Consider the following 144,179-nt stretch of genomic DNA (forward strand, 5'->3'; position numbering starts at 1 on the left):
CTGCGTGGAGGGCACTGTGGGAGCATTGTACTGCGTGGAGGGCACTGTGGGAGCATTGTACTGCGTGGAGGGCACTGTGGGAGCATTGTACTGCGTGGAGGGCACTGTGGGAGAATTGTACTGCGTGGAGGGCACTGTGGGAGCATTGTACTGCGTGGAGGGCACTGTGGGAGCATTGTACTGCGTGGAGGGCACTGTGGGAGCATTGTACTGCGTGGAGGGCACCGTGGGAGCATTTTACTGCGTGGGGGGCACCGTGGGAGCATTGTACTGCGTGGAGGGCACTGTGGGAGCATTGTAGTGCGTGGAGGGCACTGTGGGAGCATTGTACTGCGTGGAGGGCACTGTGGGAGCATTATACTGCGTGGAGGGCACTGTGGGAGCATTGTACTGCGTGGAGGGCACTGTGGGAGCATTGTACTGCGTGGAGGGCACTGTGGGAGCATTGTACTGCGTGGAGGGCACTGTGGGAGCATTGTACTGCGTGGAGGGCACTGTGGGAGAATTGTACTGCGTGGAGGGCACTGTGGGAGCATTGTACTGCGTGGAGGGCACTGTGGGAGCATTGTACTGCGTGGAGGGCACTGTGGGAGCATTGTACTGCGTGGAGGGCACTGTGGGAGCATTATACTGCGTGGAGGGCACTGTGGAGCATTATACTGCGTGGAGGGCACTGTGGGAGCATTATACTGCGTGGAGGGCACTGTGGGAGCATTATACTGCGTGGAGGGCACTGTGGAGCATTATACTGCGTGGAGGGCACTGTGGGAGCATTGTACTGCGTGGAGGGCACTGTGGGAGCATTGTACTGCGTGGAGGGCACTGTGGGAGCATTGTACTGCGTGGAGGGCACTGTGGGAGCATTATACTGCGTGGAGGGCACTGTGGGAGCATTATACTGCGTGGAGGGCACTGTGGGAGCATTATACTGCGTGGAGGGCGTATTTGGCGTTGCCGTGTGAACATACCCTTATAATGCATGAAAGTTGGGAGATCTGCATCAGTATGAAATGCCTGGAGAACCTTAGGCAATATGGCTGCCCACATAATCATAAACAGAAAATAAAATAACAAAAATCTTCAATCAGAAATTAAAAACAGATTAGAAAAAAGGCATATGTATCAGTACTTAAATTTAATTGGTAAAAAAATAAAAATATAGGTGATACAAATGCAAAGTGAATCAAAACCAATTCTTTAGGCGCTATATTCCGTTTTGCAGCCATGTTGCAGAATTTTTACTAGAGCTATTATGTTATAGCGCTATCTAGAGGCGGTGGTGAAAGCTGATCTTGGTCATCCCGCCGTCCGCTGAAGAAGTGTATGGAGTTAGCCACCTCTCGTAAATACAACGCTCCGTACTGCCATTATCACCCACGCTGTACGGGATTATGACTTCTAGTAAACACAGTGACACGTTCCTCCATTGACCCGGAAGTGAATGGATTCCCCTCTGTTTGGCTTATCAGAACGGACAGGAATCAATTCCAAGGCGCCGTGATCACGGTGGTAGCGCGAGAGTTTGTGCTTGGCGCTAAAATGGCGGCTCCCGGGGCTGATGGACCGTCTGGAGCGGTGGATGACGCGTTCTCTACGTATTATAGCGAGGTGACGTAATTGTCGTGTTAGTACCGAGAATGTGGTGTGAACAGGCGGTTGAGATCGGTGATTGTGTCAGCCGACTGGACGGTGCTTGTATTTGGCGAGGGGTCTTCATTCAGTGGTAACCATGGTTTCTACATTGACACATGTTGTTGATATCATGCTTGTTATTTACACATGAATAGCTTATAAGGAGCATATTCCCTGAAATAATACAATTAGTCCTGACATGTTATAGAGTGCGGTTTAATGTTTTACTCATCTGGCCTTCATGAACAGTAGCTGTCCGCCAAAGATGAACATTCACGCAAGAAAAAAATAAATGGTGCACGTCAGCCGTAGAGTGGCCGAGAATGGGAAAACTGTATAGCAATGTGGTACCAAGTTTATGATGTCACGTGGCGTTTTGCACGGTTGTCTGTGTAATAAAATGAAAGCCTCCTCAGACCATATTGGCATATCTTCCTCTTTGTACAGAATCGTAATAATTAGATCAGAAGTTGTGGTTCACGAAGTGTATGGATTATTGCGGTGTAGCACCAAATTCCTAAAAAAGAAGTAGATCTGACTTAATGGTCACGGCTCGCTCCTCTGGTCCCTCCCCAGAGCCTGTGACATCAGGACTTTGATGTAACTGACATGGGCAGCGCCATAACTTACTCCGTCTGATGGTTTCCTTACGCCAAAATGTAAAACTTTGCTATGTTTTTAGCCATATAGACGTAAATAAGTTGTAAAAGAAAAAAAACTACAAAAAACAAAAGTTTACAACAAAGTAGAGAAAAAAAACGTGTCTTGAAGGGACTTCCTACTGCACCTCAACTGCATGTATGGCCAAAAAGACCCAGGTAACATCGCGGACTCTTCCATTTACTTCTAAACACTTCCCTCTGCAGCCATTTTTCACATTTTTAATTTTTGCTTTTTTCTTCTCCACCTTCAAAAAGTCCTAACTTTTTTTTTTTTATTATTGTTTGATCTAGCCATATGAGGGCTTGTTTTTTGCTGGACGAGTTGTAGTTTTTCACGGCACCATTAGATTTAAAGGGAATGTGTCGCTAGAATTATTTTTTTTTTTTTAGTTAAACTGTTAGTGTATAAATGATTAGACATTGTTCTCATTTTTTCACAAGTCGGGAAATATTATAAATTAGATTCTAATTTATAATATTTCCCTGTGCTGGTCACTAGAGGGAGCAATTCCCAAAATTGGTAAAGCAACCACATTGCTTTATGCTGCTAAATTTGAGTAGACACACTCGCTCTAGCGTCCTCAAACAATCCCCCATCCTTTATCCTGGCTAGTGCCAGGAGAAAGGAGGGGATTGAATGTTCAAACCTCCTACACCGTGTGCCGCCATTTTTTGAGCGAATACACAGTGTAGTAGGCTTACATACAGTGGTAATCACACACGAACATACACAAACCTAACTTACCTGCTCCTGCCGCTCCCTCCGGTCCGTCCGCTCGCTTCCGAACACATGTCCGGAAGCCGCGACCGGAATTCGTCATCTTACTGTCCGGCCGCGGCTTCCGGTCCACAAGAAAATGGCGCCGGATGTCGCTCAGTCGAAGACCTTCCATTTGGACTGTGTGGGAGCGGCGCCGTTCCCACACAGACGGCGTACAGCATAGTGAATGCGAACGGCTCCCGTTCGCATTCTTTATGGGGCTGTATGTGACGTATTCCATGTCTGTATGTGTCGTTAGTCGACATACAGAGATGATAAAAAAAATGGCAGCCCCCATAGGGAAGAAAAAGTTAGAAAAAAAAAATGTAAAACACAAATAAATAAATTTGTTTTTTTAATAAAACACTAGAAGCAAATTGATATAATTTTTTTTTTTTTTCGCGACACCCTTCCTTTAAAGGGAATGTGTTGCCAGCAGTCAGGAAATATTATAAATTGGATTCAATTTATAATATTTCCCAGCACTGGTCACTAGATGGAGCAATTCCCAAAATTGCAGCATTGCATGTGGTAAAGCAACCACATTGCTTTATGCTGCAAAATTGGGAAAAAAATCCCTCGCTCTAGTGAGCTCTCAGAATCCCCCCTCCTTTATCCTGGCTAGTGCCGGGAGAAACGAGGGGTTTGAACGGTCTAACCTCCTACACTGTGTGTCGCCATTTTTTGAGCTAACACACAGTGTAGTAGGTTTACATACACTAGTAAAACACACTGAAACACGAACATACATAGAAATCACTTACCTGCTCCAGTCGCCGCCGCTCCCTCCGGTCCGTCCGCTCCGTCTGCTGCCGCTGCTCCAAGTGCACAAGTCCGGAAGCCGCGACCGGAAGTAGTAATCTTACTGCCCGGCCGCGACTTCCGGTCCACAGGAAAATGGCGCCGGACGGCGCGCATTTCAAATCGGACTGTGTGGGAGAGGCGCATGCGCCGTTCCCACACACACGGTGTACACCATAGTGGATGGAACGGGCCCCATTCGCATTCCCTATGGGACTGGAGCTGCCGTATTCCATGTCTGTATGTGTCGTTAATCGACACATACAGAAATGGAAAAAAAAAATGGCAGCCCCCATAGGGAAGAAAAAGTGTAAAAATAAAAAATAGTAACACACAAACACAGAAATAAATATAAACGTTTTTAATAAAACCCTAACATAAAACTGATATATATATATAAAAAAAAAAATTTTGGTGACACTGTTCCTTTAACATATAACGTACTAAGAAACTAGAAAGACTTTCTTTGTGGGGTGGAATGGGAAAAAAACTGGTTCCTACATCGTTTTTGTTTTTATGGCGTTCATCGCGTGGTAAAAATGTCATGTTCACTTTATTTTGCTGGTCAATATGATTACCGTGATACCAAATTTATATATATATATATATATATATATATATATATATATATATATATATATATAATTTTTTTTTTTTTTTTTTTTTTAATGTTTTACTACTTTCACAAGGAAAAAAAGGAATCGTTAAAACTAAAATTTGTTTAGTGTCTGCCTATATTGAGCCATTTTATTTCCGTCGATTGAGCGATGTGATGGCTTATTTTTTGCGGGGCAAACTTTTTCTATTGGTACCGTTTGGGGTACATGAGACATTTTGATCACTTTTTGTTCCATTTTTTTGTGACAGATGAGGTGACCAAAAAAAACAGATTTTGGGATTTTTATTTTTTTATTTATGTTCACCATGCAGGTTAAACAATGTAATAGGTCTGACTTTTACAGATGCAGCAATACCAGTTATGTTACTTTTATTTAATTTTTTTACGTTGCTTTTGGGGGGGGGGGGAAATGGGAAAAGGTTTTGTTTTTTTCTTTTGAACACTTAAAGTTTTTTAATATATATATAAAAAAAAATAACTCCTTAACTTTTTTTAAATTAGTTTGCCTACGGGACTTGAACCAGAGATTGTTGAATCCTTCGCACGATATAGTGCTATACTAATAGCAGTATAATACACTGATAGTATACGAATAACCTCTGGCAGGGCTTAATAGGAGTATAAGGATGGCAGACCTGGTGGGCTTCATTAGGTCTCTATAGGCTGCCATGATGACCATTTGGCATCCCGCGTTTGCTTCACGTGGAAGGGCTTAGATCCTGTGGTCGCTATTGACTTCTGCATTTCAGGGCTTAAACTAGTGGAATCGCACTCGTTACACTTAGGGTACGTTCACACGGCCTATTTACGGACGTAATTCTGGCGTTTTAACCCCCGAATTACGTCCGAAATTACGGCTTGAAAGCGTTGACAAACATCTGCCCATTGAAAGCAATGGGCTGACGTTTGTCTGTTCACACGAGGCGTATATTTACGCGTCGCTGTCAAAAGACGGCGCGTAAATAGACACCCGCGCCAAAGAAGCGTCATGTCACTTCTTCAGACATAAATGGAGCCGTTTTCCATGGAAAACCAGCTCCAGTTACGTCCGTAATTGACGCGGCGTTCAAGCGCCTGCACATGGCGTTACGGCTGAAATGACGGGGCTGTTTTCTCCTGGAAACAGCCCCGTAATTTCAGCCGTTACGGACGCTGCCGTGTGAACATACCCTTACACTTGTCCTGTAAACGCTCCCCATAAAGGATAAAAGATAAAAAAAGGATGTATATTGTGGTAGGCAAAGACAGCCAAAGTCGGAAGAGAGTATTTGTTTTAGACCCTATAGCGAAGAATCCTACCTTACTTATAATTGTTCTGTAGTATATATTCGTGGTATTGTGTATCGTCTACCACCTAGACAATATTGGTTTATCAAGTATTCTCCGTAAATTATGACAAATAAACAAGATTGATCCGGAGTGTATTAAAAAATAACTTTTACTTAAATTTCTTTAAAACATAAGCGTTTGCGATATGAGCGCATATATTCAAATCATATGTCACAGTCGTGTACAATTATTCTGTTTTTATCAGTATGCATAATCAGCAATATTGGAGACAGCAAAAATAGTCCACCTTTTTGGTTTCCTAATACTTGTGGTTCAAATAATTCCTTAGTTTCAGAGGTTCTCTCATAAGCACTAAGATGCTCTGTTAATCATGTAGGATATACAAGAGATATATGAGAATTTTTTCGGGCAGTTGCCCTCCTACCCCTTTGTTTATGGGATGGTGGTATTCCTTTCAGGCGTGTTCTGTAAAATCCTGGATTTAGTTGGACCTCTGAAGTAAGGTAATTCTTCTCCCAATTTCTCTCCCAACGCGTTTCCTCTGACCCATTGATTCATCAGGGGAGATAGGTCATGAATGCTGCTTCGTCCTATTCCTTGGGAAGCTGCATGAAAATTAGATATAGCTGTCTTGAAAAAAATGTAGTTTGCTGTCAGCAAAACATGCTTGCAGTGGCAAGGGAATGGCCTCTCGGTTCGGAGGCAGAGTATCGGCGTCTGGTCCTGACGCCTGCTGTCCAGGACCAGACGCCGATACTCTGCCTCCGAACCGAGAGGCCATTCCCTTGCCACTGCAAGCATGTTTTGCTGACAGCAAACTACATTTTTTTCAAGACAGCTATATCTAATTTTCATGCAGCTTCCCAAGGAATAGGACGAAGCAGCATTCATGACCTATCTCCCCTGATGAATCAATGGGTCAGAGGAAACGCGTTGGGAGAGAAATTGGGAGAAGAATTACCTTACTTCAGAGGTCCAACTAAATCCAGGATTTTACAGAACACGCCTGAAAGGAATACCACCATCCCATAAACAAAGGGGTAGGAGGGCAACTGCCCGAAAAAATTCTCATATATCTCTTGTATATCCTACATGATTAACAGAGCATCTTAGTGCTTATGAGAGAACCTCTGAAACTAAGGAATTATTTGAACCACAAGTATTAGGAAACCAAAAAGGTGGACTATTTTTGCTGTCTCCAATATTGCTGATTATGCATACTGATAAAAACAGAATAATTGTACACGACTGTGACATATGATTTGAATATATGCGCTCATATCGCAAACGCTTATGTTTTAAAGAAATTTAAGTAAAAGTTATTTTTTAATACACTCCGGATCAATCTTGTTTATTTGTTATAATTGTTCTGTCAGCAATATGTGGTCCTACCATTTGGCATATAAACTATTCATACTGTATCATCCCTCAACGCGTTTCACCCTGTAATATCGATAGCCTATACTTAAAGAGGCTCTGTCACCAGATTTTGCAACCCCTATCTGCTATTGCAGCAGATCGGCGCTGTAATGTAGATTACAGTAACGTTTTTATTTTAAAAAAACGAGCATTTTTGGCCAAGTTATGACCATTTTTGTAGTTATGCAAATGAGGCTTGCAAAAGTCCAAGTGGGTGTGTTTAAAAGTAAAAGTCCAAGTGGGCGTGTATTATGTGCGTACATCGGGGCGTTTTTACTACTTTTACTAGCTGGGCGCTCTGAAGAGAAGTATCATCCACTTCTCTTCAGAACGCCCAGCTTCTGGCAGTGCAGATCTGTGACGTCACTCACAGGTCCTGCATCGTGTCGGCCACATCGGCACCAGAGGCTACAGTTGATTCTGCAGCAGCATCAGCGTTTGCAGGTAAGTCGATCTTACCTGCAAACGCTGATTTACATGATTTACATAAATATAAAATGGCTCATAACTTGGCCAAAAATGAACGTTTTTAAAAAAACAAAGCGTTCCTGTTCTCTACATTGCAGCGCCGATCACATGCAATAGGAGATAGGGGTTTGAGAATCTGGTGACAGAGCCTCTTTATAGTGGTTGGCTCATCTACTGGATCCGCTGGTTGTTAGTGGCCCTCTGCTTTGGCACGAGTGGTTGTCTCAAGCGGGGACTCCTGTATGTGATGTCTATATGCCCTAATAGGCCATATGCACAGGAGTTTTTCTGATGGGACAACCCTTTTAAGACCGGAGGACCCTTTAGGTTTATTCTTAGGCTGGGTCCACACGGAATTTTTTGCAGGAGGAAATTCTGCCTCAAAATTCCGTTTGGAATTTTGAGGCAGATTTTCCTCTGCCTGCACGCCGTTTTTCTCATGCGGCCATTGAGCGCCGCAGGCATAAAACGCCACGAAATACGCTTTCTCTGCCTCCCATTGATGACAATGGGAGGTCAGAGGCGTAAACGGCCGAAGATAGGGTATGTCCTTTTTTCCCGCGAGCCGGTTTGTCCGCTCGCGGGGAAAAAACGCCTCCGCCTCCCATTGAAATCAACGGGAGGCATTTTTGGCCATTTTGCGGCACGGTTTCCACGTCAAAAAACTCAGTGTGAACTTTATTGTTATATATTTATTTATTTTCTCCTCATTATTTGCTTTTTCTTGCACAGGTTAAACAAATTGAAAAACGTGACTCTGTGCTTACCCCAAAGCAGCAGATAGAGAGACTGACGAGGTCTGGCTCCTCATATTTCAACTTGAATCCTTTTGAGGTAAACCTGATCTAAAACAAATTGTCAATGAACCCCATTCAATGATGTATTGTCATAAATGAAAGTTGACCAAATTACCCATCTCGTACATTCCTATACACTGTATGTTTAAAGGTTATGTAAACATTTTGAAAGTGATTTATTTATTTTTGTTTAAATAATGTTACTGTGTGTTTGGTGCAACTTTTAAATTAGTTTTTATTAAAAATTCTTTACTTTTTGAGATACAACTGCCTTGTATTCTGTATACAGAGCAGTTGTATCTTTTGCTAAGACCTGAATCGGTCAGTCCCGCGGGCCTGACGGGTTCAGTGTCGGCAGGTCTTGCGTGTCTGACACTCAGGATCCACCTGTAATCTATCACAACTAAGTTATGACTAAATCGGGGATGAAAAAGTACATATAGTGCTTTAACCGGTAAAGGAATTAAAAACCATTAGGCGATCAGTGTGCTGACCTGGTATTGTTGTGCTGGGAGCACATCATCCATATGCATGTTTCTCCAAAAACGCGCTGCAGCCTGGGTACCGAACTGGATCGTAGTGTTCGCATGTTTATATTTAGAGAAGGTATCAGCAAAAAATACTGACTGTCCCCCAGTTTGTAATCCAGAAAATGAGGACTTCATGCTGTTTATTAGCTTTGCAGTTTAGGTTCATTTTCCCTTGACGCTGGCGGTGGAAACCACCCAGTTGCCAGTTTTCTCAAAAATAAGCATATCCGCCACCGAAATGAACGTATGATTGCTGGGGAAACCGAGGCCATTGTGGGGGGCATGTAAGTGCCCAGCAGCACGAAATAAACAGTGTTGGAAGCTGGCACAAAGCAGCAGTACAGGTATAAAGGCAGATTACCTTTTCTGGGGTCTTGACAGGTCCTTTCTAAGCTGCCAATACACTACCGATTTCAGGTGGCCATAAAGCGAACTAATTTTCATGATACAAGTTTTCTTGTTGAGAACAACCCTGATGCGCTTAGATTAGATCACTAATAAATATTATGTCTATGACCATTTTAAATCATCATGTGCACAACACCTGATTACACGAAGCCTGTACAGTGGCACGCGAGATTCCTGCGGCTCTGTAATACGGAGCAATAGGCACTGCCTGTGTGCCATATACTACCTCTATATGGCACTGTACTTTTTTTACTGTTGTGAACAGCAATGATGTTTTGTCCAGGGGCCAATGTATTGTGGAAGACTATACGCGCTATGTAAACAACTCATGAAAGAATCTGTGTCTAGGAAAGCGTTCTAATCCTGTAAGGCACTGATACCAGTCTAGGTACATCCCTGGACATGGCCACAATAACCAGAATGAAATCCCCTATTATTTACACTGCTGGCTGCATGCAGAGAACTGGAAAATAATGCATAACAGAAAAAAAGGTTTATATCGCTGTCCGTAACTCTCAATTTCCGTTAGTTTTCCCCGACATGTGTAGTTAAGATTACAATGTAGTTAAGTGTGCAATGCACTGAATGCAACAGATCGTGCTAGCTTACTATGTCCACGTTGTAGCAGGATTTGTTGCATTCAGTGCATTGTACACTTCGACTTCTAGAATGCTAGAAGATCTAATAGATTGATTGCTGTAGGCCCCTGAAGATTTGCGGCAGAAATAGATGGCAAAGAACCGCGTAGGGCTAATAGTGGGTAGGATAGGAATTAAGGGTCTTGGCACTTGAACAATATTCCCTGCACCTAACTTGGATGTGCTGGACCTGGATTGCATCTATCTACCTAGTGCAGATCTCTATAGGTGTGGCTATTGGGCCCCACCTATATCTCTGATATTCTATGTCCAGTTTACAAACATATATAAAAATAGATAGCAACTAAGGTACAAACTGGACATAAATATATGTGATGTTTTTTTGTTTTTTTTTAGCATCATTACCTACCACACTAGATTAATCAATGCAACGTGGGAAAGCGCTAGACACACATCCTTGATGCATTGTATCATTTATCTTGTATAAGCTGACATACTTATGATACAAACATTGGCAGTGAAGCGTTGACTGCCAATTTATATATCCCTTAAACAGGTCAGAGACTCAGTGAAAATATATTACAAGGTGACTTTTATTTCATAGTTAATTTAAAAGAGAAATGGGCCTGACTATTGCATTTACACACGTTGCTTTCTTCTATTCATTTCAGATTTATTGGATGATTTGCCCCTGAATTGATCAGTGTGTTCACTTTTTGTAGGTGCTACAGATTGATCCAGAAGTGACAGATGATGAAATTAAAAAGAGATTCCGTCAGGTAAGTCATAAGTTTGTATTGGATTAATTGTAAAACATATATAAAAATGTAATGTCTACAGATATACTGTAATGTGGCTTCCTTTTCTACTGAATGGCTGCAGTAGAGCTACATCTCTAATTTTACTGCTTGTATGTTTTGCCTTTTATCATCATGTTATTATTACTTTCAATGTTCTGTGCTGATTAATTTGTTAACCCCTTAATGACCGTCCATATGCTGATTCACGGCGGTCATTAAGGGTACTTATGGCACGGTGCTGCCTTTTCATGGCTCTGTGTATCAAGCCCAGCATGGATATACCGTGCCAGCTAGCGTGGGTGTTCTGTTGTCTAAAGACAGCCGGGCTCCTTCTGTAACGGCCGGGATTGTAAATACCTCCGATCCAGTCCATTTAACCCCTTAGATGCCGCAGTCAATAACAACCGTGCCTCCCTCTGTCACCACATCGGCATTCCCGTAACGCAATCGCAGGGTCTTGTCCATGGCAGTTGGGGTTCTAACAAAGCTCCCCAGGCTGCCATCAGTGTCCCATGGTGGGACTAAAAAAAAGTTAAAATAGTTTTTCTAAAGTTATTAATAATTGAACAAAAAATCCCAAGTAAAACTAAAAATTTCACGTTTTCCCCTTACAAAATGCTTTATTATGAAAAAAAAAGTATAAAAGCTACACCTAATTGGTATTGTCGTATCCGTAACAACTCAAACTTTATGCATGGTGAACGCAATAAAAAAAAAAACAGATTCTGGTTTCCCGTCTATACTGCCTTCCAAAAAAATGCAATAAAACGCGGTAAAAAAAAAAAGTTGTATGTATCAATAAAAACGACTAATTGTCCCGTAATAAATAAGCCTTCATACAGCTACGGTGGCGGAAAAAGAAAAAAATCGAATGGCTGTTATGACAACACAAAGATAAATATTTTATTTATTTTTTTAAAACGAAAAAAAAGTGTTTTTTTTTTTTTAAACTCATTTTATTGAAAAAATACAGTGCACAAGGTATGATCAACATAACATTTTGGGTGACATGCAAGAAACCCATTATTTCAATGTAACATAACCATACAAACAACAACATCGATCTCCGTTACACAGTGAGAATAAGATTTGGTACATCCGTTTCCGGTATGTTACTGAGTATAACCATTACATTTATAGGAACAAAAGCAATGCAAATATATACAACTCTGTTATAAATAGTTGTACACTCCAGGACTGATCTCTTCCAACCCACTATCGAACCTCCCCCCCCCCAGTTAGGGCCCGCTACCCCGTCCCTGCTTACTCAATTAAACCCCCAGACTGTTTAGGGAGGACCTGAGGTCACCTACATTAAACGATGCAAGAGGCGATGAGCACCAACTACCCCACACTTCCAGAAATTTATACGGACATCCCCGATGTTTGTATACTAGATTAGCGTAAGGTATTACTGAGTTGAGCAGTGATTTCCATTGTGGAACCGTTGGGTGAAGATCTCCCATCCAACGAAGTGCAATAGCCTTCCTGGCCATGAACAGGGTCTCCCGTAAAAATATACCTTCATAGTGTGTCCAGGAGTTCGGTGGGAACAGACCCAACAAACATAGCCCCGGCTCACAGGGGACTCGTTTACCTGTTACTGATGAGAGAAAGTCCGTGACCCCTCTCCAGAATTTAGCAATTACCGGGCAGTGCCACACCATATGGTCAAAGTCTGCCCGACCATGCTGGCATCTTTTACAACTAGCCGAGGAAGATCTGCCCATATGCAATAGCCTGATAGGAGTTATATAACATCTATGGATAATATATAGCTGTGTCATTTTATTATTAGCCGCTGGTGAAACCGCAAGATGTGAAGACATTGCATCAGGCCAATCCTCCTCAGTCATGTTCGGAATCAGCCCCTTCCATCTAAGTTCCACCGCACAACCCGCGCGTGCTAACCTTTGAGACAGCAGGAACGTGTAGACTACTGATATCAGGCCCCGCGGGCCTTGTGTTTGAAGCACCCCTATAAGGGGTAGGGAAGATATCAAAGTCTGAGCGTGTCTGAATTGGGCCCTGAGAGCGTGGTGCAGCTGTACACATCTAAATGTATCCCTCTCTGGCACCTGGAATGTATCTTGTATCTCCCTTGCTGATAACGCGTGTCCATCTCCAGTACTCAAATGTTTCATTTGTGTCACCTCTAAACCCTCCCAGAATGCATGATCCTGAAATCCCAAAAAGTGAGGTAACCCATGGTTGGACCACAGCGGCAACTCCGCTACCGTATCTTTAAATTTCAACAGTGATTTTGCATGAGCCCACACCTGCTTCGCCAGTTTAATCAACGGTAACGTATGCTTAGGGCTAAAATCATGTGGTTCTAAAACGGGCCATAAGTTAGGTACTCTGAGAAAATGTGCTAGATGATGTTCGGCATTGGGCAATGGATCATCCAACATCCACAGCCTAATATATCTAAGTTGACCTTCCAAATAGTACAAAAACACATCCGGTAGGGCCGCTCCCGCCCTCTGTTTGGGCCTCTGCAGAGTGTCTATTTTGAGCTTATGTCTATTCTTTCCCCAGATAAATGGAGTAAATATAGAGTTGACCAAATTAAAGAACTTTTTAGGAACCATTGTGTACGCGTGTTCCAAGACATATAGCAATTTAGGTAGCACTACCATTTTAATAAGGTTAATTCTACCCACCACTGATAAGGGGAGTGATTTCCAGACTGCAAATTTATCTTTCAAATATGAAAGTAGGGGGTACACATTTATATCGTATGAGTGTGAACTATCCCTAGATATCCAAACTCCCAAGTATTTAAAACTATGCACCACTTGTAGACCCTGAAAATGTGAGCCCCACCCACAATTGTTAGAATGGAGAGGCATGAGATAGGACTTACTCCAGTTAACATGCAGGCCCGAAAAACTGCTAAACACCTCCATCAATCTCATAGCCCTAGGTAATGAGGCATTTGGGTTGGCCAGGTACAGCAGCATATCGTCAGCGTAAAGTCCTATGCGGTCTTCTCGCGGTCCGATCCGAATGCCCTGAAAGGCCATATCTCTTCGAATCCCTATAGCCAGGGGCTCTATGGCAAGTGCGAACAATAGGGGGGGACAATGGGCACCCCGGTCTCGAACCCCTATGAAGCAAAAAGGAGGGGGACAAAATCCCATTAACCACTACCGAGGCTCGAGGCTCTTTATATATGATTGTAATCCATTTGATAAAGGTAGTCCCGAACCCAAATTTCCTGAGCACCTCACATAGGTGTGTCCACTCTACAGAGTCAAATGCCTTGGCTGCATCCAAGGATGCCAGCGCCCAATCCTGCTGCTCCCACCACCCCATCTGAGTAACCACCTGAGCTCTACGAATACTATCCGAAGTGGATTTCCCTGGTATAAAACCGGTCTGATCAGAGTGTATGACATCATTGATGACCCGCGCTAGTCTATTGGCCATTAATTTAGTCAGTATCTTATAGTCTATGTTAAGCAGTGATATGGGGCGGTAAGAACCACAATCCTCTGGGTTCTTGCCTGGTTTTAGAATAACTACTATGGTAGCTTCTTTCATAGAATCTGCCAGGTCACCCGCCAATAAGCACGCCTCAAATAGAGAAAGAAGTTGGGCTGACATAACCTCAATGTATTGAATATATACTTCCAGAGGAATCCCATCCGGGCCCGAGGCCTTACCCTTAGTAATATCCAATATACACTCAGAAATCTCCTCCACTGTGAAGGGGGACTCGAGTAACTCACACCCCTCCTCCGACAACTGTGGAAACTGCATGTCATCCAAATATTTCCCCAAATCTTCAATTGAGTACCCAGCCCTAGACGTATATAAGTCCCTATAGAAGTCTGCAAATTGAGCCACTATCTCCTGGGAGGTATGGACCAAAACATTCTGAGCATTTCGAATATTCAACACTGGAGGAGACATGGTATTCTGTCTCACCACATGAGCCAAGAGTTTGCCGGATTGGTTACCCAATTCAAAAAAGGATTGGCCAGTGAAGAAGATTCTACGGTCTGCCTTCTCCTGCAGTACTAAAAGATAATCTCTCCCCACCGAGAGCCAAGCCTCCCTGTTTTGTGGGGAGTGATCACCCACAAACGTGGCCTCCAATTCTCCACACTTTCCCGCCAAATCCTTTTCCCTTTGGGCCGAGGAGCGCTTAACAAATGATATTGATGATTTCAGGCAGCCTCTCAAAAACGCTTTCAGCGTATCCCATCGTAGTAACCCATTCTGCTCCTGCCTATGTGCTTCAAGAAAGACATCTAGCTGATCTGGGATCCTATCGTTTGGTTTGATTAATTGGAGCCAAAACGGGTGAATTTTAAGGGCCCCCCTCCTACCCACCTCCGGTAGTGACAGTTGCAGGAGAATCTGACTGTGATCAGAAATTTCTCTGGGGAGATGTTCAATGCTCTCCATAGCATTATATACAGAGAACGTGCCAAAAATATAATCTATACGAGACAATGCATCAAATTGTGGTGTGTGACATGTGAATTCACGAAGTCCCATATGACTAACTCTCCATAGATCTACCCAGCCTATCTCCTCCATTAATGAGGCTAATGGGGAGACCCCTTGTCTTGCGTCACCCTCTCCCCTCAACAGGAACCGATCAATAGACTGATCCATTATAAGGTTCAGGTCTCCTAGGAGGATCACTCTGGCTTCTTGATATGCGGAAGCAAAGGAAACCGCCTCCCTAAGTAGTGCCAGAGACCCTGGCGGTGGGTTATATATCCCCATTTACGACATAAGGTGTGGAATTAATGTTGGCGTGGACGAATACGTATCTCCCCTCAGGATCAATTCTGGTATGCATCACTTCCCACCTAAGAGTTCTATGTATTAATAGAGATACCCCTCTAGAGGCAGAAGTTCTAACAGAGTGTCTACTCCACTGAATCCAGGGCTTACATAAAAACTGTACTGTGTCTGCTGTCAGATGCGTCTCCTAAAGACAAATTATATGTGGGTTCACTTTCTTAAGCACAGAAAAAATCATATTCCGTTTCCTTGGAGTCCCCATTCCAGGACAAGAACTTAAAGGGATCCTGTCATCAACATCTTACCTGTTAAACTAGCCTGACCCCTCAATGGCCGTAGCTGTCCAGAGTTTGTTCCTGTTCTCTTCTTTCCTGAAGTCCTCCTCTGTCCGTAAATATAGTCATTTAAACTTTTCCCGCCTTTTATGGTAATTATTTTTCCCTCTGGGATGCAGCTTCTTAACCCCGCCCACCGTTGCCACCTGTCTGGCCCTGACTGGCTAAGGAGCTGTCAATCAAAAAGAAGGAGGTGGAGTCGACTCTGAGACGCTGGAGGAATGAAAATCTGACTCTTTTCAGATGAAGATTTGACTCTTTTCTGCTCATTTGCATACGGCGTGGGACCACTGAAAAACAGAATACTAAAGCTACAGAGCTTACTTAGAACATAGCTTAGATGACAATGATTTTTCACCCACTTTCACCAGGTATTGCTGGCTTTATAGCTAAAATGCTGGTGACAGGTTCCCTTTAAGTGACGCCATACTTAGAAAACTCTCTATGTACTAATAACATCCCTTCCCTCTCCCCCCTCCCCCTCGGTAGTGCCATTCCCTGATATGCAGCTCTCAAAATGTAAGGTACTCGTTGTCTGACCTAGTGTAAAACAGAGATCAAAAACATGAACCACATAAAAACCCATTTTGCCAACAGGAGCTCAAGAGCTATATACTATATATGAAAGGTGTAGCTTCCACCGCTAAGGAATATACACAGTGGAATCACAAATCAGACTGCGTACTCCAGCAGATTCCCCCCTATATCTGCCACAGAATTAGAGGAACAACAACCCGTTGGTCAGAATCCCCCTATTAACACTTCGGTAACCTACTACAATCACATATCGTAACAAGAGTAATATATGATCTGGAACCATTCTGAACTCCGGACCCCCTTATAGGCATATTACAGGAAGATAAAGCATTATGAAAGGAAACTTTAAACATTGTCTCCCCCATGTATAACCTCTCCCCACATGCAAGACATCAAATGACCGTTCAGGATACATATTCACCATTCCCGCGCTTAAAGGAACAGTGTCATCACAAATTATTTTTTTATATGTTAAAGATGTTAGTGCTTTATTAAAAACGTTTATATTCATTTGTGTGTTTGTGTTTTACTTTTTCTTATTTTTACACTTTTTCTTCCCTATGGGGGCTGCCATTTTTTTTCCATTTCTGTCTGTGTCGATTAACGACACATACAGACATGGAATACGGCAGCAACAGTCCCATAGGGACTGCGAACGGCTCCCGTCCCATTGACTTCCGTGTACGGCGTCTGTGTGGGAACTGCGCATGCGCCGCTCCCACACAGTCCAATTCGAAATTGGCGCCGTCCGGCGCCATTTTCCTGTGGACCGGAAGTCGCGGCCGGACAGTAATATTACTACTTCCGGTCGCGGCTTCCGGATTTGTGCACTTGGACCAGCGGCAGCAAACGGAGCGGACGGGCCGGAGGGAGCCGCGGCGGCAGGAGCAGGTAAGAGATTTCAATGTATGTTCGTGTTTGTGTGTGTTTACTACTGTATGTAAACCTACTACACTGTGTGTTAGCTAAAAAAATGGCGACACACAGTGTAGGAGGTTACACCGTTCAAACTCCTCGTTTATCCCGGCACTAGCCAGGATAAAGGAGGGGGGGATGCTGAGAGCTCATTAGAGCGAGGGCTTTTAACCCAATGTTGCAATGCTGCAATTTTGGGAATAGCTCCATCTAGTGACCAAAAATGGGTAGTATTATAAATTTAAAATAAATTTATAATATTTCCTGACTCGTGAAAAAAATAAAAAAAATTTGAACAATGTTTAATCACCCACACACTAAATGTTTAATTTAAAAAAAAAACAACATGTTTTTCTGGCAACACAATGCCTTTAAGTCCCCAAGAAAATCTTCATCTTCTAGGCGACCTCTTATTCCTCAGCAACCATTCATCCGCCGCCTCAGGGTTGGCAAAAAATACAGCTCGATCTCCATCGACGACTCTCAAGCGGGCCGGATAAGCCATAGAATATGGAATTTGTCGGTCTCGCAGTTTTCGTTTAATCATCACAAATGATGCGCGTTGACGTTGTAGTTCCGGAGAGAAATCGTGGAAAATCGACACCGTGACGTTATCCACTTTAATAGCCCCCTTGCGTCTGGCTGCCTGCAGGACCAGATCCCGGTCCTTACAATTTAACAATCTCGCCAGGAATGGTCGAGGGTTCGCTGCAGGGGTTGGCGGCCTCGCTGGAACCCTGTGCGCTCTTTCCACCGCAAAAGCCTGCGAAAACACGGTATCTGGAAACATATCTCTCAGCCATATCTCTGTAAACTCGTCCGGGCGGGATCCTTCTGCTCGTTCTGGTAGGCCTATAATGCGAAAGTTGTTCCTCCTCAGCCTGTTCTCCAAATCATCCGCTTTCTGGCGCCATAAATCCACCTTGCCAGAGAGGTCCCGAAGTGTGTGGGGTATATTAGCTGTACGGTCCTCCAGATCCGACAACCTGGTTTCAGCATGTGCGACTCGGTCCCTCAAGTTGTGCAAATCCTGCCTCAGGAGACCCATATCCACCTTAACCTCCTCTATTTTTGTTGTGACCGATGTCTTGGTCTCTAATATCGCCGCCAGCAGCGTCTCCGATACTTGCTGCAATGTCAGTCCAGGCTGTGCTGTTACCTCAGCCGCAGGGAGTGACTCCGACTGCCCTCCAGAAACTTTTGCCGGCCCCTCTGCTCCATGCTGTGAGGACTCGTCGCGGGCGCCATCTTGGACCGCACCCCGGGCAAACTCCTTTAACTTCTCCGCAGCTCCTGTCGCTTTTGACGGACCCATTTTGCTCCTCGTGGGTCTCTTACCCTTCCTCCGCAAGTTATAAGGAATGGTGGCCACAGTAATTCCTCTGCAGGATAAATAATAGGGGTCTCTGGTCAGAGCCGAAGTTCTGTGCGACCGCTCACATCAGTGCCTGGCCACGCCCCAAAAAGTGTGTTTTTATTGTGCAAAAGTAGTAAATCATAACAACCCGGAAAATAAAGTTATGTTAATACCACACGGAAAACTATGTTAATTTGAGACTCAAAAAAGAATGGTGGAATTTCACGTTCTTGTGCTGTCGTGGGGTGCATTTAATGCAGGGGTGTGGAATCTCTGGCCTGCAGGCCGTATAAGGCCCGCGAGATCGTTTGGTCTGGCCCGACCTCACTCAGACCACGCTGCTGCCTCATTCGCTTCTTGGACCGAGCCAAGTATGATGGCGGCAGCGCTTTGATGGGAAAAGCCCTGACTTTGTGTTCTCCCCTAAAATAGGTCTTGTCACATTTTTAATAGCTTTTAGCACAAAAACCACGGCGTCAGGTGACCGGACTGGTCCACTCCCGTCACAGCACGCACCGGACTCCCACTGACCGCGGCTGCCACCCTGGTTTTTGTGCTACAAGCTATTAAAAATGTGACCAGACCTGTTTTAGGGGAGAACACAAAGTCAGGGCTTTTCCCATCAGAGATGTTTAGGACTTTTCCACAGGATAAGTCATAAATGTCAGATAGATGTGGGGTGCCCCTTCTTTTTTACTGTCCCATTGGGGCTCACAATCTAAATTCCCTATTGGTATGTTTTTGGGATGTGGGAGGAAACCGGAGTACCCGAAGGAAACCCACGCAAACACGGGGAGAACATACAAACTCAATGCAGATGTTGTCCTTGGTTGGATTTGAACCCAGGACCCCAGCGCTGCAAGGCAGTAGTGCTAATCATTGCGCTGCCTAGAACAGGGCCCCCCTAAACCTTGTTCTAACTCCTGTGTTGCGGCTGATGCAGGTGAATTCCGACCATAAAAAATAAATGTCCCCGATGGGGAAAACTCCTTTAACAGGTTCCCGACCGCTGGCCGTAAATATACGGCCAGCGGTCAGGGTCTCTAAAGTCCGCCGTATAGACTATTTACGGCGGCACTTCAGAGACTGTGCACGCGCGATCGCGTGCACACAGCTCTGTGCCCTGGCTGTTGCTAACAGCCATGGGCACTGGGCAGAATGTCAGGGGTCAATCTTTTGGCCCCTGAACATGTGATCGCTGTGACAACCAATCACAGCGATCACATGCATTTCTGCATAGAAAACAGTGTGCACGCGATCGCGTGCACACAGCCCTGTGCCCTCGCTGTTACCAACAGCTCTGGGCACTGGGCAGAGTATCAGGGACCAATCTGATGGTCCCTGAACATGTGGTCGCTGTGAAAACCTATCACAGCGACCACATTTGTTTTTATTTTGACTTTTCTGGCAGTAAATCTCCTGCCTCTTTTCTTCTCCTCAAACATTGTTTCAGTTTGAGGAGAAGAAGAGACTGGGAGAATTGCTGCCAGAAGATTACAGTTACAGTTACACAAAAAATACAGTTACACTCTAAAACATTCTCTGTATAGATAGATTTCTATCTATCTATACAATCTATCTATCCATCTATCTTTTTTTCTATATATCTACCTTTCTATCTTTTATTCTATTAGAATAGGCAGGTAGGGAGTATATAATTATATATATATCCACATATATATAATATATATAGCAATAGCGGTTTATTTTTTTGTTAGCGGTAGTGTAGATATATATAGCAGTTAGTTTGTGTGTTTTATATAAAAAAAACAAAACAAACAAACAATTTGTTTTGTTAGTGTTAGTTACGTTATGGCGAGGAAGTTGTTTAGCGCCGAGGAGGCATACGCCATGCTGTGGTCTGAGTCGGAGACCGCATCAGAGATGGCGTCCGAGATGGAACCTGTTTTAGGTAGTGACGATGACAGCGTCACTTCAGGTTCATCTTCAGGGGACGTTGTCCCTGATGCAGTTGAAACTGCAGAACTTGAAAGCGCAGGGCCAAGTAGCGCTGTAGCACGGGACAGCCTGGTCCCTTCAGTCCAGGCTCTTGTATGGGCACCTGCCCCATCTTTTGGGCCTAGAATCCACGGATTTACGGCCACTCCTGGCATAACCGTGGACAATACAAATTTTGTCCAAATGGATTACTTCCATTTATTTATAACGGACGACATCCTAAATCAGATTGTCAACGAAACAAATTTATATGCCACGCAATATATAAGGCAGAAACCTTCATCCACCCATGCCAGAGATTGGACGCCCACCAATTTGCTGGAATTAAAAAAAATTTTGGGGCTCACCCTAAATATGGGTATTGTCAAAAAGCCCTCCATTAGGTCTTACTGGTCAACAAGACCCGCCCAAGCCACCCCAGTATATTCTGCAGTAATGCCCAGGTCTCGTTATGAGACAATAATGAGGTTCCTCCACTTCAATGACCACGCACAGGCCCCCCCAAGTACCGATGCAAACCGGGATCGGTTGTTCAAAATAAGACCGCTAATAAATTCCCTGAATAATTTATTTCTGCAACTCTACACCCCTGAGCAGAATGTAAGTGTGGACGAATCCCTCCTCAACTTTCATGGCAGACTTAGCTTTCGCCAATATCTACCTTCAAAAAGGGCAAGATATGGCGTTAAGCTCTACAAATTGTGTGAAAGCGGGTCAGGATATACCACCGCCTTCAGGATTTATGAAGGGCGGGACCGCACAATAAATGTTCCTGGATGCCCCCCTGCTCTTTCCACCAGCAGTAAGATCGTGTGGGAGATAATGCAGCCTCTGCTTCACAAGGGGTACCACCTGTACTGTGATAATTTTTATTCCAGTGTGCCCCTGTTTAGGCATTTGCATGCTGCAAGGACTGGGGCATGTGGTACCATGCGCAAAAACAGAATTGGTTTTCCACAGCAATTAGTGGGGAAGCGCATGGTAAAGGGGGACTTCTGTGCTTATGCATCTGAAGAATTGCTTGCGGTCAAGTTCAGGGATCGCGAAGATGTGTATGTGCTAAGCACGATTCATACCGCAGGAACAGTGGCAGTGAGGGAAAGGGGGGCAACATCGGACAAGCACAAACCAGTGAGCGTGTCCGAATATAACAAGTACATGGGGGGGGGGGGGTGGATTTAAGCGACCAGGTTTTACAGCCTTATTTTGTAAAACGCAAAACTAAAACCTGGTACAAAAAAGTGGCCATTTATTTGTTACAGGTGGCCATCCACAACTCATTTGTGCTCTACAAAAAAAACAGAGGCAGAGACACATACCTGGATTTCCAGGAAAAAATTATTGAAGGCCTCATTTTTGATGTTCAGGACACCCGAGAATGCCCCCAGTCTGAGGATGTCACGCGACTGACTGAAAGACACTTCATCAGTCGGATTCCCCCAACAGCAACCAGAAGCAACCCCCAGAAAAAGTGCCGCGTCTGCAGAAAAGACGGGCACCGCAAAGATTCCCGATATTTCTGTCCCTCATGTCCCTCGCAACCAGGCCTGTGCATTGAGCCATGTTTTAAAAAATACCACACTGTTCTGAATTATTAGATTTTAGTTAATTTGTTGAAAATATATTTGCCCTACATTACATTTTTATTTTTCCCCTGATTTTACTCCAAGGGTGAGGGAGGGAATGGGTGGGGGGTGGATGTCATGTTTGATGTTTTCTAAAGTTCATCTGCTGGAGAGCTCCATTTGCATAAACCTGCAATTTCTTATTTTAGAAAACCCCAAAAAATAAATTCCCATTATACCCCTAGATGAATATTTTGGGATTTCTGCTTCAAGAGCAGATATTTTGGAAGTGTTATAGAAAGTCTGTTGAGTTTTGTAAAACCAGCTTTGAAAAAAAGCGATTTGTGAAATAAGCTTCTTCTATCGTCCGCCCTCCTACTTCTCTATGTGATAAATAAGACACACATATTTGGTATCCCCATGCTCAGGAGAAGTGGAAGAATGTGAAATGCGATGAATTTTGGCCGTGGTCTATGCCGTGTGTGAAAAAGGCTGGTATAAACTGACGCATTTGCTAAAAAATTGCTAATTTTATTTTGATCCATCTTATTCAAGAAACTTTCAGAAGAAAACTGGACTGTCTAAAAATATGATAAACCCCTTGAAGAAAACCTTGTGGGGTCTACTTGCGTGAATGAAGTCATTTATGGGGTGATTCTAATCTTTCAGCAGCATTAGGCCCCCCAGAAAACAGTATGCGGCTATAAAATCAAGTGCAGAATTCCTGGACCGAAAAGGCCAAAAAGCCTCCTTTTATGCCAAGCCCTGGCACATGCCCGCACAGTGAATAAGGCACACATATTTGGTATCCCCATGCACGGGAGAAGTGGAAGAATGTGAAAGGAGATGAATTTTGTCCGTGGTCTATGCCGTATGTGAAAAATACTAGCCTAAACTGACGCATTTGCTAAAAAATAGCTGATTTTTTTTTTGTTCCATCTTATTCAAGAAACTTTCAGAAGAAAACTGGACTTGCTAAAAATATGATAAACCCCTTGAAGGAAACCTTGTGGGGTCTACTTGTGTGAATGAAGTAATTTATGGGGTAATTCTAATGTTTCAGCAGCATTAGGCCCCCCAGAAAACAGTATGCGGCTATAAAATCAAATTCAAAATTCCTGGACCGAAAAGCCTCCTTTTATGCCAAGCCCTGGCACATGCCCGCACAGTGAATAAGGCACACATATTTAGTATTCCCATGCACGGGAGAAGTGGAAGAATGTGAAAGGAGATTAATTTTGTCCGTGGTCCATACTGTGTGTGAAAAATGCTAGCATAAACTGGCGCAATTGCTAAATTCTTGCATTTTTTTCCAATTTTGCCCACTTTAGAGAAAAAAATAAAAATGATATATACTGACAAATGCCACTAAAACAAAGCCCTATCTGTCCTTTAAAAAGAGTGTAAAATTCAAAGATGAACTTTATTCACCTGCTGAGTTATAGTCATCTAAAGAAGCGCATAGCAAAATTGTGAAATTTGCTCTGGTCATTTAGCTGTAAAACAGCCTAGTCCTTAACCGGTTAAGTATGTCGGAACATCTTACTGCTTCGAGCAGTTCTTTTCAAGGCTTACTGTGGCAAAGAGTCGACTGCGCTCCAGACTGACCAACACAGTAGTAACATCATAAATACCGGCTAACATCACACGCCTCAAAGAGAAGCAGTTCCAGCCATCACATTGTGATGAGTTAATTAAATGTTTGACCAATTATAGCAGGGTTATTTTTAAGTTGATGATTTTGTATGGCCCGTGTATGAAGTTCTAAATATCCAAATGGCTCTTGGCAGAAAAAAGGTTCCCCGTCCCTGATTGAATGTGTTAAAAAAAGCTTTTTTTATGGGGGTGGATCAAAAAAACATCATTCCCGCAATTTGTTTTGAGTTTTGTGTTTTCAGAGTTCACCGCGTTGCAAAAATGACTGACATGTTAACCTTATTCTGCGGGTCGTTGCAATACCAAATTTCTAAAGTCAGTTTTTTTTTCTATTTTTTTAAGGTTTTGCTATTTTTCACACTAAAAATGCTTTTTAAATGTCGCCATTTTGGGGTTTATATAACCTATTGATTAACATCTATTAAATAATTTTTAAGGAGTAGGGTCAATAAAACAGCAATTCCACCATTGTTTTTTGCGGTTTCAAATTGCGGGGTTCACAGTGCAGCATAAATAACGTGTTAGCTTTTCGTATAAACCTATGGGTTGGTACGATTATGGAGATACCAATATATATATATGCTGCATTTAAAACCAGTTTGATTAAAGGTGCTCAATCCAAAGCAAGGAGTCTAACACAACTAGAGTGTATTAATTCTGTAGCTACAAGCACAAAAAAAGGTAACCCGATTGACCACAAATACAATTTCATTACCTCTTTTAATAATGGAAGTAAATTAATCACATCAATACTTCATACACATTGGCATATTCTCAAAAATGATTCTTTCATGAAAACACTTCTCCCATCTAAATCTAAAATTACATATAGAAGAGCCAAGACTATAAAAAAAATGTAATACCACCAAGTAAATTACAGAGCACCCACCTGAATTCTCAAAACGTTCGCAGCGAAAAATGGCTCTTTCCGCTGTGGTCATGTTAGATGCCTTTGCTGTCTGAGCATTACGAACAAAAGGACTGCATTTTGTTCCAGTGCAACACATGAAATTTTTACAACATGGTTGTAATTTTGATAAAATTTTAGTTACTCCAATAGAAAGCATTCCTGTCGCTATACCTAATAGATTCATCAGATTAAAACCGGGAAAACTTTTCGATATACAAACTTGGGACCCTGCACCCCAATGGCTTGAATGACATAACTGAATCTGCTATATATATATATATATATATATATATATATATATATATATATATATATATATATATATCTATCCCATTATCCTTTTGATTTTGGCCCTTCTCGGCCACCGTAACTGCGGTTGCCATGACACCAGGGACACCTCCTTGAGTGCTGTCCGTCGATCGCTACGTACAGCGTGTTTTTGTCTTGTACCATAATGGTGAGTTTTGAATGATTATATCAGATCAGCATATATACTTTTCATCACATATATGTCTGTTTTCCACTACTGTATTTAATGCTTTTATGAATTTTTATCGTTGTTCAATTTCTTTGAAAAAAAAAACTTACATCAGTACTTTGAATTACATTTACTTACATCATATTTGTCAGTGATCTAGAACAATCTTTCTATTCATCTTTCCCCCCCCCCCCCAGTATAATGTCATTGTCTTTTGGCAGTATTTTCGGGTCACCTAACCTTTGATCTTTGACCCGCTACTTTGGTGTTTTTCTTTCCTTGTTTTAGAAAAAGGGAATTGTATTAAGCTGTGTATATATACCCATGTCATTTGCTTGTATTTTATTAGCCTGATGAAGACGCTGGTCCGGCGGTGAAACGCGTAGCTTGTCTCTATTCATTTATACAATAAACCATGAACATTGTTCATTTCAATCCACATTAACAGCAGCGCCATTGTGGTCCTTTTTTTTTTTTTTTTTTTTTCACTTTTTTTCCAATCAATTTTTTATTTTAGACAGTTGGACACAAGCATAGTGATAGCATGATCCTAATGAAACAGGAACAGCAATGTTCATAGAGATCCACCAGCGACACAGAAGGAGTGGAATTTGGGTAAGGCCCCATAGCATGCTATTCGGGAGGGTTGTGATAATGCTTGTTTATGGCTCTGCAGTGTGTGGGTAAAACTGCTGATTGCATGCAGCCATAAGGGTGTATTCATTAATGGCCGCACAATTTTGCAGATAACCAGCAGTTTTACCCGCTCACCGTGTGGTCATTAACAAGCAATTTGACAACCAGTGTGGTTTTTGGCCACTTTGCGGCCACATCGATTCTGCTCCATGGGGCCTTACCCTAAGTGTGTCGTCGTCCCCACTATAATCCAGTAAATTACAGACCTTTCAGCCCGGGACCCTTGCCTCACACTTTCCTCCTGTGTCGCACACTTTCAGACCGTCCCTCCAGTGATGTCACATGATCAGCGTAGGCAATTGGAGGAGAACTGTGCCAGGGGCAGGTCGCAGCCCGTGTGAGGTACTATTTCCTGTGTAATCCTGTACCGCATGCTAGTCACTCCTTCTATTCTTAAAGTTACAGCCACAGAAAGGCAGCAGTAGGGCTAGTTCCAAATGGCGACATGACTGTAAATTAATGTAGTCATTTTCAAATTCTTGGTTGCATTTGCGACTATTTTGGTTGCCAATTGGAGCCCTGATATATTTCTCAGTATTCATTGCAATACGAGACGATGAATTGCTGGGATGTTTTTTTTCGTACTTTGCATGTTTGTAACTTTAAGCTCCATTGGTTTTTTTTCTTTCCCCTTTGCAGTTATCAATTCTTGTTCATCCAGACAAAAATCAAGATGATCCTGAAAGAGCCCAGAAAGCCTTTGAAGGTGATGCTCCAGTCATTCATTCATTTCTGGACAGCCGATAGATTTGCATAATTTATCGTTCATGTGAATCGAGATATCTGGTGAAGAGTTCTAATCTATGGGAGGAATTCTTAAAACCCTTCGAGCAGCTGAAATTTGTTCTGGGCTGACAATTGTGACCCTGTAATATTATTTAATAATTTATTTAAAGGCTATGTACACCTTTGACATCCGTTTTTTTTTTAATTGTTCATCAGTGTGATTGGTGCAACTTCCTAAATACATTTTATTAAAAATTATTTTTACTTTTTGAGATACAGCTGTTTTATATCCTGTATACGGAGCAACTGTGGTGTTCGCTAAGACCTGAATCAGTCGGGTCCATGGGACTGACTGGTTCAGTGACAGCGGAGAGGCTCAGGATCCACCTGTAATCGATCACATCTAATTTATGAACTAAGATGTGATCGCTAACCGCTCGATCCTGCATGTCCGAGACACTGAACCTGTAAGTCCCATAGACCTGACGAAAACAGAATTCGGTCCAAGACACAGCTGCTCAGTATACAGAATACAAAGCAGCTGTATCTCAAAAAGTAATAATAATTAATAAAATGTATTTAGGAAGTTGCACAAATCACAATAATGTACAATTTATTTTAAAAAAAATACATAAAAAAACGCTCAAAGGTGTACATAGCCTTAAATGACAGAGCTGATACTAGTCCGGTAATCCGCTACTGCCCTTGTTTTGTAGATGCTATTAGATTGATACTTTTATACAAATGAATCCAGCTCTTGATCAATTCGCTTTTGCTTCTTACAGCTGTGGACAAGGCATATAAGCGGCTGCTGGATGGTGAGCATAAGAAGCGGGCACTAGATGTTATCCAGGCTGGACAGGAGTATATTGAACACATAGTAAGTCCTGTGCAATTTATTTTTGATTCTTTTAAATGTTATTTACCCTGTTGTGTGGGGTAGACAAATTACCGTAGACCTTAGAAACCAGGTGGCAGTTATTCTTTTAATTCTTAGCGGCAGGATAATCAAACGCCCGTTGACCTAAAAGGAATACAACTCAAAAAGTTAGGAATATTCTGAGAGTTAATCCCTCAACCCCTTCGCGCTCAGCGACGTAATATTCCGTTGCGCTAACCAATACGTTCTCTCTCAGCGACGGAATATTATGTCGCGGGAGTAACGGCCATTTCGGCCGTCCTCCCGACACATGCCGGAGCTGTGACAGCTGCTGTCTCGCTGTGTCCCCGCTGATTAACCCCTTAAAAGCTGTGTTCAATAGTGATCATGGCTTTTTAGGGGTTAAGCTACAATCGCCAGACTGCTACACGATAGCGTCTGGCGATGGTGACTCTGGCGACAGGATACCTAACAATGGCGTCCGGCTATGCTTGCTGTCAGTGAGTAGCTGACCGCTCTAATACACTGCACTACGCATGTAGTGCAGTGTATTAGAATAGCTATCAGGGCCTCCTGCCCTCAAGTCCCCTAGTGGGACAAAGTAATACAGTAAAAAAAAAGTTAAAAAAAGATGTGTAAAAATGAAAATAAAAGTTTTAAAAGTAAAAATCACCCTTTTTCCCTTATCAGTCCTTTATTATTAATAAAAATATATAAACAAACAAATAAACTATACATAATTGGTATCGCCGCATCCGTAACGGCCTGAACTACAAAATTATTTCATTATTTATCCTGCTCGGTGAACGCCATAAAAGAAAATAATAATAAACCATACCAGAATCACAATTGTTTGGTCACTTTACCTTCCAAAAAATGGAATAAAAAGAGATCAAAAAGTCGCATGTACCTAAAAATGGTACTGATCGAAACTACAGTTCGTTACGCAAAAAATAAGTCCTCGCACTGCTTTCTTGAATGGAAAAATAAAAACGTTATGGCTCTTAGAATAAGGTAACACCAAAAGTGAATGATTTTTTACAAAATGTATTTTATTGTGCAAACGCCATAAGACATAAAAAAACTAAAAACATCTGGTATCGCCGTAATCGTATCGCCCCGCAGAATAAAGTGAATATGTCATTTATAGCGCACGGTGAACGCTGTAAAAAAAAATAGAATAAAAAAACAATATTAGAATTGCCACCTAAAAATAGAATAAAATGGATCAAAAAGTCACATGCACCCCATGAAAACTGCAATGAATTCCTCAATGGGTCTAGTTTCCAAAATGGGGTCACTTTTGGGGGGTTTCCAATGTTTTGGCACCACAAGACCTCTTCAAACCGGACATGGTGCCTAATAAAAAGGAGGGCTCAAAATCCACTAGGTGCTCCTTTGCTTCGGAGGCCGGTGCTTCAGTCCATTACCGCACTAGGGAGACATGTGGGATATTTCTCAAAACTGCAGAATCTGGGCAATACGTATTAAGTTGCGTTTCTCTGATAAATCCTTTTGTGTTATAAAAAAAAATGGTATAAAGAGGATTTTCTGACAACAATAAATATGTAAATTTCACCTCTACCTTGCTCTAAATTCGCGTGAAACACCTAAAGGGTTCATAAACTTTCTAAATGCTGTTGTGAACACTTTGAGGGGTCTAGTTTCTAAAATGGGGTATTTCATAGGGGTTTCTAATATATGGGCCCCTCAAAGCAACTTCAGAACTGAACTGGAACCTAAAAAAATAAATAAATGAGGCAATACTTCGCTTCTTACATTACACTGATAATGAGCCGTGCCCACCCCGAGATGACCCCAGTTTTGGCCGTTTGTATAAACGGAGACTCCTATTAGACCGTTTCAGAGCCCGGTATTCCCAAGCATACACCCCAAGAAGTGTATTTCTATTGATGAGTCCTTGGTAGATTTTAAAGGGAGGCTTCCATTCCGCCAGTACCTGCCGGGTAGGAGGGCAAAGTATGGCGTGAAGATGTATAATCTGTGTGAGAGTGCATCAGGGTATACTTACAAATTTAGGATATATAAAGGGAAGGACACCAGTATTCAACCCCCATAATGCCCCCCCCTTACTGTGGGGGATTTGGTGCACGCACTGCTGGACCAGGGTTACCACCTCTACCTGGATAATTTTTATACCAGCGTCCCACTCTTCAACTGCCTCGCTTCCAGAAGTACTGCGGCATGCGGCACTGCTAGAAGAAATCTGAGAGGCCTCCCTAAGACTGCTTGGGCAAACAAGAAGGGGTGAGAGCAGGGCACATTCTAGCAGCAACATATTGTGTCAAGTACAAGGACGAGAGATATCACACCAGTACCCATGTACCAGTACAGAGACCCCCAAACCAGACTGCATCCTGGACTACAATAGGTACATGGGAGGGGTGGACTTGTCAGATCAAGTCCTGAAGTGCCATGCGGTGTGGTATAAGAAGCTGGCCGTGCACATCATACTGATGGCTTTGTACAATGTGTACGTGCTACGTCGATGTACAGGTGGTTATCAAGAACCTAATCTTTAGGGACCAGGAAGGGAAGGGGGGGCACCCAGTACTTCTGGAAGCTGGGCCACACGCATCGTACAAGGGCAACACTTTCCAGGAGAAGTTCCCCAAACTGGCAAGAAGGGAAAAGGTCAAAAGAGGTGCAAAGTCTGCTATAAGAGGGGGATAAGGAAGGACACAATATATCAATGTGACACGTGTCACTAATAACCAGAGCTCTGTATGAAAGAGTGTCTTAAAATGTATCATACATCCCTTGATTTACAATTTACCCCAGTTTTACTTACCCTGATGTACTCCGCACAGCTTATCCCCCTCATCTTTCCCTTCTGAGCCCTGCTGTGTGCCCAGGCAGCTGATAACAGCCACTTTGAGGGTATTGCCGTACCCGTGAGAACCAACATTACAGTTTATGGGGTGTATGTCTCCGGTCAAAATGCTCACTACACCTCTAGATGAATGCCTTAAGGGTGTAGTTTTTAAAACGGGGTCACTTCTTGCGGGTTTCAACTGTACTGGTACCTCAGGGGCTTCTGCATACATGACTACGAACCAGAAAATCCCCAGTAAGCCAAATGGTGGTCCTTTACTTCTGAGCCCTCCCATGGGCCCAAACTGCAGTCTATCACCACAAATGGGGTATTGCTGCACTCAGGACAAATTGGGCAACAAAATGGGGTATTTTATTTCTTGTGAAAAATAAGAAATTTTCAGCCAAAACTACATATTATTGGAAAAATAAATCATTTTTTTTTCATTGCACAGCCCAATTCAAATAGGTGCTGTGAAAAAACTGTGCGGTCAAAATGGTCACATTACCCATAAATGAATTCCTTGAGGGGTGTAGTTTCCAAAATGGGGTCACTTCTGGTGGGTTTCCATTGCTTTGATACCTCTGTGGCTCTGCAAATGCGACATGGCACCCGAAAACCAATCCAGCAAAATCTGGACTCCAAAGAACACATATTGCTCCTTTCCTTCTGAGGCCTCCCATGGGCCCAAACGGCAGTTTATCACCACAAATGGGGTATTGCCGCACTCAGGACAAATTGGGCAACAAAATGGGGTATTTTGTTCCTTGTGAAAATAAGAAATTTTGATAAAAAAATGACATCTTATTGGAAAAAATATATATTTTTTTAATTTCACAGCCCAATTCAAATAGGTGCTGTGAAAAAACTGTGCGGTCAAAATGGTAACAACAACCATAAATTCTTTGAGGGGTGCAGTTTCCGAAATGGGGTCACTATTGAGGGATTCCTACTGTTTTGGCGCCTCAACACCTCTTCAAACCTGGCATGCTGCCTAAAATATATTCTAATAAAAAAGAGGCCTCAAAATGCACTAGGTGCTTCTTTGCTTCTAGGGCTTGTGTTTTAGTCCACGAGCGCACTAGAGCCACATGTGGGACATTTCTAAAAACTGCAGAATCTGGACAATACATATTTAGTAGTGTTACTCTGGTAAAACCTTCTGTGTTACAGAAAAAAAAATGAATACAATTGAAATTCAGCAAGAAAAATTAAATTTGCAAATTTCACCTCCACTTTGCTTTAATTCCTGTGAAATGCCTGAAGGGTTAAAAAAAACTTTCTAAATGCTGTTTTGAATACTATGAGGGGTCTAGTTTTTAAAATGGGGTGTTTTATCAGGGTTTCTAATACATAGGCCCCTCAAAGCCACTTCAGAACTGAACTGGTACCTTTGAAATTTTCTTAAAAATATGGGAAATTGCTGTTTATGTTCTAAGCCTTGTAACATCCAAGAAAAATAAAAGAATGTTCTAAATTTTGCAGTTTTTCACCAATAAACACTGAATATATCGACCAAATTTTACCACGAACATGAAGCCCAATGTGTCACGAGAAAACAATCTCAGAATCGCTTGGATAGGTTTAAGCATTCCAACGTTATTACCACATAAAGTGAAATATGTCAGATTTGAAAAATGGGCTCTGAGCCTTAAGGCAAAACTAGGCTGCGTCCTTAAGGGGTTAACTAACCAAACTAGCAGAACATGGCCCAAAATAAACAAACGGCACCAATACTTACCTAGTATATGCGTTCACACCCCTATCTATTTCTTGATACCCAGTACATTTAGGAATCCTATAAATGACTTCTCTAGGAACTTAAAGGAAGCATTACTTCCAGTAAACTACTTTTATTCCCAACAAATCGATAGTTAAAGGGAATGTGTCGCTAGAAAATATATATATATTTTTTTAGTTAAACTGTTAGTATATAAATGATTAAACATTGTTCTAATTTTTTTTAATCTTTTTCACAAGTCAGGAAAAATTATAAATTAGATTCTAATTTTATAACATTTCCCTGTGCTGGTCAAAAGAGGGAGCAATTCCCAAAATTGCAGCATTGGCATGTGGTAAAGCAACCTCATTGCTTTATGCTGCATGCTAGTGGCAGGAGAAAGGAGGGGGTTGAATGTTCAAACCTCCTACACTGTGTGTCACCATTTTTTGAGCGAATGCACAGTGTAGGAGGATTAGATACAGTGGTAAATACACAGTATAACACGAACATACACAAACATAACTTACCTGCTCCTGCCGCTGCCTCCGCTACCTCCACTCCTAGTGCTTGCTTTTGAACATATGGACGGAAGCCGCGACCGGAAGTAGTCATCTTACTGTCCGGTCGCGACTTCCGGTCCACATGAAAATGGCGCCGGATGTCGCTCGGCCGAAGACCTTCCTTTTGGACTGTGTGGGAGCGGCGCATGCGCCATTCCCACACAGTCGGCGTACGCTATAGTGAATGGAACGGCTCATGTTGTGGGATGTATGTGCCGTATTCCATCTCTGTATGTGTCGTTAATCGACACCTACGGAGATGAAAAAAAAAAATGGCAGGCCCCATAGAGAAGTAAAAGAAAGAAAAAAGTACAACACAAAAACACAAATAAATAACATTCATTTTAATAACATATTAAAAGCAAAAACACAAATTTTTTTTTTTTTTTTCGTGACCCCTTCCCTTTAAAGAAATGGAATATATTCTCCCTAGTCTTGTAATTAACGATCAGACATTCAACATGGTCGCTGATTAGATTTAAGGTTTTCTCTCCTGACATCGTAAATTCATTCACTGAATTTTATTCCTCTTAGGCCGGATTCACACGAGAGTGTGTGTTTTGCGCAGGCAAAAAAAAATGCGTTTTGCGTGCGCAAAAGGCACTTAACAGCTCTGTGTGTCAGCCCTGTATGATGCGTGGCTGCGTGATTTTCGAGCAGCCGCCATCATTATGACACTCCGTTTGGATGTTTGTAAACAGAAAAGCATGTGGTGCTTTTCTGTTTTCATTCATAGTTTGACAGCTGTTGTGCGACTTACGCGCGTCCCAAAGAAGTGCTTCCGTGTGTCATGCGTGATTTTCACGCACCCATTGACTTCAATGGGTGCGTGATGTGCGAAATACGCTCAAAGAACGGACATGTCGTGACTTTTTGGCAGCGGACTCACGCTGAGTAAAAATAACGCAACTGTCTGCACTGCCCCACAGACTAATATAGGTCCGTGCGACGCGTGTGACTATCACGCACGCTGCACGGACGTATATCCCGTTCGTCTGAATAAGCCCTAAGTTTGTACCCAAAAACGCTCTCAAAGCTTTTACAACTTCTTATTACTAATTCAGAAATACCATCATTCATAACAAAATGGGAAAAAGAAAAAAAGAACATGGTAAAATGTTCAATAGGGAACAGTCTGACCCTAGTTTGAAAACTCTCCTAATAGCCCCACAAAGATTCAGGAAGTAAATTATAAGTTCGTGTCGCGCTCGTACAAGACACCAGAGATTTTGAGTAGAATTCAATCAAAGCCCTATTTGCTGGCTCTGTAGGGAAGAAATAGGGACTATGTCACATATTTGGTTTAATTGTAATCTCATCAAACAATTCTGGAATAAGATAGAAATAATAAACAAGGTTCTTAACAACAAATTTGCCTTGACATAAGACCTTGCAATCCTTAACCTTGACATGTTTGTTCAGTTTATAAACCACAAATCAATCATTCCATATCTTTTAAGCGCAGCAATAATTGCTCGTCACTGGAGGGAGGCGGATATACCATCTGTCTCAGTGGAACGTCGAAATTTGTTTTCTACAGTCCTTTGAAAAAAACGAAATGGGCAATAGAACAAAACCTGGATAAATAGTACAAGATTTGGGATGGGTGGATTAAAGCACAAAAATCTGATATACTTACTAACCTTCTGTGATTGGTGAGGTGTCCGTTTCTTCTCAAACCCATAACTTTAGAATATTACATGTCCTTTAACAAATATCACACATCTCTTTAAGCTTGTATAAAATTGGTCACGTCACTATAATTTTAATTTACAGCAGCAGAGACAACTGTTAGTTTTACCCTTTACTTTTCATTGTGATTTTGTATTTATATACTTTGTAATTCCTAACCCCCTTCCCTTCTTTTTTGTACACCTCCCCTATCCCTTCCGTAATCCCTATGTTTAAAAAAGTTAAATAACTTTTTGCATCTTTGCAAATTTTTTAAGTGCCCGCGGCAACTTTTCATGCACATTGGCTACTACTACTCTGGTTTTACTCTGGTTTATGTCTTTTAACAATAGATGCAGTCTGAAAATATGGCACATGACTTTTATAGTCAGACCGATAAATACATTGAATTGTAGCAGCTCATACTAAAAATTATATAAACTAGGGAAGAGAGGGGGGATAGTGCTTGTTTAGTCATTAGAGAGCATGAAACTGATTTTAGACTTATTGCGAAGACTGGTCCAGGTTCATTAGGTCATTTTAGCTTGGTATGAAATATACAGTCTATATTTGCACTGTGCCTAACCTCACTATTTGTTTTTACCATTAGGCCTCATGCACACGACCGTGCTCGTAATTACGAGCACGGGCAGCCGGCCGCTTTTGCGAGCCATGCTCCCATGATAAAGCATAGCAGCACGGCCCGTAAAATGAGAAAATAGAACATGTTCTATTTTTTTAACGGCACGGGCACCTTCCCGTGAGAAAATGGGAAGGTACCCGTGACTAACAGAAGTCTATGGGCCCGTTATTGCGGGTCGTAATTACGACCTGCAATAACGGGTGTTTTTACGGTCGTGTGCATGAGGCCTGAGACTGTAGCGGTTATCAGAGTTTTTTTTTCCTGGCAGCAGCCTATATTCTGTATGCCAAATTATGAATGTTATGAAGTACGGGGACCTCCCTCTATATTCCAGAGCAGGGACGTGCTATAAGGAGGGACTCCTGCTCTGGAGGGCCCAATACAACCATATATTACAAGGCCACCCACTCACTTGACATTGACCCCATGTAATACTAGTTTTCCAATCTAGCTCTACTGCAGGATAAGTGAGCGACTGTGTGGAGCTTATCCCAGAGATAACAGCTGATTGGGGGGGGGGGGCTAGAAAAGACAGATCTCGGGCAATCATTTCATTGCCAGGGCTGCTTCCATCTGAAGGTGGCCATACACATTAGATGTATGTCGGCCAAGCCTACCGATCATCTAATGTGTAAGGCGGCCTATCGACTTTCCCTCCGACTGCAGATATCGGGGGGAGAGAAGGATTGGGCTGTTGAATTTCAGCATGCCCAATCCTTTTGTTTGTAAGGAGGTAAGCCGCTGCCATAGGAGTCTGGCAGTGACTTTCTCCCTATTGAAAATACATGCAGGTTTGGCCGAGCGTGCATGTGTATGGGGGAGCCGTTAGAAATGGCTGTCGGCCGAACGATCACCTTAAGAAATGGGCATTCAGATGGGACAACACCTTTTAATTCTCCCAGCATATGTTGCCACTTATTTATATTGTTTTTTGTTTTTTTTCTGTTTAGGTAAAAGAAAAAAAAAAGCAATTGAAAAAAGAAGGAAAACCATTAGATGTGGAAGAAGATGACCATGAAGTTGTAAGTAACACAATGGAATGCATCGAGCTTCAGATATAGTGAGGATGGCTGATGGGAAGGTTGAAAATACCTCCCTACCCCAAAATAATCATTAATGTGCTATACATTTTCTGTGGTAGATTTTGAATTCTATCATTAGGTTAAATGTATTGACACACCGTAAGAGGGGAATCGTGACCTAGCAGGAGAAGAAGGATGTCATGATCCACAAAGAGCAGACAATGAGAACAGGAGATTTTAAAAATTGCAGCTGGAGTAACTTTTTTTTATTGTAGTAATGCGCACGCTTTAACCCCTTCCCGCACCTTGACGTAACTGCACATCAAGGTGAGCAGTAACTTCGCGCACCTCGATGTGCAGTTACGTCTGTACTTTGATGGTTAACCGCCGCGTGGCGGTTAACTGTGCAAGGTGCCTGCCCTGCATTCCCTGTTATCGATCAGCTTCCCATCGCCGCTGATTTAGTCAGCTAACCCATTCGATCTGGCGGTCGTAACCATGGCAACCAGACGCCAGACAACGGCTTGCGGGCTGCCATGTACAGAAGCCTATGAGGACCAGCCAGAGCCTGGTCCTCGTAGTTTTCCTGTCCGATTGACTGTCACGTCACAATGACCGTTAGAACACATTACACTACGTAGGTAGTGTAATGTGTTCCAGCAGCGATCAGAGCTGCAAGTCTAAGTGTCCCCTAGTGGGACAAGTAAAAAAAAAAAAGATAATAAAAATGTTTTATAAAAGTTATAAATTACATCAACAAAAAAATGCTTTTTTTCCCTATAATAAGTCTTTTATTATAGGAAAAAAATGAACACATTAAAAGTACACATCTTTGGTATCACCGCCTTCGTAACGACCCCAACTATAAAACTATAATATTTTTCCCGCACGGTGAACACCGGAAAAAAAAAGTAAAAAACAATGCCAGAATAACAATTTTTTTGGTCCCCACCCCTCTCAAAATATATAATAAAAAGTGATCAAAAAGACGCATGCACGCCAAAATAGTACCAATAAAAACTAAAACCCGTCCCGCAAAAAACAAGCCCTTACACCGCTTTTTTTGACTGAAAAGTAAAAAAGTTATGGCTCTCAGAATATGGTGACACAAAAAAAAAAGTGATTTTATCGCGCAAACGCTGCAAAACTTAAAAAAAACCTACATACATGTGGTATCGCCGTAATTGTACTGACCCACAAAATAAAGTAAAACTAATTTATAGCACACGGTGAACGCCATAAAAAAACCAAAAACCATTGTCAGAATTGCTGGTTTTTGGTCACCTTGCTTGCCAAAAAATTGAATAAAAAGTGATAAAAAAAAACCCTGCATGTACCCCAAAATGGTACAGATGAAAACTACAGATTGTCCCGCAACAAATAAGCCCTCACAAGAAGTTCTGGCTCTCAGAATATAGCGATGCAAAATGTGCAGTGTTCCAAAAGCCGATAAGATTGGCCACATATCTGCGGATTATTATTTATTTACCGCATTATTATACCCTCTTATTATACCCTGATGTACTCTGCCCAGCTTACATATGCCCCCACATTATAAACTGAAACACAAGCAAAACGCCAAACAAAACTACACAACATATTGTGCACTCAAAATGGCATATCAGGGGAAAATTTTAATTTTCACTCCGCTCCACCCGTTGCGCATTAACCCCTTTGTGCACCACGACTTAATAAAATGTGGTGTGCGGGGGGGGATGTATGGAGCGGGCTCACGCACTGACCCTGTGCCATACGTTGCGGGTGTCAGCTGTGTATTACAGCTGACACCCAGGACTAACGGACAGGAACAGCGATCGCGCTGTTACAGGAGCCTGTAAAAATCACAATATACTGCAATACATTAGTATTGCAGTGTATTGTACCAGTGATCTAATGATCGCTGGTTCAAGTCTCCTAGGAGGACTAATAAAATGTGTAAAAGAAAAAAATTTAAATAACGTTATTCGTGAAAAAAATTAAATAAATATTTAAAGTCCAAAAGAACCCTTTTCCGAATTTTCAGTAAAGCAATGTAAAAAATACACAATTTGTATCGCTGCTTCCGTAAAAGTCAGAACTATTACAATATACTATTTAACTCACATGATGAACGCTGTAAATAATAAAGAATTTAAAACGCCAAAATTGCTGTTTTTTTGGGCACCTCAGCTCTAAAAGTTGCACGTAACAAAAAATGATACCAATAAAAACTACAGTAGGTCCCGCAAGAAATGAGCCCTCACACCACTCTATTGACAGAAAAATAAAAAAGTTATGGCTCATGGAATGCGGGGAGTGAAAAACGCAAATAAATAAGCAAAAAATGGATCAGTCTAGAAAGGGTTAATTAATTTCTAATAAAAAATGCATTTATGACCACATGTGGGGTATAACCATACTCGGGAGAAATTGCTTTACAAATGTTGGGGTGCTTTTTCCTCCTTTATTCTTTGTGAAAATTCTTTGTGGGAATAATGTTGATATTCATTTTCACGGGGTAATTGTAATTCTGAAAAAGACCTGTGGGGTCTAAATGCTAACTATACCCCTAGATAGATTTCTTAAGTGGTGTAGTTTCCCAAATGGGGTTACTTTTGGGGTATTTTCACTGTTTTGGTCTCTCAGGGGCTTTGCAAATGCGACATGACACCCAAAAACTATTCCAGCTAAATCTTCGCTCAAAAAGCCAAATAGCACTCCTTCACTTCTAAGCCCCGCTGTGGGTTCAAACAGCTGTTTATTACCACATATGGGGTATTTCCGTAATCGGGAGAAATTGCTTTACAAATGCTGGGGTGTTTTTTCTCCTTTGTGCCTTGTAAAAATTAAAAATGTCTACGTTTTTTCAGAAGAAAAGTAGATTTTCATCTTAGACTAATTCAAATACATTTATCATAAAAACTGTGGGGTCAAAATGCTAACTATACCCCTAGATAAATTCAGTGAGGGGTGTAGTTTTCAAAATTGGGTCACTTTTGGTGGTCTCCACGGTTTCGGTCCCTCCAGTTCATTGCTAACGTGACACAGCGCTGAAAACTAATCCAGCAAAATCAGCTCTCCAAAATCCAAATGACACTCCTTCTCTTCTGAGCCCTGTTGTGGGTCCAAACAGCAGTTTATTACCACATTTGGGGTATTGCTGTAATCGGGAGAAATTGCTTTACAAATGCTGGGGTGTTATTTCTCCTTTGTTCCTTGTAAAAATAAAAAATGTCTATTTTTTCAGAAGAAAAGTAGATTTTCATCTTCACAGACTACTTCAAATACATTTAGCATAAAAACTGTGGGATTAAAATGCTAACTATACCCCTAGTTAAATTCATTGAGGGGTGTCGTTTCCAAAATGGGGTCACTTTTTTTTTGGCATCCCAAGACCTCTTGAAACCTGACATCGTGTCTAAAATATATTTTAAAAAAAAAGGCCCCAAAATACTCTAGGTGCTCCTTTGCTTCTGAGGCCTGTGCTTCAGTCCATTACCACACTAGGGCCACATCTGGGATATTTCTCAAAACTGCACAATCTGGGCAATAAATATTGAGATGCGTTTCTCGTGTAAAACCTTCTGTGTTAGGGTATGTTCACACGAGGGCGTCCGTAACGGCTGAAATTACGGGGATGTTTCAGCCTGAAAACATCCCCGTAATTTCAGCCGTTACGGCATGTGCAGGCGCTTGAACGCCGCGTCAATTCCGGACGTAATTGGCGCTGCTATTCATTGAAGTCCATGAATAACGGCTCCAATTACGGCCAAAGAAGTGACGGGTCACATTTACGCGCTGTCATTTGACAGCGGCACGTAAATTACGCCTCGTGTGAACGGACAAACGTCTGCCCATTGCTTTCAATGGGCAGATGTTTGTCAACGCTATTGAGGCGCTATTTTCAGACGTAATTCGGGGCAAAAATGCCCGAATTACGTCCGTAAATAGGCCGTGTGAACATACCCTTACAGAAAAAACTGTATTACAAATTAATTTTGGCAAAAAAATTAAATTTGTAAATTTCACCTCTAATTTGCTTTAATTCCTGAGAAACGCCTATGGGGTTAAAACACTTTCTGAATGCTGTTTTGGATACTTTGAGGGGTGCCGTTTTCAAAATGGGGTGAGTTATGGGGTCTTTCTAATCTATAAGGCCCTCAAAGCCACTTCAGAACTGAGCTGGTCCCTGAAAAAACGGGCTTTTGAAATTTCCATGAGCAATTGCTGCTAAAGTTCTAAGCCTTGAAACGTCCTAGAAAAATAAAAGAATGTTCAAAAAACAATGCAAATATAAAGTATACATATGAAGTAGTAACTATTTTGTGTGGTATTACTGTCTGTCTTACAGGTAGATACACTTAATTTTAGAAAATGCTAATTTTCTAAATTTTGGGGTTTTTCACACATAAATATTAAATTTATCGACCACATTTTTTTTACTACCATAAAGAATCACTTGGACAGGTAAAAGCATTCCCAAGTTATTACTACATAAGATAACACATGTCAGATTTGAGAAAATCTGCTTCGTCCTCAAGGCCAAAACAGGCTCAGTCCTGAAGGGGTTAAGGCCTTTGCTTCTTGAATTGGGGTTTGTTATTTAATTTTTCTTGGTTTCTTTTTTTTGCATTGACCTAAAAGCTACTTGCCTGCAAATATTGTGGGAATTTGATGTGCATTATTGAAGGCTACAATGGGCACCTAAACTATGTATGGTAAGCTGAGGATTGTTGGTAAATAAATGCTACTTTTTCTTTCAGTTCAAACAGGCGGTGTACAAACAAACCATGAAGCTTTTTGCTGAGCTGGAAATCAAAAGGAAAGAGCGGGAAGCCAAAGATATGCATGAAAGGTTTGTGTGCAATTGTACGCTGGAAATGGTGTATTGTGGGTGAACGTGTCATTTTTGACTTTATACAGTGTCCCGCAAAATGAGGTCTCTATTGTCCCTAATTTTAGAGCAAGGATAAGTGTTTTAAAGAAGCAGTAGTTAAAGCAGTAGTTAAAATGAGCACCTATAAAAAGAATGATGTTGCTGCAATAGATGGGACATGTGATTTTGAAAAAAAACTGAAGTCTGCCCTAAAAAACACATTTTGAGGCCTCATGCACACGACCGTGCTCGTAATTACGAGCACGGCCGGCCACGGGCAGCCGGCCGCTTTTGCGAGCCGTGCTCCCATTATAAAGTATAGCAGCACGGCCCGTAAAATGAAAAAATAGAACATGTTCCATTTTTTTGAACGGCACGGGCACCTTCCCGTGAGAAAACAGGAAGGTACCTGTGGCTAACAGAAGTCTATGGGCCCGTAATTTACTGTCGTGTGCATGAGGCCTGAGAGTGAGATTTAAAATAACATCTTTTTCATTATGGCACATCGGGCCTCTGCAATAAAATATTACATTGAGAACTCTGTATTTGAATGTGTCCAAAAAATAATTTTACATCTGTTCCTGTCAAGACATTGTGCAGACTTATATCAGTATTTCATGTGTTCCCTGTCCAGTGGCCATTTGTTAAACCCAATTTAGAATCTCATAAAGCTTGTCTGTCCACTGCCAAGAGCAATCCCAAAAGAATACTGACCTTATCATGAGGGCAAAATGTTCAAAACTACGTCCGAGGTGCCGCCATTAGCCTCCATCGCAGATTCCGTTATTTTTAACTGTAATATAGCACAGGGCTATTTTTTCTGTCAAGGCGACTGGTGTCTCGAAGGAACCCGCCGAACTCCTTTTATAAGACAATGCGGTCCTTTGTGCAAGGGATCCGTCACAACGCAGGTGTCAACAGAGCCTTACTCAAAGTTTTTATTTATTAATTTTTTTCCCCTGTTTAAGTGAAAATCAATAATTCAATGATCTGTATAAAAAGGTCTTTCGATGAGGAAGTATACTGAATACAGATGGTAGTGATCATTGTTTCACTTTCAGGAAAAGGCAGCGAGAGGAAGAAATAGACGCTCAGGACAAGGCTAAACGCGAGAGGGAGTGGCAGAAAAACTTTGAGGTACATTATAAAACCAGCTTCATGAAACACCCAGAAGTTGTCGCTGTTGTAAAGCTGGCCATACATTCATGATTTTGGAGTGATGAATGACTAGTTGTTAGTAATCGATCTGGTTAGATTGTGTTATAAACCATGCCATTTATTAGAACAACAACCCGCAGATGGACCTCTGCATAGGTCTGTAATGCAGGGCAACAATTTCATATTGATGAGGTGGTGCATGCGTGTTGCCAGCGATCTGTCATTTGTTATTATACATATTTCTCTTTGCTTATGTTATGGCATATTTCTTAAATAGAACTACTGTACAAGAGGAAATATCCAACATATTGAGTTTTTGATGGACACCTTCCAGTACATTCTATGGTCTAATGTAGAGGGGCTGATGGAAACAGGTGGCCTAAAACAAAATTTCGTAGTGTACTCTGACGTGCCCATAGACTTTTTTTTTTTTTTTTTTTTTTTTAAACTCGGTTTATTGTAATAGTACATACAAAAATCATCAGTAAAAAACAAAATATTAACGTTCCTGCATACCATGAATGCACATTATAAACAATAGTTTGCATTTTACATTTATACATGAAGGTGAGTCACAGGAGACTCCGAATATTCACTGCACGCAGGCAGGTCAGTGTCCCACTTATTTGTGATCCTGCAAACATACAGGTCGCAATTATTTACCAGATCCATGCTCCATTATCACACCTAGGGTAGTTAATACCTAGCCAAATAAATCTCAATTCCCTCCTACGTGAAGTGGTAAGGATTCTCTAAGGTCGCCCACGCTGAAGGAGGCAAGAGGTGAGGAGCACCACTCTCCCCAGATTTTCAAGAATTTATATTGACACCCTCTATGCTTATATACTATATTTTCATATGGGAGAATAGCATTGACCAGGCTTTTCCATTGTGATGCATCCGGAAAAGTGTCCCCCATCCATCGGATGGCTATCGCTTTTCTGGCTAAGAACAGGGCTTCTCGCAGGAAGATACCCTCATAGTGTGTCCACGTCCCCTCTCCCAACAGCCCCAATAAGCAGAGACCTGGTTCACACGGGATTGGATTGGTCATAATTGAGGACATTATTTGCGTCACTTCTTTCCAAAAGTTGGCTATGACTGGGCATAACCACATCATGTGATCAAAGCCAGCCTGGTCTTGAGAGCATCTAGGGCATCGTGTGCTGGGCGCCCTTCCCATCCGATATAATCTGATAGGGGTAATATAACACCTGTGTACGATGTACAATTGCGTCAATTTATTGTTCGCTGAAGGCGAGACCAAGAGATGCGACCCCATGGCCTCCCCCCAGTCCTCACTGGATAATGTGGGAATAAGACCCCTCCATCCAACCTCAACCGACATCTCAGCGTGTGCGACCCTCTGCGACAGAAGGTAAGTATAAAGGGCAGATACCATCCCCCTTGGCCCCTGTGTTCTCAGAATACCAATGAGTGGAAGTGAAGAAATGGATCTCTGATCTTCCCTGAACTGGGATTGTAAAGCATGTCTAATCTGAACACAAAGGAATGTATCCCTCTCAGGTATCCGGAATGTATCATGTATCTCTCTGGCTGATATCATATGTCCCTCATCATCTATCAGGTTTTGCACCTGTGTTATGCCTAATTCAATCCAAAAATCGGAATCCTGCATCCCCCTAAAATGAGACAGACCCTGATGAGACCAAAGTGGCAGTTCTGCAACTATGTCCTCCCATTCCAGAACTTTCTTAACATGTGACCAGACCTGCCTGGCTAATTTGATTATTGGCAAGGAATGCCTAGGGCTATATCCATGCGGCTCAAGTATGGGCCACAAAGAAGGGATCTGAAGGAAATGGGCTAAGTGGAGTTCTGCATTAGGCATTGGTTCCTCAGCCACCCATGCCTTAATATATCTTAGCTGGCCTGCCAAGTAGTACAGGAACACGTCAGGTAGAGCGGCCCCCGCCTGTTCCTTGGGCCGTTGGAGCGTGCTAAGTTTAAGCTTGGGGCGACCCTCCCCCCATACAAATGAGGAAAATCAAGAGCTCACCAGGTTGAAAAATCGTTTCGGGACCAGGGAGTCCGCGTGTTGTAGGAGATATAACATTTTGTGCATCACTATCATTTTAATTCAATTTATTCTTCCTGCGGTCGATATAGGGAGCGCCTTCCAAACAGCAAATTTATCTCAGATATGTCAACAGGGGATATATATTAAGGTCATTTGAATTGACGGGACCACCTGCAGGCCCTGGAAGTCCGTGTCCCACCCACAGTTATCGGGTCTAATAATGACTTATTCCAATTAATATATAGGCCTGAGAACCGTCCAAACTCTTCCAGTATTGTCATTGCTCTGGGTAAGGAGGCGTTTGGATTAGCCATATACAAAATCATGTCATCAGCATAGAGACCAATCCGATCCTCCCGTGGTCCTATGCGGATACCCTGAAAAGCCGCATCCCGACGGATGCGGATAGCCAGGGGCTCGATGGCCACTGCAAACAGAAGAGGGGACAGGGGGCATCCCTGCCTCGTGCCTTTATGGAGACGAAAGGAGGGGGACAAAATCCCATTGACCAACACCGATGCTCTTGGATCTTTGGTTAGGATTTTAATCCATTTAAGGAAGCTCTCGCCAAATCCAAATCTGCGAAGGACCTCAAACAAATAAGGCCACTCCACTGAATCAAAGGCCTTAGCCGCGTCCAACGAGGCCAACACCCAGTCCTGCTGCTCCCACCACCCTATCTGGGTCACCACCTGAGCTCTGCGGATATTATCCGATGTTGATTTGCCTGGGATAAAACCGGATTGGTCCGGATGGATAATGTCTGTTATAGCGCCGCTGAGTCTATTAGCTAAAAGTTTGGTTAGAATTTTATAATCCACATTGAGTAGGGATATCGGGCGGTACGACCCACATTCCTCTGAACTTTTCCCTGGTTTCAAAATGACAACTATAGTGGCATCTTTCATCGAGACAGGTAGCTCACCCTTCTGAAAGGCGTCCTCAAATACAGTTAACAACTGGGGATTTAGAACATCAGCATATTTAATATACACCTCTAGGGGGAGTCCATCCGGACCCGACGCCTTCCCTTTTGTCATGGAAGATAGGCATTCTTCAATCTCCTGTATCGAGAAAGGGGCCTCTAACTTTATTCTATTCTCCTCTGACAACTCTGGAAAGTTTGCTCCATCTAAATAGGTGTTCAATTCCTCCATAGAATACTGTGCCTGCGAAGTGTAGAGCTCCCCATAAAAATCTGCGAATCTGTTCAGTATGTCTAATGGCGTAGTAGCCGTACCCTGGTTTGGTTGGGATATACGTAGCACTGGGGGGGGGACATGGTATTCTGTTTCGCTATTTGTGCAAGCAGCTTACTCGACTGATTACCGTGCTCAAAAAAGGATTGTTTGGAGAAGAATATCCTTCTTGCTGCCTTCTCCTTGACTAGAAGCAAATATTGTCTGCCCACTGCCAGCCAAGCTTCTCTATTAACCTGGGTTGGGTCCCGTACGAAAGTATCCTCTAAATCCCTGCATTGTTGTGCTAAATCCACTTTTTGTCTGGCTGAGGAGCGTTTAACATAGGATATAGAGGATCTCAAGCACCCTCTCAGATATGCCTTTAGTGTATCCCATACCAATGCACTATTTTGTTCTTGTGAATGAGCTCCTAAAAAGACATCTAGTTGGTCAGGTATTCTGTCACTCCCTTAAACAATTGCAACCAAAATGGGTGTATTTTAAGAGCTCCCCTCATTCCCTCTGCCCGCTGATTTAACTGTAAATGAATCGGGCTATGGTCTGACACCCCCCTGGGCAGGTGCTCTATAGAATCCATGCTTGAGAAAATGGCGGGAGATCCAAACACGTAGTCAATGCGTTAAACTGCGGAGTATGGCACGTGTATTCCCTTATTCCCGGGTGGCTCACTCTTCATAGATCCAACCATCCTATCCCACCTATCAGAGATGCTAGCGGCGTGGGACTCATGGGGTCCCGGGGGCCCGTCCTGACAGTGAAGCGATCCAACAGAGGGTCTATGGTGAGGTTCAGGTCCCCCATTAATATAACTCGCGCCTCCTGATAAGTGGATGCAAATGAGATGGCCTCACTGATTATATTCATTGAGCCCTGTTGCGCATTGTAGATACCAATTATGGCATAAGGGATAGAGTTTACATTAGCATGAACTAGCACATATCTGCCATCAGTATCTATTCTTGTATGTAACGCCTCCCAGCGTAGATTCCTATGTACCAGCAGTGACACTCCCCGTGATGCTGAGGATCTAGTGGCATGCCGCCCCCATTGAATCCAAGATTTACTCAGCATATGCACCCTATCTGCCGTAAGATGCGTTTCCTGAAGGCATATAATATGAGGCATGTGCCTCCGTAGTACAGAAAAGATCATATTTCTCTTACCCGGCGTTCCCATCCCCCTCACATTCCAGGACATAAATTTAAGTGTCGCCATATTCCTTTCTATACCATATCTCTATGTGAAGGCACCATCACCCCACAATCAGCGAGCAGTGATAATGGGGCCCTGTTCCCATGTCATCATGTAGCAGGCATGCAAAACCTTATCGAACCATAAACCAGTAACTTTGAACAATTAAGCTCATCAGGAGCTGCGCAAGCCTACAAGGCATAATTTTTTTTTTCAAAATGCAGAAAAAAGGGGGAAGTTTCCACTGTTAAGGTTAGTAACACAGAGGAATCAAGATAAACAATAGTACCCTTTCAATGGCTTCACCCTTTGTTAAACTGTATTTCAGCCATATAAGATTCCATGTTCCCTTCCTAATAGCTTACACAAATGTGAGGGCAGTTAATCCAGTTATTTAAACGATAAAATTTTTACTCCTATGTCACCTCAATATGTCTGCCCCTCTCCCCTTATCTTCTTCAAGGCTTAGTACATACATATGCTCAGTACATCAAGAATACTTCCAAGTGTATAACCCATGTTTGTGCATGGACAAATATCAACTGCATAGGGACCCCTCATAAAATGCACAGTACATTCATGTAAACTCACTGTCCCCTGCATATAAAACATGGTCTTCAAGTCAGCGTTGAGGAGATCGTCCATGTCTGGTGAGCCACTCATCTGCCGTCTCTGGGGTAGTGAAAAACACGGATCTCTCTCCATCCACTACTCTGTCGCGTGGGGTACGCCATAGAATATGGGATCTGACACTCCCGAAGTCATCTCTTGACGTGCATATACGAGGCCCTCTGTCGTTGTAACGCCGGGGAGAAATCCGGGAAAATGGACACCGTCGTGTTCTCCACTCTGATCTCTCCTTTGCGCCTTGCCGCCTGCAGCACCATATCTCGGTCCTTGCAATTTAGCAATCTCGCCAGCAATGGCCTGGGATTCGCCCCGGGTGGTGGTGGTTTCGCCGGCACTCTGTGCGCCCTTTCCACGGCAAAAGCCATTGAAAATACTGTATCCGGGAATAGGTCTTTCAGCCACTTCTCCACAAATTCATCTGGCCTGGGTCCTTCCGACCTTTCAGGGAGGCCTATTATCCTCAGGTTATTTCTTCTCAGTCGATTCTCCAGATCGTCTGCTTTTTGGCGCCACAGCTCCACTTTCCCCGACAGGTTCCTCAGCGTGCGCGGCACTGCTGCCGTTACGACCTCCAGGTCTGAGACCCTTGTCTCAACCGGAGTTACCCGGTCTCTCAGATTATAGAGGTCCTGCCGCATCAGACCGACATCCACCTTCACCTCCTCCACTTTCGTTGTTACCGAGGTACGTGTCTCCAGGATCGCCGCCAGGAGCGTCTCCGTCACCTGCTTCAGCGTTAACTCGGGGGGCACCGCTTCCCCTGCTTCGGTGAGTATAGCAAGCTGTCCCTCCTGAACATGTGCCGACGAGGACTTCTCCCCCCGGGCGCCATCTTGTCCCGAGTTCCTGGCGAACTCTCTCAGTTTTTCCACTGCTCCCGAAGTCTTGGAGGGTCCCATATTGTGCCGAGTGGGTTTCCTACCCTTCTTTCTCAACAGGTAAGGAATTTTGTCTGAAATACTTTCTCCACAGGATGAAATACAGGGTTCAGCACACGGAGCTAAGGTTCAGTGCGACCGCTCACATCCGTGCCTGGCCACGCCCTCGCCCATAGACTTTAATTGGCAAAAGGATGTCCTTTTTGACAAACATTTTGCCAAGGTATGTCCGGGTCTCGTAGCTCCAACTGTATTGAAAGCCTAGTCATCTACACTTCTTAATGCAGCTGTACAAGTTCTGTTAAAAAGTAGTTGCCCCTCAAGACAACACAACTAAACACACAATCCAACTTTTAAATGATCATTCCATTTATTGAGAATAAAGATTTATTCAAAACCTGTATCAACCATGTGGAAAATAATTGCCCCCCCCCTAAACCTAATAACTGGTTGTGCCACCCTTGGCAGTAACAACTGCCATCAAACATCTGCAATAACTTTTGATGAGTCTTTAACATCGCTGTTGAAGAATTTTGGCCCATTCGTCTTGGCAGAAATTTTGAATTCCGCTACATTGGAGGGTTGTCCAGCATGAACTTCCCATTTAAGGTCTTTGCACAGCATCTCAATAGGATTCAAGTCAGGATTTTGCCTCGGCCACTCCAAAACCTTAATTTTATTTATTTTGAGCCATTCAGAAGAGTACTTTTGGGTTTTTGTCCTGCAGTATAACCCAACTGCACTTGAACTTTAGGTCACAAACTGACTGGTGGGAATTTTCCTTTAGAATTTTCTGTGAGAGGTTCCATCAATTCTAACAAGTCAGTTAGATTAAGGTATGGCAGTAAACATACCCAAGTGTGGCTAGTGAGACTGAACCCAATTGTCAATGGAATTTTGGTGACTGGTTGATTTAGTAGCTAAGGGGGCAATTTACTTTTCACATAGGGCCAGATAGAACTGAACTGCATTTTTCCTGCAATAAATAAAATCATCATTATTAAACATATTTTTCGTTTACTTGGGTTATCTTCATCTAATATTAAAAGTCGTGTGATCTAAAACATTCAAGGGTGACAAATATGCAAAAATAGAAAAAAAATTGGGAAGGGCTGAATACATTTTCATAACGCTGTATACAAATAAATGTATAAATTGTGGTATACATTGGTTTTAACGGCAGGCATATGCAGTATACATACGGTTATATACGTCTCACTGTGTAGATGGGGCGGCATAGTTTCAAGCAGTGCCACCAAACATCGAAAACGTGGTAAGATTTTAGCCTAAATCTTTCATAACAGACGACTAAAATCACTATTGTAAGGCCAGCTTAACTGGTTCCCGACTGCTGGCTGTGTTTTTACGGTCAGCGGTCTGGGTCCTTAAAACCCGAGCCATAGACTTTTTACGGCTCGGGTTTTAACTTGCAGCCCGCGCGATTGGGCAGCTGAATGTCGGGTCTCCGTCTGTCAGTGACTGCCGGGGACACTGAGGAGAAGATAGAAGCAGCTTTCGCTGCTTCTGTCTTCTCTGATCACTTGTACACAGCGCTCAATGAACGCTGTGTATAGGAATAGAGGCAGCGGCCGCGCCACTGTCTCTATTCCTCCCGGTGATCATGTGACTGATCACATGATCGCCGGGTGCCGTTAGTGGCAGACTGCTGCTGGGTCTTACTAGACCCTTCACAGCCCTATTCGTGACAATCGTTACTATGAGAGGATTGATTTCCCCTGTAACTGGGTCTGCTGTGCAGCCCCAGTTAAAGTGGAAAAGATGGTGTAAAAGAAAGAAAAAATATATATAAAAGTTCCCCAAAAGTCTTTTTTGACCTTTGAGGAACAGACCATAGTAATAAAAAATTAGTAAAGTGCAAAAAAAATGAACACACATAAAATACCCATCCCAAAAAAAAAAAAGTTATAGCCATTTAACTAACACGGGCTAAACGGTGTCTGGTCCTGAAGGCTCAAAATAAGAATTCAGCTTTAACCCTTTCCCACCGCAGCCATTTTTCGGATTTTCACTTTTGTTTTTTCCTCCCCTCTTTCCAAATAGCATAACTTTTTTATTTTTCAATTAATATTGCCGTATGAGGGCTTGTTTTTTGCATATAATGTAGTGGGGAAACGAGAAAAAAAAATATATGGGGTGGAATAGGAAATATTTTGAGTGGTTTTGTTATTACGGCGTTCACCATGCGGTAAAAACTGCATGTTAACTTTATTCTGCGGGTCAATACGATTACAGCAATTCCAAATTTATATAGTTTTCTTTGTTTTACTACTTTTACAAGGAAAAAACTGATTATTAAAAATAAAATTTTAGTTGTCGCCATATTCTGAGATCCATAACTTTTTTTTTTTCCGTTGATTTAGCATCATGAGGGCTTATTTTTTGCGGGGCGAGCTGTAGTTTATATTGGTACCATTTTGGGGTACGTGGGACTTTTTATCACTTTTATATTTCATTTTTTTGTGGGAGATGAAGTGATCAAAAAACAGTAATTCTGATATTTTTTATTTTTTACGGCGTTCACCGTGCGGACTAAATTATATATTGTAATAGTTCAGACTTTTACGGACGCTCCGATACCAGTTGTTAGCTCTAATTTTTTTTTACATTGTGTTTGATGGAAAATTTGTAAATTTCTTTTAATTTTTTTTATTTATTAAAAAAAACTTACTGTTTTTACTTTTTTTTTTTAATTCACACTCGCTCTGTGGAGCAGGCTCAGCCCGTGAGTTCGCTCCATACTCCCCCCCCCCCCCCCCCCTCAACCTGGCGTGCGCCATATATATGTGGCGGATGTCGGGAAGGGGTTAAAGGGATTGTTTGGGTTGCAGTAAATATTAGAATTTACAAGTATTTTCATATTTGTCAAATACATTCGCTGATAGTAGTGGATATTTGATGTGAACAGAGCCTTAGCAGCAACAAAATGCTTCATATTATTGGAGGTCCGCCTTTCTCAACGCTGTGAAGGAATTTGCAGAGTTTCTTTAACCGGTTAAGGACTAGGCTGTTTTACAGCTAAATGACCAGAGCAAATTTCACAATTTTGCTATGCGCTTCTTTACATGACTATAACTCAGCAGGTGAATAAAGTTAATCTTTGAATTTTACACTCTTTTTAAAGGACAGATAGGGCTTTGTTATAGTGGCATTTGTCCGTATACATAATTTTTATTTTTTTCTCTAAAGTGGGCAAAATTTGAAAAAAATGCAAGAATTTACCAATTGCGTCAGTTTATGCCAGCATTTTTCACACACAGTATGGACCACGGACAAAATTCATCTCCTTTCACATTCTTCCACTTCTCCCGTGCATGGGGATACCCAATATGTGTGCTTTATTCACTGTGCGGGCATGTGCCAGGGCTTGGCATAAAAGGAGGCTTTTTGGCCTTTTCGGTCCAGGAATTCTGCACTTGATTTTATAGCAGCATACTGTTTTCTGGGGGGCCTAATGCTGCTGAAACATTAGAATCACCCCATAAATGACTTCATTCACACAAGTAGACCCCACAAGGTTTCCTTCAAGGGGTTTATCATATTTTTAGACAGTCCAGTTTTCTTCTGAAAGTTTCTTGAATAAGATGGATCAAAATAAAATTAGTAATTTTTTAGCAAATGCGTCAGTTTATGCCAGCATTTTTCACACACGACATAGACCACGGACAAAATTAATCTCCTTTCACATTCTGCCACTTCTCCCGTGCACGGGGATACCCAATATGTGTGCCTTATTTATCACATAGAGAAGTAGGAGGGCGGACGATAGAAGAAGCTTATTTCACAAATCGCTTTTTTTCAAAGCTGGTTTTACAAAACTCAACAGACTTTCTATAACACTTCCAAAATATCTGCTCTTGAAGCAGAAATCCCAAAATATTCATCTAGGGGTATAATGGGAATTTATTTTTTGGGGTTTTCTAAAATAAGAAATTGCAGGTTTATGCAAATGGAGCTCTCCAGCAGATGAACTTTAGAAAACATCAAACATGACATCCACCCCCCACCCATTCCCTCCCTCACCCTTGGAGTAAAATCAGGGGAAAAATAAAAATGTAATGTAGGGCAAATATATTTTCAACAAATTAACTAAAATCTAATAATTCAGAACAGTGTGGTATTTTTTTAAAACATGGCTCAATGCACAGGCCTGGTTGCGAGGGACATGAGGGACAGAAATATCGGGAATCTTTGCGGTGCCCGTCTTTTCTGCAGACGCGGCACTTTTTCTGGGGGTTGCTTCTGGTTGCTGTTGGGGGAATCCGACTGATGAAGTGTCTTTCAGTCAGTCGCGTGACATCCTCAGACTGGGGGCATTCTCGGGTGTCCTGAACATCAAAAATGAGGCCTTCAATAATTTTTTTCCTGGAAATCCAGGTATGTGTCTCTGCCTCTGTTTTTTTTGTAGAGCACAAATGATTTGTGGATGGCCACCCGTAACAAATAAATGGCCACCTTTTTGTACCAGGTTTTAGTTTTGCGTTTTACTAAATAGGGCTGTAAAACCTGGTCGCTTAAATCCACCCCCCCCCATGTACTTGTTATATTCGGACACGCTCACTGGTTTGTGCTTGTCCGATGTTGCCCCCCCTTTCCTTCACTGCCACTGTTCCTGCGGTATGAATCGTGCTTAGCACATACACATCTTTGCGATCCCTGAACTTGACCGCCAGAAATTCCTCAGATGCATAAGCACAGGAGTCCCCCTTTACCATGCGCTTCCCCACTAATTGCTGTGGAAAACCAATTCTGTTTTTGCGCATGGTACCACATGCCCCAGTCCTTGCAGCATGCAAATGCCTAAACAGGGGCACACTGGAATAAAAATGATCGCAGTACAGGTGGTACCCCTTGTGAAGCAGAGGCTGCATTATCTCCCACACAATCTTACTGCTGGTGGAAAGATCAGGGGGGCATCCAGGAACATTTATTGTGCGGTCCCGCCCTTCATAAATCCTGAAGGCGGTGGTATATCCTGACCCGCTTTCACACAATTTGTAGAGCTTAACGCCATATCTTGCCCTTTTGGAAGGTAGATATTGGCGAAAGCAAAGTCTGCCATGAAAGTTGAGGAGGGATTCGTCCACACTTACATTCTGCTCAGGGGTGTATAGTTGCAGAAATAAATTATTCAGGGAATTTATTAGCGGTCTTATTTTGAACAACCGATCCCGGTTTGCATCGGTACTTGGGGGGGGGGCCTGTGTGTTGTCGTTGAAGTGGAGGAACCTCATTATTGTCTCATAACGAGACCTGGGCATTACTGCAGAATACACTGGGGTGGCTTGGGCGGGTCTTGTTGACCAGTAAGACCTAATGGAGGGCTTTTTGACAATACCCATATTTAGGGTGAGCCCCAAAAATGTTTTTAATTCCTGCAAATTGGTGGGCGTCCAATCTCTGGCATGGGTGGATGAAGGTTTCTGCCTTATATATTGAGTGGCATATAAATTTGTTTCGTGGACAATCTGATTTAGGATGTCGTCCGTTATAAATAAATGGAAGTAATCCATTTGGCCAAAATTTGTATTGTCCACGGTTATGCCAGGAGTGGCCGTAAATCCGTGGATTCTAGGCCCAAAAGATGGGGCAGGTGCCCATACAAGAGCCTGGACTGGAGGGACCAGGCTGTCCCGTGCTACAGCGCTACTTGGCCCTGCGCTTTCATGTTCTGCAGTTTCAACTGCATCAGGGACAACGTCCCCTGAAGATAAACCTGAAGTGTCGCTGTCATCGTCACTGCCCAAAACAGGTTCCATCTCTGATGCCATCTCTGATGCGGTCTCCGGCTCAGACCACAGCATGGCGTATGCCTCCTCGGCGCTAAACAACTTCCTCGCCATAACGTCACTAACACTAACTAAACAAATTATTATTTTTTTTTATTTTTATAAAACACACAAACTAACTGCTATATATATCTACACTACCGCTAACAAAAAAATAAACCGCTATTGCTATATATATTATATATATGTGGATATATATATAATTATATACTCCCTACCTGCCTATTCTAATAGAATAAAAGAAAGAAAGGTAGATAGATAGAAAAAAAGATAGATGGATAGATAGATTGTATAGATAGATAGAAATCTATCTATACAGAGAATGTTTTAGAGTGTAACTGTATTTTTTGTGTAACTGTAACTGTAATCTTCTGGCAGCAATTCTCCCGAGTCTCTTCTTCTCCTCAAACTGAAACAATGTTTGAGGAGAAGAAAAGAGGCAGGAGATTTACTGCCAGAAAAGTCAAAATAAAACAAATGTGGTCGCTGTGATAGGTTTTCACAGCGACCACATGTTCAGGGACCATCAGATTGGTCCCTGATACTCTGCCCAGTGCCCAGAGCTGTTGGTAACAGCGTGGGCACAGGGCTGTGTGCACGCGATCGCGTGCACACTATTATACGTAGAAATGCATGTGATCGCTGTGATTGGTTGTCACAGCGATCACATGTTCAGGGGCCAAAAGATTGGCCCCTGACATTCTGCCTAGTGCCCATGGCTGTTAGCAACAGCCAGGGCATAGAGCTGTGTGCACGCGATCGCGCGTGCACAATCTCTGAAGTGCCGCCGTAATTAGTCTATACGGCGGACTTCAGAGACCCTGACCGCTGGCCGTATAAATACGGCCAGCGGTCTGGAACCTGTTAATGTAGCCATGTTGGAGAGCATTTGAACTGCCCATTTAAAATCCTACAACATTATCTAAAGAAATGTTGATTCTGATGCTCCAAAGCAGTCATTTTGAGCCATTCAGGAGTTAAAGGAGTTGTCTGCTTTCCAGTTATCAGTTTGTGATCTAAATAGCATGTTAAAAGGTTTGGTCATTTTCTAAATAAAGTTGTTGCCTACTTATAAGTGGTCTGCATAAGTTGTGTGGCACAGTGATGGAGGGAACAGTCATGTGACCAGGGTTTCCACTAGAAGAGATAATGAAGGTTCCTATTGATGGCAAGCAGAGATTTTGAAGAACTAGAGGAATGGATGCAGAAAGTATATTAGAAAATTGTATAATGTTCTCGTTAAACTATAATAATTTTTATAATTGGCTCTGACACTTTTTTTTTTTTATTCCTTTTGGATTGCACCAGTGGATGAAAAGTGCAGCTTCTTTGCATGGGCAATATGGGGAAAGCAGTAGTCGGAGACTGAGCTGTTGCCTTATCATAGACTTCATCACAGTTATTCCTATTGAACAAGTTCAGACTTCTGTAACATGGCTACATGTCAGTCTGCATTACAGCCACATAACCCAGAGCTTAACCCCTTCCCGCACCTTGACGTAACTGCACGTCCAGATCAGCAGTAACGTCGCGCACCTCGATGTGCAGTTAAGTGTGTACTTTGACAGTTAACCGGCGCTACACCGCAGCACTGGTTAACTGTGCATGGTGTCTGCCCTGCATTCCCTGTTGCCGATCAGCGGCCCATTGCCGCTGATTTCGGCAGTTAACCCCATCGATGCGGCGGTCGATTGCAATCGCCGCATTTATGGAGTTTAGCGGAGATCATCAGCCCCCACGTGAAATCACAGGGGCTGGCGATGGTACCCATGGCAACCGGACACCAGACAATGGCTTCCGGGCTGCCATGTACAGAAGCCTATGAGGACCAGCCCGAGGCTGATCCTAGTAGGCTTCCTGTCAGGCTGGATTCACACGAGCACATTACGTCCGTAATGGACGGAACGTATTTTGGCCACAAGTCCCGGACTGAACACAGTGCAGGGAGCCGGGCTTCTAGCATCATAGTTATGTACGACGCTAGGAGTCCCTGCCTCTCCGTGGAACTACTGTCCTTTACTGAAAACATGATTACAGTATGGGACAGCTGTCCGGCAGCGAGTCAGGGACTCCTAGCATCGTACATCACTATGATGCTAGGAGCCCGACTCCCTGCACTGTGTTCGGTCCGGGACTTGCGGCCGAAATACGTTCCGTCCATTACGGACTTAACATGGTCGTGTGAATCCAGCCTCAGTGACTGTGACGTCACAATGACAGTTAGAATACATTACACTACGTAGAAAGTGTAATGCATTCCAGCAGCGATCAGAGCTGCAAGTCTAAATGTCCCCTAGTGGGACAAGTAAAAGTATACAATAAAAAGTGATCAAAAAGTTGCATGCACGCCAAAATAGTACCAATAAAAACTACAACCCGTCCCACACAAAAAAAAAGCCCTTACGCAGCTTTTTGACCGAAAAATAAAAAACTTATGGCTCTCAGAATACGGTGACACAGAAAATAAATTATTTTATAAAAAAGTGATTATCGCACAAACGCTGCAAAACGTAAAAAAAAACTATATACATATGGTATCGCCGTAATCGTACCGACCCCCGCAGAATAAAGTAAAATTGTCATTTATAGCGCAGGGTGAGCGCCGCAAAAAAAAAAGAATAAAACCATTGTCAAAATTGCTGGTTTTTGGTCACCTTGCTTGCCAAAGAATGGAATAAGAAGTGATAAAAAAAAAAAAGCGCATGTACCCCAAAAAGGTACCAATGAAAACAGGTTGTCCCGCAACAAATAAGCCCTCACACAGCTCCGGTGAAGAAGAAATAAGTTCTGGCTCTCAGAATATGGCGATGCAAAATGTGCAGTGTGTTCCAAAAGCGGATAAGATCGGGCACCATTTATCAGTGAGACACCGGGCACATATCTGCAGATTTATTTACCCCATTATGATACCCTGATGTACCCTGCCCAGCTTACATATGACCCCACATTATAAACTGAAATACCAGCAAAACGGAAAACAGAACTATTACCAAGAAAAATCTGCGCTCCAAATGCCGCCCCCTCCCTTCTGAGCCCTGCAGCGTGCCCAAACAGCAGTTTACGCCCACAGATCTGGCATCGCCATACCCAGGAGAACCCATTTTAGTATTTTATGAGGTATTTGTCTTCGGTGACAAAAACTGGGCACAACATATTGTGCACTCATATCAACTAGGGATGCACGATAAATCGAAACTTCGATACTGTTTCGATACTCCGCATTCCCAAACGGTTCGATACCGTTATTTCATGTATTTCGATACTTAGCTGTACGGCCGCACAGCTCAGTATAGTAACACATGAATGTATGAGAGCGGGGCTGTGGCCGCACAGCTCAGTATTGTAACACATGAATGTATGGGAGCGCGGCTGCGGCTGTGTAATTCAACCACTTCCGCGCTCCTGAGTCCTGATGACAAGTGCGCGGGGTCAGGATGATGCGATGCGGCCGGCGCTGCACTAATGTGAAAACAGAACATGGCGGGCGCTCTGCAAAACACCCCATGTTCTGTCCTCAGTGCCTGAACCGCCGCTCATTAGTGCAGCGTCGGTTGCATCACCTCGTGCTGACCGCACGCGCACTTATGTCAGGAGCGGGGCAATGGCTGTATTACAAAGCCGCAGCCCCGCTCTATAACGGCGGAGATCAGAGAAACCTCTCATCTCTGCCTCTATTCCCCTGAATGCTGCGATCACAGCTGACTGCAGCATTCAGGAGTAAGTGAGAAGGGGGATGCCCCTTGGATCGTCACAGGGAATTCCTGTGACACGATTGAGGGACATACCATATATGTCCTACCATATTTCCTGTTAGGGCACACTTTGGTATGTCCTAACAACTGCCTGTGTACTATCAGTACACAGGCTAATGTACTGGCATATAGATTTATGCCAGTACATTACATTAAAGTTAAAAAAATTATGTAAAAGCAAAGTAATGTTAAATAAAAAAAAAATACACACTTTCTTTACAATAAACATTAAAATAAGTCTCAATACATAAAACACACATATTCAGTATTGGCGCGGCCGTAATAACCTGCGCAACAATTTTTTTTGCATCATTTATGATGTGTACACTAAAAAATAAAAAAACTGCTTTCTATCACTTATTGTGAGGTGTGTGGTGTGATGAATTTAACCTCCATGTGCCTCACATTAATAGTAATTAACCCCATCATGCACCTTACACATTAACCCATTATGACTGAGAAACATAATGGGGTTAATTACTATAAATGTGAGGCACATGGAGGTTAAATTCATCACACCACGTGCCTCACATCAGAAAATGGAAGAACTTTTTTTATTTTTTATTACTGTTGGCAAAGTATCGAATTGGTATCGAAATCGCAATACTAAACGAAGTATCGTTATCGAAGTCCAAATTCTGGTATCGTGACATCCCTAATATCAACAGATAGAAAGTATCGAGGCACTCACCGACTTTGCAACAAATTTCTTATTCAGGATCTTGGTCAGGATGTGGAATTAGCCTACGGCCGTTTCGCATGTGTACACACTTTTTCAAGTCCCTGGCGTCACTTCCTTTTCCTGCCCTTTTTATTCGAAAATCAGTATAGATTATTACATAACAAAAAATTATGAAAAACCGGAAAATACACAATATATAATATTGGGTGATACACCATAATTCTATCCAGCTAAAATAACGGTATATTTATTTATTCGTTAAATGTTTTTTTAAATGGCAAGGTTTATGTTCTAAAAGCACTCTGGTCGTTTCGGTCATTTAAGACGGAGAGGTCCTAGTGCCCCTGTCTGTAAGATTATCTCCGCCTCTTTTTGTAAAAGAGTTCGGTCTATCTCCTTCAGGCAATAGCGGCTTAATGTGAACTATGCCCACAAACCACAAACATCGTGCATTACTTGCATGTTTTTCAAGCATGTGTTTGTAATTAGTGATCTTATATGTTCACGGAATCTTATATACATTGATCGTATCGTTTTCCCTATATAAAATCTACCACAATTACAAATTACTGCATATACCACATACTGAGTTTTACAAGTGATCAGCTATAGGACCGAAAGGGAATTATAAGTGTGGACAATGCAATTTTTGCATTTCCATTATACGCACTAGTAACCTTAAATTAGGGGGCTGTGCGTTTGAAATAAATGAGCTGATAACTTGTAACTGATGACTTAATAGCATGTCATGGTGTGCGGGGGGGATTTATGGAGCGGGCTCACGCGCTGAGCCCGTGCCATACATTGCGGGTGTCCGCTGTGTATTAGAGCGGACACCCAGGAATAAATGACAGGAACAGCGATCTTGCGGTTACAGGAGCTTATAAAAATGACAATCAACTGCAATATATAAGTATTGCAGTGTATTCTACCAGTGATCTAATGATCGCTGGTTTAAGTCCCCTAGGGGGACTAATAAAACGTATAAAAAGCTAAAGTTATATGTGAAACAAATTAAATAAATGTTTAAAGTCCAAAAGAAAACCCTTTCCCCAATTTTTTCACTAAAGCAATGTAAAAAATAACAAAAAATACACAATTGCTATTGCTGCTTCCGTGAAAGTCAGAACTATTACAATATACCATTGCTTAACTCACACGGTGAACGCTGTAAATAATAAAGAATTTAAAACGCCAAAATTGCTCTAAAAAAAAATGTTAATAAAAAGTGCTCAAAAAGTTGTACGTAACAAAAAATGGTACCAATAAAAACTACAGTAGGTCCCGCAAGAAATGAGCCCTCACACCGTTTGTATTGACGGAAAAATAAAAAACGTTATGGCTCTTGGAATGCGGGGAGTGAAAAACGAAAATAAAAAAAAGCAAAAATTGGATCAGTCCAGAAAGGGTTAATTCATTTCTAATAAAAAAAAAAGCATTTATGACCACATGTGGGGTATTGCCGTACTCTGGAGGAATTGCTTTACAAATGTTGGGTGGCTTTTTCCTCCTTTATTCTTTATGAAAATTAAAAAATTCAACATTTTAGTGGGAATAATATTGATCTTCATTTTCACGGCGCAATGGTTATAAATTCTGAAAAAGACCTGTGGGATCTAAATGCTAGCTATATGCCTAGATAGATTCCTTAAGTGATGTCGTTTCCCAAATGGGGTCACTTTTGGGGTATTTTCACTGTTTTGGTCTCTATGGCTTTGCAAATGCGACATGACACCCAAAAACGATTCCAGCTAAATCTTCGCGCCAAATATTGCTCCTTCACTTCTAAGCCCGCTGTGTGTTCAAACAGCAGTTTATTACCACATATGGGGTATTTCTGTAATCGGGAGAAATTGCTTTACAAATGCTGGAGTGTTTTTTCTCCTTTTATTTCTTGTAAAAATGTCTACGTTTTTTTCAGAAGAAAAGTGGATTCTCATCTTCAGACTAATTCAAATACATTTAGCCTAAAAACTGTGGGGTCAAAATGCTAACTATATCCCTAGATAAATTCAGTGAGGGGTGTAGTTTTCAAAATTGGGTCACTTTTGGGTGGTTTTCACGGTTTTGGTCCATCCAGTTCATTGCAAACGTGACACGGCACTGAAAACGAATCCAGCAAAATCAGCGCTCCAAAATCCAAATGAGGCTCCTTCTCTTCTGAGCCCTGCTGTGGGTCCAAACAGCAGTTTATTACCACATTTGGGGTATTATCGTAATCGGGAGAAATTGCTTTACAAATGCTGGGGTGTTATTTCTCCTTTTATGCCTTCTGAAAAAACTTAGACATTTTTAATTTTCACAAGACTAGTAGATTTTCATCTTCACAGACTAATTCAAATACATTAAGCATAAAAACTGTGGGGGTCAAAATGCTAACTATACCCCTAGATAAATTCATTGAGGAATGTAGTTTCCAAAATGGGGTCACTTTTTTTTATTTTTTATTTTTTTTTACTTTTTTTGCACCACAAGACCTCTTCAAACCTGACATGATGTCTCAAATATATATATAAAAAAAAAAAAGGCCCCAAAAGCGTGCTCCTTTTTTTTTTTTCTTTTTTTTTTCCTGAGGCCGGTGCTTGAGTCAATAAGCACACTAGGGCCACATGTGGGATATTTCTAAAAACTGCACAATCTGGGCAATATATATTAAATTGCATTTCTCGCGTAAAACCTGAGTTACAGAAAAAACTGTATTACAACTGAATTTTGGCAAAAATAAATAAAATTTGTAAATTTCACCTCTACTTTGCTTTAATTCCTGAGAAACCTATGGGGTTAAAACACTTTTGGATACTTTTAGGGGTGCAGTTTTCAAAATGGGGTGAGTTATGGGGTCTTTCTAATATATAGGGCCCTCAAAGCTACTTCAGAACAGAACTGGTCCCTGAAAAAATGGGCTTTTGAAATTTTCTTGAAAATATGAGAAATTGCTGCTAAAGTTCTAAGCCTTGTAACGTCCTAGAAAAATGAGTTAAAAAAAAACGATGCAAATATAAAGTAGACATATGAAATAGTAACTCTTTTGTGTGGTATTACTGTCTGTCTTACAGGCAGATACATTTAGTTTTAGAAGTTTTTGCTAATTTTTCTCAATTTTGGTGTTTTTCACACAAATATTAAATTTATCGACAATTTTTTTTACTACCATAAAGTACAATGTCACGAGAAAACAATCTCCGAATCACTTGGACAGGTAAAAGCATTCCGAAGTTATTCCTACATAAGGTAACACATGTCAGATTTGAGAAAATCTGCTTCGTCCTCAAAGCCAAAACAGTATTTAAAAAAAAAAAAAAAGTGATCCACTTTTGAAAAACATGTGCTTTTCCATAAAGTGGCTGCACAAAATCTGCATGTATGAATAGACCTAAACCAAGGCCACATTCACACTAAACCAGAAGTATATATGAAAAAAATATTTAGGTACCATTCCTGGTTTTGGCTTTAAAAAAAAACCAAGACCTATGCAAATCGGTAAATAAATCTGCACTGTACGAAAGTGGTTTAAGAGCATCCTGAATATCGCTATCTCCCTGATTCCAGCGCTGTTATGGCCCACTGTTGTGTTTGCTCCCTATTTGCAAATTTACTGTAGTTAGCCAATGAGGTGGAGCTAGATTCCCTGCCTCTGATGCTGACCAATCGGAAGTGCTCTAAAATTTCATGGTAGACTGCTGGAAAATTAAATCAGCATCTCCATAAAGCTTGTCAGCAGAGGGAAACATGAATGGCTCCAAAATATCCTGGTTGACTGCTGTCTTGACTCTGGGCTTGATATAATACAGTGGACCAACACCAGCAGGTGACATGGCTCCCCAAACCATCCCTGACTGTGGAAACTTCACACTGGAACGCAAGCAACTTGGATTGACGCCTCTCCACTCTTCCTCCAGACTCTGGGACCTTGATTTCCAAATGAAATGCAAATTTTACTTTTATCTGAAAACAGGACTTTGGACCACTGAGCAACAGTGCGGGTCCACTGTGTTATATCAAGTCCAGATTCAACGCAGCCAGGAAATTTTAGATCACTTCATGCTTCCCTCTGCTTGGCCTACATTTCGGTATTTAAAAACCATTTTTGAAATTGGGCTTCTTTAATCTAGTTTTCCAAGACCCTAAATTTTGGGTTTTCATTAACTGTTAGGCTGGGTTCACACACCCTATTTACGGACGTAATTCGGGCGTTTTAACTTCGAATTATGTGCGAAAATACGGCTCCAAAGCGCAGGCAAACATCTGCCCATTCATTTGAATGGGTTTTACGATGTACTGTGCCGACGGGCATTTTTTTTACGCGCCGCTGTCCAAAGACGGCGCGTAAAAAAGACGCCCGTGTCAAAGAAGTGCCTGGCACTTCTTGGGACGTAATTGGAGCCGTTTTCCATTGACTCCATGGAAAAACAGCTCCAATTACGTCCGTAATTGACACTGCGAAAAATGCCTGCACATGCCATTACGTCTGAAATTCCGGAGCTGTTTTCTCCTGAAAACAGCTCCGTAATTTCAGCCGTATCGGACGCTGCCGTGTGAACATACCCTTGGAGTGAAGTGTCCCCTAATATTATATATTATATATGTCTCATGAGCCAGGACTGTAGAGCCTGGTCATGAGCAATAGCTTCACAACCAGGCAGGACATTTTAGTTATTGTCCTGCTTTGTTTGGAAGTGATGGAGACAGGAAATACTGCTTTGATTTCCTGTCTCCATTTGAAACCTCCCGTGTGGGATTTCGCGTGGGTGCTCATGAGTCGGCCGGTGATATGTTAGCCGGGGGCGAGCGCCACTCGCCCCCATTTACGAGCGTACTGACCTGGTTTAAATAACCCCGTGTCTGTACGCTCAGTAGCTGGGTCCGAGGAGTAGCTGGGCCTCCCACAGACCTCTTCGCTCCTGCTCCATCAACACTAAGTAGTGTCTCTCTCCTCTCCTCTCCTCCCTTTCTTCCACCTCTCTTGTTAACCCTTTCTTCCACCTCTCTTGTTAACCCTTTCTTCCACCTCTCTTGTTAACCCTTTCTTCCACCTCTCTTGTTAACCCTTAGTGTACAGGGACAGTTATTTAGGAGGGGGTGGGACGGAAATAGTGAGCGTGTGAGAACTTACAAGTAACTTATGTGTATGTATTGTAATGCAACGTGTATATATATATATATGTATGTTTAGGTAAATGGGTGGTGTTATAGATTAGGATTGTGATACTTTGTTTATACCGTGTAGTGTCAGTGTATTCAATACATATTAAGTTATTTGTCTGTATTGGGATACACCAATATAAAAATACACCAAACACAGTAAATAACCACAGTATAATATCCGTGTGATTACTGTTTTAATAAATATTACCTTTATTTACTTACAATCGTATTCCCTTACTGAGTAGCAAAGCAATTCTATTTACGTTAGTTAGAGATAGTAATAGTTGGTGACAGTAGTAAGTGAACCCCACTATAACACTAGCCCTTTTACAGTTAGCCATAATCCTCAATATTTAAAGAAAAAAATTTGCTGTATAGATCACTGTGTAATGAATCTATATAATAGGAGTTTCACTTTTTGAATTGAATTACTCAAAAAAAATTAACGTTTTGATATTCCAATTTATTAAGAAGGACTAGTATATAAAATGTCTGCTACCTAAGCCTGTGGCCTTAGAGGAGCTATCGAATCGGATCACAATTTCAGAGAAGATGTGAAGAAACTCAACAGCTCTGTAAGGGCGGATTTACACGAACGTGTAATACGTCCGTGCAACGCGCTTGCTTTTCACGTGCGTCGCACGGACCTATGTTAGTCTATGGGGCAGTGCAGACAGACCGTGATTTTCACGCAGCGTATGTCCGCTGCGTGAAACGCACGAGATGTCCTATATTTGTACGTTGTTCGCGCATCACGCACCCATTGAAGTGAATGGGTGCATGAAGATCACGCATGTCACACGGAGGCACCTCTGTGGGACAGGCGGTTTTCACGCAACCGCAGTCAAAACTATGATTGAAAACAGAAAAGCACCACGTGCTTTTCTGTTTACAAACATGCAGACAGTGTCATAATGATGGCGGCTGTGCAAAAATCACGTAGCCGCGCATTATATGGTGATGACACATGGAGCTGTTAAATGCCTTTTGCGTGCGCAAAACGCACACGCTTGTGTAAATCCGGCCTAACAATCATGTGATGTTCCAGCAGACAAGTTGTTGTTGAAACAAAACACTAAATAGTTTTTTTTTGTTTCTGGGACAGTTGCTTGGCAACCTATATAGTTTCATTGTCGTCCAACTTTCCTAGACTCCTTAACCCCTTCCCTCTTTGGCCACTTTTGGCCTTCAGGACAGCCTCATTTTTGAAATATGTCATGTTTCACTCTATGTGGTAATAACTCTCAGAATACTTTTACCTATCCAAGCGATTCTGAGACTGTTTTCTTGTGACACATTGGACTTTATGTTACTGGCAAAATTTGGTCGATACATTCAGAATTGTGAAAGACCAAAATTTTGCGAAAAATTAGCATTTTTCTAAATTTAAATGTATCTGCTTGTAAGACAGATCGTAATACCACACAAAATTGTTGCTCACTTTTTCATAGACTTAGTGGTATGAGGCCTGTTTTTTTGCGGGATGAGCTGTAGTTCTTATTGGTACCATTTTGCGGTACATACAACTTTTTTATCGCCTTTTTTTTTTTTTTTTTTTTTATACAGCGTTCACCAAATAAATTACATGTATCCGGCGAAACCTAATTTATAGAACTTTTTTATGTTTTACAACTTTTTGCACAATAAAATTACTTTTGTAAAGAGAATGTATTTTTTTTTTCTGCCGCCATGTTATAAGAGCCATAACTTTTTACGTCACTGGAACTGTATGAGGGCTTGTTTTTTACTAGACTAGTTAGTTTTTTTTCGATACATGCGACTTTTTTTATCACTTTTTATTTCCGTTTTTGGAAGACAAAGTGACAAAAAATACTGCCATAATTGCTGTTTTTTTTTTGTTTTGTTTTTTTACTGCGTTCACTGCGCGGGATAAATAACAATATTTTTTATAGTTCAGGTCATTACGGTCGCAGCGATACCAAATATGTGTGTTTTGTTTTTTTTTTCTATAATAATTGACTTGATAAGGGAAAGGGGGAGATTCTGTTTTATTTTATTACTTGAAACCGTTATTGTATTTTTTACAACTTTTCTTTAGTCCCACTAGGGGACTTTGAAGATCCAACTGTTTGTTTGATGTTCTAATACATTGCACTGTACGTAATGGCAGACAGGAGGCCATTGTTAGGCCTTCTGTTGCCATAGTAGCAGTCGCCAGACTTGCCATCGCATGGCAGTCTGCCGATTTGATACAAACCGCTAAGATGCAGCGATTGCATTGGATCGCTGCATCGAACCGATTAATGGCAAGAATTGGAGCTAACTGCTGCTGATGCTGGCTCAGCTTCTGAGCTGGAAGCTGAGCCGGCGCCATCTTGCCGATGGTACCGGAAGCCCTTTAGGCCCTGCCGCCGAGCGGGGCATAGGAGGCTTCCGTTGCTGGCAGACCGGGATGTAAGTATTAGGCCTCCGATTGCCTTTGCAGCCACCGGCAATCCAGCGATCCAGGGATTAATCGGCCAGATCGGAGGCTAGCTCCGGTCCTGGCCGTTACATCAGGGTGCCAGCTGTAACATACAGCTGGCACTCGGCGGTGATGGAGCTGGCCAAGCTCCTAAGCTAGCTCCATCTGCTTCATGTACTGTACGTGATTTTGCGGGAAGGGGTTAATAGCAAATCTGCCTAGTTATGCATTTCTTTATTAAAGTATAACCAGGTAGATTTGCCTTTCAGACCTCAAGGTAGGGTACTGTAATGTTGGATATGTAAGTTGTCAACCATCTTTCCCAGAAATAGATATAACTAAGACAGCTTAATCGTGATTACGATATTCTATCTGCTGATTCTGCCCTGATTGCTAACCCTCCTTATGTGTATTTTTAGGAAAGCAGAGATGGACGCGTTGACAGTTGGCGAAATTTCCAAGCGCACAAAAAAGGCAAAAAGGAAAAGAAAACTCGCACATTTTTAAAACCACCAAAAGTCAAGATGGAGCAGAGAGAGTGAAGGTCCCCACAGAGAACATTTGTCACTTCATTATGAACTTCATTTTATGAACAGCATTTTCATCTTTTTTCATATTATCGATTTCACTTACAGATGCCACCTCTTCGTCTGCCTGTGGAATATTTACTATATCCTAACTTGTGTATTGTACAGTTTCTGCTCTACTTTTTTTTTTTTTTCTCTCTAGTGGGGGGAAAAACCTATAATTTAAGGTTTTGTACTTGAATGGCTTCAACTGGTCACATAGTTCACTTGTAAAAACAGCAAGCAGAGTTATGTAAGTTGCATCTCCAAAGGGAATCTGTCACAAGGTCTATGCTGCCCTATCGGAGTAGTGCAGGAGACCCTTATTCCAACGCTGTATTACTTATAAAAACTTCTGATCATTGACATAAGAATTATTTTCTCTCATGCAGCCTGTATTTGAGCTGCAGTTAGCCCCGCCCTCCGGCCGCTGATTGACAGCTTGATTAATGAATTGATTAGAAGTCTTTATCTGCTGCTGAATGTCCGCTTTCATCCTGTGCATAGTTTAAGGGGAAAACTGTCAATCAGCGACCGGAGGGCGGGGCTAACTACAGCTCATAAATGCAGGCTTCATGAGAGAAAATAATTCTTATAAAAACTTCTGATCATTGACATAAGTAATACAGCGATGGAATCCGAGTCTCTGGCACTACTTTATGCTGCCCTCAGATATGGCAGTATAAACCTGGTAACCGATTCCCTTTTGAAGTACAATATCGAGACTCCTAGTTTATGCTAATTTAAGGAGTAATTCATGACCATGAACAAATCTTCATTAAATGCTAAGGTGCCATGGGCTGTCAGGAAATGCAATGTCTTATACCCGATAAATACATAGCTAGTGACTTATTGGCTTGTAGAAGACAGGGGTAGAGTGCTACTCTATGCCTGTTGTGATGCCAGTCACTGGCTAAAACGTTCCATGGCTGTGTAACCCTCTGCCCTGCACCACTGTCAGCCTGAAGAGCTACTTGAGTTGGAATCCATGTTACTGCAAGTACAATTTCCATCAGACACCTGTTACATGTGTATTATACTGATAAACCCTGAAAATACACTGTGCTATGTCTGTCCAAGGTTGATTCTAAATTATTTACTTTTTACTTAAATAAACAAAATTAAGGAAAATATACGTTTGTTGTTTTTATCCTACTAGCATAACCACCAGTAATATAAGTAGGTTAAAGCGGTTTTATAATAAATAACTTAATCACAGTATAATAAAGTTCAGCAATTTTTTTATATACCTGGTGTTTTATTTAATCACAATTTTGAAGAACTTTGCAGCAGAGGCCAGAATACATAGCTAGTCCTGCTTCCTTCTGAGAAGTGGATACAAATGTAGCCAAGCTATACCATGTTCTGTGAGCTAAATCCATCAGCACATAGCTTTCTGGTCGTTTGCTACAATGTATAAGCCTGGAGTCCAGGTTGTTCGCTCACAGAGTATTGTCTAGACTGCATGATATTATATCCAATTATGTAATTCCTAAGATGGAAACCATATACACGTGAGCTAGCTGTCGGCCAATAGACGTGCATGTTTGTTTCTCCACAACAGAAGTGGTAATAAGCTATAAGAGGTGTCTGGCTAAGGCCTCATGCACACTTCCATTGGCCGTCGTACAGCCGTTAATGACGGATCCGTGAAACATGGACTGCACACAGAATGGCTTCCGTGTGTAGTCTGTTGTTTCACTGACAAAATTGATGAAAAGGCCGAGACTGTTCCGTCAAAAACGGACAGGAGTAGGACTTGTCCTATTTTTGACAGAACGGCCACGCGGTTCCGTTAAAACAACGGAAGTGTACATGGCCCCATTGAAAGGAATGTGTCAGGGTGCCATCAGTTTAAAAATACAGATCGCACCCTGAAGAAAAAAAAAATTTGAAGTGGGCATGAGGCCTAAGGCTTTTCTCCCTCTTCGTGTTGAAACGAAGGAACCAACATGCTGATCCCTTTTTTTTTTTTTCTTCTCTCTTCAAATGGCGTTCAGGGTAACGGTTAAGCTACCCCATACATATTAACCCTTTCACTGACCATCTATGTATGGTAATAGTATAATTTTAAAGAATCAGCTTTCAAATGGTTCCAGGCTCAAATTTCTAGTTGCAATTTTCTAGATAAGCAGTTTCACATCGAATTGCTCCCTGCGTCTAATCAGGCCATTTTCTACTTTGTGACTTACTGGCATCTGAATCGCGGAAATTTTAGGTCTCTTGCGTCTTGATGGTTTTGTGAACATATGTGAATGTAGACATAAGCATAAATGGCATATATCAACTTTGCACAGTTTATTAGGAGGAGTGCATCTTTGTTCAGACATAAGGTGTAATAAGCATTTTGACCCCCACCATGTATTTGCTGAAATCATAGGAATTTGGCTGTGAAAATAAAAATCTACTTTTTCTAGAGGTATAGTGAACATTTTGACCCAAAAACAGGTGTTTTTTTTTTACTATATTCAGTTCAACTGGGCCGTGAAAATTAAGTCTTTGTTTTATTGGATCAAGATGTAGATTTTATTTAATTTTTTTCATTGCCACTAAGGATTTGCGTAAACCACAACCCAACATTTGTAAAGCAATTTCTCCCGAGTACAGCTGTACCCCATATGTGATCATAAACTGCTGTTTGGACACACGGCAGGATTCAGAAAGGAAGGAGCGCTATTTGGCTTTTGGACAACTTTGCTGCAATGGTTTTAAGGTAACATGTTGCATTTGCAGTTTAGGGACTGAAACCGTGGAAAACCCCCAAAAGTTTCTCAACTTGGGAAACTACTCTTTAAGGAATCTAAATTGGGGTATAGTGAACATTTAGACCCAACAGGTCTTTTGATTAATTTATTAGGCTGTGAAAATGAAAATAAAAGTTTTTCCACTAAAATGTTAATTATTTTTTTTAGTTTTCACAAGGCATAAAGGAGAAACCGCACCCTGACGCTTAAAGCAATATGTCCCGAGTACAGAAATACTCCGTATGTGGTCAAACTGCTTGTTGGACACATGGCAGAGCTCAGAAAGGCAGGTGCGCTATTTTGGTATGCAGGTTTTTCTGGACTGGTTTATGGGCGCGATGTTGCATTTGCAGAGCCCCTGAGGTATCGGTGCAGTGGAAACTGCTTAAAAGTGACTCATCTAGTAGTGTGAGCATTTTGGCCCCACACGTTTTCATTTTATTAGAATTCGTCAGTAAAAATAAAATTTCGTTTTAGCTTCCAATTTTTCATTTTTACAAGGGCTAACAGGATTAAAAACTCCACACAATATGTTTGTACATTTTTCAGAGTATGGCAATAACCAATATGTGGCCCTAAACTGCTGTTTGGGCACATGGCAGAGCTCAGAAGGGAAGCAGCGCCATTTGGCTTTTGGAGTGCAGATTTTGCTGAATTGGTGTTCGAGCGCCATGTTGCATTTGCAAAGCCCCTGAGATTCCAGAGTACAGTGGAAACCTCTGAGAAGTGACATTCCCATTTTGGAAACTACACCCCTCAAAGCATTTAGCATTTGCCTGGACATATGGCAGGGCTGAGAAGTGAAAGATTGCCATGCGTATTTGAGGCCTATTTTGGTGAGTTTCACAGAATTAGCCCACAATTGCTATTAGACCCTGACTTCGGCGGGGTCCATATAGGCTTCCGTACTTGCCAGACCAGGAGGCCGTTGTTAGGCCTCTAGTTGCCACCTAGATGTAGCGATTGCTTTTTGACTGTGGCATTGAAGGGGTTAATTGGCGCGGATAGGAGCTAGCTCCGTTCCCCGCTGTTACAGCAGGGTGTCAGCTGTAATATACAGCTGACACCCGCTGGTGATGGTGCAGGGGGTCCACTTCTGAGCCTGCGCCATCACTGCCACTTTCAGTTCATTGCTGTTGCGCTAAGTCAAGCTGCAAGACATAACTATACTTGGCGCGTCGTTAAGGTGTTAAGCCTCTTATGTTGTGTTTGTGTGTCGGTCCTTAGTCTGGCCAAACATATAAGGGCATGTTCCCACCAGGAGGATGCATTGCTGAATCTGCCTCCAAAATTGGTGCGTTTTCCACACACATTTTTGAACGCCGTTTTGAAAATACAGGCTGTTTTTGGCGCTTATCAGAGTGAAGTTTAGATCAGATTCTGCCCCCAGATGGGTAAGGACTCTGATCTTTGTTTGCTCTGACATCTGTTACCTGTAGGGAGGGGAGAGATACACAGGCCCGGGTAAGACACTGTTTTGCCATGCCTATTAGATGTAAATACAGGACAGCACCAGCTATAAAAGCATCCATTAAAAAATAAAATTTTAGAAAGTATTCTTTCCACAAACATAATAAATAATATATTTTAACCCTTTAACGCCTCAGTTATGGTGTTTTTAGGATCTGTGTCCGTAAATAATATGTAAGGTTTATATACTGCTCTATAGTATATAAGGTGATAAATTTAGTGAGTTTAGTACACAAAATAAATATTGCACACAAAGATTGTTGCTGAGGAAATGTTAGAAAAGTTCCATTTCCTGCATACTGGTTAAGAAACCCTCGCGCCTGTCCCGTGATATTTCAAAATCACTTGTTCTGACATGTACACCAGTGGTGTAGCTATAGTGGTTGCAATTGCGACCAGGCCCTGATGCCAGGGAGGCCGGGGCCTCCCGCACCACGTCTATAAAAAGTTACTATGTTAACGGGACTGTGTATTTGATTACATCGACCCCACTTACTATAGTAATAAACAATATACTTACCCTCCTTTTTCCCGAGCGCAGCAGAGGTCCTGGCATCTCTTTGCGGCATGGCGTCACGACTCTGTGCGCAATGCTGTCCCTCCCATATGACGAAAATGTTGACAATATATCTCTACCAGCAGCGAATGCGACCCGTATAATCTGAGGTGTAGACAAACTCGTCCCCAAAGGAGGACATAAAGATGTTAGCATATGTGGGGGCCACATTGGACCCCATTGCTGTCCCCCATGACTGCAAATAGAATTGGTCAACAAAGAGGAAATAATTCCTCTTCAGCACCAACTCCAACAGCTTGAGGGTCGCATCTGCTGCTGGTGGAGATATATAGATGACATTTTCGTCATATCGGAGGGAGAAAATGTGACCTTGCAGAAATTCTTTCTGAAGTTGAACTGTCATGTCCCGACACTGCAGTTCACAATAGTACAATCGGATTGTGAGCTGCTGTTCTTGGACACATTGGTACAATTAAAAAATGGTGTGATTACGACAGATTTGTTTGTCAAACCGACTGATATAAATCTGCTCTTGTTTAACATTAGTCATCCGAGACATATAGTGGAGTCCCTGCCATGGAGCCAACTACTGAGGGTAAATCGGATTGTATCCGACGTAGCACAGAAACTAGTTAGAGTGACAGAAATGTGCAATAAATTTGCCAAGAGGGGTTACCCTAGACACTGGGTTAAACAGATTGAACGGGTGCCATTTACCTACTTACGGCCGATGGAGTGGTTGTATTACAAACATACGTAAAAATTGGCCAATCCTAACGAAAGGTCATGTTAAAATTGATGCACTAAGTGTACCCATCATAGGACAAGGAATGTCAAGGACTTGTTGGTCAAATCTGACATAGGAAGTAAGAAAAAAATGGTAATTTTTTTTCCCTGCTTAAATTACTGTAATTGCAATGACATTTTAAAAGGAGATAATTTTTGCCTTCCATATATGGGACAGGAATTCCATATCAAACAACAGTACACTTGTGACTCAGACTATGTGGCTTACATGATACCATGCCCTTGTTCACTAATATATATAGGAGAAACGGCAATGGCAATTAAAGTGAGGATAAATAAACATAAAAGCACGATTAGGAAGAAAATGTTAGTTATCAATTTCAAAGCATTTTATTGAGAAGTACCTTCAACCAAATTGGTTAAGATTCGGCAGGGGCGTTGCTAGGGTCTTAAAAGTTCAGGGACACAAGCCCTGAGACATATATCCCCCCCCCCCCTGAACCTAAAAGAATTAACATACATATTGGAGATAGCATATTTATAAGAGTAAGGCCCCATGCACACGACCGTGTTCGGTCCGTGATATACGGTCCGCATGTCGGCTGCATGTCCCGGACCGAACACAGTGCAGGGAGTCGGGCTCCTAGCATCACACTTATCTATGACGGTAGGGGTCACTGCCTGTCCGCGGAACTACTGTCCCGTACTGTAATCATGTTTTAGTGTGTGACAGTAGTTACGTGGATAGGCAGTGACACCTAGCGTCATAGATAAGTATGATGCTAGGAGCCCGGCTCCCTGTACTTTGTACGGTCCGGGACAAGCGGCCGACATGCGGACCGTATATCACGGACCGAACACGGTCGTGTGCATGAGGCCTAAGGCTCCTAGGCAGTAAGTATCCTTGTACTAATACCAAAAAAAAAATGTGTGCGTGAATGTGTAAGTGTATGTGTGTGTATATATATATATATATATATATATATATATATATATATATATTGTAGCAGTTTGGGGAATGTAGCTCGGCAAAGAGACACGCTCAGCGCAGTATTCTTGTTTAAACAAAACTTTAAAAGATTTATTTCTCTTTCCAGCAGGGAAATCCAATAAACACAACGGTAGCTTGTCTCATTAGCATACACAAAGGTTATAACAGAAAGAAACGTTTCACGTAACAAAAGTCCAGGTATAACTCACACAGTCCAGCCCTTTGCAGTGGTTAGCTCTCACCCCTCTGTAAGGCCCCATTCACACGACCGTAAAAAACCTCCGCAAAAACGGACCCATTCACTTTCATTGAACGCGGACACCTTTCCGTAGCACTACGGAAGGCTGTCCATGCCATGGAAATGTTCCGGGAATTATGGAACATGTCCGTTCTTTTGCATTTTGCGGGCCGTGCTCCCATACTTTGTATGGGAGCACGGCCCGAAAATGCGGCTGTCAGTCGGCGGCTGACCGTGCCCGCAATCGCGAGCCGTGATTGCGGGCACGGTCGTGTGCATGGGGCCTAAATGTCAGGTCGTTCAGTAGTAAACCAGTCTTCACCTTCTCTGCTTCCTTTCTCTCCCTGACACACACTTTCAGCAGTGCTTTTCTCTGAGTTAATTACCTTCCACCTGTGTGGAGGGAAGACCCTATGTTAACTCCTTAATAGGCATCTAGGAATATATCTACCTTGGAAGACTAACTCCCTCAACCGGTTACACATCCCCCCCCCCTTTGCTCCAGGCCACAGGACTGGACACTTACTCCTAACAGGCAGTGTATCCTTGAGAGGGCATTCTCATTCTGATGTTCTCTTCCAGCCCCATGCTCTACTTTAAATTTATACTCCTGCAGAGCTAGGAACCACCTTGTTACTCGGGGATTGCGGTCCTTATTTTGTGCCATCCAAGTGAGGGGGGCATGGTCTGGGGCCAGCCTAAATGACCTACCTACCAAATAGTACCTAAATACATCTAATGCCCACTTGACGGCTAGGCACTCCCCCAAAATCAAGTAATTTCTTTATGCTAGTTTTCTCCAAGTCAGGAGTCCAGTGTACTGCAGTAGGCCAAGACCCTTTTGTTAGGTCAGTAAGTGGTGCTGCAAGGGTGGCAAAATTTTGTACAAACCGCCGATAGTAGCCCACAATGCCCAAAAATGTTCGCACCTGTTTTTTTTAAGTGGGACGTGGCCACTTTTGAATTGCCTCAACCTTGTTTAACTGGGGTTTAATCACTGCTCTGCCCACAATATAGCCAAGATACTTGGCTTCCTCTAAGCCTATGGCACATTTTTCATGATTAGCTGTGAATTCAGCCTTTCTGAGGGAGTTGATCACATTCTGAACCTTGCTTAAGTGGCTGTCCCAGTCTGTACTACAAACCAGAATGTCATCTAAATACGCAGTCATGTATTCTCTATGAGGCCTCAAGACCCTGTACATAGCTCGTTGAAATGTAGCTGGGGCTCCCTGTAGACCAAATGGCATGTTGACATACTGAAATGATCCATCTGGGGTCGAGAAGGCCATCTGCTCGTTGGACTCCTTAGTCAAAGGAATTTGCCAATAACCTTTGGTGAGATCTAGGGTTGTAATATACCGTGCTGGACCAATTCTTTCAATTAATTCATCAACCCTGGGCATGGGGTATGCATTACATTTAGAGACCTCATTTAGTTCCCTGAGGTCATTGCAGAACCTCCAAGTACCGTTGGGTTTTGGAACCAGGACTATAGGACTGGACCAACCGTTTGAGGAATCCTCAATGACTCCAAGCTCAAGCATCGTCCTTACTTCTGCTGTGACATCCCGTCGTCGAGCTTCGGGGATTCGATAAGAACGTACATTAACATTGACATGGGGATCTGTAAGAATCTCATGTTGTATTACATTAGTTTTACCTGGTACCTCAGTAAAGAAATCACTGTTTCTTTGTAGAAACTCCTTTACCTCTTGTTTTTGGGGTTGGGACAAGGTAGCCGCCACTTTCACTTTGTCTATCTCATTGTCACCACCTTTTTTGGGCACTATCCCTGTGGACAATGACTCCCTCTCCTTCCAGGGCTTAATTAGGTTGACATGATAAATTTGATATTGTTTTCTTTTAGATGGCTGAAACACTTTATAATTCACTGGTCCGATTTTCTCTATGATTTGAAAGGGTCCCTGCCACTTGGCTAAAAACTTGCTCTCTACCGTTGGGATGAGCACTAACACACGGTCACCAGGGCTGCACTCACGGATTTTAGCAGGTTGATTGTATACCCTGCACTGAGCTTCCTGTGCTTGGAGCAAGTGCTGTCTGACTACGGGCATTATGGCCTGCATTCTGTCCTGCATCTGGGACACATGCTCCACCACAGCATAAGGATTGAACTCTTGTTCCCAGGCTTCCTTAACCACATCAAGCAGTCCACGTGGATGCCGACCGTAGACCACTTCAAACGGTGAGAACCCAGTGGAGGCCTGTGGTACTTCACGGATAGCAAAAAGTAAATAAGGCAACGGCATGTCCCAATCTCGTCCATCTTTCTCCACCACCTTTTTTAACGTGCCTTTGAGGGACTTGTTAAACCTCTCGACCAGGCCATCTGTTTGAGGGTGGTAGACAGAAGTGCACAACTGTATAATCTCAAACAATTTACACAATTCTTTCATTATTTTTTTTTACATAAATGGGGTACCTTGGTCAGTCAGAAGTTCCTTTAGTAAGCCTGTTCTAGTAAATACCTGAAATAACTCTCTTGCAATTGCATTTGAAGAGGAGTTCCTCAATGGTATAGCCTCTGGGTACCGAGTTGCATAATCCAGGATCACCAGGATATACTGGTGCTCACTGGCCAATTTGACCAGGGGACCCACGAGATCCATCGCTATGCGCTCAAAGGTGGTCTCAATGATTGGTTTAGGACTAAGGGGCTGCAGAAATGAGGCATTGGGGAGCTGAGCTGGCAGGTAGGACAGGAACCACAGAAGTCTTTCACTTCTCGGTATACTCCGGACCAGAAGAACCGCTGCAAGATGCTCTCCTAGTTTTTTTCCACCCCTAAGGGTATGTTCACACGGCCTATTTACGGACGTAAATCGGGCGTTTTTGCCCCGAATTACGCCCGAAAATAGCGCCTCAATAGCGCTGACAAACATCTGCCCGTTGAAAGCAATGGGCAGACGTTTGTCTGTTCACACGAGGCGTATATTTACGCGCCGCTGTCAAAAGACGGCGCGTAAATAGACGCCCGCGTCAAAGAAGTGACCTGTCACTTCTTTGGCCGTAATTAGAGCCGTTATTCATTGACTCCAATGAATAGCAGCGCTAATTACGCCCGTAATTGACGCGGCGTTCAAGCGCCTGCACATGCCGGTATGGCTGAAATTACGGGGATGTTTTCAGGCTGAAACATCCCCGTAATTTCAGCCGTAACGGACGCCCTCGTGTGAACTTACCCTAAATGTCCTCCTAAAACGTGTGTGTGGGCCAGTTTCAGTAGCTTCCTCGTTAGCCTTATCCACTCTATACAATAGATCATTGACCAACACTAAATATGGATACTTCATATTTCCCTCAGGCTCCTGGGCCACACCATTCTCAATTTTTACATTTTCAAATGCTTTTTTTTAGAATAGAAGTGTATGATGCTGACAAACACTTCTATTCACAACGCCCAGCTAGTGAAACAAGTAAACATGCCCAGATGTTACAAACACAATACACGCCCAGTTGGAAATAAGAGAAAACACGCCCAGTTGTCCATTAGAAAGGCTCATTTGCATAAATATAAAATTGCTCATAACTTGGCCAAAAATTATCGTTTTAAAAAAACAACAACTTCACTGTTATCTACATTGCAGCGCCGATTACATGCAATAGGGGATAGGGATTTGATAATCTGGTGACAGAGCCTCTTTAATAGGCGTCTAGGAATATATCTCCCTTGGCAGACTAACCCTCTCAACCTGTTTTTTATATATATATATATATATATATATATATATATATATATATATATATATATGAGACAGCTATAGGGTCAGAGTGCTACAGATGTGCCAAGGATAGGATTAGATACAATGTCACAGCAGACGGTATCACACATGATAGGCTTAGACATAGGGCCCAGCTCGCTGACATTGCAGCTCGAGCGCTGGACCCAGTAAAAGTAAGATAATAATTATTAGCTTTTTTATGTGTTACTAATTATTTTTTTGTGTTTGTGTTTTTTTACAGGTTCGCTTGTTAGACTATTTCGGATTCGAGGACTACTTCAATAACAGCGTTTTCTTTTTTAATTCTCAATAAAATGGTTAACAAGGATTGTGTGTGGGTTTTTTATTTCAATAAAATATTTTTTCTATGTCCTTGTATTTGCTTAAACTTTATTACTACCGCTTTAGTAATGTCTGCTGGCTGATTGACAGCGTCCATTACTAAGGCGGGGCTTAATATTATTTCAAAACTGTTTTTATTGATTTTTCTCCAAAAATTACATACAAAAATATGTCATTCAAAATGATAACATGTTGTACAGAAAATTCACATCCATCAGGAATCGCGGGGCTTAATATTAGCCAGTGAAAAGGATAACACTAAACCCCATTTTTACCCCGGTACCCACCGCCACCAGGGGTACCTGGAAGAGCAAGGTGTGATCCAGTACCCGACCATCTGCAGTGATGGAAGGGCACTGGGGAGGCCACAGGCTGGTATTATTAGGCTGGGAAAGCCCAAAACAATCAGGCAGTAAATCTAGAAATTAACGGTACGTTAGATTCTTATCAATGTGCATAATCTATTTCAGTTTATGATGTGGGGGCATATGTAATCTGTGCGGAGTGCATCAGGGCATAATAAGAGGGTATAATAATGCGGTAAATAAATAATATTTCATAGATCTGTGGCCAGTGTCGGACTGATAAATGGTGCCAGATCTTATCCACTTTTGGACACTCTGCACACTTTGCGTTGTTATATTTTGAGAGCCAGAACTTCTTTATTTTTTCTTCACCGGAGCTGTGTGAGGGCTTATTTGTTGCGGGACAATCTGTAGATTTCATTAGTACCATTTTGGGGTAAATGCGATTTTTTTATCACTTTGTATTTCATTTTTTTGTCAAGCAAGATGACCAAAAACCATCAATTCTGATGTTTTTTATTATTATTTTTTTACGGCGTTTGCCTTGCGCTATGAATGACAATTTTACCTTATTCTGCGGGTCGGTACAATTACGGCGATACCATATGTATATAGTTTTTCTTATGCTTTGCAGCGTCTGCACGATAAAATCACTTTTGTTTCAAATTATTAATTTTTTGTGTCACCATATTCTGAGAGCTGTAACTTTTTTTATTTTTCCGTCAAAAAAGCTGTGGGAGAGCTTGTTTTTAATGGTATAATTTTGGGGTACATGCAACTTTTAGATCCCTTTTTTATTCGGTTTTACGAGGGGCAGTGACTAACAAACAGCGAATCTGGAATAGTTTTTTATTACATTTTTTTTACTGTGTTCAACCTGCGTGTAAAATAGCATGATATTTTTATAGTTTGGGTCGTTACGGACGCGTGGATACCACATATGTGTACTTTTTTTATGTTTTTGGGTTTTTCCTATAATAAAAGACTTATTATAGGAAAAAAGGCTGTTATAATGTTTTTTAACATGAAATGTATTTTTTTTAACTTTTTGACAACATTTTTATTAACTTGCTTTAACTTTTTTTTGTCCCACTAGGGGACTTGAAGGCATAAAGCCCTGATCGCTATTCTAATACACTGCACTACCTACATAGTGCAGTGTATTAGATATGTCAGCTATTCACTGACAGCAAGCCTATTAGGCTTCGCCTCCCAGCGGGGCATAATCGGCTTCCGTACTAGGAAGCGATTGTTAGTCTATGGTTGCCATAGCAACCATTAGTACACCCATGGGTGCCGATGGTTGTCATTAGCAATCATAGGGTGCGATCTAAGGGGTTAATCGGCCGGATCGGATCCTAGCTCCGGTCCTGGCCATTAGAGCACGATGTCAGCTGTGACAAACAGCTGACACCCGCACCTGTGGCAACCATCATGGTTGCCGACAGGCTAGAAGACACTTCGATGCAGCGATCGCGTTGATTGATGCGAGGAGTTAATCGGCCGGATCGGAGCCTAGCTCCGGTCCTGGCCGTTGCAGCGGGGTGTCGGACAGCTGATAACCGGCGGTTATAGTGCTGGCTCAGCTTCTGAGCCAGCGCCATCACATACACCTTCTCAGGGAGCTGTGATCGGTCAGTCTGCTGTGACTAACCAATCACAGCAATCGCCGGACGGGGACCCCTGTAATTGGTCCCTTGCCGTTTTACTGTGCCGATCAACTGTCATAAACAGTTGACGGCACAGTTCTGTCACCTTGTCCTTTGACAGGGTGACAGTTTTTAGCCAGGACGCACTGGTACGTCCCGGTGCCTTAAAGCACTGCAATACAGGACATACCGATGCATCCTGGTGCGGTAAGGGGTTAAAGTAGTCCTCGAATCCGACGTAGTCCAACGACCAAACCTGTATAAAAAAACACAAACACGCAAAAAAAAACATTAGTAACACATGTGGTAGGCTTAGATACAGGGCCCATGTACGTTGCTGTTTGTTAGACTCTGTATCTAAGCCTACCACAAGGTAGGCTTAGATACAGGGCACCAACAGACAGTAATCTTATACTGTATAACATTACTGTCTGCTGGGGCCCTGTATCTATGGCTACTATGTGGTAGGCTTAAATACAGGGCCCATCAGACAGTATCATACATGGCCGTGTATCTAAGCCTACCATTGGGTAGGCTTAGATACGGGGCTCATGTGTGATACTGTCTGTTAGACCCTGTATCTAAGCCTACCACAACGTTACACTTACCCTCCTCTTCGGCTCCACATTGCAGTGGATGTCCTGACACCATCCAGTGTCGTGACATCATGACGCGAGAAGAAGTCAGGACGTCCGCTGCGCTTGGGAGGGAGGAGGGTAAGTATAGTGTCATCACTGTAGTAACAGGGCCCGTGTATTTTATTACATAGGCCCCAGTTACTATAGTAACTTTCTATAGACTCAGTGCGGGGAGCAGCCCCCCTTGGCTTCGGGGCCTGGTTGAAATTACGACCGCTGCGACCCCTATAGCTACACCACTGAATGTGGCAATCGCCCGGGGATTCGGGTCACCGAGCCGAAGAATTTGAGTTTGCGACACCCCTGAGATTCAGGATTATAGATTCTGTACCAATACTCAGGAGAGGGGATGATAGACAAAAATTGCTCAAAAGAAAGGAATTGAGATGGTTCTCGAGTTAGATACGCTACAGCCAAAGAGACTCAATTTAGAATATAAGGTTATACAGGCTCTCAAACTCTTCATTGACATCTTTTTAAATTATTTTAATATTGAACATATTACAAAAATATACTTTTTTTACATGGGTGTTTAATAACTTACTCCGTATTTGTAGATACTAAGGAAACCTGAGTTCTGGGGGGTGCCTGCTCACCATATATCCGTGAAACCGACATCAGGAAATCATAAAAGAAGAACAACTGCATAAATGATATGAAAAGAGATGATTGCCTCCCTGCTGTTTAGTTTGGAATTATATACCATGTATGAGGAGAAGGAGATATATGGTTACTATAGGACTTATTCCTGATGTTGATTATTGTCAGCCCTGGGCTGTTACCCAAACCCGGGACACCCTTCTCCACCGCTGCCCTGCTGCGCTGTAAATATTGTTAACACTACCTTTTTGTGCAAACATTAATAAATGGCTGTTATGATTCCCCTTGTAAAAGGGCTGTGTTCCTACATACTGAAAGTCTCCAACCATCGATGACAGTATCACACTGTGCAGGGACACATCCTCATGACAAGGGGAATGGTAACACCCATTTGTCTATTAGTCCTGGACTGCACAAAAACTTTTTGTGAAAGAAAAGGATTTCCTATAATAAACATGTCAGGAGAGGTGACAAATTCTCTATAAATCCAGTGACGACTTCTCAGATTCTAGTAGTTTTTTTCCCCCTTTTCATCTCCACCCAAACCAGAGTTCATGACGACTTCTCCCAGCCATGACCCATTTCTGCAGAATTTGCCACTCAGATTTCTTTGGCTCCTCAATTTTAAAACGATGATTTATAAACGAAGATAAAGTTATCATGCTGCCACACACTGTGCCACTAAATATAATAGAAAGAACAAGATGTGCTTAGAGCACATCAAAACCAATTTCCCAATTGCTAAACAGTGTAGTTAAAATATAACTTTTATTATTTTGCTATTAAAGATGTCCATGGGGACATAACACTCAGCACGAACGGTTAAAATTAGTAGCGGTTAAAATTAGATCCCCTGAGGACGCTGTGTTGACAGCGAAACATGTCGGGGGGGCTAAATCTATTATTTTAAAAAGCCTAACCTGCTTGGCAATCTGAGCACGCATACCATATCGTATCCACTATAGTTCGGCAGTCTGCAGCTGCTGACATAAGACTTGGCAACTGAGTATTTTACACTCCGTCTGGCAACACATGCAGACCGAGTGAATACAGAGCGTGTGCTGAAGCAAGATTGGCTACTAATTTTAACCGTTCGTGCTGAGTGTTATGTCCCCATGGACATCTTTAATAGCAAAATAATAAAAGTTATATTTTAACTACACTGTTTAGCAATTGGGAAATTGGTTTTGATGTGCTCTAAGCACATCTTGTTCTTTCTATATTCAACATATGCCTGCCAATTGCTAGGGTCTCCTAGTATCTACTAAATATAATAGCACCATACACTGCGCCCAGTGGCGTAACTACCGCCGTACCAGCCGTAGCGACCGATACGGGGCCCGCGGCATGAGGGGGCCCGTGTCGCCCGCCGGCACGGGCCCCCACCATGGCCGCAGGCTCCGCTAGCAGCCGCTATGGCTGCTACAGCTGGACGCCGCTGAACACTACGGCAGAGCAGGGAGGTATCTCCCCGCTCTGCCATTAAACAAAAGACATGTATCCCCTATCCACAGGATATCCACAGGATATCCACAGGACAGGGGATACATGTGTGATCGCTGGCAGCGATAGGGAGAACGAAAGTCCCCTGAAGTTCTCCATCACAAACCTCGGACTTCCGGGGTCTTTGTCGGCAGCTCCATAGAAATGAATGGAGCGCCGGTCGCGCTTGTGCGCATGCGTGACCAGCGCTCCTTTCATTTTTATTGAGCTGCCGACACAGACGCCGGAAGTCAGAGGTTAGTCATGGAGAACTTCAGGGGACTTTCAGTCCCCCGTTCTCCCTATCAATGCCAGCGATCACACATATATCCCCTATCCTGTGGATAGTGGATGCATGTTATTTGTAGGACACACTATAGGTTGCATTTTTTTTGGGGGGGGCTGTATGGCGTTCCCTACAAGGGGGGCGCGCTGTATGGCGTTCCCTGCAGCGGGGGGGGGGCCTGTATGGCGTTCCCTGCAGGGGGGGGCGCTGTATGGCGTTCCCTGCAGGGGGGGGGCTGTATGGCGTTCCCTGCAGGGGGGGCGCTGTATGGCGTTCCCTGCAGGGGGGGGCGCTGTATGGCGTTCCCTGAAGGGGGGGCTGTATGGCGTTCCCTGCAGGAGGGGGGGCGCTGTATGGCGTTCCCTGCAGGGGGGGGGGGGCGCTGTATGGCTTTCCCTGCAGGGGGGGCGCTGTATTGCGTTCCCTGCAGGGGGGGGGCGCTGTATGGCGTTCCCTGCAGGAGGGGGGGCGCTGTATGGCGTTCCCTGCAGGGGGGGCACTGTATGGCTTTCCCTGCAGGGGGGGGCGCTGTATGGCTTTCCCTGCAGGGGGGGCGCTGTATGGCTTTCCCTGCAGGGGGGGCGCTGTATGGCTTTCCCTGCAGGGGGGGGGGGGGCGCTGTATGGCTTTCCCTGCAGTGGGGGGGCGCTGTATGGCTTTCCCTGCAGTGGGGGGGGGGGCGCTGTATGGCGTTCCCTACAGGGGGGAGCTGTATGACGTTCCCTACAGGGGGGGGGCTGTATGGCGTTCCCTACAGGGGGGGCTGTATGGCGTTCCCTACAGGGGGGGACTGTATGGCGTTCCCTACAGGGGGGGGCTGTATGGCATTCTCTACAGGGGGGGCTGTATGGCGTTCTCTACAGTGGGGGCTGTATGGCGTTAGCGCCATACAGCCCCCTCTGTAGATAACGCCATACAGTCCCCCTGTAGATAACGCCACACAGTCCCCCCTGTAGATAACGCCACACAGTCCCCCCTGTAGATAACGCCACACAGTCCCCCCTGTAGATAACGCCACACAGTCCTTCCTGTAGATAACGCCACACAGTCCCCCCTGTAGATAACGCCACACAGTCCCCCCTGTAGATAACGCCATACAGTCCCGCTCTGTAGATAACGCCATACAGTCCCCCTCTGTAGATAACGCCATACAGTCCTCCCTGTAGATAACACCATCCAGTCTACAAGGGGGGGGGGCTGTATGGCGTTATCTACAGGGGGGGCTGTATGGCGTTATCTACAGGGGGGTGCTGTATGGCGTTATCTACAGGGGGGACTGTATGGCGTTATCTACAGGGGGGGCTGTAAAAAAGACACTATCTACAAGGGGGGGTTGTGTGACACCCAGGGGAGGGGGGGCCCCAGTCAAAAGTTTGCTATGGGGCCCAGTCATTCCTAGTTACGCCCCTGACTGCGCCCCTGAATATAATTGTGTCTAACACTGTAAAGTAAAGCACCACATACACAGTGCCTCCTGTATCTAGTGCCACACACAGCACCCTGTAGATAGCATCACACCTCCCCTGTAGATAGCGTCACACCCCCCAAGTAGAAAGTGTCACACACAGCCCTGTAGATAGGGTCACACACACCCATGTAGATAGCGCCACACACAGCCCCTGTAGATAGCGCCACACACAGAACCCTCCCTCCATTGTAAATAGTGCCAAATAGCCTCCCTGGAATATAGTGTCACACAGCCCCTCCCTTATATATAGTGCCACGCAGCCCCCCTTGTATATAGTGCCACACAGCCCCCCTTGTATATAGTGTCACACAGCTCCGCCTGTATATAGTGGCATAAAGCCCCCCTTGTATAAAGTGCCCCAAAGCCCCCTTGTAGAAAGTGCCACACAGCCCCCCTTGTATAAAGTTCCACACAGCCCCCCTTGTATATAGTGCCACACAGCGCTCCCCTCATTGTATATAGTGCTAGACAGCCCTCCCTCCCTTGGATATAGTGCTACGCAGTGCCCCCTTGCATATAGTGCTACACAGCCCTCTGTAACGTCTATGGCCGAGGGCCGTCGTTCAGACTTACCCTCTGACGGTCCCTGCCATGGATATCGGAGTTCTCGGTGACATCTTCCACCAGGGAGACGCCGGCACTCACTTCCGGGTTCTTGGACTGTTTCCCGCAGGGCGCGTGCGCCCGCGCGTGCATGGCCTTAAAGGGCCAGTACGCGTCCAGCTGTCATTACTCAATAATTAGCCCAAATGGCTGCTGGACTATAAAAAGGGCTCTGCCCACTTGATTCTTGCCTGAGCATTGTTGTATACCTTAGTTTGTCTTGCAAATGGTCTCCCAGTGTTTTCCAGTTCCCAGTGTTACCCGTTCCTGCTGCCTGTACCCTGTATCCCGTGCTATCGTATCTACAGTGAGAGTCATGTCTTCCGCTGCATCTACTAGCCATCTACAGTGAAAGTAAAGTTGTGTCTCCGCTACTTTCTACATTGCCTCCAGTAGCCGTTCTGGACTATAGACATTGTTTTGTACCTAGTTGGCCAGCTGCTACCACCCCATGCCGTGACAAACTCTCTCCCTTGTATATAGTGCTACACAGCCCTCCCTCCCTTGTATATAGTGCTACACAGCGCTCCCCCCTTGTATATAATGCTACATAGCCCTCCCTACCTTGTTACGCTATGGGAACTTTACTATTTGTTGCTATTTACAATACGTGACACAAAGGATTGGTAAAGACACCAATTTTCGAGGCCTTTTTTTAAACACAACAATACTTGTGTTGTTATGTTCAGAAGTCATATCTAGTAAATATCCCATAGCTCGCTATCTTTTTGTCCACATTCTTTACGTACCCAAGATCTGACCAATATAATAGAAGAAGTATTATTTACTCAGCTAATTGTCACGTACTCCCTTCCTGCGGCTCCCTCGGTCTCCAGGACATCGAGAGTTACTCGCTCGAGCGTCGCCCGGCTTGGCAAACTGAGGCAGTCTGCAGCCAATAGGAGCTCAGGAGCGTCAGGCCAATCAAGGCCTGGCTGATGTTCCTGAGCTCCCGCCCTCTCCTTTTTTAGTTCAGCCTGGGCAGTAGGCCTTTGCCTGTAATTAGTGTTTCCTAGCCCTGTGCTTTCCCTAGTTACAGACTCCCCTGAGCGACTTGCATTTTACTCCTTTGTTACCCCTAACCCCGGCTTGACTCCTGACTTTTCTTTGCCTTCTGACTTTTCTTTTGCCGCACTCTCCCGGTTTGACCCTGGCTGCCTTACTCCGCCTTTTGCGCCCGGACTTGTCCGTGGCACAATTGCCCTGCCTCTCCCTCTGTGTACTTCCCAGGTAACCCTTTATTGTTTTGTACTGTCTCTGTCTTATCTGTTTGTCAGTTGCACTTGTACGAGTATAGGGAACGCCACCCAGTTGTGCGCCGTCATTTAGGTCAGGTCATACAAGTAGGTAGGGACAGAGGTTTGGGAAGAACAGGGACCTCACTGTTACCCATGTATTTGTTCATGACAGAATTACAGGGCTTTGAAAGCCCTCCAAAGGTTTTTTGGGTTCGCAAATTACTACAGACGTTTTATCCCAAAATTTTCAGTAATCGCCAAACCTCTTACTGGCCTCACCCACAAAGGTGCGGATCTACTCCACTGGTCTCTGGAGGCGGCCCGAGCCTTCGAGCTCCTTAAGGGGTGCTTTTCCTCCGCCCCGGTACTAATCTAACTAGATCACACACCATCCTTTATTGTGGAGGTGGATGCTTCCGAGGTGGGTGTGGGAGCAATATTGTCTCAGGGTCCCACTTCTCACACTCACCTCCGACCCTGTGCCTTCTTTTCCCGTAAGTTCTGTCCCACTGAGCAAAATTCCGATGTTGGTAATTGGGAACTGCTGGCCATCAAATGGGCTTGGAGGATTGGTGCCATTTTCTCGAAGGGGCAAGATATCGGGTCACGGTCCTCACTGACCATAAAAATTTGGTCTTTTTAGAATCAGCCAGGAGACTCAACCTTAGACAGGCTAGATTGGCTCTATTGTTTACCAGGTTCAATTTTGTTGTTACCTACAGGCCTGTTTCAAAGAATATTAAAGCAGATGCTCTGTCCCGTAGTTTTCTGGCCACCCCTCCGCCTGAGACCAAATCCGAAGGGATATTGCTTCCTGGTGCAGTAGTGGCAACCGTAAACTCTGACCTGACCACAGCGGTCGTGGCCAGCCAGGACTCTGGCCCTGAAGCCTTTCCAGAGGGCAAACTGTTTGTACCCCTACACCTCCGGCTCAGGCTTCTCCAGCACCTTGTCAGCCGTGGTTTCTGATGGCCAGGGCTGCTACGGGATGTCCAAACCTACGTGGTCTCATGTGAGACCTGTTACCAGTCTAAAACTCCCAGATCCTGACCTGCAGGCTTGCTGTGTCCTTTGCCGGTGCCCCAAGGACCCTGACCCATCTACCCATGGATTTTATCACTGATCTCCCTTCGTCCCAGGGCAGGTCAGTGATCTGGGTAGAGGTAGACCGGTTTAGTACAATGGCCCTCTTCATCCCCCTGAAGAAGTTGCCCAATGCCAAAGAGCTAGTTAATTTCTTTATTAAAAATATTTTACGTTTGCACGGGGTACCTGTTAACATCGTCTCTGACTGGGGGTTCAATTTGTATCATTGTTTTGGAGGGAGTTCTGCAAGCAGTTAGGACTAGACTTGTCCTTTTCAACGGACTTTCATCCAGAAACTAATGGCCAGACTGAGAGAACCAATCAGTCTCTGGAACAGAATCTCAAATGCTTCGTGGCCGACGCTCAGGATAAATAGTTGAGGTTTTTGGCGCTTGCAGAATTTTCCCTCAATAATCACATCAGCACATCATCAGGAGTTTCTCCATTCTTTGCTAATTATGGTTTTAATCCCTGGTTTTCTTAATTTTCCCCATGTGTATCAGATAACCCTGAAGTGGAGCTTCTCACTGGGAACTTGGGGGTCATCTGGGACCAGGTCCAGAGTCATCTCAGGGCAGCCCAGGACGGTCAGTGGCTTCAAGCCAATAAAAAGCGTTCAGCCAACCCTGATTTCTTGGTGGGAGATCGGTTTTGGTTATCGTCCAAGAACCTCCGCCTGAGGGTACCCTCCAGAAAGTTCGCCCCCAGGTACATTGTTCCTTATGAGGTCAAGGAGGTGATCAACCAGGTCTCCTTCCACAGAGGCGTAGCTAGGTTCTCCAGCACCCGGGGCAAAGATTCAGTTTGGCGCCCCCCCCAACCTCTTTCCCGACATCTCCTTCCCCCTCGCCGTGTTTGTTTTCTCTACCAATCGACGCGTCATTTCTTTTTATGTAACGCGAGCACAAAAATATTTGTACATTTCACAAGCAATATGGTTCTATACACAACACCAGAACCAAGCTCAGTACATAAATACAACACCAGCACAAATACAGCTCAATTTGCACACATGTTAGATGGAATTTTGGCCCACTCCTCTTTGCAGATCATCTGTAAATCATTAAGATTTCGAGGCTGTCGCTTGGCAACTCGGATCTTCTGCTCCCTCCATAAGTTTTCGATGGGATTAAGGTCTGGAGACTGGCTAGGCCACTCCGTGACCTTAATGTGCTTCTTTTTGAGGCACTCCTTTGTTGCATTGGCTGTATGTTTCGGGTCATTGTCGTGCTGGAAGACCCAGCCACGAGCCATTTTTAATGTCCTGGTGGAGGGTAGGAGGTTGTCACTCAGGATTTGACGGTACATGGCTCCATCCATTCTCCCATTGATGCGGTGAAGTAGTCCTGTGCCCTTAGCAGAGAAACACCCCCAAAACATAATGTTTCCACCTCCATGCTTGACAGTCGGGACGGTGTTCTTTGGGTCATAGGCAGCATTTCTCTTCCTCCAAAAACGGCGAGTTGAGTTAATGCCAAAGAGCTAAATTTTAGTTTCATCTGACCACAGCACCTTCTCCCAATCACTCTCAGAATCATCCAGATGTTAATTTGCAAACTTCAGACGGGCCTGTACATGTGCCTTCTTGAGCAGGGGGACCTTGCGGGCACTGCAGGATTTTAATCCATTACGGCGTAATGTGTTACCAATGGTTTTCTTGGTGACTGTGGTCCCAGCTGCCTTGAGATCATTAACAAGTTCCCCCCGTGTAGTTTTCAGCTGAGCTCTCACCTTCCTCAGGATCAAGGATACCCCATGAGGTGAGATTTTGCATGGAGCCCCAGATCGATGTCGATTGACAGTCATTTTGAATGTCTTCCATTTTCTTACTATTGCACCAACAGTTGTCTCCTTCTCACACAGCATCTTACTTATGGTTTTGTAGCCCATTCCAGCCTTGTGCAGAGTCAGACTGATTAATTGAGTCTGTGGACAGGAGTCTTTTATACAGGTGACCATTTAAGACAGCTGTCTTTAATGCAGGCACCAAGTTGATTTGGAGCGTGTAACTGGTCTGGAGGAAGCTGAACTCTTAATGGTTGGTAAGGGATCAAATACTTATTTCTCTGTGCACAATGCAAATAAATATATATAATTTTGAGTATGTGATTTTCTGTTTTTTTTTTATATAATCTATCTCTCACTGGTAAAATTAACCTAGCGTGAAAATTCTAGACTGTTCATGTCTTTGACAGTGGGCAAACTTACAAAATCAGCAAGGGATCAAATACTTATTTCCTTCACTGTACTTGCACACACTTCATGTTAATGTTGTTGTTAAGGATCTGCCAGGCACAGCGTCTGTATCCACGCCCATAGGTAATCAGCCTGCACCTGCTTCTATGTCTGTGAGACTGACTCCATCTTCCACCACTCGGGATGGCAGGCTTAGGAGTGGGAGAGCCTATCACAGCCTGGCCAGACGGAGCTAGCTCCCGCCCTCTGTCTATTTATACCTGCCTTTCCTGTTCCTCCTTGCTTGTGATTCTTGTTTTGTTTCCTGGCCCTGCTGCAGCTTCTTTATCCATTTGACCCTGCTTCATATCGACCCTGGCTTACTGACTACTCTCCTGCTCTGCGTTTGGTACCTCGTACACTCCTGGTTTGACTCGGCTTGTTCACTACTCTCCTGCTCTTCGTTTGGTACCTCGTACACTCCTGGTTTGACTCGGCTTGTTCACTACTCTCCTGCTCTGCGTTTGGTACCTCAGACACTCCTGGTTTGACTCGGCAACTGCCCCTTTTCCCTTGCTTCTGTGTACCCTTGTCTGTTTGTCTGTCGGGCACTTATTGAGCGTAGGGACCGTCGCCCAGTTGTACCCCGTCGCCTAGGGCGGGTCGTTGCAAGTAGGCAGGGACTGAGTGGCGGGTAGATTAGGGCTCACTTGTCTGTTTCCTTACCCCGTCATTACAGTTGTCCTCTCATTTGTTTTTGATTGGTTGTATATAATCATAGAGATTTTAACTAGATTATTTTGTTATATTTTTATATGTTATTCTGTTAAGTTGAAGTTAGATGTACCTTAATTCATTATATTACATTGGTGATATGGTGAGATTGCTATCATATCACTGTGTAATTTCCATTATGTTCATCTAATTTCCAATGGAGATGTCTGGTCAGAAGGGGTTTGTTTGGTTGAGTTGCTGGGCCCTCCTTGGATATTGGTGCTGCATGTGTAGTGGAATGACTTAGGGAAGGTTCCTTTAGCTGGATTTGGTCAGGGCAATAAAGAGAGATGTAATGCTTATGTTATTGCTCTTTTTCGAGGTAAAATTGTGTGGTCTGAGATGGTATCATGTTTGTTTTGGAGAAATGCCAGAGACCAATAACCTTGAAAGGTATTGGGAATAAAGATTTCTGCTTTTTTCAAAATTCTGTGTAGGTGTCGTAGTATGGCACCATTTTCTGCTTAGGAAGTCATCTGACCTCATTTTAGTGATGTTGTTCACTGTGTTTTTTTTAGTCTTTGAGACCAGTGACTCCACAGGAACTTGGTTTTGGTAAATTTGTCACCAATCTCTACTTCTATGTTCCAGAGTAGTATGTGATATCTGATACCCAGGGGTTTGAAACAATTTTTTTAAGAATTCTATACTGACTGGATTTCTGGATAATGAGGTCCTAGGCTCTGGGAACTTTAATATTTGTTGCTAATTACAATAAGTGACACAAAAGATTGGTAAAGACACCAATTTGGGAGATGTAGAGGCAAGGCTGAAGGGGAGGAGGAGGCCTTTATTTGAACATAACAATAATTGTGTTGTTATGTTCAAAAGTTTTATCTAGTACATTTCCCATAGCTCACAATCTCTTTGCCCAAATTCTTTACGTACCCACTATCTGACCAATATAATAGAAGTAGCGTTATTTTCTCAGCTAATATTCCAAGAGTCATGTCACTGTGTAATTTCCCTTATTTTCACCTAATTTCCAATGGAGGTGTATGGTTAGAAGTGGTTTGTTTGGTTTAGTTGCTGGGCCCTCCTTGGATATTGGTGCTGCATGTGTAGTGGAATAATTTAGGGTAGGTCCTTTTAGCTGGATTTGGTCAGGGCAATAAAGAGAGTTTTAATGCTTAAGTTATTGCTCCTCTCTCAGGGTACAATTGTGTGGTCTGAGATGGTATCATGTTTGTTTTGGAGAAATGCCCGAGACCAATAAACTTGGAAGGTATTGGGAATAGACACGTGCTTTTTTCAAAATTCCATGTAGGTGTCGTGGTATGGCACCATTTGCTTGTTAGGAAGTCATATGAGTTTATTTTACATGATGGTGTTCACTATGTTATTTTAGTCTTTGAAACCAGTGACTCCATAGGGAATTGGGTCTGGTAAATTTGCCACCAGTCTCAAGTTATTTGTCCCAGAGTAGTATGTGATATCTGATAGACAGGGGTTTGAAACTCGTTTTTTTAAGAATTCTGCACTGACTGGTTTCCTGTATGATGAGGTCCTAGGCTATGGGAACTTTACTGTTTGCTGCTATTTACAATAAAAGACGCACATGATTGGTAAAGACACCAATTTTGGAGATGGAGAGGCAAGGCTGAAGGGGAGGAGGAGGCCTTTTTTTAAACACAACAATACTTGTGTTGTTATGTTCAAAAGTCATATCTTGTAAATATCCCATAGCTCGCTATCTTTATGTCCACATTCTATACATACCCACTATCTGACCAATATAATAGAGGAAGCATTATTTACTCACCTAATATTCCAAGAGCTGTTTTACAAATGGTCAGATACTCATATGTATACTGTGCTTAAAGCCAATGCCTGTAGTGGTGCCATAGGTTTAGATAAAGAACCAGGACTGAAGCAGATTGGGAGAGCTTTTGTGTGATGATAAATTGTGTCGATTTAGGATATCCAGGCCTTGTTTCTTTTCCAATATGTAGCTATCATGTGTGTTACTAAAGAATCAATACATTTTGCATCTGTAGAGCTATAAAAAAAACAGTTCGATTGTAAAGGGGTGTACTCTTCTGGCTTAAAGAGGCTCTGTCACCAGATTTTGCAGCCCCTATCTGCTATTGCAGCAGATAGGCGCTGCAATGTAGATTACAGTAACGTTTTTATTTTTAAAAAACGAGCATTTTTGGCCAAGTTATGACCATTTTCGTATTTATGCAAATGAGGCTTGCAAAAGTACAACTGGGCGTGTTGAAAAGTAAAAGTACAACTGGGCGTGTATTATGTGCGTACATCGGGGCGTGTTTACTACTATTACTAGCTGGGCGTTGTGTATAGAAGTGTCATCCACTTCTCTTCACAACGCCCAGCTTCTGGCAGTGCAGCACTGTGACGTCACTCACAGGTCCTGCATCGTGTCGGCACCAGAGGCTACACTTGATTCTGCAGCAGCATCAGCATTTGCAGGTAAGTAGCTACATCGACTTACCTGCAAACGCCGATGCTGCTGCAGAATCATCTGTAGCCTCTGGTGCCGACACGATGCAGGACCTGTGAGTGACGTCACAGTGCTGCACTGCCAAAAGCTGGGCGTTGTGAAGAGAAGTGGATGACACTTCTATACACAACGCCCAGCTAGTAAAAGTAGTAAACACGCCCCGATGTACGCACATAATACACGCCCAGTTGTACTTTTACTTTTCAACACGCCCAGTTGTACTTTTGCAAGCCTCATTTGCATAAATACGAAAATGGTCATAACTTGGCCAAAAATGCTCGTTTTTTAAAAATAAAAACGTTACTGTAATCTACATTGCAGCGCCTATCTGCTGCAATAGCAGATAGGGGCTGCAAAATCTGGTGACAGAGCCTCTTTAAATAATTCTTCTGCGTTTTTCTGTTTATTGTAATGAAGTTGGGATTGGTTTTTTTGTACAGTTTTCAATTTTGTTTTAAACTTGCACACATTTCATGTTAATGTTGACCTCTCATTTGTTTTTGATTGGTTGTGTATAATCATTAGAGATTTGCCTGAGAAATGCATGAGACCAATAACCTTGGAAGGTATTGGAAATAGAGATGTGTGCATTTTTCAATATTCCGTGTAGTTGTTGTGGCATGACACCATTTGCTGTTTAGGAAGTCATATGATTTGATTTTACACGATGGTTGTCACGCTCTGTGGGTATGTGGACACACTAGGCCGCACTGCCGTAGTGAAGTAGCAGCTGGACAAACAACAGTCTATACAAAGTCCTAGAAAGCATACATAGAAAGTGACCACAGACCTTTCTCCTCCTGCCGACGTCTCCCTCCCCAGAGACGTCAGCACATGCATCCGCTCTGCCCTGCAGTGACTACTAGGGTGCGCGCGCTCGTTCCCGGATTTAAAGGGCCAGCGTGCGCACATGTAATTAATTAATTAATTATCCCCAGGTCCTAGGCTAAGGGAACTTTAGTATTTGCTGCTATTTAAAATACGTGACGCAAAGGATTGGTAAAGACACCAATTTGGAGATGGAGAGGCAAGGCTGAAGGGGAGGAGGAGGCCTTAATTTGAGCATAATAATACTTGTGTTGTTATGTTCAGAAGTCATATCTAGTAAATTTTCCATAGGTCGCTATCTCTCTGCCCATATTTTTTACGTACCCACTATCTGACCAACATAATAGAAGAAGCATTATTTACTCAACTAATATTTCAAGAGATGTTTTACAAATGCTTAGAAACGTATTTGTATATTGTGCTTAGGCAGGGCCGTATTTACCAGTAAGCATTGGAGGTTTAATGCCTAGGGCTGCACCTTGTATGGGACGGCACCAGCTGGCACTAATTTAAAAAAAATGACATTATTTTTAATGACTTTCTTCCCTGTCTGCCAGGATATGAAGGGGTCTTTTCTGCAGGGGAAGGGGTATCAGGTAAGGCACAGGCTGAAGTGAGCGCTGATTGGTGGGGCAGTAGTCAACAGGGGCTTCTGTCTGCTGCTCCACTAATCAGCACAGGTAGCTGCTCTGCAGGGGAACTACGGATTGCTGTGACTGAAGTAATAGCCCTCGCTAATGTGCTCTGCAACAGGTTCTGTATGCCTTATCTGCTGTATAGTGACACTTATATTTCTATGCATTGTCTGACTTTCCCTACCACTATTGAGGCCCAATCGTTTGCATATAAGGTAAATGTTTATGTTTAGACCTGACCCCTTTATGGTTATACACTGTCTTTTCACTGTCGTTTTAGCTACTTACCTGTCCTAATAGTTTCTTTCATGACGCCAATAATTTGCCTGTTTTGACGCAATATTCCAAAAATTACTGCAAAACCGCACCATTTTGCAGTGATTGCTGGAAAATTTCGGCAAATGGAGCTGTTTTGCTACTCGAGAACACAACCTAAGTTTCTTTCACTGCCATCTGTATGACTACTGTGTTTGCACATAGAGTATCTTGAATTTCCTATCACAACAAATGTTAGAATAATGGCTGATAACTATTTAATATGAATCTGTTATCATGTACTGTATTATTTATTAATTGTTTGTACTTCACAAAATGAACTATGACCTTTGAATATTTATTATCTTTTACTAAGCATATTTATCATGTATGAACTTCTATTCTATTTGCTATGGATGCACTATTTATTTATCTATTGTCTATTAACCCCTTCCCCCTGCTTGCATTCTGGGCCCTAATGACCATGCCATTTTTTAAGTTTTTCCATCGTCACATTCGAAGAGCTATAACTTTTTTATTTTTGCGTCGACATAGCTGTATAAGGTCTTGTTTTTCGCGGGACAAGTTGTACTTTTTAATAGCACCATTTTGGGGTCCCATATAATTTATTCATTAACTTTTATTAACATTTTGGGGGCGGGGGGATAGAAGAAAACCTGAAATTTCACTACTCTTTATTTGCGTCCTTAATCTACGTCGTTCAACGTGTGGTATAAATAACACAATAACTTTATTCAACGGTATTGTAATGTTACAATTGCAAAGATACCAAATTTGTATAGATTTTGTATGTTTTACTACTTACACAGTAAAAACAAATTTTTTTCACATTTTTTTTTTTTTGTGTCTCCATATTTGAAGAGCCATAACTTTTGTATTGTTCCGCCGATGCAGTTGTATGAGGGCTTTTGTTTTGCGGGACGACTTGTAGTTTTTATTGATACCATTTTGGAGTAAATGCGACTTTTTGATCACTTTTTATCAAATTTTTTTTAAGTCAGGATCAACAGAAAACGTTCACAGTGCGGGTTAAATAATGTAACAGCTTTATAGTCGGGGTCGTTACGGTCGCGGCGATACCAAATATGTGTAACTTTTTTGCTTTATTGTGTTTTTTTTTAATAGTAAAGCAGTTTGTAAGGGGAAAAAGTGGGTTTTTCATTTTTTTTTTCAAATTTTTTTTTAAACTTTATTCAACTTTTTTTTACTTTTTTACTAGTCCCACTAGGACTTCACTATGCGATCATCCGATCGCTTTTATAATACACTGCAATACTTCCTCCAGCATGACCTAGCAGGCATTTACTACGGGCAGACCTAGGGGCCTTTATTAGGCCCCCGGCTGCCATCGGAGACACAGACACTCGGCGATCTTATCTCCGGGTGTCAGTGGGATGCGAGGGAGCTCCCTCCCTCACTCCAAAACCACTCAGATGCGACGCACGCTATTGAGGGGTTAAAGCGGTGAGATCGATACTAATATCGATCTCACACATTCGAGCAGGGATAACCCCAGCCCTCAGCTACCTCTGGTAGCTGAGAGCAGGGAGATTTAACGGCTCCCTGCTCTGTTTACTTTATTCTGATGCAGCGCCGTGAAGCGTCTATTGCATCAGAATAAAGCCCACTAATGACCGCCATGAAAAGGCGTATCGGTGGTCATAGAGGGGTTAATATGAACTGGTTCTTACCACTGCTACTAAGCCTTCTTGTCTTTAGGGAGGCCATCATCTTTTTGATCTGTGTTTAGTATGTTCGCTTGGAAATGCTAAGCTTATCCATAGGGTACCTGATTAAAAGGTCCAGTTTACATAGAATTTTGAGGCGGAATCCGAGTGGGAATCAGTGCCAAAAAACTCCCCAAATTTCCTATAATTGATTTCAGCGGAAGGCAGAGGCGTTTTTTTTGTCTGGTGGCTTTTGACCTCTTGTAGGAAAAAAATAGTGACATGCCCCTTCTTGGAACAATTTATGAACCTGCATTGATATCATTAAAGGCAGAAAAAACATGCTTTGCGCGTTCGTTTGAAAAGTTTTTTTCGGTGTTTTTTTTTATCAAAAACCGCATACAGTTTTTCCATTTGATTCATTAAAAAAAAGCCTAAAAAACAAATGAGGCAAAGAAACGTAGGAAAACAAAGCATCAAAAAACCTCCATCTGAGCTTATCCAAAGTGTGTTCTTTTGGAATCTGTCGGGCCAGTACACATCGTTATACCGCAAAAAAAACTAGACTACATTATTAAGAGGGGAGGGGGTGGTGCGATCTACAAGAGGGGATGTTGCACTCTACAAGAGGGGGGTGCTTCGATCTACAAGAGAGGGGTGCTGCAATCTACAAGAGAGGTGGGTGGTGCGGTCTACAAGTGGGGTGTTGGTGCGATCTGCAAGGGGGGTGGGGGTGCGATCTGCAATGGGTTTTCTGATATGCAAGGGCGTGTGGTGGCGCAATCTGAAAAGGGGGTTGCGCAATCTGCAAGGGGGGTGCTATCTACAAGGATGGGTAGTATCTACAGGGTGGTGTGGCTGTATATATTAGGAGTCTCTGCTTCCCGACAGAACTGCTGTTCCATACTGTTCCATATCATTTTGTTCACTACAGAACAGCAGTTCCGTGGGGAAGCAGAGACAGAATGGGGCGCAGCTTGTCAGAAGGGGCAGATCAGGCAGTGACGAGGCGGCGGGCCGTAGTTTCCTCCTGCAGCACGGCACCACTAGGAAAACCAATTTAACGATTCTGTTAATAAACAGAATCGTCAGAGGCCTTGAGGGTGAATTAATCATGATTAATCACCCAGCCCTACTCTATAGTTCTCATACCGTTACAATATGACTTTATGACACGTATCTTCCCTATCACTTTGATGTTTCCTCATGTTCATATGATAGAGGAATCATATGATAGAGGTGGTCACGGGCCGTTGCTGTGATAGTCGTGAGAGCAGCACTGCAGGAGGGGCGGAGCTTCTTTCTGCAGTGCGTGAGGTGCACGCTGTTGGTCCTGCAGCTGGCATGGAATATGTATTGATGGTGCAAATCCATCCAGTGTCTTAGATAATGTTTCTAATACCAGACATTCTGGATTTACCGTTTCAGGAACAGGCCGTTTTGAGCCTGGAAAATACATTGCTTAGCCATAATAAGCATGCGTTTATTAAACGCCGATAAAGTTTTTATTTGTTACAATAAGGACGTGTTGTTGTTGTGACATTTTTTTCATAAATAATGTAGGTTTGTTGCTTTCTAATTTTTAGGCACATCCTTTTTGCTTTTTTAACATTTTTAGACCTATAATTTGAATATAATAGTAAAATAATAAGATTTTTTACTCTCTAGCTTTTATTGGGTGGGTATTTTATGTGTATTTATTATTTCATTAAGTTTTGTTTTTTCTTTACTTTTTTTTAATATAAAGCTAAGCTTAATAAGACTAATGATAATCTAACCTTAGACCAAAGGAATGCACTAAGGGAACTCCAAGCATTGGATGATGTAGTCTTCAAGGCTGCGGACAAAAGGGGAAACATTGTGGTTTGGCCAATAGTGAAATATGAGAGAGAAGCTTTTAGACAGCTACGCGATAGGCAGACTTATGCTAGGTTACCAGCTAACCCAGTATGTCTTTTCTCCCAGGAACTACGTGGAATTTTGGATATGGCTCTCGATAGGGGTATTATCCCAAATAAAATCTATTATGGATTAGTGACTAATGACCCTAAAGTCCCGACTTTGTATCTCTTACCAAAGATACACAAAAATCTCATTGACCCCCCGGGACGTCTGATCGTGTCCGGGATTGATGGACTTTGTGATCCTGTGTGCAAATTTATCGACCATTATTTGAAAACTATGGTGAACGATTTACCTTCATTTGTAAAGAACATGACAGACGTCCTTGGGAGGATCAATGTGATTCAAATTCAATCAGACATGTATCTTGTGACAGCGGATGTAGAATCACTCTACACTAGTATAAGACACCATGATGGATTGGAGGCGGTCCGCTTCTTCCTGGGGACCGGTAACCGGGATGGCCAACTGTGTGACCATATTTTGGAATTGCTACAATTCATTTTGGGTCATAATTTTTTCGTATTTAAAGATTATTATTTGCAGGTACTCCCATGGGAGCGGCTTGCGCTTCGTCCTATGCAAACCTGTTTCTCGGCTTTTGGGAGAGACAGGTTTTCTATAGGGACGGTGCCTGCGCCGCTGACCATGTGCACTCCTGGCTACGTTACATTGATGACATTTTCTTTATCTGGCAAGGATCGGAGTTTGGTTTGATGAGTTTCATGCAGCAGCTTAACAGTAACCCATTCAACATCAAATTGACATATAAACACCATCAACAACGTGTAGAATTTCTGTATATACAAATCTTCTCAGATGGTCTGGGCTTCCTACACACTGACGTCTTTCGGAAATCAACATCAGTTAACTCTCTGCTGCGTGCCTCATCAACCCATACTCAGTCCACCATCAAAGCCATCCCGGTTGGTCAGTTCCTCTGGATGAAGCGGATCTGCTCCTCGGATCCCTTATTTCAACAGCAATACAAAGATCTGAAATTAAGGTTTAGAGATAGGGCTTACAGCAATAGAACCATCAAATAAGGTTATGGGAGAGCCAGAGCAACCCCACGCACCGATCTCCTGAGATTTAAACAACAACGTATGAGTGAGCCAGGTGTACGATTTATATCTACATACAATGGACAGTGGAACAAGATGAGGACCATCTTGGAAATACACTGGCCCATCTTGAGATCTGAGCCACAACTGGCCCAAAATCTATCGGAAAGACCCATGATGACAGCCAGAAGAGCTAAAAATTTGAAGGATTTTCTCGTTAAAAGTCACTACATACCACGTCAGGTATGTCCATTTGGTTCCCATGGACCTAGAAAGGGATTCTACCCTTGTGGTGATTGTAAACCTTGTGTCAATATCTGTCGGGCAATCAATTTTTCTTCAGCCGATGGAACGAGGCACTTTGAAATTAGAGAATATATTTAACGTAGCACGACACATGTGGTATATTATGTCACATGTGGTTGTCCCAAAATCTACATAGGACTTGCTTCTAGAGAGCTGAGAATTCGTACAAGAGAGCATGTGCGCAAATGGGTGCCTGTGAAATCGAGGACCTAACATAGCTAAAGACCTTTCCCAGACACTTTAAACGACACCACGTTTGCAATCCCAGAACACTATCAGTGCGAGGGATCGATAGAATATTGTGGCATCAGGGGTGTGGGGGCAATGTGAAGAGTGTTTTGGTACAAAGAGAGTGCAAATGGATTGCCCTATTGGGATCCATGAAACCCCATGGACTTAATGAAAAGCTTAGTTTTGTTCCTTTTCTATAATCTCTACCATCTATGCTTTTTTATTAATTGTGTTCTGTATTGTATGTCTTTATTAGGTTCTGTGTATTATTTACATATCCGTCCTATGTTCGATAGCCTGAATAGGAGAGATAAGACCTGAGCTCTTTGAACATCCTACGGAATGATATTGTCTGGAAAGGAGGATCCGCTGCTCTATTTTGGCAGCGCTAAGTCAAGCGGTTGCTTCTCCTCATTTCTCTCCTTTTGCCCTTTTGTGTTTTATGTGAAATTGATATGCATAATGAAGTTGGTCTAACATGACTCATTTTATGACTTTTTTATTTTGTAATATTTTATGTATTTTATTTATTTATTATTATTTTTTATTAATTTTCATTCTGTATTGTGTTCAGTTATTAGTATAATTTTTTTGTGTTGTTTATGATAAATGCCTCGCATTCCTTTTGGAGAGCTCCCCTGTATAGTATTTAGATTTAACATTATATTTGTGTAATTTAATTAATTCATATCACTTTCAAGAAATATGATTATGTATCTTTATTGTTGCATTTCTCATTTTGTAACTTTGTTTACTGGGTTTAATATTAACCCCTTAAGGTATGTAATGTTTGTCTTTAATTGCTTCACAGTTACGTATTTTTATTTTCACATTATTTTGGGCAACCCTCACCTTTTGTAATTATGTACTTGTGTATTTTTTTCACACTTATCTGGTCTACATTAGTTTATTATTGTTTAATTCATTATTCTTCCACTTAATCCACTTTCAATATAAATTACACGCTTAAAGAGGCTCTGTCACCAGATTTTGCAACCCCTATCTGCTATTGCAGCAGATAGGCGCTGCAATGTAGATTACAGTAACGTTTTTATTTTTTAAAAACGAGCATTTTTGGCCAAGTTATGACCATTTTTGTAGTTATGCAAATGAGGCTTGCAAAAGTCCAAGTGGGTGTGTTTAAAAGTAAAAGTCCAAGTGGGCGTGTATTATGTGCGTACATCGGAGCTTTTTTAATACTTTCACTAGCTGGGCGCTTTGAAGAGAAGTAACATCCTCTTCTCTTCAGAACGCCCAGCTTCTGACAGTGCAGATCTGTGACGTCACTCACAGGTCCTGCATCGTGACGGCCACATCGGCACCAGAGGCTACAGTTGATTCTGCAGCAGCATCAGCGTTTGCAGGTAAGATCGACTTACCTGCAAACGCTGATGCTGCTGCAGAATCAACTGTAGCCTCTGGTGCCGATGTGGCCGTCACGATGCAGGACCTGTGAGTGACGTCACAGATCTGCACTGTCAGAAGCTGGGCGTTCTGAAGAGAAGAGGATGTTACTTCTCTTCAAAGCGCCCAGCTAGTGAAAGTATTAAAAACGCCCCGATGTACGCACATAATACACGCCCACTTGGACTTTTACTTTTAAACACACCCACTTGGACTTTTGCAAGCCTCATTTGCATAACTACAAAAATGGTCATAACTTGGCCAAAAATGCTCGTTTTTTAAAAATAAAAACGTTACTGTAATCTACATTGCAGCGCCTATCTGCTGCAATAGCAGATAGGGGTTGCAAAATCTGGTGACAGAGCCTCTTTAATCTCCACTTTACAGGGCTTCTCTTCATATAATTAATTCCATATCCAAAAAAGAGAACGTGAAGCAGCACTCAAATAAAGTGAATTTATTCATCCAACATGGAACCACAACGTTTCACCTCCTCTATGAAGGCATTTTCAAGTAGTGTGTGTTAGGAATACATACGTATATATAAGGGGTACAACCCAAAACAATCAGTGCAATCAATCAGTATACAATAATACAATAAAAGGATTTTTTGTCATCATACAATGATATAAAGTGACTAGTGACATTAGTATCAATGGTGCAAAAGATAAAACATGATATAATATATTGCTTTTCATAAAGTGTAATATCCTCGTGTTACAAAAAGTGTTAAAAAGTTAATTAAATATAAGCAATGTAATTATTAAAATCATCAACAGCTGGCACTCACCAATCTAGAAAGAGAGGAATCATTGTAGCTGGACTCATATGTATTCTACATCCTCCATTAACAGCATGTAGTATCTTAGACTGAGCATGCCTCTAACTAACCCACCAATTGGGTCAAAATGCACATGTGATCAATAGTCGTCAAGGGAACAAGGAAGCAACATCAGATGACACAGCATGAGTCATCCATCATAATGGACGTGACTGTGTATATACGTCACTGCCCTTTCGGATGTGAAGACGCCATCTTTAAGAAGGGAAGGCAATAAGGTAAATGGGATTCGAGATTACAATCAAGTTTAAAAGCGAAAAAACGCTTATGTAGATAGCTTGTGTTTTTTTTATCCGTGATATATGAAAAAATGTTGGATGTAGCATTGATAGTTTCTATGGACTCCATTGTACTCACGTGCTCAATCTCCAGGTCAGAATTGTAGAAAAAAGCAGAGGATTGGAGCAGCACTGTGAACAAATGCCTGACTAGGCTGGTGCAAAGCTTCAAAAATAAAGGAGTGACCTCTCCTTATGTGTTAGATATCCAAAAAATTAATTCCATATATATTCATTCTAGAATTGTACCGGACACATTCTTTGTAGTTATTTGTTCCCTGGGCTCATCATGTCATTCTGTTTTTTTGATCTATAAATTCAAGACATCTTAGTAGTTTGACTTACGTTATTGAGAATCATCTCTGGCGATGAGGTGCGCATGCTCGTTATAACTGCTGGCGGCGAAGCATTGCCCTCTCCGGGTCCTTAGGCGCACTGCGCATGTCCGGAACTCCCGTTACACGTCGGGAATGCGGATGTGCGCTCCAGTGCTTGGAGCCTGAAGTGGGGCTTGCCTCATTTCCGGCCGCGCCGTTGCGCGTGCGCCGCATCTCACGTTAGAGTCATGAGATACATCTGGTACACTCTCCCCACATTATTTAGGGGCTGGATATTGTCAAGACACAACGCCCACCCCCTGAGGAAGCACTTACAGTGAAACGCGCATTGGGGTTCATGTGGCAGAGCGAATATTGACCATCATATTTTTTGCTGCTGTGGGTAAGGCTGCCTTTTTGAGTGATATATCTATGCACTGACACTTTTTCCTATTTCCCTTTCCATTAATCAAGTATGTTTACAGGGTTCAGGGATAAGCAATATGGAACCCTTTTGGGTCTATAAATATATTTTCTAAGTTACCCTATACAGCCTGCACATCTATACATGTTATCCAGCAATTGAAAAATATTTTGCTCCATCAATTTTACTAGGGTCTTGTCCTTCCATGTATTTAAAAAATATATTGTTTGTTATATACGTCTAATAAAAAATGTTCATACTTTTATATACAATTTTCTATTAGCTGTAGTCTTTCTTTCTTGTATGGTTGATATAGTTATGGAGCTGCCTGCATGGTAAATCATGGGGGGATGTTTTTGCTATAAAAAATACCCAGTGTAATATCTGTGGCTGCGGGCTGTCAGCGCCAACCTCCCCCTGATAACAGCAGCCACGAGTCGGCAAGCGCTGGCCCCAGCCTCCTCCTCAGGAGACGCCAGCGCTCGCGTCCACTCACCTCAGCCGGATCCCGCAGGGTGTGCGCGCACGCTCGTGCCCGCTCTTAAAGAGGCAGCTCGCACACCGGACCTTGTGGATGAACTTTGACCCGTGAGTACCCTGGACTATAAGAGGGGTCCAGCCCCCTAGTTCTATGCCTGAGCGTTGTTGTGTTCCCTAGTTTGTTTATGTGATGGCCCCTAGTGTGTTTCCTGTTCCAGTCCCTGTTCCAGTCCCTGTCCCTGTACCTATACCTGTTTCCAGTTCCTGTTCCTACAATTCATACATTCCTGGTCTAGCACTGAGCTGTGCCAAAGTCGTGCTGCGCTACATCCACGTCTGACCTGCTTCACCTCGCCTGACGTCCGCCTGCTACCTAGTCCCAGCCAAGCCTGCCCTGCTGCTGTCTGAGCTGCCACAGGTACCTATAGAACTATAGACTCTCACCTGCTCCCTGTTGGCCAGCTGCCTTACCACCAAGGCGGTACGGCCCAGTGGGTCCACAGACCCTTCGTGACAGTACGCTCAGGCCATGGACCCCGCTGGTCGATTCAAGACTATGACGACGTCACAGGAGATGCGAGCGGATATGCTAGACCTCCGGTCTCAACAGCACCAACTCCTCCAGGCGGTGAACATTCTTGCACGTATAAGCTGCCGTTCCTCCTACTACACCTCCTGGCAATGTGGATCCTCAGTCTACACCTCTTGGCAGTATTCACTCACGTGTTTCTTTGCCACTTCCTGACCGCTATGATGGAGAAGCAAGTACCTGTCGTGGTTTTCTTAATCAATGCCAGATCCATTTCAGCCTGTATGCTAGAACTTTTTCGTCTGATGGTGCCAGGGTCGCTTTCATAATTTCTCTCCTCACTGGCAAGGCTCTTGCATGGGCGAACCCTATCTGGGAGAGACAAGGACTAGAGACCTGTGACTTCCCTGCCTTCCTCCGGACTTTTCGCATGGTGTTTGAGGAGCCTGGACGGGTCTCATATGCAGCGGCCTCTTTGATTAATCTGCGCCAAGGAGACACCTCCGTGAGTGAGTACGCCATCCACTTCCGCACCCTGGCGGGAGAGCTGTTGTGGAACAATGAGGCTCTGCTGGCCGCATGTTGGCATGGACTTTCTTCCAGAGTTAAAGATGAACTTGCCGCCCGGGATCTGCCGTCTACCCTGGATGAGCTCATCCTTCTGTCTGCCCGGATTAATATATGGATCCGTGAACACCTCCAAGAGGTTCAATGGGAGGGAGCCCTTCCTAGTCTGGTCCCTACTTTGCAGCAACCCCTGCTGTCCTCAGATGTCAATCCTCCTAAGAAGTCAGTAATAACGGACCAGTGTAAGTTATCTACCCAAGAGAGACAACGCAGACGCACATCTAGACTCTGTCTTTATTGCGGCCTCGATGGCCATCTTGTGCGCCTGTGCCCCCAAAGATCACAAAACCTAGGGTTGCTTGGAGTGACAACCTTGGGTAAAAATGGACTTCCGTCTAAATTATCCATACCTGTGACCATAGTGTCCGGCGAGAAAACGCATCAGGTCTCTGCGTATCTGGACTCTGGATCCGCTGCTAATTTCATCCGCAGAGATCTGGTGGACCTTCTGCAATTACCCACCACCCCTCTGGAGAGCCCGTTGACAGTTGCCTCAGTGAATGGACTACCTCTGCCAGACCCAGTTATAGCTGTGACTAAGCCGCTGAGGCTCCAAGTGGGAGCCCTTCACTCTGAACTTCTGTCGTTCTATGTCCTGCCCAAAGCTGTTAACCCTGTGTTGCTGGGCCTGCTTTGGCTCCGACTGCATGCCCCAGTCCTGGACTGGAATTCTGGAGAGGTCCTCCAGTGGGGCCCTGAGTGTCAAGGTTGTTGCCTGGTGCGGATTCGTTCGGCTCAGCCTTCGCTGCCTCGGTCATTGGCAGGATTGCCGGGTCATTATGCTGCCTTTTTGGACGTCTTCAGCAAGAGGGAGGCGGAGGCATTGCCCCCACATCGGGCGTATGACTGCCCTATTGAACTTATTCCTGGTGTATCCCTTCCCCGTGGTAGGGTATATCCTCTCTCCTTGCCAGAGACTCTGTCCATGTCCTCCTATGTGACAGAGAACGTAGAAAGGGGCTTCATACGGAGCCGGGTTCTTCTTCGTCAAAAAGAAAGATGGCTCTCTTCGTCCTTGCATCGACTACCGTGGTCTCAACCAGATCACGGTGAAGAATAAATATCCATTGCCCCTGATCTCCAAACTGTTTGATCGTATACGTGGTGCAAATTTTTTTCTAAACTAGACATGCGTGGGGCTTACAACCTAGTCCGGATTCGCCAGGGTGATGAATGGAAGACAGCATTTAACACCCGTGGTGGACACTGTGAGTATCTAGTAATGCCCTTCGGTCTGTGTAATGCTCCCGCGGTCTTCCAGGAGTTTGTGAATGACATTTTCCGTGACCGCCTCTATGTTTGCGTTGTAGTCTACCTTGATGACATCTTGATTTTCTCCCCAGATCCTATGACGCACCAGAGACATGTCCGTCAGGTTTTGCTACGGTTAAGGGAGAATCGTCTGTACACCAAGTTTGAGAAGTGCGTATTTGACAAGGATGCTCTACCCTTTCTGGGCTACATCGTCTTGAATCGTGGTCTCGAGATGGACCCTGAAAAGGTAAAGTCTGTCCTGCAGTGGCCACGCCCTCAAGGCTTGAGGGCCATACAGCGCTTTTTGGGATTTGCTAATTTTTACCGGCAGTTTATTCCAAACTTCTCCTCACTGACTTCTCCCATCTCTAACCTTACTAAGAAGGGTATGAACGCCAAGATGTGGACTCCTGAGGCAGAGTACGCATTCAATAGCCTGAAGAGTCCCTTCACGTCAGGCTCTATCCTCCATCATCCGGATGTCTCTCTGCAGTTCTCGTTGGAGGTGGATGCATCCTCTGTGGGTGCTGGTGCACTCCTGTTCCAGAGAGGTCCCAAGGGCAAGTCAAGGGTATGTGGATACTTTTCCGAGCTCTTCTCTTCCGCAGAACGTAACTACTCGATTGGGGATCGGGAGTTACTGGCCATCAGATTGGCTCTGGAGGAGTGGAGACATTTACTAGAGGGCACAGCTCATCCTATGTTGATTTTTACGGACCACAGGAATCTGACCTACCTCCAGACGGCCCAACGCCTGAACCCTCGTCAGGTGGTCACTGCTCTTTGCAAGGTTTCAGTTTGAGCTTCATTATCGCCTGGCCGACAAGAATGTGAGGGCCGATGCCTTGTCCAGGTCTTTCGAGACAGAAGACACCATAGAGAGTCCACAGAACAGTATTGATCCATCTTGCATTGTCTCGGTCAATCCCCTGGAAATTGGGGACATTCCTCCAGGGAGGATATTTGTGCGCCTGGCTGATTGTGGAAGAATCCTCCGCTGGGGACACTCCTCTAGACTGGCAGGTCACGCGGGGTTGCGTAAGACCCGGGATTTGATTGCTCGTCATTTCTGGTGGCCCACACTGCCCAAGGATATTGTGGACTTCGTTTCTTCCTGTGCTGTATGTGCAGCCAACAAGGCCACCCACTCCAGACCTGCTGGTCTGCTCCAGCCATTGCCTGTGCCCAATGCTCCCTGGCAGCATATAGCGATGGACTTTATTATGGACCTGCCTCTCTCTGCTGGTTGCAGTGCTGTCTGGGTGGTGGTGGACTTCGATTTTCGAAGATGGCCCACTTCGTTCCTCTGACCGGTCTTCCTTCTGCTCCTCAGTTGGCCAAGTCATTTATCCAGCACATCTTCCGACTGCACGGCTTGCCACAGCATATTGTGTCTGATCGGGGGGTTCAGTTTACCTCGAGGTTCTGGAGAGCCCTCTGCGGTCATTTTGGCGTGAAGTTGGACTTTTCCTCTGCCTACCATCCTCAGTCTAATGGTCAGGTTGAGAGGATCGACCAGATTCTGGAGAACTACCTACGCCACTTCATCTCCAAGCAGCATGATGACTGGGTGCAGCTGCTCCCATGGGCGGAGTTCTCTTACAATAATCACACCAGCTAGTCTACTAGGAATACACCGTTCTGCATTGTCTACGGCCAGCACCCACGAATTCCTCTCCCGGTGCATAATACTTTCGAGGTACCTGCAGCTGACTCCACGTTTAGAGACTTTTTGCAGATCTAGCAGCAGACTCGATCCTCCATCCTAATGGCAGTGGACTGCATGAAACGGAAGGCTGACACAAGGAGAAGAGAGCCTCCTCGGTTTCTTCCTGGCACTAAGGTCTGGCAATCGTCCAGGATTATCCGACTGAGGGTGCCGTCATGTAAATTTGCCCCCAGGTTCCTCGGACCATTCGAGGTCCTGCAGCAGATCAACCTTGTCGCCTACAAGCTTTGTCTGCCTCCTACCCTCAGGATCCCCAACTCCTTCCATGTCTCCCTACTGAAACCAGTGATCCTGAACCGCTATTTCAAGACTCCCAGCCCTGCGGTTGCCTCCAGCGGCTCTTCAGACATCTTTGAGGTCAAGGGGATCTTGGACACCAAGAGAGTGAGAGGAAAGACTTTTTATTTGGTGGATTGGGGCGGGATTGGCCCTGAAGAGAGGTCTTGGGAGCCAGAGGAGAACCTCAATGCCACTACTCTTTTGAAGAAGTTTCTCTATCGCTCTGGTCCCAAGAAGAGGGGGCGTAAGAGGGGAGATACTGTAATGTGATACTGCGGGCTGTCAGCTCCAACCTCACCCTGACAGCCGCAGCCACGAGTTGGCAAGCGCTGGCCCCAGCCTCCTCCTCAGGAGACGCCAGCGCTCGCGTCCACTCACCTCAGCCGGATCCCGTAGATGAACTTTGACCCGTGAGTACCCTGGACTATAAGAGGGGTCCAGCCCTCTAGTTCTATGCCTGAGCGTTGTTGTGTTCCCTCCTAGTGTGTTTCCTGTTCCAGTCCCTGTTTCAGTCCCTGTCCCTGTACCTATACCTGTTTCCAGTTCCTGTTCCTAGCAATCCATACATTTCTGGTCTAGCTCTGAGCTGTGACAAAGTCGTGCTGCACTACATCCACGTCTGACCTGCTTCACCTCGCCTGAAGTCCGCCTGCTACCTAGTCCCAGCCAAGCCTTCCCTGCTGCTGTCTGAGCTGCCACAGGTACCTATAGAACTATAGACTCTCACCTGCTCCCTGTTGGCCATCTGCCTTACCGCCAAGGCGGTACGGCCCAGTGGGTCCACAGACCCTTCGTGACACCCAGCCCTTAATAGAACTGCTTTTGGAGTTTATATATTGCTAATGACATAATATTGTTGTTACATTTTCTTCATAAATAATGTAGGTTTGTTGCTTTCTAATTTTTAGGCACATCCTTTTTGCTTTTTAACATTTTTAGACTTATAATTTGAATATAATAGTAAAATATTAAGCTTTTATTGGGTGGGTATTTATGTGTATTTATTATTTCATTAAGTTTTGTTTTTTCTTGACTTTTTTTTAAAATTATTTTAGTCTGTTCCTCAACGGTCAAAAAAGAGCTTTGGGGGATTTTATTTTATTTCTATTACACCATGTTTTTCTAATGTAAGGGCATGTTTACACAGGGCGGATATGCTGCGTAATAGGCCACAGCGTGTCCGCCCTGTGTGCCGCAGGGAATTCCGGCCGAAAAACCGCACCAAATTGCGGTACAGTTTTTCGACTGGAGTGTCTGCTGGGGAAAACTGCCACCTAAAATAAAAATAAAAAATGATTCATACTTACGTAGCAATGGCGATGCGTTCCTCCACCGTCCTCCATAACGGCCTCCTCGGATGACGTTACATCCAATGTGACCGCTACAGCCTGTGATTGAAAGGTCATCACAGGAGGCCGGCCTGGACAAAGACACACAGAATTCTAGGTAATTTTTGTTTTCTGATTTTTTAATTTTTTTTCCCGGAATTACTTCCGCCGCAAAAAAACGCAACAACTGATTTTTATTGCGGGTTTGAATTCAATGGGGAAGACCCGCAACAAATAAGCAGCAATTCCGCAAATACATTTGACATCCTGCGGATTAAAAAAAAGCAGGTCAATTTCTGAGCGTTTTTTCCGCTCAGCATTTACACAGCGGCATTCACATTATGATTGGAAGGCAGCAGCTTCTATCTGCTCTCTATGATTCCCAGCAGTATCTCCCTGCCGGGCACCCGTCATTTATCTGCCCGATCGCTCAAACAGTCAGCTAAAGCCTGCGTCGTAGATATATATATATGAACAGTATAGTATTGTTTGAGCCACTGTACTACTTTAAGTGTTGTAACCAAATAAGTTGATGGGCCATTGTATGTGTGTTCCGTAACGATAATTGTCCAACGGTCATTTGGTCTGCGATTGTATTTGTTTTGATGGGGCGCTACTTGAGTAAGCCTTGCGTTACAGAATGACCAGCTAGGAGTAGTAGAATTTTTTTATATGGCCCAATGACAATCCATGTCCATGATTGGAAGTATTTATAGTGATAGTCTAAGAGAAAATATTCTTGAGATTATTGTTTCCATATCCGCACTGAACACACAACTCACGCCTGAGCTGTTATTTGCAGATAAATGTTGTATAAACCACAACCATATGCATTGTATATCTTTTATTTTGACAATCTTGTGAGTCCACAAGTGAATACATTCTTTATTTAGTGTTTTACATTTACAAGTTGAATTTAGGACAATCTCTACTAAAATATTTAACATAACTTTGGGTGTAGTTGACAAAGTATGATAAAATTATTAATGATTACTCATCAGACAGTTGATTTTATATTGTCCATTTTTATAGTAAGTTTACACAGGTTGGATTTGCTGTGGAAAACGATGCAGTAAATCCGACTTAGATACTGTAGGGAACTCCGGACAAAAGTCCACTCCAAGTCGTGTTTGATTTGGTGCAGATTTTTGACCAGATTTGCCGCTGCAGAGGAGATCAGGGGGGAATAGGGGATTTAAAAAAAAGCCATACTCACCTACTCAGGCGTTCCTGCAGCGATCAATCACTGCACCCCCTCCTGGGATGACGTTGCTTTCCATGTGACCTGCTGCATCCTGTGATTGGCTGCAGTGGTCACATGGGATGAAATGTCATCCCTGGAGGCTGGCTGTACAGAGAACAACCCAGTAGAGCAGTGAGGCATTGTTACTGGATCGCCAGAGGGAGAAGTATGTTTTGTTTTTATTTTAAAGTAAAATAAAATCCTTTTTCTTGCTTGTTATTTTTCCTGTGGCGTCTCAGCTTTTCTGCAGGGTAACTCCCGACACTGATCATTTGCTGCCGATTTTTTCTTTCTCATTGAACTCAATGGGGAAATCTGAAACAAATGCGCAACCATTTTGCAGCATAAATTGACATGTTGCAGATTAAAAATTCTGCACCGCAGTTCAATTTCTGCAGCAATTTTATTACATGTAAACAGCCTAAGTAAGTATTAAGGGCACATTCACACGTGGCGGAATTGCTGCTGAATTCCGCTGCGGACAGTCCGCAGTGGAATTCTGCAGCAGCCGTTTTTTACATTTGTTTCTATACATTTTTAGGAAACTTAGTTCAGACGTTGCAAAAAATAACTGTGCGGAAATCATGCTGCGGTGCCGAATTTCCCCTCCGCAGCATGCTCCTGACGTTGCGGAGAAGAAGCGGAATTTCACTGCGTATTTCAGCCTTTGCAATGCAAAAACTGAAATCTGTGGCAAGTCCGCTGTGATATCTGCAACGTCTGAATTACCTGTCAAGTATGAAAATGTTGGGGCAGATTCGTTGCGTAATTGCCCCAAATCTGCACCAACATTTGCAGCGGAAAAATTCGGCCACGTCTGAACGTGCCCTAAATTTTAAAAACTATCTGGAAAAATAAATAGTAACTTGCCCCTTAATTATATTTTTATAGGTAAAATTTAGAATTTTAAATCAACCAATCAGTAATCAAACAACGGACTGAACCATAGATGGGTGGATAAAATAAAAGAGCAGGTAAACTGCAGCAAAATGCTTAAAAAAAAGAGAAGAGAGCAGCGAGACGCAGAACTTTCACTTTTTATGTTTTTAATTGTATGGCTGCCTTTCTATCATATTTTTTATTTTGGTGACTCTTACCTGCTTTTGTAGTGGTACATTCCACTGTTTGTTGGCAGAGTTGGGCTCAGTTGCTATGACAACTATGATGCTGCAGCACTGGTCAGTTCAACTGCCACCCTACAGACCGCTTGATGCCATTACAAGACCAGCGCTGTGACCCTACAAATTGTATGGAGACGATGCTGTTTCTCACTCTACCCTGTTTCTGGACTGTAAGGTGAATACAGATGCCACCCAGACACCAGCATGTCTACTAAAAGTGTTGGTACAGAGGTAAGTGCCCTCATTTCACTACTAAATATTCCAGACCCCGTCATCCAGTGTAAAAGTGGCCAAGCATGGGAAGTCACCCTCCAATAATGTCTATGGGAGATACGGTAACAGCTGAGCATGCTCCATCCTAGGGACCAGTGGTGTCCCATTGGTCAAACTCCCACCAATCAAACACATATCAAATTAATCTTCCTCAAATGTCCTTCACAGGAAAAAAAAACTATATAATGTCTCATGTGATTCCCTATAGCTCATATTTTGTATGCCTTTTTTCAGAAAAAAAAATAAAACATGAAATCACCTTTTTAAAAAAAAAAAAAAAAAAATTTATGGTTATAATGCTGGTCACTGGCTGCTCATTTTCAATAGGGAAAGACCACCGAAGAACCGCCAGAGATCAAATTCGGAGATCATTTATAATTAGTGGGAAGAAAGTGAGTAATGATTTATACAGGAACACTGTGCGAGATTTATTAAAACTTGTGCAAGGGAAAAGTGAAACGGTTGCCCATGGCAACCAAACAAATTCCAGCTGCCATTTCTCAGTGGCCCTTTGGAAAATGAAAGCAATGACCTGATTGGTTACTATAGACAACTGCTCCACTTTACCTTGCCCAGTGAGCTTGTATATATTTGTTTTCAGTTTGCTCCCTCTTGTGGCATCCTTGTGCTGCAACTTTATTTTTTTATTAAATGTATGTTTCAGCTGTTTTTAAATATTTTTTATGTTGACTTTTATGAAACATTTTCTATAATTTTTCAGATGCGGCCTTCATATATCCTCTATACTTAGAAGCTGCATCGTTCACTAACACCCAAATCTGTCACTCAGCTGAAATGACGGCTCAGCAGAGAGCGGGTGTTGATCACATCTAAGTTGTTCAGCTTAGATGTGATCAATATTATCGGGATCCTGTGTGTTAGAGACACACAGGACCCACTCAACCGTCAGTTCAGCTGAGTGATGGATACGGCTGATAGCGAACAAAGCAGCATAAGTAGCAAGACTTGAAGAAATGGATAATAGTCCCATATATCAGAGAACCCATCTAGTGGTGCTAGATAGCAGAAAGCCACCAACTTTGTAATCTCCACAAAAAGGAACAATGTTCTTGCAGCTGAATGAGCCCTCTAGACCTCTGGGCCCTATTGCAGCTGCTATGGCTGTTACGGCTATAGTTACACCAATGTATGAACCTCAGCGCCATGGATCTGTTTGCAAATCATGAAATGAAGGTAGAATTAGGCCAGACAATGCTGTTAGGAAATGTCATGATCTTTTTGTTTCACAGCATTTGAGCACCATGGCTGGCACTATGCATCGGCTCAGCTGGCCACTTATTGTTTAAAGTGGCAGCATGGCTGACACTGTTTATGGGTTTAGCAGGCACTTTTTATGTGGCAGCTGGTAGGCAATGTGGTAGACAATGTATACCATGGTAATGCAACTGGGTTACTGTGGCTTCTAAAACATTTATTTTTTGTGCCCTGCTAGAGTCGAGACTGTGATGTGCCGAAGAGTAAATTCGTAGCTGTAAGAACACTTCACAAAGGTCTAGCCCTGACAAAAATGAAAAGCAAAGCGAACCACCTCAACCGTAAGTCACTGGATTTAAAGGAGTTGTCCGTACGCGTTTTTTTTATATATACTAACGACCCATCCACAAGATAGGTTATCAGTATATGATCGGAGGGGGCCCGACACCCGGACTCCGCACCGATCCTCTTTTTCGGCTGCCTCTGGAAGTTATGCAGTGGTCAGTGCCGCAAGCAGATGGCTTCATACACAGGATAACGGCCATGCTGCAGAACTGCTGCTTTGCTCCTATTCAAGTGATTAGGAGCAGAGCTGCAGTACTACAGCATGGCTGCTATACGGAGTCATCTGCTTCCGACACCGGACACTGCATAACATCCGGTGCCCGGAGGAAGCCGGAACAGTTGTTTGGTTCGGGGTCTGGGTGTCGGACCCCCACCTATCATATACCGATAACCTATCTTATGGATAGGTCATGAGTATGGAAAACCGTCCCATGCCCCGACAACCCCTTTAACCCGTTAGTGACCGCCAATACGCCTTTTCACAGCGGCCACTAATGGGCTTTATTCTGATGCATATGCCTTTTCACGGCGCTTCATCAGAATAAATAAACAGAGCAGGGAGCCGTTACATCTCCCTGCTCTCAGCTACCGGAGGTAGCTAGAAGGCTGGGGGCAACCCTGCTCGAACGGGTGTGATCGATATCAGTATCGATCTCACCCGTTTAACCCCTCAGATGCGGCGCTCAATAGCGAGCGCCACATCTGAGTTATGGAGAGAGGGATGGAGCTCCCTCTCTCTCCCACCGTCACCCGGCGATAAGATGGCCGAGTGTCTGTGTCTCCGATGGCAGCTGGGGGCCTAATAAAGGCCCCCAGGTCTGCTTGTAGTGAATGCCTGTTAGGTCATGCCAGAGGTATGGCCTAGCAGATGCCTGTCCGTTTTATCACTTTAGGTGCTGACACTTTTTAACATTTATTTACATTAGTACAGAATTACTTCAACTAATACTGCCATTCAGTAACCAAGCAGCAGCGTCCTAGTCACTTACTAGACTGAATGTTGTAACACCTCAAATCAGAGTTCAAATAATATCACCATCCCATGCCAAAACGATACTGCTATAGAGCGCCAAAAATGGGCACTTTATAGTAAGGCCTTACATTTCTAGAGTAAAACCAAGTGAAAATGCCTGACTAAAGCCACAAGGAAGTGCTGTAATACCGCCCAGCGAAATGAATTCTGTAATAATAGAAATGAAAGTTATTTGTAATATACATCGTACTGACATTTTGTTCCATATCGCAGCTACAAGAAGAACAGAATAAGCTTAATCTACTTCCTGTGAGTTTTACGTCAACAAATCCTTGTTCCCTCAATTATTCTGTGTTCGACAAAAAGTAAAAAAAAAAAACGTATCAGGATTGATTGATATTGCTACAATATGTCATGAAGATGTACTTAGTGGCGGTGTGACTGCTAGGACTGCCGCCTGTGAAGAGAATAATGCTGCATCTGCACTGTGTAGCGTCCATGGCCGCGGGCCATCGGGTTTACTCACCTCCCGACGCCCGCAGCCATGGATCTGTGAGCGCTGGCCTCCGTCTCCCTCCTAGGAGATGCCAGCACTCACTTCCGCTCTGTTCGGCTGGGTCCCGTAGGGTGCGCGCGCACGCTCGTCCCCGGCCTTAAAGGGCCAGCGCGCAATTAGGAAATCGTCATCACCATCAACTGCCACGATTTCCTGGTCTATAAGAAGGCCCCTGGCCTTAGCGTTGTTAGTCTTTCCCAGTCTGTCTCTCAAATGGTCCCTTAGTGTCTCCCGTTCCAGCTGTTACCCGTGCCCTGTTACCGTTCCTGTATTCCGTATTGTTCCTGTGCCTACCAGCGTTCAAGTGTCTTCTGCCACGCCATGTGCCATCTGCCACGTCAAGTGCCATCTGCCACGCCAAGTGCCATCTGCCACGTCAAGTGCCATCTGCCACGTCAAGTGTTTTCTGCCACGCCAAGTGCCATCTGCCACGTCAAGTGCCCTGTTACCGTTCCTGTATTCCGTATTGTTCCTGTGCCTACCAGCGTTCAAGTGTCTTCTGCCACGTCAAGTGCCATCTGCCACGCCAAGTGTCATCTGCCACATCAAGTGCCTTCTGCCACGTCAAGTGCCATCTGCCGTGTCAAGTGCCATCTGCCACGTCAAGTGTCTTCTGCCACGCCAAGTGCCATCTGCCACGTCAAGTATCTTCTGCCATGCCAAGTGCCATATGCCACGACAAGTGCCATCTGCCACGTTAAGTGTCTTCTGCCACGCCAAGTGCCATCTGCCACGCCAAGTGCCATCTGCCACGTCAAGTATCTTCTGCCATGCCAAGTGCCATCTGCCACGCCAAGTGCCATCTGCCACGTCAAGTGTCTTCTGCCACGCCAAGTGCCATCTGCCACGTCAAGTATCTTCTGCCATGCCAAGTGCCATCTGCCACGACAAGTGCCATCTGCCACGTCAAGTGTCTTCTGCCATGCCAAGTGCCATCTGCCACGCCAAGTGCCATCTGCCACGTCAAGTGCCATCTGCCACGTCAAGTATCTTCTGCCATGCCAAGTGCCATCTGCCACACCAAGTGCCATCTGCCACGCCAAGTGCCATCTGCCACGTCAAGTGCCATCTGCCACGTCAAGTGTCTTCTGCCATGCCAAGTGCCATCTGCCACATCAAGTGTCTTCTGCCACGCCAAGTGCCATCTGCCACGTCAAGTGCCATCTGCCACGTCAAGTATCTTCTGCCTTGCCAAGTGCTATCTGCCACGTCAAGTGTCTTCTGCCACGCCAAGTGCCATCTGCCACGGCAAGTGCCATCTGCCACGTCAAGTGTCATCTGCCACGTCAAGTGTCTACCGCTTCATCGGATACTGCCCGCCACGTCTGGCGCCACTTGCCGCACCTGCCTCCATCTGTGCTGAAGCCACAGCCACCGCCCGGACTATTTCAGGTACCCTAGCATTACTGTCTGCCATTTACTTCCGCTTAGACTGTGACCTGGTCAGCTGCCTCCCCGCTACGGCGGAGGGGCCTAGTGGGTCCACATACCCTGTGTCCGTGACCCACTGGTTGGATTGACGCTGCTCCTTCCGCTATGTCTGGCATCTCTTGACCAGTGTTACTTTAGGCGGTCAGACATTATACTTGTTGACATGTCCTAGACATATGCCAGTAATTATGATAAGTAAACAACCCTTACATGTAATAATATCGAGGTTACACTCTAATAATAATGTAGTTGTCCAACCCCATGACAATTCTTACATGTGTTTACAATAACAAAAGAAGTAATACTCACCTTACCAATACCCTGCCACTCCTGTTCCGACGCTTTCATTGTCCCCCGCCGATATCTGTTCAGCTATAATGTGTCGACAAGACATGTGACTGCTGCAGACATTCAGTGACTGCAAAGGTAAACCCAGAGGTGTGGACATATCACCACTACAGCCAGTGATTGACTGCAGCGGTCACATGTCATGTCGACCCATCATTGCTGAGGTCGGAGAAACAGGGAGTAGCAGGCAACCAGGGACACGCCAGTATGGGAGCAAAGGGGATTAAAAAAAATTGTATTTCTAGTTTTTTTTTTATTATTGGTAAGGTGAGTATAACTATTTTTTACATTTTATTGGTAAAGGTGAGTGTTGCTCCATTTATTTTGTTATACCTATGTTAGTTGTTTGAAATTGTTTTTATTTTAGCCTGTTTGTTTTAAAATGATGGATGAACAGAATTACTGAGTTTTGATTCTAGGCTATTGCAAATATACTGTTTGCTGCTTTACGAGTAAGGCAAAGAATAAATAATGATGACAATTTTGTTGGAGAAATGGATGAAGGTTTATTTGTATATTGTGCTTACAGGAATATTCACCATCTTAAATATATATGACATATATTAAGCGACAGCCTTACCAAGCGGGTATGCTATCAGGGATCTCCCGTCCTCAAAATAAGTGCGGGTCCTACAGCTATTACCCGCATCCAGACATTTATACTCTGGATATGCCATAAATATCTAAGATGAGAATATCCTTTTAAGGGCGAAGTCTGAAGCGGTGCCAAAACTTTAGAGATAAAAAACCCGGACTGAAGCAGATTGGGAGAGTTTATGTGGGAAGATGAATTGTGTCGATTTAGGATATCCGGGCCGTGTACGTTTTCCAATATGTAGCTATCATGTGTGTTACTAAAAAATCTATACATTTTGTATCTGTAGAGCTATAAAAAAAAAGTTAGAATGTAAAGGGGTGTACTCTTCTGGCTGAATTAAGTTTTCTGCGTTTTCCGGTTTACTATAACAAAAAAAATGGTTATTCTTCGTACAGTTTTCAGAAATGTTTTATAGTTGCAATCTTGTCATGTCAATGTTGTCCTCTCATTTATTTTTGATTGGTTGTATATAATCATGGAGATTTTATCTAGATTTTTTACCAGAGTAGTATGTGATATCTGATAGACAGGGATTTGAAACTATATTTTTAGGAATTCTGGACTAACTGGTTTGCTGGATGATGAGGTCCTAAGGCCTCATGCATGCGACCGTAAATACTGGCATAAATACGGGTCCAGTGTCACACGTATTCGACCCGTTTTGCACCAGTATTTACGGACCCGTGCCCGTAAATACGGTTTCGGAATCACCAGTATTCTACCCGTATTTACAGGCACGTTTTCGATGCAAAATTGCACTGCACTAATCGGCAGCCTCTTCTCTCTATCAGTGCAGGATAGAGAGAAGGGGCAGCCCTTTCCGAGGTAAAAGTAAAAGACATTCATACTTACCCGGCCGTTGCCTTGTTGACGCGTCCCTCTCTTGACATCCAGCCCGACATCCCTGGATGACGCAGCAGTCCATGTGACCGCTGCAGCATGTGATTCGCCTGTGATTGGCTGCAGCGGTCACATGAGCTGATACGTCATCCAGGGATGTCGGGCCGTATGTCGAGAAGGACGCGTCACCAAGGCAACGGCCGGGAGACCGGACTGGAGGAAGCAGGAAGTTCTCGGTAAGTATGAACGTCTTTTTTTTACAGGTTGCTCTATATTCTGATCGGAATTTACTGTCCAGGGTGCTGAAAGAGTTACTGCCGATCAGTTAACTCTTTCAGCACCCTGGACAGTGACTATTTACTGACGTCGTCTAGCAATGACGGGTGCACACATGTAGCCACCCGTCATTACGGGAGCTCCATAGACTTCTATGGGCTGCCCGTGCCGTTATTACGGCCTGAAATAGGACATGTTCTATCTTTTTCAACGGCACGGGCACCTTCCCGTAAGAAAATGGGAAGGTACCCGTGGCCAATAGAAGTCTATGAGCACGTTATTACGGGTCGTAATTACGACCCGTAGTAACGGGAGTTTTTACGGTCGTGTGCATGAGGCCTTAGCTATGAGAACTTGACTGTTTACTGCTATTTACAATAAGTGATGCCAAAGATTAGTAAAGACACTAATTTTGGAGATGGAGAGGCAAGGCTGAAGGGGAGGAGGAAGCCTTTACTTAAACATAGCAATACTTGTGTCGTTATGTTCAAAAGTCTTATCTAGTAAGTTTCCAATAGCTCTGTATCTTTTTGTCCAAGTTCTTGACGTACCCACTATCTGACCAATATAATAGAAGTAGCATTATTTACTCACCTAATATTCCAAGAGCTGAATCCATTATTTTGATCTAATTTTCAATGGAGGTGTCTGGTCAGAAGTGGTTTGTTTTATTCAGTTATTGGGCCCTCCTTGGATATTGTTGCGGTATGTGTAGCGGAATGACTTAGGGCAAGTCCCTTTAGCTGGATTTGGTCAGGGCAATAAAGAGAAATTAAATTCTTATGCTATTGCTCCTCTCTCTCGAGGTATAATAGTCTGATCTGAGATGGTATCATGTTTGTTTTTGAGAAATGTCAGAGACCAATAACTTTGGAAGGTATTGGGAATAGAGATGTCTGCTTTTTTCAAAATTCCATGTAAGTGTCATGGCATGACACCAAATGCTGGTTAGGAAGTCATATAGGTTGATTTTACATGATGATGTTCACTATTTTTTTTAGTCTTTGAAACCAGTGACGCCACCGGGATTTGGTTTTGGTAAATTTGCCACAGGTCTCTCCTCTGTGTACCAGAGTAGTAGGTAAAATCTTATAGACAGGGATTTGAAACTATTTTTTTTAAAATTCAGGACTTAGGGGCCGTTCACATATGTCCGGCTTCTGCTTCAGTTTACCTCCGGCGTGTTGAAGAAAAGCCGGAGGCAAACTGATGCTAGAACGGATCCCATAGTTTCTATGGGATCTGTTCTGGCATGGAGGACATCAATTGTGGTGCCATGCGGCGCTGGCCCTCCCTGGGAGCCGAATCTAAAAGCGTTACCTGCAGCGTTTTTGGTTCCGGCTCCCAGGGAGGTCAGGCGCCATATTCTATCTATTTTAATGGTGGCAGGATGAACGACAGGTGCTGCCGGAATGTGGATGCGGCAGCACCTGTCGATGGGAAGGTGGATGTAAGCTAGGAGCGGAATCCCCGGTCATAGCATTGCCGGGGATTCCGCTCCAGGCGGAGACCCTGACGACTACCCTCCTACCCAGGGCCGGCCTTAGGGGTGTGCGACCTATGTAATTGCACATGGTGCATCACCCCAGCAGGTGGAAGAGGGCGCTGCGCTAGCTCCCTTCCCCTGCTTGTTTCAGAAGTGCCCGGGCCCGGCGACTCAGCAGTCGCCTTTCCGCCCGGCTACTTCTTCACTCAGTGGCGTCCCTACCGCTGTAGCAGCCACAGCGGCTGCTAGCTTTGACACCGGGCTTGAGGGCGCCCGTCGGTTGCGCCACTAGCAGTCGCTGCGGCTGCTACAGCGGTAGCGATGCCACTATAGCAGAGAAGGGAGGTATCTCCCTGCTCTGCTATCTACTAGTGCCACAGTAGCTCCCTGAGGGAGCGGAATAGCCGTGTGTTTGGGATTCCGCTAATGGAGCGCTCCGCTTGATGTCTCTGTCCCTATGTGGACAGTGACATCAGGGGAAACTCCTGAAGCAGAATCCCCGTCCACAGCATTGCCGACTGTAACTGGGGATTCCACTCCAAGATAAGCCACTGATGTCACTGTCCATCAATGGACAAAGACAACAGGGGCTTCTCCTGAGGTGGAATCCCCAGTCACAGCGTCGGCAACGCTGTGTACGGTGATTCCACTTCAGGAGTTGCCCCTGATGTCACTGTCCATATATGGACAGAGACATGAAGGGGAGTGCTCCAGGAGCGGAATACCCGGCCAAAGGGTGGATTTCACTCCTTCAGTGAGCTACAGGCTAACTGCAGGAAGGGGAAGGGGTGCTATCTGTGTGGCACTACCTTCAAGGGGGCTATTGGCTGTGTGGCACTACCTTCAAGGGGGCTGGGGGTTGTGTGGCACTACCTTCAAGGGGAATGTGTGGCACTACCTACAAGGGGCTGTGGGCTGTGTGGCACTACCTACAAGGGGGTTGTGGGCTTTGTGGCATTACCTACAAGGGGGCTGTGGCCTGTGTGGCACTACTTTCAAGGGGACTGTGTGGAACTACCTACAAGGGGGCTGTGGACTGTTTGGCACTACCTACATCGGGGCTGTAGGTTGTGTGGCACTACCTACATGGGAGCTGTGGGCTGTGTGGCACTACCTACAAGGGGGCTGTGGGCTGTGTGGCACTACCTACAAGGGGGGCTGTGTGGCACTACCTACTAGGGGGTTGTGGGCTTTGTGGCATTACCTACAAGGGGGCTGTGGGCTGTGGAGCACTACTTTTAAGGGGACTGTGTGGCACTACCTACAAGGAGGCTGTGGGCTGTTTGACACTACCTACAAGGGGCTGTAGGCTGTGTGGCACAACCTACATGGGGGCTGTGGGCTGTGTGGCACTACCTACAAGGGGGCTGTGGGCTGTGTGGTGCTACCTACAAGGAGGCTGTGGGCTGTGTGGCACTACCTACAAGGGGATTGTGTTGTGTGGCACTACCTACAAGGGAGCTGTGTGGTGCTACCTATAAAAGAGCTGTGTGGCGCTACCTACAAGAGGGCTGTGTGACACTGCCTATAAAGGGGCCTGTGTGGCATTACCTACAAGGGAGCTGTGCGGCGCTATCTACAGGGGGGCTGTGTGACATAATCTACAGGGGGTACTGTGGCATTATATACAGAGGACACTTCGGCATTATCTACAGGGGCCTGTGTGGCACTATAAACCGGAAGGTGTGGCACTATCTAAAGAGGGCACTGCGGTATTATCTAAACGGGGTGTGTGGCACTATATATGGGGGGTGGCACTATCAATAGAGGGTACTGCGGTATCTACAGGGGGTGTGGCACTATCTACAGAGGGAACCTTGTCATTATTTACAGGAAGGTGTTGCACTATATACGGGGGGGGGGGGTGGTACTATATACAGAGGGCACTGCGGTATTATCTACAGGGTGTGTATGGCACTATATACAGGGGAACATTTTCATAGCCTAGACTATGGCATTATATAAAGGAAGGTGTGGCACTATCTAAAGAGGACACTGCAGTATTATCTAAAGGGCGTGTTTGGCACTATGTACGGGGGGTGGCACTATCAACAGAGGGCACTGTGGTATCTACAGGGGGAGTGGCACTATCTGCAGAGGGAACCGTGTCATTATCTACAGGGGGTCTTGCACTATATACAGGGGGAGGTACTATCTTTAGAGGGCACTGCGGCAAGGCTGAAGGGGAGGAGGCCTTTATTTGAACATAACAGTACTTGTGTTGTTATGTTCAAAAGTATTATCTAGCAAATTTCCCATAGCTCGCTATCTTTTTGTCCAGATTCTTCAGTATAATAGAAGTAGCATTATTTACTCACCTAACATAAGCCAATGCCCGTAGTGGTGCCAAGGTTTTAGAGATAAGGAACCAAGACTAAACCAGATTGGGAGACCTTTTGTGTAAAGATAAATTGTGTAGACTTAGGATATTTGGGCCTTGTACGTTTTCCAATATGTAGCTATCATGTGTGCTACTAAAGAATCAATATATGTACCTCAAATAATGATGGTCACATTGGTAGTATGATAAAATTGCTATCAAGTCACTGTGTAATTTCAATTTTTTTTCACCTAATTTCCAATGGAGGTGTATGGTCAGAAGTGGTTTGTTTGGTTCAGTTATTGGGCCCTTCTTGGATATTGGTGCTTCATGTGTAGTGGAATAATTTAGGGTAGGTCCCTTTAGCTGGATTTAATCATGCAATAAAGAGAGAGATAATGCTTATGTTATTGCTCTTCTTGTAAGGTAAAATTGTGTGGTCTGAGATGGTATCATGTTTGTTTTGGAGAAATGACAGACACCAATAACCTTAAAAGGTATTGGGAATAGAGATGTCTGTTTTTTTCAAAATTCCATGTAGGTGTCGTGGTATGGCACCATTTGCTGGTTAGGAAGTCATATGAGTTGATTTTACATGATGGTGTTCAGTACGTTTTTTTTCAGTCTTTCAATCAAGTGAATTAACAGGCATTTTGTTTTAGTAAATTTGCAACCAGTCTCTTCTTCTGTGTACCAGGGTTATATGGGATATCTGATAGACACGGGTTTGAAACTATTTTCTTAAGAATTCTGGCATAACTGATTTCCTGAATGATGAGATCCTAGGCTATGGGAACTTTTACTATTTGCTGCTATTTACAATACATGGCGCAAAGGATTGGTAAAGACACCAATTTTGGAGATGGAGAGGCAAGGCTGAAGGGGAGGAGGAGGCCTTAATTTGAACATAACAACTCTTGTGTTGTTATGTTCAAAAGTCTTATCTAGTAAGTTTCCCATAGCTCGCTATCTTTAATTCTAGATTGTAAAGGGGTATAAACTTCTGGGTGAATTAATTCTGTGTTTTCCTGTTTTCTGTAAAAAAAGTTGGGATTTTTTGGTATAGTTTTCATTTTTTTTTATACTTGCACACATTTCATTTTGATCAATTTTGGTATTGATCAGTTGTGTATAATCATAGAGATTTTATCTAGATTATGTTACTATATTTTATGTTATTCTGTTACGTTGAAGTTATATGTAACTCAAGTTATTAAAGTTACATTGTTGATATGGTGAGATTGCTATCATATCACTGTGTCATTTCCATTACGTTCACCTAATTTCCAATGGAGATGTCTGGTCAGAAGTGGTTTGTTTGGTTTAGTTGCTGGGCCCTCCTTGGATATTGGTGCTTCATGTGTAGTAGAATAACTTAGGGTAGGTCCCTTTTGCTGGATTTGGTCAGGGCAATAAAGAGAGATGTAATGCTTATGTTATTGCTCCACTCTCTCTCTCTGTAAAATTGTGTGGTCTGAGATGGTATCATGTTTGTTTTGGAGAAATGCCAGAGACCAATAACCTTGAAAGGTATTGGGAATAAAGATATCTGCTTTTTTCAAAATTCTGTGTAGGTGTCGTAGTATGGCACAATTTGCTGGTTAGAAAGTCATCTGACCTCATTTTAGTGATGTTGTTCACTGTATTTTTTTAGTCTTTGAGACCAGTGACTCCACAGGGACTTGCTTTTGGTAAATTTGTCACCAGTCTCTACTTCTATGTTCCAGAGTAGTATGTGATATCTGATAGCCAGGGGTTTGAAACAATTCTTCTTGGATATTGGTGCTGCATGTGTAGTGGAATAATTTAGGGTAGGTCCCTTTAGCTGGATTTGTTTAGAGCAATAAAGAGAGTTGTAATGCTTAAGTTATTGCTCCTCTCTCAGGGTACAATTGTGTGATCTGAGATGGTATCATGTTTGTTTTGGAGAAATGCCCGAGACCAATAAACTTGTAAGGTATTGGGAATAGAGACGTGCTTTTTTCAAAATTCCATGTAGGTGTCGTGGTATGGCACCATTTGTTTGTTAGGAAGTCATATGAGTTTATTTTACATGATGGTGTTCACTATGTTATTTTAGTCTTTGAAACCAGTGACTCCATAGGGACTTGGTTTTGGTAAATTTGCCACCAGTCTGTACTTATTTGTCCCAGAGTAGTATGTGATATCTGATAGGCAGGGATTTGAAACTATTTTTTTAAGAATTCTGGACTGACTGGTTTCCTGGATGATGAGGTCTTAGGCTATGGGAACTTTACTGTTTGCTGCTTTTAATAATAAGTAACGCAAAGGATTAGTAAAGACACCAATTTTGGAGATGGAGAGGCAAGGCTGAAGGGGAGGAGGAGGCCTTAATTTGAACATAACAACTCTTGTGTTGTTATGTTCAAAAGTCTTATCTAGTAAGTTTCCCATAGCTCGCTATCTTTAATTCTAGATTGTAAAGGGGTATACACTTCTGGGTGAATTAATTCTGTGTTTTCCTGTTTTCTGTGAAAAAGTTGGGATTTTTTGGTATAGTTTTCAATTTTGTTTTATACTTGCACACATTTCATGTTAATGTTGTCCTCTCATTTGGTTTTGATCAGTTGTGTATAATCATAGAGATTTTATCTAGATTATGTTACTATATTTGAAGTTATATGTACCTCAAGTCATTATTGTTACATTGTTGATATGGTGAGATTGCTATCATATCACTGTGTCATTTCCATTACGTTCATCTAATTTCCAATGGAGATGTCTGGTCAGAAGTGGTTTGTTTGGTTTAGTTGCTGGGCCCTCCTTGGATATTGGTGCTTCATGTGTAGTAGAATAACTTAGGGTAGGTCCCTTTTGCTGGGTTTGGTCAGGGCAATAAAGAGAGATGTAATGCTTATGTTATTGCTCCACTCTCTCTCTCTGTAAAATTGTGTGGTGTGAGATGGTATCATGTTTGTTTTGGAGAAATGCCAGAGACCAATCACCTTGAAAGATATTGGGAATAAAGATATCTGCTTTTTTCAAAATTCTGTGTAGGTGTCGTAGTATGGCACCATTTGCTGGTTAGGAAGTCATCTGACCTCATTTTAGTGATGTTGTTCACTGTGTTTTTTCAGTCTTTGAGACCAGTGACTCCACAGGGACTTGGTTTTGGTAAATTTGTCACCAGTCTCTACTTCTATGTTCCAGAGTAGTATGTGATATCTGATAGCCAGGGGTTTGAAACTATTCCTTTAAGAATTTTGTACTGACTGGATTTCCGAATGATGGGGTTCTAGGCTATAGGAACTTTAATATTTGCTGCTATTTACAATAAGTGACACAAAAGATTGGTAAAGACACCATTTTGGAGATGGAGAGGCAAGGCTGAAGGGGAGGAGGAGGCCTTTATTTGAACATAACAATAATTGTGTTGTTATGTTCAAAAGTCTTACCTAGTAAATTTCCCATAGCTCGCTATCTCTTTGCCCATATTTTTTACGTACCCACTATCTGACCAATATAATAGAAGTAGCATTATTTTCTCAGCTAATATTCCAAGAGCTGTTTTATAAATGGTTAGAGACACATATGAAAATTGTGCTTAAAGCCAATGCCTGTAGTGGTGCCATAGGTTTATAGATAAAGAACCCGGACTGAAGCAGATTAGTATAGCTTTTGTGTAATGATAAATTGTGTAGATTTAGGATATCCAGTTTCTTTTCCAATATGCAGCTATCATGCGTATTACTAAAGAATCAATACATTTTGTATCTGTAGAGCTATAAAAAGTAAGATTATAACGGGGTGTACTCTTCTGGCTGAATTAATTCATCTGCATTTTCCTGTTTACTGTAAAAAAGTTGAGATTTTTGGTATAGTTTTCAATTTTGTTTTAAACTTGCACACATATCATGTTAATGTTGACCTCTCATTTGCTTTTGATTGGTTGTGTATATCAAGGAGATTTTATCTAGATTTTTCAAATTATATTTGTATATGTTATTCTGTTACGTTGAAGTTAGATGCACCTCAAATAATGATGGTCACATTGGTAATATGATAAAATTGCTATCAAGTCACTGTGTAATTTAAATTTTTTTCACCTAATTTCCAATGGAGGTGTATGGTCAGAAGTGGTTTGTTTGGTTCAGTTATTGGGCCCTTCTTGGATATTGGTGCTTCATGTGTAGTGGAATAATTTAGGGTAGGTCCCTTTAGCTGGATTTGTTCAGAGCAATAAAGAGAGTTGTAATGCTTAAGTTATTGCTCCTCTCTCAGGGTACAATTGTGTGGTCTGAGATGGTATCATGTTTGTTTTGGAGAAATGCCCGAGACCAATAAACTTGGAAGGTATTGGGAATAGAGACGTGCTTGGTTGTGGTAAATTTGCCACCAGTATCTACTTATTTGTCGTAGAGTAGTATGTGATATCTGATAGGCAGGGATTTGAAACTATTTTTTTAAGAATTCTGGACTGACTGGTTTCCTGGATGATGAGGTTCTAGGCTATGGAAAGTTTACAGTTTGCTGGTTTTAATAATAAGTAACGCAAAGGATTGGTAAAGACACCAATTTTGGAGATGGAGAGGCAAAGCTGAAGGGGAGGAGGAGGCCTTAATTTGAACATAACAACTCTTGTGTTGTTATGTTCAAAAGTCTTATCTAGTAAGTTTCCCATAGCTCGCTATCTTTAATTCTAGATTGTAAAGGGGTATACACTTCTGGGTGAATTAATTCTGTGTTTTCCTGTTTTCTGTGAAAAAGTTGGGATTTTTTGGTATAGTTTTCAGTTTTGTTTTATACTTGCACACATTTCATGTTAATGTTGACCTCTCAATTGGTTTTGATCAGTTGTGTATAATCATAGAGATTTTATCTAGATTATGTTACTATATTTTTTGTTATTCTGTTACGTTAAAGTTATATGTACCTCAAGTCATTATAGTTACATTGTTGATATGGTGAGATTGCTATCATATCACTGTGTCATTTCCATTACGTTCATCTAATTTCCAATGGAGATGTCTGGTCAGAAGTGGTTTGTTTGGTTTAGTTGCTGGGCCCTCCTTGGATATTGGTGCTTCATGTGTAGTAGAATAACTTAGGGTAGGTCCCTTTTGCTGGATTTAATCAGGGCAATAAAGAGAGATGTAATGCTTATGTTATTGCTTCACTCTTTCTCTCTGTAAAATTGTGTGGTCTGAGATGGTATCATGTTTGTTTTGGAGAAATGCCAGAGACCAATAACCTTGAAAGGTATTGGGAATAAAGATATCTGCTTTTTTCAAAATTCTGTGTAGGTGTCGTAGTATGGCACCATTTGCTGGTTAGGAAGTCATCTGACCTCATTTTAGTGATGTTGTTCACTGCGTTTTTTTAGTCTTTGAGACCAGTGACTCCACAGGGACTTGGTTTTGGTAAATTTTCCACCAGTCTCTACTTATTTGCCCCAGAGTAGTATGTGATATCTGATAGGCAGGGATTTGAAACTATTTTTTTAAGAATTCTGGACTGACTGGTTTCCTGGATGATGAGGTCCTAGGCTATGGGAAGTTTACTGTTTGCTGCTTTTAATAATAAGTAACGCAAAGGATTGGTAAAGACACCAATTTTGGAGATGGAGAGGCAAGGCTGAAGGGGAGGAGGAGGCCTTAATTTGAACATAACAACTCTTGTGTTGTTATGTTCAAAAGTCTTATCTAGTAAGTTTTCCATAGCTCGCTATCTTTAATTCTAGATTGTAAAGGGGTATACACTTCTGGGTGAATTAATTCTGTGTTTTCCTGTTTTCTGTGAAAAAGTTGGGATTTTTTGGTATAGTTTTCAATTTTGTTTTATACTTGCACACATTTCATGTTAATGTTGTCCTCTCATTTGATTTTGATCAGTTGTGTATAATCATAGAGATTTTATCTAGATTATGTTACTATATTTTATGTTATTCTGTTAGGTTGAAGTTATATGTACCTCAAGTCATTATAGTTACATTGTTGATATGGTGAGATTGCTATCATATCACTGTGTCATTTCCATTACGTTCATCTAATTTCCAATGGAGATGTCTGGTCAGAAGTGGTTTGTTAGGTTTAGTTGCTGGGCCCTCCTTGGATATTGGTGCTTCATGTGTAGTAGAATAACTTAGGGTAGGTCCCTTTTGCTGGATTTGGTCAGGGCAATAAAGAGAGATGTAATGCTTATGTTATTGCTCCACTCTCTCTCTCTGTAAAATTGTGTGGTCTGAGATGGTATCATGTTTGTTTTGGAGAAATTCCAGAGACCAATAACCTTGAAAGGTATTGGGAATAAAGATATCTGCTTTTTTCAAAATTCTGTGTAGGTGTCGTAGTATGGCACCATTTTTTTGTTAGGAAGTCATATGAGTTTATTTTACATGATGGTGTTCACTATGTTATTTTAGTCTTTGAAACCAGTGACTCCATAGGGACTTGGTTTTGGTAAATTTGCCACCAGTCTCTACTTATTTGCCCCAGAGTAGTATGTGATATCTGATAGGCAGGGATTTGAAACTATTTTTTTAAGAATTCTGGACTGACTGGTTTCCTGGATGATGAGGTCCTAGGCTATGGGAACTTTACTGTTTGCTGCTTTTAATAATAAGTAACGCAAAGGATTGGTAAAGACACCAATTTTGGAGATGGAGAGGCAAGGCTGAAGGGGAGGAGGAGGCCTTAATTTGAACATAACAACTCTTGTGTTGTTATGTTCAAAAGTCTTATCTAGTAAGTTTCCCATAGCTTTCTATCTTTAATTCTAGATTGTAAAGGGGTATAAACTTCTGGGTGAATTAATTCTGTGTTTTCCTGTTTTCTGTGAAAAAGTTGGGATTTTTTGGTATAGTTTTCAATTTTGTTTTATACTTGCACACATTTCATGTTAATGTTGTCCTCTCATTTGGTTTTGATCAGTTGTGTATAATCATAGAGATTTTATCTAGATTATGTTACTATATTTTATGTTATTCTGTTACGTTGAAGTTATATGTACCTCAAGTCATTATAGTTACATTGTTGATATGGTGAGATTGCTATCATATCACTGTGTCATTTCCATTACGTTCATCTAATTTCCAATGGAGATGTCTGGTCAGAAGTGGTTTGTTAGGTTTAGTTGCTGGGCCCTCCTTGGATATTGGTGCTTCATGTGTAGTAGAATAACTTAGGGTAGGTCCCTTTTGCTGGATTTGGTCAGGGCAATAAAGAGAGATGTAATGCTTATGTTATTGCTCCACTCTCTCTCTCTGTAAAATTGTGTGGTCTGAGATGGTATCATGTTTGTTTTGGAGAAATGCCAGAGACCAATAACCTTGAAAGGTATTGGGAATAAAGATATCTGCTTTTTTCAAAATTCTGTGTAGGTGTCGTAGTATGGCACCATTTGCTGGTTAGGAAGTCATCTGACCTCATTTTAGTGATGTTGTTCACTGCGTTTTTTTAGTCTTTGAGACCAGTGACTCCACAGGGACTTGGTTTTGGTAAATTTTCCACCAGTCTCTACTTATTTGCCCCAGAGTAGTATGTGATATCTGATAGGCAGGGATTTGAAACTATTTTTTTAAGAATTCTGGACTGACTGGTTTCCTGGATGATGAGGTCCTAGGCTATGGGAACTTTACTGTTTGCTGCTTTTAATAATAAGTAACGCAAAGGATTGGTAAAGACACCAATTTTGGAGATGGAGAGGCAAGGCTGAAGGGGAGGAGGAGGCCTTAATTTGAACATAACAATTCTTGTGTTGTTATGTTCAAAAGTCTTATCTAGTAAGTTTCCCATAGCTCGCTATCTTTAATTCTAGATTGTAAAGGGGTATACACTTCTGGGTGAATTAATTCTGTGTTTTCCTGTTTTCTGTGAAAAAGTTGGGATTTTTTGGTATAGTTTTCAATTTTGTTTTATACTTGCACACATTTCATGTTAATGTTGTCCTCTCATTTGATTTTGATCAGTTGTGTATAATCATAGAGATTTGATCTAGATTATGTTACTATATTTTTATGTTATTCTGTTAGGTTGAAGTTATATGTACCTCAAGTCATTAAAGTTACATTGTTGATATGGTGAGATTGCTATCATATCACTGTGTCATTTCCATTACGTTCATCTAATTTCCAATGGAGATGTCTGGTCAGAAGTGGTTTGTTAGGTTTAGTTGCTGGGCCCTCCTTGGATATTGGTGCTTCATGTGTAGTAGAATAACTTAGGGTAGGTCCCTTTTGCTGGATTTGGTCAGGGCAATAAAGAGAGATGTAATGCTTATATTATTGCTCCACTCTCTCTCTCTGTAAAATTGTGTGGTCTGAGATGGTATCATGTTTGTTTTGGAGAAATGCCAGAGACCAATAACCTTGAAAGGTATTGGGAATAAAGATATCTGCTTTTTTCAAAATTCTGTGTAGGTGTCGTAGTATGGCACCATTTTTTTGTTAGGAAGTCATATGAGTTTATTTTACATGATGGTGTTCACTATGTTATTTTAGTCTTTGAAACCAGTGACTCCATAGGGACTTGGTTTTGGTAAATTTGCCACCAGTCTCTACTTATGTGCCCCAGAGTAGTATGTGATATCTGATAGGCAGGGATTTGAAACTATTTTTTTAAGAATTCTGGACTGACTGGTTTCCTGGATGATGAGGTCCTAGGCTATGGGAACTTTACTGTTTGCTGCTTTTAATAATAAGTAACGCAAAGGATTGGTAAAGACACCAATTTTGGAGATGGAGAGGCAAGGCTGAAGGGGAGGAGGAGGCCTTAATTTGAACATAACAACTCTTGTGTTGTTATGTTCAAAAGTCTTATCTAGTAAGTTTCCCATAGCTCGCTATCTTTAATTCTAGATTGTAAAGGGGTATACACTTCTGGGTGAATTAATTCTGTGTTTTCCTGTTTTCTGTGAAAAAGTTGGGATTTTTTGGTATAGTTTTCAATTTTGTTTTATACTTGCACACATTTCATGTTAATGTTGTCCTCTCATTTGATTTTGATCAGTTGTGTATAATCATAGAGATTTGATCTAGATTATGTTACTATATTTTTATGTTATTCTGTTAGGTTGAAGTTATATGTACCTCAAGTCATTAAAGTTACATTGTTGATATGGTGAGATTGCTATCATATCACTGTGTCATTTCCATTACGTTCATCTAATTTCCAATGGAGATGTCTGGTCAGAAGTGGTTTGTTAGGTTTAGTTGCTGGGCCCTCCTTGGATATTGGTGCTTCATGTGTAGTAGAATAACTTAGGGTAGGTCCCTTTTGCTGGATTTGGTCAGGGCAATAAAGAGAGATGTAATGCTTATGTTATTGCTCCACTCTCTCTCTCTGTAAAATTGTGTGGTCTGAGATGGTATCATGTTTGTTTTGGAGAAATGCCAGAGACCAATAACCTTGAAAGGTATTGGGAATAAAGATATCTGCTTTTTTCAAAATTCTGTGTAGGTGTCGTAGTATGGCACCATTTTTTTGTTAGGAAGTCATATGAGTTTATTTTACATGATGGTGTTCACTATGTTATTTTAGTCTTTGAAACCAGTGACTCCATAGGGACTTGGTTTTGGTAAATTTGCCACCAGTCTCTACTTATTTGCCCCAGAGTAGTATGTGATATCTGATAGGCAGGGATTTGAAACTATTTTTTTAAGAATTCTGGACTGACTGGTTTCCTGGATGATGAGGTCCTAGGCTATGGGAAGTTTACTGTTTGCTGCTTTTAATAATAAGTAACGCAAAGGATTGGTAAAGACACCAATTTTGGAGATGGAGAGGCAAGGCTGAAGGGGAGGAGGAGGCCTTAATTTGAACATAACAACTCTTGTGTTGTTATGTTCAAAAGTCTTATCTAGTAAGTTTTCCATAGCTCGCTATCTTTAATTCTAGATTGTAAAGGGGTATACACTTCTGGGTGAATTAATTCTGTGTTTTCCTGTTTTCTGTGAAAAAGTTGGGATTTTTTGGTATAGTTTTCAATTTTGTTTTATACTTGCACACATTTCATGTTAATGTTGTCCTCTCATTTGATTTTGATCAGTTGTGTATAATCATAGAGATTTTATCTAGATTATGTTTCTATATTTTATGTTATTCTGTTAGGTTGAAGTTATATGTACCTCAAGTCATTAAAGTTACATTGTTGATATGGTGAGATTGCTATCATATCACTGTGTCATTTCCATTACGTTCATCTAATTTCCAATGGAGATGTCTGGTCAGAAGTAGTTTGTTAGGTTTAGTTGCTGGGCCCTCTTTGGATATTAGTGCTTCATGTGTAGTAGAATAACTTAGGGTATGTCCCTTTTGCTGGATTTGGTCAGGGCAATAAAGAGAGATGTAATGCTTATGTTATTGCTCCACTCTCTCTCTCTGTAAAATTGTGTGGTCTGAGATGGTATCATGTTTGTTTTGGAGAAATGCCAGAGACCAATAACCTTGAAAGGTATTGGGAATAAAGATATCTGCTTTTTTCAAAATTCTGTGTAGGTGTCGTAGTATGGCACCATTTTTTTGTTAGGAAGTCATATGAGTTTATTTTACATGATGGTGTTCACTATGTTATTTTAGTCTTTGAAACCAGTGACTCCATAGGGACTTGGTTTTGGTAAATTTGCCACCAGTCTCTACTTATTTGCCCCAGAGTAGTATGTGATATCTGATAGGCAGAGATTTGAAACTATTTTTTTAAGAATTCTGGACTGACTGGTTTCCTGGATGATGAGGTCCTAGGCTATGGGAACTTTACTGTTTGCTGCTTTTAATAATAAGTAACGCAAAGGATTGGTAAAGACACCAATTTTGGAGATGGAGAGGCAAGGTTGAAGGGGAGGAGGAGGCCTTAATTTGAACATAACAACTCTTGTGTTGTTATGTTCAAAAGTCTTATCTAGTAAGTTTCCCATAGCTCTCTATCTTTAATTCTAGATTGTAAAGGGGTATACACTTCTGGGTGAATTAATTCTGTGTTTTCCTGTTTTCTGTGAAAAAGTTGGGATTTTTTGGTATAGTTTTCAATTTTGTTTTATACTTGCACACATTTCATGTTAATGTTGTCCTCTCATTTGGTTTTGATCAGTTGTGTATAATCATAGAGATTTAATCTAGATTATGTTACTATATTTTATGTTATTCTGTTACGTTGAAGTTATATGTACCTCAAGTCATTATAGTTACATTGTTGATATGGTGAGATTGCTATCATATCACTCTGTCATTTCCATTACGTTCATCTAATTTCCAATGGAGATGTCTGGTCAGAAGTGGTTTGTTTGGTTTAGTTGCTGGGCCCTCCTTGGATATTGGTGCTTCATGTGTAGTAGAATAACTTAGGGTAGGTCCCTATTGCTGGATTTAGTCAGGGCAATAAAGAGAGATGTAATGCTTATGTTATTGCTCCACTCTCTCTCTCTGTAAAATTGTGTGGTCTGAGATGGTATCATGGTTGTTTTGGAGAAATGCCAGAGACCAATAACCTTGAAAGGTATTGGGAATAAAGATATCTGCTTTTTTCAAAATTCTGTGTAGGTGTCGTAGTATGGCACCATTTTTTTGTTAGGAAGTCATATGAGTTTATTTTACATGATGGTGTTCACTATGTTATTTTAGTCTTTGAAACCAGTGACTCCATAGGGACTTGGTTTTGGTAAATTTGCCACCAGTCTCTACTTATTTGCCCCAGAGTAGTATGTGATATCTGATAGGCAGGGATTTGAAACTATTTTTTTAAGAATTCTGGACTGACTGGTTTCCTGGATGATGAGGTCCTAAGCTATGGGAACTTTACTGTTTGCTGCTTTTAATAATAAGTAACGCAAAGGATTGGTAAAGACACCAATTTTGGAGATGGAGAGGCAAGGCTGAAGGGGAGGAGGAGGCCTTAATTTGAACATAACAACTCTTGTGTTGTTATGTTCAAAAGTCTTATCTAGTAAGTTTCCCATAGCTCTCTATCTTTAATTCTAGATTGTAAAGGGGTATACACTTCTGGGTGAATTAATTCTGTGTTTTCCTGTTTTCTGTGAAAAAGTTGGGATTTTTTGGTATAGTTTTCAATTTTGTTTTATACTTGCACACATTTCATGTTAATGTTGTCCTCTCATTTGATTTTGATCAGTTGTGTATAATCATGGAGATTTTATCTAGATTATGTTACTATATTTTATGTTATTCTGTTACGTTGAAGTTATATGTACCTCAAGTCATTATAGTTACATTGTTGATATGGTGAGATTGCTATCATATCACTCTGTCATTTCCATTACGTTCATCTAATTTCCAATGGAGATGTCTGGTCAGAAGTGGTTTGTTAGGTTTAGTTGCTGGGCCCTCCTTGGATATTGGTGCTTCATGTGTAGTAGAATAACTTAGGGTAGGTCCCTTTTGCTGGATTTGGTCAGGGCAATAAAGAGAGATGTAATGCTTATGTTATTGCTCCACTCTCTCTCTCTGTAAAATTGTGTGGTCTGAGATGGTATCATGTTTGTTTTGGAGAAATGCCAGAGACCAATAACCTTGAAAGGTATTGGGAATAAAGATATCTGCTTTTTTCAAAATTCTGTGTAGGTGTCGTAGTATGGCACCATTTTTTTGTTAGGAAGTCATATGAGTTTATTTTACATGATGGTGTTCACTATGTTATTTTAGTCTTTGAAACCAGTGACTCCATAGGGACTTGGTTTTGGTAAATTTGCCACCAGTCTCTACTTATTTGCCCCAGAGTAGTATGTGATATCTGATAGGCAGGGATTTGAAACTATTTTTTTAAGAATTCTGGACTGACTGGTTTCCTGGATGATGAGGTCCTAGGCTATGGGAAGTTTACTGTTTGCTGCTTTTAATAATAAGTAACGCAAAGGATTGGTAAAGACACCAATTTTGGAGATGGAGAGGCAAGGCTGAAGGGGAGGAGGAGGCCTTAATTTGAACATAACAACTCTTGTGTTGTTATGTTCAAAAGTCTTATCTAGTAAGTTTTCCATAGCTCGCTATCTTTAATTCTAGATTGTAAAGGGGTATACACTTCTGGGTGAATTAATTCTGTGTTTTCCTGTTTTCTGTGAAAAAGTTGGGATTTTTTGGTATAGTTTTCAATTTTGTTTTATACTTGCACACATTTCATGTTAATGTTGTCCTCTCATTTGATTTTGATCAGTTGTGTATAATCATAGAGATTTTATCTAGATTATGTTTCTATATTTTATGTTATTCTGTTAGGTTGAAGTTATATGTACCTCAAGTCATTAAAGTTACATTGTTGATATGGTGAGATTGCTATCATATCACTGTGTCATTTCCATTACGTTCATCTAATTTCCAATGGAGATGTCTGGTCAGAAGTAGTTTGTTAGGTTTAGTTGCTGGGCCCTCTTTGGATATTGGTGCTTCATGTGTAGTAGAATAACTTAGGGTATGTCCCTTTTGCTGGATTTGGTCAGGGCAATAAAGAGAGATGTAATGCTTATGTTATTGCTCCACTCTCTCTCTCTGTAAAATTGTGTGGTCTGAGATGGTATCATGTTTGTTTTGGAGAAATGCCAGAGACCAATAACCTTGAAAGGTATTGGGAATAAAGATATCTGCTTTTTTCAAAATTCTGTGTAGGTGTCGTAGTATGGCACCATTTTTTTGTTAGGAAGTCATATGAGTTTATTTTACATGATGGTGTTCACTATGTTATTTTAGTCTTTGAAACCAGTGACTCCATAGGGACTTGGTTTTGGTAAATTTGCCACCAGTCTCTACTTATTTGCCCCAGAGTAGTATGTGATATCTGATAGGCAGAGATTTGAAACTATTTTTTTAAGAATTCTGGACTGACTGGTTTCCTGGATGATGAGGTCCTAGGCTATGGGAACTTTACTGTTTGCTGCTTTTAATAATAAGTAACGCAAAGGATTGGTAAAGACACCAATTTTGGAGATGGAGAGGCAAGGCTGAAGGGGAGGAGGAGGCCTTAATTTGAACATAACAACTCTTGTGTTGCTATGTTCAAAAGTCTTATCTAGTAAGTTTCCCATAGCTCTCTATCTTTAATTCTAGATTGTAAAGGGGTATACACTTCTGGGTGAATTAATTCTGTGTTTTCCTGTTTTCTGTGAAAAAGTTGGGATTTTTTGGTATAGTTTTCAATTTTGTTTTATACTTGCACACATTTCATGTTAATGTTGTCCTCTCATTTGGTTTTGATCAGTTGTGTATAATCATAGAGATTTTATCTAGATTATGTTACTATATTTTATGTTATTCTGTTACGTTGAAGTTATATGTACCTCAAGTCATTATAGTTACATTGTTGATATGGTGAGATTGCTATCATATCACTCTGTCATTTCCATTACGTTCATCTAATTTCCAATGGAGATGTCTGGTCAGAAGTGGTTTGTTTGGTTTAGTTGCTGGGCCCTCCTTGGATATTGGTGCTTCATGTGTAGTAGAATAACTTAGGGTAGGTCCCTATTGCTGGATTTAGTCAGGGCAATAAAGAGAGATGTAATGCTTATGTTATTGCTCCACTCTCTCTCTCTGTAAAATTGTGTGGTCTGAGATGGTATCATGTTTGTTTTGGAGAAATGCCAGAGACCAATAACCTTGAAAGGTATTGGGAATAAAGATATCTGCTTTTTTCAAAATTCTGTGTAGGTGTCGTAGTATGGCACCATTTTTTTGTTAGGAAGTCATATGAGTTTATTTTACATGATGGTGTTCACTATGTTATTTTAGTCTTTGAAACCAGTGACTCCATAGGGACTTGGTTTTGGTAAATTTGCCACCAGTCTCTACTTATTTGCCCCAGAGTAGTATGTGATATCTGATAGGCAGGGATTTGAAACTATTTTTTTAAGAATTCTGGACTGACTGGTTTCCTGGATGATGAGGTCCTAGGCTATGGGAAGTTTACTGTTTGCTGCTTTTAATAATAAGTAACGCAAAGGATTGGTAAAGACACCAATTTTGGAGATGGAGAGGCAAGGCTGAAGGGGAGGAGGAGGCCTTAATTTGAACATAACAACTCTTGTGTTGTTATGTTCAAAAGTCTTATCTAGTAAGTTTTCCATAGCTCGCTATCTTTAATTCTAGATTGTAAAGGGGTATACACTTCTGGGTGAATTAATTCTGTGTTTTCCTGTTTTCTGTGAAAAAGTTGGGATTTTTTGGTATAGTTTTCAATTTTGTTTTATACTTGCACACATTTCATGTTAATGTTGTCCTCTCATTTGATTTTGATCAGTTGTGTATAATCATAGAGATTTTATCTAGATTATGTTTCTATATTTTATGTTATTCTGTTAGGTTGAAGTTATATGTACCTCAAGTCATTAAAGTTACATTGTTGATATGGTGAGATTGCTATCATATCACTGTGTCATTTCCATTACGTTCATCTAATTTCCAATGGAGATGTCTGGTCAGAAGTAGTTTGTTAGGTTTAGTTGCTGGGCCCTCTTTGGATATTAGTGCTTCATGTGTAGTAGAATAACTTAGGGTATGTCCCTTTTGCTGGATTTGGTCAGGGCAATAAAGAGAGATGTAATGCTTATGTTATTGCTCCACTCTCTCTCTCTGTAAAATTGTGTGGTCTGAGATGGTATCATGTTTGTTTTGGAGAAATGCCAGAGACCAATAACCTTGAAAGGTATTGGGAATAAAGATATCTGCTTTTTTCAAAATTCTGTGTAGGTGTCGTAGTATGGCACCATTTTTTTGTTAGGAAGTCATATGAGTTTATTTTACATGATGGTGTTCACTATGTTATTTTAGTCTTTGAAACCAGTGACTCCATAGGGACTTGGTTTTGGTAAATTTGCCACCAGTCTCTACTTATTTGCCCCAGAGTAGTATGTGATATCTGATAGGCAGAGATTTGAAACTATTTTTTTAAGAATTCTGGACTGACTGGTTTCCTGGATGATGAGGTCCTAGGCTATGGGAACTTTACTGTTTGCTGCTTTTAATAATAAGTAACGCAAAGGATTGGTAAAGACACCAATTTTGGAGATGGAGAGGCAAGGTTGAAGGGGAGGAGGAGGCCTTAATTTGAACATAACAACTCTTGTGTTGTTATGTTCAAAAGTCTTATCTAGTAAGTTTCCCATAGCTCTCTATCTTTAATTCTAGATTGTAAAGGGGTATACACTTCTGGGTGAATTAATTCTGTGTTTTCCTGTTTTCTGTGAAAAAGTTGGGATTTTTTGGTATAGTTTTCAATTTTGTTTTATACTTGCACACATTTCATGTTAATGTTGTCCTCTCATTTGGTTTTGATCAGTTGTGTATAATCATAGAGATTTAATCTAGATTATGTTACTATATTTTATGTTATTCTGTTACGTTGAAGTTATATGTACCTCAAGTCATTATAGTTACATTGTTGATATGGTGAGATTGCTATCATATCACTCTGTCATTTCCATTACGTTCATCTAATTTCCAATGGAGATGTCTGGTCAGAAGTGGTTTGTTTGGTTTAGTTGCTGGGCCCTCCTTGGATATTGGTGCTTCATGTGTAGTAGAATAACTTAGGGTAGGTCCCTATTGCTGGATTTAGTCAGGGCAATAAAGAGAGATGTAATGCTTATGTTATTGCTCCACTCTCTCTCTCTGTAAAATTGTGTGGTCTGAGATGGTATCATGGTTGTTTTGGAGAAATGCCAGAGACCAATAACCTTGAAAGGTATTGGGAATAAAGATATCTGCTTTTTTCAAAATTCTGTGTAGGTGTCGTAGTATGGCACCATTTTTTTGTTAGGAAGTCATATGAGTTTATTTTACATGATGGTGTTCACTATGTTATTTTAGTCTTTGAAACCAGTGACTCCATAGGGACTTGGTTTTGGTAAATTTGCCACCAGTCTCTACTTATTTGCCCCAGAGTAGTATGTGATATCTGATAGGCAGGGATTTGAAACTATTTTTTTAAGAATTCTGGACTGACTGGTTTCCTGGATGATGAGGTCCTAAGCTATGGGAACTTTACTGTTTGCTGCTTTTAATAATAAGTAACGCAAAGGATTGGTAAAGACACCAATTTTGGAGATGGAGAGGCAAGGCTGAAGGGGAGGAGGAGGCCTTAATTTGAACATAACAACTCTTGTGTTGTTATGTTCAAAAGTCTTATCTAGTAAGTTTCCCATAGCTCTCTATCTTTAATTCTAGATTGTAAAGGGGTATACACTTCTGGGTGAATTAATTCTGTGTTTTCCTGTTTTCTGTGAAAAAGTTGGGATTTTTTGGTATAGTTTTCAATTTTGTTTTATACTTGCACACATTTCATGTTAATGTTGTCCTCTCATTTGATTTTGATCAGTTGTGTATAATCATGGAGATTTTATCTAGATTATGTTACTATATTTTATGTTATTCTGTTACGTTGAAGTTATATGTACCTCAAGTCATTATAGTTACATTGTTGATATGGTGAGATTGCTATCATATCACTCTGTCATTTCCATTACGTTCATCTAATTTCCAATGGAGATGTCTGGTCAGAAGTGGTTTGTTAGGTTTAGTTGCTGGGCCCTCCTTGGATATTGGTGCTTCATGTGTAGTAGAATAACTTAGGGTAGGTCCCTTTTGCTGGATTTGGTCAGGGCAATAAAGAGAGATGTAATGCTTATGTTATTGCTCCACTCTCTCTCTCTGTAAAATTGTGTGGTCTGAGATGGTATCATGTTTGTTTTGGAGAAATGCCAGAGACCAATAACCTTGAAAGGTATTGGGAATAAAGATATCTGCTTTTTTCAAAATTCTGTGTAGGTGTCGTAGTATGGCACCATTTTTTTGTTAGGAAGTCATATGAGTTTATTTTACATGATGGTGTTCACTATGTTATTTTAGTCTTTGAAACCAGTGACTCCATAGGGACTTGGTTTTGGTAAATTTGCCACCAGTCTCTACTTATTTGCCCCAGAGTAGTATGTGATATCTGATAGGCAGGGATTTGAAACTATTTTTTTAAGAATTCTGGACTGACTGGTTTCCTGGATGATGAGGTCCTAGGCTATGGGAAGTTTACTGTTTGCTGCTTTTAATAATAAGTAACGCAAAGGATTGGTAAAGACACCAATTTTGGAGATGGAGAGGCAAGGCTGAAGGGGAGGAGGAGGCCTTAATTTGAACATAACAACTCTTGTGTTGTTATGTTCAAAAGTCTTATCTAGTAAGTTTTCCATAGCTCGCTATCTTTAATTCTAGATTGTAAAGGGGTATACACTTCTGGGTGAATTAATTCTGTGTTTTCCTGTTTTCTGTGAAAAAGTTGGGATTTTTTGGTATAGTTTTCAATTTTGTTTTATACTTGCACACATTTCATGTTAATGTTGTCCTCTCATTTGATTTTGATCAGTTGTGTATAATCATAGAGATTTTATCTAGATTATGTTTCTATATTTTATGTTATTCTGTTAGGTTGAAGTTATATGTACCTCAAGTCATTAAAGTTACATTGTTGATATGGTGAGATTGCTATCATATCACTGTGTCATTTCCATTACGTTCATCTAATTTCCAATGGAGATGTCTGGTCAGAAGTAGTTTGTTAGGTTTAGTTGCTGGGCCCTCTTTGGATATTGGTGCTTCATGTGTAGTAGAATAACTTAGGGTATGTCCCTTTTGCTGGATTTGGTCAGGGCAATAAAGAGAGATGTAATGCTTATGTTATTGCTCCACTCTCTCTCTCTGTAAAATTGTGTGGTCTGAGATGGTATCATGTTTGTTTTGGAGAAATGCCAGAGACCAATAACCTTGAAAGGTATTGGGAATAAAGATATCTGCTTTTTTCAAAATTCTGTGTAGGTGTCGTAGTATGGCACCATTTTTTTGTTAGGAAGTCATATGAGTTTATTTTACATGATGGTGTTCACTATGTTATTTTAGTCTTTGAAACCAGTGACTCCATAGGGACTTGGTTTTGGTAAATTTGCCACCAGTCTCTACTTATTTGCCCCAGAGTAGTATGTGATATCTGATAGGCAGAGATTTGAAACTATTTTTTTAAGAATTCTGGACTGACTGGTTTCCTGGATGATGAGGTCCTAGGCTATGGGAACTTTACTGTTTGCTGCTTTTAATAATAAGTAACGCAAAGGATTGGTAAAGACACCAATTTTGGAGATGGAGAGGCAAGGCTGAAGGGGAGGAGGAGGCCTTAATTTGAACATAACAACTCTTGTGTTGCTATGTTCAAAAGTCTTATCTAGTAAGTTTCCCATAGCTCTCTATCTTTAATTCTAGATTGTAAAGGGGTATACACTTCTGGGTGAATTAATTCTGTGTTTTCCTGTTTTCTGTGAAAAAGTTGGGATTTTTTGGTATAGTTTTCAATTTTGTTTTATACTTGCACACATTTCATGTTAATGTTGTCCTCTCATTTGGTTTTGATCAGTTGTGTATAATCATAGAGATTTTATCTAGATTATGTTACTATATTTTATGTTATTCTGTTACGTTGAAGTTATATGTACCTCAAGTCATTATAGTTACATTGTTGATATGGTGAGATTGCTATCATATCACTCTGTCATTTCCATTACGTTCATCTAATTTCCAATGGAGATGTCTGGTCAGAAGTGGTTTGTTTGGTTTAGTTGCTGGGCCCTCCTTGGATATTGGTGCTTCATGTGTAGTAGAATAACTTAGGGTAGGTCCCTATTGCTGGATTTAGTCAGGGCAATAAAGAGAGATGTAATGCTTATGTTATTGCTCCACTCTCTCTCTCTGTAAAATTGTGTCGTCTGAGATGGTATCATGGTTGTTTTGGAGAAATGCCAGAGACCAATAACCTTGAAAGGTATTGGGAATAAAGATATCTGCTTTTTTCAAAATTCTGTGTAGGTGTCGTAGTATGGCACCATTTGCTGGTTAGGAAGTCATCTGACCTCATTTTAGTGATGTTGTTCACTGCGTTTTTTTAGTCTTTGAGACCAGTGACTCCACAGGGACTTGGTTTTGGTAAATTTTCCACCAGTCTCTACTTATTTGCCCCAGAGTAGTATGTGATATCTGATAGGCAGGGATTTGAAACTATTTTTTTAAGAATTCTGGACTGACTGGTTTCCTGGATGATGAGGTCCTAGGCTATGGGAACTTTACTGTTTGCTGCTTTTAATAATAAGTAACGCAAAGGATTGGTAAAGACACCAATTTTGGAGATGGAGAGGCAAGGCTGAAGGGGAGGAGGAGGCCTTAATTTGAACATAACAACTCTTGTGTTGTTATGTTCAAAAGTCTTATCTAGTAAGTTTTCCATAGCTCGCTATCTTTAATTCTAGATTGTAAAGGGGTATACACTTCTGGGTGAATTAATTCTGTGTTTTCCTGTTTTCTGTGAAAAAGTTGGGATTTTTTGGTATAGTTTTCAATTTTGTTTTATACTTGCACACATTTCATGTTAATGTTGTCCTCTCATTTGATTTTGATCAGTTGTGTATAATCATAGAGATTTTATCTAGATTATGTTACTATATTTTATGTTATTCTGTTAGGTTGAAGTTATATGTACCTCAAGTCATTAAAGTTACATTGTTGATATGGTGAGATTGCTATCATATCACTGTGTCATTTCCATTACGTTCATCTAATTTCCAATGGAGATGTCTGGTCAGAAGTAGTTTGTTAGGTTTAGTTGCTGGGCCCTCTTTGGATATTGGTGCTTCATGTGTAGTAGAATAACTTAGGGTAGGTCCCTTTTGCTGGATTTGGTCAGGGCAATAAAGAGAGATGTAATGCTTATGTTATTGCTCCACTCTCTCTCTCTGTAAAATTGTGTGGTCTGAGATGGTATCATGTTTGTTTTGGAGAAATGCTAGAGACCAATAACCTTGAAAGGTATTGGGAATAAAGATATCTGCTTTTTTCAAAATTCTGTGTAGGTGTCGTAGTATGGCACCATTTGCTGGTTAGGAAGTCATCTGACCACATTTTAGTGATGTTGTTCACTGCGTTTTTTTAGTCTTTGAGACCAGTGACTCCACAGGGACTTGGTTTTGGTAAATTTTCCACCAGTCTCTACTTATTTGCCCCAGAGTAGTATGTGATATCTGATAGGCAGGGATTTGAAACTATTTTTTTAAGAATTCTGGACTGACTGGTTTCCTGGATGATGAGGTCCTAGGCTATGGGAACTTTACTGTTTGCTGCTTTTAATAATAAGTAACGCAAAGGATTGGTAAAGACACCAATTTTGGAGATGGAGAGGCAAGGCTGAAGGGGAGGAGGAGGCCTTAATTTGAACATAACAACTCTTGTGTTATGTTCAAAAGTCTTATCTAGTAAGTTTCCCATAGCTCGCTATCTTTAATTCTAGATTGTAAAGGGGTATACACTTCTGGGTGAATTAATTCTGTGTTTTCCTGTTTTCTGTGAAAAAGTTGGGATTTTTTGGTATAGTTTTCAATTTTGTTTTATACTTGCACACATTTCATGTTAATGTTGTCCTCTCATTTGATTTTGATCAGTTGTGTATAATCATAGAGATTTGATCTAGATTATGTTACTATATTTTTATGTTATTCTGTTAGGTTGAAGTTATATGTACCTCAAGTCATTAAAGTTACATTGTTGATATGGTGAGATTGCTATCATATCACTGTGTCATTTCCATTACGTTCATCTAATTTCCAATGGAGATGTCTGGTCAGAAGTGGTTTGTTAGGTTTAGTTGCTGGGCCCTCCTTGGATATTGGTGCTTCATGTGTAGTAGAATAACTTAGGGTAGGTCCCTTTTGCTGGATTTGGTCAGGGCAATAAAGAGAGATGTAATGCTTATATTATTGCTCCACTCTCTCTCTCTGTAAAATTGTGTGGTCTGAGATGGTATCATGTTTGTTTTGGAGAAATGCCAGAGACCAATAACCTTGAAAGGTATTGGGAATAAAGATATCTGCTTTTTTCAAAATTCTGTGTAGGTGTCGTAGTATGGCACCATTTTTTTGTTAGGAAGTCATATGAGTTTATTTTACATGATGGTGTTCACTATGTTATTTTAGTCTTTGAAACCAGTGACTCCATAGGGACTTGGTTTTGGTAAATTTGCCACCAGTCTCTACTTATGTGCCCCAGAGTAGTATGTGATATCTGATAGGCAGGGATTTGAAACTATTTTTTTAAGAATTCTGGACTGACTGGTTTCCTGGATGATGAGGTCCTAGGCTATGGGAACTTTACTGTTTGCTGCTTTTAATAATAAGTAACGCAAAGGATTGGTAAAGACACCAATTTTGGAGATGGAGAGGCAAGGCTGAAGGGGAGGAGGAGGCCTTAATTTGAACATAACAACTCTTGTGTTGTTATGTTCAAAAGTCTTATCTAGTAAGTTTCCCATAGCTCGCTATCTTTAATTCTAGATTGTAAAGGGGTATACACTTCTGGGTGAATTAATTCTGTGTTTTCCTGTTTTCTGTGAAAAAGTTGGGATTTTTTGGTATAGTTTTCAATTTTGTTTTATACTTGCACACATTTCATGTTAATGTTGTCCTCTCATTTGATTTTGATCAGTTGTGTATAATCATAGAGATTTGATCTAGATTATGTTACTATATTTTTATGTTATTCTGTTAGGTTGAAGTTATATGTACCTCAAGTCATTAAAGTTACATTGTTGATATGGTGAGATTGCTATCATATCACTGTGTCATTTCCATTACGTTCATCTAATTTCCAATGGAGATGTCTGGTCAGAAGTGGTTTGTTAGGTTTAGTTGCTGGGCCCTCCTTGGATATTGGTGCTTCATGTGTAGTAGAATAACTTAGGGTAGGTCCCTTTTGCTGGATTTGGTCAGGGCAATAAAGAGAGATGTAATGCTTATGTTATTGCTCCACTCTCTCTCTCTGTAAAATTGTGTGGTCTGAGATGGTATCATGTTTGTTTTGGAGAAAT

The 144,179-nt window shown here is 42.3% G+C and overlaps 1 protein-coding gene and 1 long non-coding RNA gene across 3 annotated transcripts; one reads left to right on the top strand and one right to left on the bottom strand.

Annotated features, from left to right (window-relative positions):
- The first annotated feature begins 1,310 nt into the window (after nucleotides 1-1,310).
- On the top strand, nucleotides 1,311-67,484 carry DNAJC8 (DnaJ heat shock protein family (Hsp40) member C8). The gene is made up of 9 exons (XM_075853301.1): nucleotides 1,311-1,608; nucleotides 8,384-8,485; nucleotides 10,708-10,764; nucleotides 26,600-26,666; nucleotides 27,472-27,566; nucleotides 35,950-36,021; nucleotides 40,764-40,855; nucleotides 41,938-42,013; nucleotides 66,207-67,484. Exons 1-9 carry the CDS (start codon nucleotides 1,540-1,542, stop codon nucleotides 66,327-66,329), a joined length of 753 nt encoding a protein of 250 aa, XP_075709416.1. The 5' UTR covers nucleotides 1,311-1,539; the 3' UTR covers nucleotides 66,330-67,484.
- On the bottom strand, nucleotides 48,380-101,234 carry LOC142742995 (uncharacterized). Of its 2 annotated transcripts, XR_012881473.1 has the most exons (4): nucleotides 101,020-101,234; nucleotides 97,101-97,159; nucleotides 58,227-58,342; nucleotides 48,380-48,952 (listed from the first exon to the last, which is right to left on the bottom strand). It is a non-coding gene; the product is annotated as an uncharacterized LOC142742995 (long non-coding RNA). The 2 variants fall into 2 exon arrangements; XR_012881474.1 differs by lacking the exon at nucleotides 97,101-97,159.
- Between the last annotated feature and the right edge of the window lie 42,945 nt (nucleotides 101,235-144,179).

The sequence above is a fragment of the Rhinoderma darwinii genome, chromosome 2, assembly GCF_050947455.1.
Source record: "Rhinoderma darwinii isolate aRhiDar2 chromosome 2, aRhiDar2.hap1, whole genome shotgun sequence".
NCBI classification, from domain to species: Eukaryota; Metazoa; Chordata; class Amphibia; order Anura; family Rhinodermatidae; genus Rhinoderma; species Rhinoderma darwinii.

Bases quoted from the DNA above. Each gene is read 5' to 3' on its own strand.
- DNAJC8 (XM_075853301.1), top strand. From the start codon at position 1,540: ATGGCGGCTCCCGGGGCTGATGGACCGTCTGGAGCGGTGGATGACGCG. The intron at 10,765-26,599 runs GTAAGTCATAAG...TCCCCTTTGCAG, and splicing joins TTAAAAAGAGATTCCGTCAG to TTATCAATTCTTGTTCATCC. The intron at 27,567-35,949 runs GTAAGTCCTGTG...TTTTCTGTTTAG, and splicing joins AGGAGTATATTGAACACATA to GTAAAAGAAAAAAAAAAGCA.